This window comes from Acipenser ruthenus, chromosome 17 (genome assembly GCF_902713425.1).
Source record: "Acipenser ruthenus chromosome 17, fAciRut3.2 maternal haplotype, whole genome shotgun sequence".
Taxonomy (NCBI): domain Eukaryota; kingdom Metazoa; phylum Chordata; class Actinopteri; order Acipenseriformes; family Acipenseridae; genus Acipenser; species Acipenser ruthenus.
Window position 1 is genome coordinate 30871190 of NC_081205.1, and position 122690 is coordinate 30993879.

General features: G+C 37.9%; 3 protein-coding genes across 5 annotated transcripts; 2 read left to right on the plus strand and 1 right to left on the minus strand.

Moving 5' to 3' along the window:
* Positions 1–20541: 20541 nt before the first annotated feature.
* LOC117423196 (2-phosphoxylose phosphatase 1-like) lies at positions 20542–39518 on the minus strand. Its single transcript, XM_034038696.3, has 6 exons — positions 39312–39518; positions 37008–37133; positions 29298–29459; positions 27798–27924; positions 23107–23246; positions 20542–22105 (listed from the first exon to the last, which is right to left on the minus strand). Exons 2-6 carry the CDS (start codon positions 37108–37110, stop codon positions 21174–21176), a joined length of 1464 nt encoding a protein of 487 aa, XP_033894587.1. The 5' UTR covers positions 37111–37133; positions 39312–39518; the 3' UTR covers positions 20542–21173.
* Positions 39519–46085: 6567 nt separating this feature from the next.
* LOC117423270 (solute carrier family 25 member 36-A) lies at positions 46086–65826 on the plus strand. Its single transcript, XM_034038797.3, has 7 exons — positions 46086–46352; positions 52814–52975; positions 53395–53472; positions 56876–56976; positions 60882–60948; positions 61583–61872; positions 62297–65826. The coding sequence occupies exons 1-7, from the start codon at positions 46312–46314 to the stop codon at positions 62488–62490; spliced, it is 933 nt and encodes a 310-aa protein (XP_033894688.1). The 5' UTR covers positions 46086–46311; the 3' UTR covers positions 62491–65826.
* A 6127-nt stretch (positions 65827–71953) lies between these two features.
* Positions 71954–114591, plus strand: LOC117423267 (SPRY domain-containing SOCS box protein 4-like). Of its 3 annotated transcripts, XR_009307596.1 has the most exons (4): positions 71954–72311; positions 92410–93310; positions 103841–103944; positions 113887–113999. XR_009307596.1 is itself a non-coding variant. In XM_034038793.3 (3 exons), the coding sequence occupies exons 2-3, from the start codon at positions 92617–92619 to the stop codon at positions 114012–114014; spliced, it is 822 nt and encodes a 273-aa protein (XP_033894684.1). In that variant the 5' UTR covers positions 71956–72311; positions 92410–92616; the 3' UTR covers positions 114015–114591. The 3 variants fall into 3 exon arrangements, 2 of the variants coding, with proteins under 2 accessions (XP_033894684.1, XP_033894683.1); XM_034038793.3 differs by lacking the exon at positions 103841–103944 and having other exon boundaries at positions 71956–72311; positions 113887–114591; XM_034038792.3 differs by lacking the exons at positions 71954–72311; positions 103841–103944 and adding an exon at positions 87413–88025 and having other exon boundaries at positions 113887–114591.
* The last annotated feature ends 8099 nt before the right edge of the window (positions 114592–122690 follow it).

Consider the following 122690-nt stretch of genomic DNA (forward strand, 5'->3'; position numbering starts at 1 on the left):
GTTTGTGATTCACCCCCACTTAGCTGGATTCTAACTCCTTAGAATCTAATAAAAAATACAACAATATAAAACCTACAAAGTAGATTGATTTAATAGAACAAAAAAAATAATAACTCTAATAGCTCCAAGTGCAACACACATTGGTCACTTGACTATTTTTCTTGCCCCAAGAGAAGCTGCACTCTGCTGTTTAAGTCTGTTTGTACGGTGGTACGTTATTTCCTTTTTAACATCCCCGTGTCGTGCCTGCATTAGCAGAATCTGAGTAATATCTTGTTCTGAATGCTTGCTTTGATAGTCTTCTCCTTTGTTGCTGGTCCAGTGTTACTGATGACTGCGAATGATAATTTTTTCGTAGGAGTTTAAAGCTTTCATCAGTGGCCATGTTCTGTGTAGATTCAATTTTGTTATTAGTGTTTCATATTTTGCTTTATAGTGTGTGTTTGATTTATTGTAGGGGCTTGTCACCCTGTCTATACTAAAGCCTCTCTGTCATTTAATGTTTCCAAGCACCAAAGTCTAGCATTTTCTAAAATGCACACTAATTGACAAGCATACAGCCCATACTGTAGTATTGTCCTATATTTTAGGGTGTTATAAGTTACCTTTGATGCAGGATCATTTTGCAGTAATTATGCATTTGCCATGTCTATTACTATACATTACTATACCTCTGGGTTTTACAATGCTTTATTATACTTTGCTATGCTTTTATGAATGGATAGCTTCCTGTTTTTACAGGTGGCTCCCAACCACCTCTTGTCCTGCCCAAGCAGAAACTCTGATGTAAAGTTTGGGACATGAGCAGCGAGGGGACAGACAAGCTGATGACAGAAGCTTCCCATTCCAGTCACCATGAGGTTCTGCTCCATCTATCAGCAATGCTGTTGCCCAGGGACTGGCATATTCCAAAATGAAAAAATGGGCTCTGTTTTTCATCTGATTCTGCATTTTCTGCCAGCATCTGTACATGTGTGTTTGTATTGGGGTAGGGACTAGATGTTGCATCTCAGCACTTGCAGTATACCAGCCTATCTGTGTCATCTGCCAGGGTTTCTTGAACCGCTACTGTGGTTTGGGATACATTCTGCAGCTGATAGAAACAGCGAGAGAGAGGGATGGTATACAGTATTTATTCTAAAATCCACTATAGTTTGCCATTCACTTGAAATAAACAAAACTTTATTAAAGAGATGGCAAACAGCTGAGTTTGTTCCTAATCATAGGGAAAGAGTAATTAATTAATGTATTAAAAAAATAAACCTATGCACGAGAATAATGAATCAGTTCCCCCCTTATCCAACATGGTGCTGACCAAACAACCACACATTTGCATTATTCAACAACACTAATAGAGTCTGCAGAAGACAGGCAAAGTATTAGTCTCACTGGAGCTCAAACAAGTACTGGCATTGTATTTTCATTACTGCCTACCTTAGTAAAGGTCTACTTTAAGGTTTGCCCACTTTCTACAATCATATATTTCTACATCACGATACTGCCTACAAATGTTAATTAAGTTTGTTGTATGCATATTCTTAAATATATCTAAGTTAAAGGACTAATAGTTTCCCTTTAGTTTCTGCATGACTTAACTCATATTCTTGCGGTATGCACGAATATTAAACACAAAACCTTCCACCATACCAAAAACTATCTGTGTTTGTTATGAAGCGTACTATGTATACATTCAATAAAATAAGCTATTGAGTAAATATTTAGGGAAATTAAATTCCCATTATTGTTTTTAACCCCAGGAAGAAAGCTACTCCTGTAAGTTGGTGTCTTATATAGCTCAGATTTACAGTTGTTAGGATCAAAATGAAGTCCTAGCAGGGAATCAATACTTGCAGATGGAAAGCAAAGTAATGATCGATAGGGTTTAGGACATGCTATCGATTCTGCTCGAGGCACATCAAGCTTTCACATTTAGTTGCTCATGTGTTTAATTTGTAAGGTTTACTCTCATTTTCTTCAAAAACTTTGGACTCTGATAAGACTGCTGCCAATTTGCTTTTCCGCACCCACAGTCCACACAACATATGCCATAAACAGATGTTTCTAGGAGAGCCAGTTAACAAAGCAAAGCCATCGGGCCGTTAATCAATCTGTCTCCACAATCGGGGTCCCATGTCGCTGACCCCTGACACTAATGTAAATGTTGCCAGTTTTTAAAGAGTGAAGTATGTTACCATTTGAATAAGTAACTTCAGAAGGGAGGCTTAGTATGGTGACTGTTCTATTAATGAGCTACAATCTATTCTAAAACACTTAAGCTTTCTTTAATGAATGGCATCAGAGGTCTCTCTTGCAAATACGCTGTGGAAAAGAAGTCAAGAGAGGCAAAACAGCACCCATGAAGTACATCGCACTGGTTTCCAGTATTTATCATGCCACTTCATCCTGCCAGCCTAAAGTGTATCAGATGAACTTGTCTGAGTTTCTGTTGCCATGGTGATTTGCTGTTTTCACATCAACGGAACAGATTACCTCGTGAACCATGCCAGCAGCTAATATAGCACTTTTATGTTAGATTTAAGTTTGAAAAAAGTGTATTTTGTTTTCATTGCTTGAGAACATGTAGCTGGCAGTTTTTGAGGCCTGGTATGGATCCCATCATCACCTGTCATGGTTGAGTAACCACTGAGGTGTCAGTCTTATACAATCCAAGTGACACAAAGTGACATCCCACAGCTACTGGAAACTACTACCCAGCACAATATTTCTCTCTTCCTTTTGGGTGCACGAAATTCTGTTATTACCCCCCATGCACACCCCATTATGCTGTTATTGTTTGACTTTGATTTACATTTTTGTCTGCTTTCTTTCTTTTTCTTCTTTCGTTCTTTCTTTTTCTCTTTTTTGAACATGACAGACATCACAGAAGGCTTCAGAGAACAAAATGCAAATAGTAATTATAAAAATTAGGCAGAAGGGTAATGGTTATTCTTGTCATGTTCTTTTGTGATCTCTAAAAAGCTTTCTGATTGTTAACAAAAGCTTCAGATAAGGTACAGCATGTTAAATGAGGGTTGCATATTAAACTTATATGGCACTTCTTAAATTCAACGGCACTTCTAATGACTCAATTTACATAGGCAAACACTGCAAAACAGATGAAATGCACGTGTGAAAAATTATAAAAACAAAATAATTGGGACAGTATGATTAGGGATAATAGCCTCTCAGAATTAATTTCGGCTTTATCTGAAATACATTTCCCATCTTGCATGTTTGACTAAGGATTAAGATTAAGATAGAGATTTCAGGCAACACTATTGACAGGCGATTCTGTGAAAGGGATTTGTTTATCTTGACTCTATCGCTTCCATTTATTAAAAGCAGTTTTCCAGTGTTGATTCCAGTCCTGTTCCCCATGCACAGACAGCTGAAGGGTAATCCGCCACCTTCGTTATCTCGTGTCACGTGACACAGAGGAATTTCACCTTAATTCTGTGTCAGTACGGTTTAGGGCAGAAGAGTTTAGTCAACGTTTTGCCCAGAAGTCTTTCTCGATGTCTTCAATAAAAGACTTCTAGTGGAAACATTTCTCAAAGGATTTAACTAAGTTTCTTTTAATCGACTGTGATCCTTAGAGGAAAAAAATAATGGCTTGCCAATTTCTTTCTCTCTTTATCTGAACAGCTCCCTTATAATAATTGTCAAATATGCCATGCAACGTATAATCCAGGAACTATATCAAATGATGTTACAGGACAGTTATTTTAAACAGACGGATATAAGTATTCCATGCCTCACTTACCAAACCTTGTGTAAAAAAAAGAATAGTATCATTGCATCATAAATGATAACCAGCCTCCTTGCTTCATAACCAGGCAGTTGTGTTTGGCATTTGTTACACTGTCTTTAGTCAAGTAATGATACAGGGTCTTTGGTATTATCGGCACATACAACAGGAAAATACAGATATAAATGAGGAAAATATAGAATATGTAAGAAGTGTAAATTACAAAGTAGAATATAATGGAGTGTATTTATTCTACTGAAGGCAAGGTCAAAACGATGTAGGTGATTTGAATAGAAAATGTGATAATAGGTTCATTATCTTATGAAAAATGCCTGTAACATTAAGTGTGTCTTAAGCATGATTCGCACAGGACTAAAAATCTGGTGTCCTCAGCAGGGGTGCTGGAACTAGGGGTGATGGGGATGCGGCAGCACCCCTGGCTTTGCATGGTTTCCGTCATATACGATGGTAACCTCCCAGACATGGATTAGTTTTCATCAAGAAAGGTCGGTAAACGTATACAAGTTTGCTTTGGAGCCAGAGGCAGAAGACCACATCCCCTTTTGCTAAGAAAATTATTGAATGTGCTTTGGAAAATGTTACAAGGTTAACAACTGACCCCCCCCCCCCGCCCACACACACACATCCATACACATACACTCCTCAAAAAAAATAGTGCTATGCTTTACCTATCTTGAGTTATCCATTTCAGAAGAAGATACTGAATCTAAGAAAAGCAATATCAATTTCTGGTTTGCAGCACAGAAACCCTTTAGATTGTATTGATCTGCAGCTGATGTTTGTAGTAGTTTAACGCCAGACAGGCCAGCTCAAAAGTGACTCTTCAAAGTCAAAGAAGCAGCTTATTGTTTTTTCCCGGACAGTGAAATACAATCAAGATTTTTACGTCTTTTTTTTTTTTTTCATCATCGGATGGTCAGTCGCAGATTGTGAACAAACCCTGGTTTCCAAAAACTGAGAGCGACACGATGCGTATATGGTGTACAATTTGAAGAAAAGAAATGTGATATATAATAATAAAGAACCATCCATGCCTGTTGCAGCCAGCTAATATACAATATGTCTTTCAAAAGGAACTGAGGAGATACACTATTTTTCAATTTACTTTTTTGCTGTGTTGCTGGGATATAACATCTTTATACATTAATGCTGAGTGCCACTGTACCTTGGCTTTAAAATGATACATTGTTTATTTTCTATTTAGAAAGTTGGCCTAAAAATTTGTTCTGGAACCAATCCAATTTGCTTTTTCCATGTGCAAGGAAAGTGTTTAGTTTGTATGGTGGCACATGTAAAAAAAATCAAATTACAAGAACTATCTGCAAAGATTGTTAACTTTTTGGCATACCCAAATCCATCAAGGCCTCTACCCAAATTAATTTCAGCATATAGAGATACAAATGCAACTTTAATTCTGTCTTAGCATGTGATTTGTGTGAGCGATTAATATCAAATACAATGGCAGATTGTATTACCAATTTTAAATTGATCGATCAGCCGCGTTTTAATGTTAAATACCTTCATAACAAAAAAAGAAATAATAATTCAAAAACACATTAAAAAATGCTGTAAAACAATTCTCTGTTAAGTTTCACAATTGCTCATAAACTTTGGTTGTGCTAGGTGTTAAGAAAGTACAGTTATTTCTGTAACTTTTCCCTCACACAAAGAAAACTCATGCACTTTGCATGAGGTTATTATTGCAGTCACAAACTTGCTGACAAAGAACAGAAGTGCTGCTCTTATACCTGATATGAAGGGGATTGGACTCTGAAGGGTATGAAGGGGATTAGGCTGATTAATCAATTGAAGCCTTTTTTAATTTTCAGAGTATGTTTACTCAGCCCTGTTTAAATGTGTGGTACCACTGTGACACAGTAACAAGTATATCCTGATAAGAAACGATAAGAGCAGCAAGAAATTAAGATTCTTCAAGAAATCCAACAAATGCTTCGTTATTTATACCCAGAAAAAAATACATATGTCTGGAATTCAATCCAAACGCGGTAGAGTGTTCAATAGAAACGTGATATACCAACATATTCAACAGTACTGTGTGTAGAATGTCACAGGAGAGGCTTCCACAATTTAATAAAGCTGATTCAGTTACCGCTTCAGCCCTGTACATTATGCACCTCACACAGCAATGATACAGTCAGGTAATGTTGTTTAGAGTTCAAGTTCAATAACATGAGTTACATAACTGCATTCTGGCAGAGCCAAAAGAAACCCAGCAATGACCTTTACTTTAAAGCCAAGAAAATTCCGACATCTGCCAAGTTCGACTGTTCAAACAGAATGGTGTACCTAGCAGAGAGAGAGAGAGAGAGAGAGAGAGAGAGAGAGAGAGAGAGAGAGAGAGAGAGAGAGAGAGAGAGAGAGAGAGATGCTATCTTAAGAAGGTGGAAGATGAAACATTGTAGCTAATTATTAAATTTTGAGTTTCAGTTTATTAATTACTTTTCTTCATTCATTCAGTATTTCTAGTGACCTGTTAGTTCCTGAATCTCCTCGGATAGAGAGCTTTTTACTGTTTTTAAATTCTCTGTAGATATATTATTTTTATTATGTATATTTTACATTCTACTGGTTGACAGATAGCTGCTGTAGCAATGGCTACACACAAGTAGTAAACGGTGTATTTCTATTAATATGATATTGTATAGTTTGTGCAAGAGCCTTTCTTAACATTAAATGTATAGCCTAGGTTACCAAATGGATTGTCCTTGGATTGAATAGGGCACTCATTCAATTGATTTAAATCACGACAGATCTATATACTCCGGGTAGATCATTGAATTAGTGTGCCACGCTTATGAAAATCCAACATCCAAAAGTGCACGTGTGTACTGTAAGTCTGCAGAAATATTGAAAACATCAGAGAAAGTGATTATGGTGGATTAAATTTAGATCACTTCAACAGACCAATTTTTTTTTTTGTTTAATTTGGAATCGCCAGATTTTTTTTACCCCATTTTCTCCCCAATTTGAAATGGCCAATTCTTTTTTAAGCCTGGCTCACCACTTCAACCCCCGCGCTGACTCGGGAGAGATGAAGACGAGCACATGCGTCCTCCAAAATGTGTGCCGTCAGTCGTCCACTTCTTTTCACTCTGCAGGCCCGACATGCAGCTACCTTCAGAACTACAACGTCAGAGGACCACGCAGCTCTGGGCCGCTTGGCGCCCAGCCAGTCTACAGGGGTCGCTGGTGCGTGGTAAGCCGAGGACACTCTGGTCAACCTAAGTCCTCCCCACCTCGGGCAGCACTCGGCCAATTGTGTGCCGCCCCCTGGGAACTTAGACCAAACCCCTGGGACTTTAATATAGAATCCAGCTTCTTATAGAGTATACATCGTTCCTGGCCATTCTTTTAACCCCTGATTGTTCATTTCTTCATGGCTTTACCTGCAGTAATGTGGTCTGCTGCTACTGTACAGTAGTTGCCTAAGCAACAGTACTAGTGCTAGTGCAGTGGAGCAGACAGTGCGGCATATATCCTGCTGGGCTGCCACTCTCTCCCTCGTGGCTCAGACAGATCCATCACATTGTATAGATAAACCCCCTATGAGAATAAACAAAGCAGTGTGATTGTTATGGGGGGCAAGGCCCGCGTTAGTCCTGCCCTTATCTGCTCCATCGCAGAGAAAGAAACTAGACGCTGTGGCACACACCCTTGGGAAACCTTTATTCACTCTAATTTTTCCTGCAGGGAACTATTCGGATTTGAACCATGTGTACTGTAGCAAAAGGGCTCTTGGCTTGCGTCCCTCTGCGCCTTCTTAAGGAAAGAGGTGGTCCCGTCCTTGCTGAGTTGCAAAAGGCACTGAATGAGCAGCCACACAGCTTTTGAGTGCTCCGTGACCTACTTTCTTAAGGATTGAAAACACAGTTGTTGAGACAAGCCCTTGGAGAATCGACCTGTTCAAAGTCCAGACGCACTTTAAATGAATCATCAAGAAAATCAAAGCAAATAGCAGAGTGATTCCCCTCAGTTACTATCCTCAGTTAAAAAGTAAATGAATTTGATTCCAATAGTCATAACTCTATGATATGAGTACACTTACATGCACATATGCACACACACACGCACACACACACACGCACGCACACACACACACAGGCATGCACACACACATACGTGCACCAATATAAATGAACATAAAACATGCATCTTTTGTTTAAATCAAATAGTGAACAAAATGATAACTTCCAGCATTGTGAATATACAAAATAAGATACAATATGCATTTGGTATGATACTCCACACCATTTCATCTGTTATCTACTGTGGCACCGTGGATCATATCTCTTGGAGTGCCTTATCCACCCCTGGCACTGCTGCGCTGTGATGTCACCACACGCCTCATCCATGGCCTGGACGAGGATGAGAACATAGGCCACATATCAAAAGAATCTGCATAAAGACACACAATTCTCAGCCACAAAGCATCTCACTGTTCATATCAACACTGTAGTACTAGCAGAATGACTGTATACTTACCTGAACATATTCACGTCACAATGTTTTCACTCTCTCCTCATTTCTTTGAAAAGGCACCAAATAAATCTGTTTCATAGTTATTTAGTGCCTTTTCAATATGCGTCCAATAGTGGTTGTACTTATGGCATCAACCCCTTCAAACATTTCAACATCTGCAATGATGTTTTGCTGGATGTCCTTTAGGCGAATGTCATTTTTTGCCAGCACCATGTCCACTACAGCCATCTCATGCTCTGCAGTAAGAATATGGCCACATCCACCACTGAGTCTTTCCTTTCAGTTCTGAAATACAGCAATTCCAATCCAACACTGCAGTAATGTAAACATTGTTTGTGTAATACTGTACATACAATTCCAATATTGTACACTTACCGATTCTCACTCCGAAACGTTCTGATAATTGAACCGACAGTAGACCTCTTCAAATTTGTTTGGACAACACAACCAGCTTCTTGCATTGTCAAACCTCTGTTTATGATGTGGTCAATCACTGTTGCTCTAATTTCATTTGAGAATACCACACATTGTTGTTGACTACGTCCACGTCCACGTCCACGTCCATGTCCAGCAACTTCATCCAATTGCTCCATTTTGTCACAAACTGCTGCTGTTTCCTCAGTTTTTATGTAGTGATGGAATGATTATCAATTAAGCTTCCTTGCATTCTCACACGGATGAGGTCATTTGCAACAATGAGCACTAATTGTTGCCAGATGCTCAAATAATGAAGTATTTTGCCAGATTATCAATTAGCATTTGAAATAGGTTGTTAAGAAAGACAATAGTACTTAAAGACTTGAGTAGGCGATTAAGAGTTTTGCATTTTGTATGTAAACATGATAAAATGTGTCTTAAGATCAGAATTTTACAACTCTGAGTTTTGCACTTTCGAACTGTGTTTTGAAAAATGTGTCAAAGCACTTGTAAAAGAACTGTAAAAAATTTTGATTTTTTTTCTAAATGGCTGCTGATACAAAATGTTGTAAATCAAACAGATTCAGTAGCTTACAAGTTAATGATTTCATTATTTACTCAAGTAACTACGCAGCTATCAGCCCAGCATGTGGGAAAATACTATTTTTTTGTCTGCTTTCCAAATTGCACTAATGTGTTGAGTATCCAAGAGTTCCCAGTTATTAACCAGCACAAGCAATCGGTAGGATTTCTGGTTGGAATGGTGTACCCAAGACATTGTCTGAATGACTAGAGGCAGCAGGCATGCTGATGACTCTGAATGGAACTAGACTGGACTCTTAGGCACATGCAGCAATACAATCCTCTTTGGCAGCAAGGATTTAAGTTAGCAGTAGATTGTTGCTTCTCTGAGTTTATCATATGCAGGCATTTTAAATGACAGTCAGAAAATGTGAGCACTCATCTCTGTATTGTGATCACTGTAGGCGGTGCCTGTGAATGGTGACTGGAAATGAATTGCACTTTTGTTGATTTATTTATTTATTATAGAAGATTTAAGATCAACCCGTTTACACACACCAAGGCACTTGGGTTTAACTCCGAGAGATAGCGATAAATGTCGAATACGGGAGACAGAGGCAATTTTGCGCTTGATGTTAAAACCGATAGGGATTTAAATGACAACAATTATAGATTCAGTTCATGCAAGATTCACAAAATAATGGCTTTCTTTGATGATTCCAATGAGGTTTTAGTAAGTTAGAATTAGTTTAATAATTATGTTAGCGGACATATCCATCAATTGATCATTCCTTGACATATGGTGGAAATGAAGTAGGACCCTGCAAGTTTAATTGAATGAATTCTATTCTTCAATATTTAACCTGGTTGAGAACTGTTTTAGATCTACATTCTGTAAAGCATAGTAGGGAAGTTGGGTTATGATGAGAAGAGACACTAGCTCTTAAACTAGGCAGCCATTACAACTTTGGCAGTAGGGTAACTATCATACAAACACAGTATGTATATCTGCTCAGCAAGATAAACCAAAACTCACAGCTTTGCTATGTCTTGTTTGCATGTACTTGCCTGTGTAACGAGCAGTGTTGGTGATACACTGCCATGATAGTTTCTGTCCTGTCGTTGAGATGAGACGAGGTTCAATTTTTATTATTACCATCTTCACATACTAGCTGCTAGTACTATTGGAAATTACAAGGCTGGTATAATAAAACAAATCTACACATAGAAATAAGAAGCACTTTTTTCAGAGTATTATTAATTATGTAATGTGATAAAACCTAGCTGGGAACCGTGGTATAATGACCCTATTATAATTCAGCCAGGCAGTTTCAAAGAGACCTTTTGCAGTATGATATGTGTTGGAAACTTATTAGTGCTAATGAATTCCCTGTCCTGCTCTAGATGACGTGAAACTAGAAATAGACAGAGGGTAGAAATAGATTACTGGATGGAATCTTGTGTTCTGTTGGTTTTATGCCACTCCTCCAAAAAAATTTGAGTAAAGTGAAACAATTTTTTCCATCTGCTAAAACACTACAGGTTCTCTACAGGTGTTACAAGTAATAGGAAACCCCCTCTACCCGTGGGTCCAATTACCTGTAACATACTGGAGCCCAACTACCTGTAACTTGTAATTCGTAGTACTCTGAGGCTGTCACTTAACCTCCTTGTGCTCAGTCTTTCAGGTGAGACATAGTTGTAAGTGACTCTGCAGCTGATGCATAGTTCACACACCCTAGTCTCTGTAAGTCGCCTTGGATAAAGGCATCTGCTAAATAAACAAATAATAATAATAACAACAACAGAAACAATCAGAAACCTGTGAGAAGAACAATCTTGGTTCTTACCACAGCAGCAAATGCTTGCCTGTGTCCTCGTGGGGTGTGGATTTAGCTCTTCCGATCCCCCAGGTCCCTCATTGGCCAGAGCAGTGATTCTGGAGAAGCCAGGCTCTCGCTTCCAAAAGGAAAAGGTTCCACAAGTTGAGTCTGATAACTCCCAGAACAGCTGGGGGGTTATTAGATCACATCACAATTGAAGCCTGAAACATTTCTCCAAGCTCTGTTTGGCAGAACAGCCCACAATGTTCAGCTATAAAAAAAACAGCAACTTTTACACTTAATGTGTTCCAATTCCACCCAGTGGTGTACAGTAGTGTGCTCTGCATTCACAATATTCTACATGCGGAGAGATGTTTTCAGACACAGGGCTAGATTCTAACCCCTTTTCAGTAACACTTACCTCTTTTATATCGAAAATATAAAAATAAACTGTTGTTAGCTAGGTTTAAAACCTTTAGGCCACTGACTGCTTATCTTAAGAAAGACAGATGAAACGTGTAAAAATAACAGATTTTTGATTATTATTATTATTTTTTTTTTTCTGGAGCAATTTAACCTTTGCTAAGCTTATGTGAATACCTGTCATAAACGCAAATTAGAAACAGGGCTGTAATTTATAGCTGCTGTTTCAGTCAAGGTCATACACTGCAGTCAGGATTAAAATAATATAGCTTTTATAACAAAGCTGCTTGTTTTATAAAAAAAACAAGCAGCTGAGGGAAAAAGGGTGAAGAATAAGGGTTTATTTTATGACTAATGGATTTAATAAAAGTCTCTGCAAAATTCTAATGGTAGAGTGTAACTATTGATAAAACTGAATACATTTATATAAAGATATTCCCTAGAAAGGATTACTGACTTTTACCACAGTGACTTTTCTTTTCAAATATAATATGGCCTCTTGTCAATTCCTGTTCTTCAGTTCCAGTTCTATTTCCAATTCCTTTTTAAAATCAATTCCAAATCCAGTTCCAATTCCAATTCCTTCGAAGGACTCTGCATTGTAATTGATTTTTTAGAGACATGTTAATTGTTGCGATTGCTCAGCTGCTTTCATTTGAAGCCAATTTAATGAACTAACAGTGACTTCAATTGAAGTAATTAGTTGCCACTGTGAAAGCTCATTTTAACAGCATACTGCCAATTGCAATTTTGATCAATGATGTGTTGGGATTTATTAAAAGGGAATTGGACTTCATGGTTCCTTTGCTTGACCCTGTGGCCCTGTCAGTATGCCTGCCTGCAGGGTAACTTCATGTGGCACTTTTCTGTCATCACGGACTGTCAAACATTATCAGCCACCCTCGCCTCTGAATGCGCACAGTTATGGGTCAAGTTACTGTGCAGCCACTGTCACCTTAAAAGCAGATAGAACAGCAACTTAATTGACTTAATTGATAAGAAAGCAATTTGGAAGCAGTTCAGAGAAAGGGGAGAGGGGGGGGCATGGTTCACCTTTAACCCCCATCCTGCAGTACAGAAACTGCATGATGCCTTCCATGTATATTTGTGGCTGACTACAGTATCTCCAGCCAGATACAATGCTTATCACTCAATGACCACTGGCCCCAGCAGCCGAAATCAAGTAAACATACAAGAGGGAGACATGCTGTGCCAATCTATTGCTTCATAAAAAAAATGTGGGGAATGTTGATACTCTGTTTCCCATTTTAATGGATCCTCAGAAGGCTACACCCACAGTATGGAGGGTATCTGTGCTGTTTTGTGTATTTAATGCCAACTGATTGACTTGGGATCCATATACGTTGGTTGTAGTTATAGTGCAGTGTTGTCCATTTCAATTGTCAGGTGGCAAGCTTCCCAGTTGATCGGTCATTCTGACCCAATGCCTCATGCTAGTATTCCACATCCATTTCTCACTTTGAGCAAGACTGAGAGAAGCCATTTCCTGGGCAGGCCAGAAACACAGGGTAGGTAAGTGCACAGAATCTAATACATGAGGGGAAAAGCAGCCCAGATGAAGATGTTGAGACTGGGAGGAAGGAGCTTTCCACTTCCTCGCTGTAGATAATAAGCAGGCTGTGTGCTGCTGCCTGCCCCGGGGGGCGGGGGGGGGGGATAGCGATCCGATTGGAGGCCTGTTATTATGAGGTTGAAAAAACAAAAACAGATCATTAAAGGTCCCTGAAGGACTTAGCACCTTAACATACCCACCTCCAGCCTACCTCCCACCCCTCTCAAAGCTGACTGCAGACCAGTTAAAGGAGTGCTAACCAAGATTCAAATCAATGTTCTTACCTCTTATTAGCACGGCCCATATTAACACAGAAAAGTTTTATTTTAGAGCACCAACTGATTCTAACTGCTGAAAACCAGGACCAGCTCTCCAGCCTCTGCCACACACACAAGAAAAAGTAAACATTTCTTGGGGCTGGCCAAGAAAAACCTGACTGTATCAGCAACACAAACACTGGACTGGAGACGAGGAGTTCACTGCAGTGTTTATTTAATATTTTAGTCTTTTTATTCAGGTCTGTGTGATTAAAATAGATGGTATTCCACTAGTGGGATGTTTTACTGAGATGCAGGTAGTGGGAAGGTCCTGGGTGATCCCATCTCGCCATCTAGTGGACAAGAAAGTAAATGCTTGTACTTTGTTACCCAGCTTGAAGATGGTTTAACTAACACTCAACTATTAAAGGATTGCAGCTGGTACAGATTACTGACAGGCAGAATGGAAATAGAAGATGAGTTGGGTTAACCTCGCATATTGTACGTTAATCCGAGGAAAAGTTTTCAAGTAAGTCAAAATCACTTTGGTGCTGTGATTTTGATTTTTGTTTGTTATTTAAAAGGTGACCTTATGATTTATGTATTTATTAGGCCCTATATCGAAACACAGTTTTAGCTGTTTTATCCAATCTACTTTGCTGGAGTAGGCCAGTTGATAGTGAACCCAGGCAAACTGAAAAGTTTTATATATATTTTCTTTTACTTTGTTGCCTCAGCGCTTCTTCTCTCAATCTAAATGCTCCTGTCACTCCTTGCCTTGGGCTTCCTGCCAACAAGCAAGCCACAGAGCAGGGAAGGAAGGAACAGGAAAGCTGTCACATTTACTCGGCTGGGTACCAATTATTTTGTCAGTGGTGCTCTAAGAGTTAAGGACTGTTTTGGTACACAGCCACCTAACCTAATCTAGAGAAATCCATTTTGATTGATCTCATCTTCACTGAAGCGCGATGTCACCACCGAGCAGGGCTGGCCTGTCTGACCTCCAGAAATGTTTTCTGGCCACTGATTGAGTGAAGGGAAGCGTGATGACGAGCAGGAATTGTATCTCGTCGCACTGTATTGGGATGTATAGAACATAAACCCAACTCAACAACATCAGTGTGTGAGAAATATTACTGTTGTCTCATAGGAAATCATTTCTCAACGTGAAGACGTTTGGGTGAAAATCGACCTTGGTCTAGTTTCACATTATTTTATTTTCTACTGGTTTATTTGATCGCTGTTTTCTCCTCCTAAACTTTTTTTTTTTTTTTTTTTTACTTTTGTGGTTAAGTTCTATACAGTATGTGCAAACAAGTAGTCATGCATGGTGCTCATAACTAGTACATTTCAATACATAGGGTGATGAATATATATATATATATATATATATATATATATATATATATATATATATATATATATATATACATATATATACATATATATATATATACACATCAAATATCAGTTCTGCAAGCAATTGTTTTTCATTATGCAGTGATGGTGTGTGTATCTTTATCCTATATAAAGGTTAGATTAGATTTTCCTGCAGTACCATTATTCTAACACGCAGTGAGCATGAGCCTATGAACATTCCCACGTAAAGTTGCATGTTGATAAATCGCATACTTTGTGTTAGAATGTGCATGCGCATTGATAAATATAGCCCCTGGAAAGTAACTCAAAATCAGTGTCCTGGATACCACCAGTAATGTACTGATGGATACAACATAAGAAAGAAACCTTAAGCACCAGTTTTAGTTGTGGTAGCTGATTCAAGAAGCACAAGGCTCTGTGGTGAAAGATAAAAACATGATGCCAAACCAGAGATGGGAATAGTGGGGCATTTTTCAACTAAAAGTCCAGCACATTAACCCTTTCAGTAAAGTAGTTGATCCTTCAGCTCAACAAAAATAATTCAGGACTGAAAGGGTTAGAAATGAAGCCCATATTTGCTGTGTTTGCTGTTCTGTTCATATAGATTACTAGTAAGTTCCTGAAGAGTTCCAGACTGCATTCTTGTAAACATCCAAGCCCTTACTGCACTGACATTGGAGTTTCAGCTAATCAGTGCTTGAGCCTCGAGTTTGATTCTCACAGTTGTTTGTTGTGACAGATCCATGACATTTAAATAATAAGATGCTAGAAGGCTGTACTTAGACAACTAGATAAATGTCATAAGAAACAAATAATTTCGCTGACAACGGATATTGATTTCTACTCCTGTTTACAGATGTAGTGCCAGGATTCGTGTGGAAGTCTGTGGAAGCTTTGACTAATGCATTTGCTGCTTGATTTAGATAGCTGAGCTGGCATTGATTCCACACCACCACTTACCAATAAGCCCTAATTTGCCCTAAACCGTGCTGTCAAGGGCAAATATCATTCTCTTTATATGCAACTTACTACTGGTATCAGTTTGGCATTGTGACATTTTGCTGGAAATAACAAACAAAAAAAGGTTTAAACATATATTTCAGTTACAGTCATATAAAAGTCAAAATGCTACGTCTCAATGTTTAGTTCTTTCACTGGGATAGTATTTGTGTGTTAATATGCTGTATGTGTGCTTATAGTGTTGTCAGGGTTCATACAATATATGGAACAGGCTGTATTATGTACATATTACTTTTACTTTCATTCAAGGACTCTGAAACAGCAAGTTAGTCACCAGAATCCTCCTGTTAACCTCAGCCAACAATTGCGTTCAATTAGCGATTTTTCTTTCTTTTTCATTAAAAAAAAAAAACTCACAATGTTAATAACTAGAAAGCTGCCACATTAGAAAGGGGACAATGGGCAGCTGACTAGTCTGAGCATCCTTAGCCCAGACTGCAAGCGAAAAGTCGAGGTCCACTGTGGAAGCATGGCTAATAACCTGATACTGAGCGGTCTGTGTGTGCGGTTGGAAGTGACTGGAGACTGATGGAAGAAGACAACAGATCAATATCTCACAGAATTCAAACAGGGAGCAAGCTATAGTGACCTGAACAGTGGAGTGCGTATGGAGTTCTCCCATTCCTAACAAAGTGGCCACATCCTGAATAGAAACTGACCCACTTACTGCAGATTCATAGATGAAGATAGAAGATAGCTACATTTATATTGTGCCTTCATACATTTTAATGTATATGAACTGTAACTGACTTTACTCTCACTTATCTGGTACCTGTAAAATATCTTCTCAGTTTTCATGAAGTTAGAAATTATTCTCCTTGGTGGTGCTTTGTATTTTTTGGCATTTTAATGAATTCAGGAAATAAGTTGTAAGTAATAAATAAGTAGCCCACCTTACCTTCATTTTTCAACGTTTTTTTTTTTCTGTCACTTGTCTAAGCTTTAGAAACTAAATCACATAAGGTGACCTTAAATGTTGTATCAGATCACATCTGTTCTTATTTACTGAATAATTCACTGAATAATAAAAGATTGTAATTTTGTATTATTAATATTTGTCTAATCGGATCCATATTGTACCAGCATTTCATTTATATTCATTAAAGTCTTAAAAAAAACATTCACATATGGCATGTTGGATTCAGCATCCCTACTCAAAACTTAAACAGATGCTGCCCAGATGCATCTATCACCATGTGCCAGAAAACAGGGTAGTCTTTACCATCTCCCACACATTGTCAGCTTATAATTGTGTTATCTATCAGGCTTCACCTGCTATTGGTTGCCCTTGAATTCATTCCAGGAGATGCATTGTTAACATCTGTGAATATCCTATTGCGATGCACAGCCTTTTAATGAGCGGAATTTGTGTACTGTTCAAATGAATGTGTTTACCTGAAGATGACTGTACAGGTAACCTATCTGAGCATTCATTTAAATGTGACGTTCTGCAGTAATAACTGCCCTTGCACGTGAATTATAATGGCTGTAGCACAGTTAGGTGAAGCAGTCCCTGACAGTTTTCCTTCACCAGCCCATAGGAGCTCCCCAGGACCCATGTGATGCACTCCATTGCATTCCCAGCCAAGATTGTCAACTTGATGCAAACCTGCGGTCCCCTGGCTGCATGGCCTACCCTGCACACCACGCAGGCATGCCTCTACCAGGCGAGATCCTCTGGGATCCCACCTATGCAGGAATTTACCAGAGTATCACTGAAATACATAAACGCTCATGCTTGGGTGGGGAAATAATCCATCTCATAGGCAATTCAGCTAAAACCTGTGTGTTCTTGATGACTATAGAATAACTGCATTATTCAGACAAGTGCTTCAAGACAAGACAGTATGCCCCGCACTGATCCACAAATGGTATGCCCTGCACTGAGTCATTAACACACCAATCAATGACCGGTACTAAGCATGTCATTTATCTTGATTGTTTTAGTCATTAGCTAAATAGTTATTATTTATTTTTGTGTAAGCTACTGTTGCTGGCAGGCACCCCCTGTAAAAACGATCTTAAACTGTAGCTGCATTTATAACCTGTATAAACAAATAAATCAAGTTATCCTCTTTATGATACCAAGAAATGAAAAGTGTAACAAATCTCATCAGATACCAATAAATCAACATCAATGTATTCCTTCACAAATACATGCTCATTTATAAACATTAAAGCTGATCAGATATGTACAGACACCCACCTACACCAGATAGGTGCATTAGCATAATTCTGATCAGCTATGATATATGTGGTGGCCATCCTTGACCATTACTCAACATAACTTTTAAACAGCAATAATAGTTCTTGTAAATCCTCCTGAAATAGGTCAGACTTTGAAAATCTTGCATTGTGGGATTTTAGTTAAATTGCGCATTCAATTATTTGTTGGGTATCGCCCATCAGTCTGTCTTTTTATATTACAATGAAATATTACATTTTTCTTGCTCAGTGACTTTATTGATTTTGTGTCTGTCTCTGAAGTCCTCTCTAAGCTCTATAAAACCTTTCTTCTGAGCCTTGAACTGTAAATTAAACCTAGTGAGCACAATGATGCGCTGGAGTCATGTATTTGCATAGTGTTTATTATAGCTCATAATTACAGTGACACCTATTCCAAACTGAATCCTCCCACCTACATAATGAGCCATTATTGCAATATCAAGGAGTACTGGTATAAATCAGAACAAGTACAGAGTGTCCATACAAACACAGAACCTCAGGGACAGGATCTCATTAAAAGGCCAAGGAGCAAATAGTCATGCAGGTTTTGGGACGTGCAGCAGATTTACACAGGACTCATTTCATGCAGGTTACACCTCTGGACAGTTACCAGATGGAAATGATTTTCAGTCACTGCAGACCTGGCGGACCTCCAGCCTTCAAACCAGCGATAAGCAGATGCATTGAGTTGCCACCCACCGCAGCCTAAAGGGGTCTCTTTGATATGCACTTTGCAAGCCTGCTGCCGGAAAGAGAGCCCAGCAGCAGTAATGGAAAGATTCAAGGTTTTAGATATCGCTCACTCACCAGAGGAATCCACCCACCTCCACGTCAACAATGGCTTCCTTTTTATTGCGCAATCAGAACTAAGGTGGTGCCAATGTTCAGGAGCAGAGAGAGCAGAACGAAGAAGAATCTATGGTTTGGACATGAATCGTGAAATGCATGCATTTAAAAAATTCAAGAGACAATTGGACAATTGGACATCAATGCCTGTGCCTATTCATAAACTGTTGGATCATTTTTTTTTACGCAAATTCATGCCCTGCCAGTATTCCCCACCATTAATGTCTCAGTTTAATTTTAGCTGTATAACACAGTTGGGTTTAAATCATACATTTAATGCTCATGGCTTACTTTGCAGTATATCCTTGCTGCACAGATTTGTGCTAAAGCACTTGCAAGGCTAAAAGAAACATGCCTGCAATTGCATTATGCTACAGCGATTTCATCAAGGCAAGTGACCTTAAAAAGGACGTTCAGAAACATACAGTGCTTTACAAAGACCCTGAACTGAAGGCAGCAGTAATAAGTACTTTATATTAAGTGCTTCTGCTAACTTATTTATTTTACATTTCCTTTTACCTCCCAAATTCAATTAAACACATTAAAAAAAATACCATTTACAAGTCAATGTGGCGCCTTCTATTTATTTTATATTCAATTAACTTGGAAGCCAGGCTAACCATTGCTAATTAACCACATAACATATTAATTGATGCAAATAATGACATTTAAAAAAGGGTTTTCTTCTTTAACGTATGTCCTAAGCATGTACTGACAGGATGTATTTCAAATATTGCATAAACTAGTACTGCAGTGGCACTTTATTTTTGAATATATGTAAAAAAAATCATTAATAAATTAAATTGGTGAGAGCTGGGTGAATTAACATGCATAGGTACGACTGGGCTCTTGAAACCTTTTTTCCCCCTAGCAGTCTAATGTATTATACATTTTAAAACAGGAGAAAAGTGAAAACAAAATGGAATCTTTATATGGATCTGTTCAGAGATGTAAAGTTGGCCCATATTGAATGATATTTGTTTATTATTATTTATTTATTAGGATAGTGTTATTTTTTCTGTATGCCCGAAACTTAAATGTCACATTAAAAAAACGACCACAAAAAACAGATATTAAGTCAATATCATGGTCAACAACATTTTGCATAGAGTGATCGTTCAAATATGAAGTCACCATGTTAAATGGTCTCAGGGATGAGGTGAAGGTCATTGCACGGGCCAGCTTTGTAAAATTGTTGCAACAGATGTCTAAGTAACGCCCCTGCACCACTGAATGTGCTTAACTGAGTTCACTGTCAAATTTTTCTCTGAAATACTGTATAGACAGTAGAATAAACTATTTTGATACCGCAGCACTAAGAAGATATTTAAAATAAATAATAAAAGCAAACAAGTCTTCAAGAACTCAAATGCTCTTTATTCATACAAATATTTATTTATTTTTGTTCATGTGTTGAAATGAATTATTATACTCACCCCCCCCCCCCAAACAACACTGGCTAGATAGATGGAATGCGGTTGAAATCACTAACATCACAAATGCAGTGCAAATTAAAACAGATCAGAATTCCGGCATTGACCATAATAGCCAGGATTTTAAAAGTCTTCCCGATTGAATACATCATCCCGATTGTAGTTGAAGCCTGTTCCAATAAAAGGGCAGCTACTGTATTGGGAGTGAAAGGACCCATTTCAGGAGTACAGTCAGAGTAATGTGATAAATACATTCCAGTAAAACGGTAACTCTCCCTCTGTGTTTTAGAAAGCTATTGCACATTTTGTACTAAACAGAGACTTTTAGATGTAGAACTTGCAGTCATTGAGGTATCGGGCCTCATGGTTCTATTGCAAACCACAGAGAGCCAAAAATGTAAAAAAAAAAAAACATCGCTCGATCCCGTGGTTCTCTGATTGTACCCACAAAATAAGTATTATTAACCAGGTTTCTATAGTATCTAGTAGGGTATAAAGGTATACATGATTTAGTTACAGTTTACCATGTTATACCATTACAGTACAATGTGAAGACCTGCAGATAAACAGCACATGTAGCGATGGATGATTTAAGGTTGGTACAGCTGTGCATTAAACAATACTAAATACTAATTCCACTATTCCATATAGTTTTCCAGGGATGCCTGCAAATATTACTGGTTATTCTCTTGTCCTTGTTCTTGTAGTACAGAGGATAAAAACGTGATTTCTATATCCAGAAAACTGTCCTGCATTCCAGGACACAATAAAGTGAAAACAGTGTGTGTGATAGACTAAGATTTAGTGTGCTGTATCTGTAGCATAATCTACATTCTTTTAATCCATTTGCTGCTCAGCTACATAAATCACCTTTGATTTCCAGGAATTAAAAAAGGTCAATACAGCTCTAAAAAGCAATATGACCAATTTCAATGTTGCAATATAGCATTAAAACTTGCTGTTTTACTCTACAGTGACATCTCTTTAAAATGCCCGCCTATGGCAAGCGTCATAATAATTAGTGCTGTTGAAGATGGCAAACATGTCCTTTTTCACAAAATTCATGAAGTTCTGGAAGGGGCAGAGAGGCTGACTGGAACGCCTGCTGTGTTTTTGACAGAAGGAGGTCTGGAAAGTGACATCCTCGCCGTTGTAAAGAACACGAACAAAAAGGCTTTTCTTGTCCTTGGGGGCCCGCCAGAGTTCAAAGACAATCCGAGCAGCGAATCTGGGGAACCTAGCCTCACAGAGTCCCAGAGCAGCTAGCAAAGGGGCTACAGTAACGTCATGGGCTGAGAAGAGGGCAAAGACCTCCTCACTCCGACCCTCTGCGATTCTCTGCATGCGCGTCACGGTCTGATTCAGGATGGGGTGGGTGGCCAGCAGAGAGTATCTGTAGTACACTTTCGTTTCGTGCCTCTCCTTCTCATCGCCCAGCTGGTGGCTCTTGATGACATTGAAGTGCTCCAAGCCAATGCAGCCATTCTGTGTGCAGGGGAAGCTGATGTTGTGACAGAAGTGGCACAGGAGAGAGTCAATGGGGTTGGAGGCCCTCAGCTGCCTCGTGGGTACCCCGACTATTTTGGCCATGTCCACGTAGGTCTGTTCCAGGAGGCTGTTCTTGACACGCAGGCTGTACTGCCTCCTCTGTTCTTCCTCCAGGTAGTGGTTCCTCATTGGACAGTCACAGCTGCTTGAGCAGAAGATGGAGCTCCATTGGTGGCGGATGTAGATCTTCTGCCAATCGAATTCAGGCAGCAGACTGTAGAGCAAGGCCAGGCCGCTCTGCAAGGTCCGGCTCTTCCCAGTTGATTCTATATACAGGTGCTTGCTGGTCCAGCTGTCAGGTAGAAGTGTGTGCTTCTTTATGTAGGTGTCACGCAAGAGCTGCCCATTACGGAGGTGTTGCACAACACCTACAAATAAAAACAAGAAAATATGCATTTCTGTTTTCATGCCAACATGTATACAGTACTGCTATATAGCAACACTAGGACATAAAACACAGACCCGTTGCAGACTTGACAAGTACAGGCTTTAGGTCTGTCATTTCAAACTGGTCATCTTAATCCAAAAAGAGTTTTAGGGCTTCAGCCAACAAACGATAGGACAGTTTAGCTTTATGAGGATCAATACTGAAGCAATCACAATGAAAGTTTGTCTGGTAGTCATGTTTTTAACCACAGCATAGCAGACGATGCTAGATACTGTAGACGGTAATTTGTGTGCGACAATGTAAATAAGTTTTAGTTCTGCCTGCTATTTAAAATTCCAGACCTCATTCTGCTAGGTAGCAGGAGCCATTGTTGCTTTTGTAGGAATACAGGTGGCATGTGCTTAAAAAATTATGGGGAGCTGCCAGGCTGTGTTATTGACTATCAAGTCTTGGGTTAACTAAATGGATCGCTACAGAGTTCACCAGACTTCCAGCCTTTGATGTTTTGATGTTAACTGCGGCAGCATTCTTATCAACATGTAGTCTATCCTATTGATTAACAGACACAGCAAATGTAATCCGCCCCATCAAACCACTGTCAGCAAGTTCCTTGCAACCCGTTTGCATGGAAATATACAACCCTTTCATCCGACGGGAGAAGGATAAGGACATTCAGCTGTAAAGAACCACTGTTCCCCCCCCCTCCACCTTTCTTATAACAACTAAAGTACCAACATTTAAACAAATGTAAATACAATAAAAATGCTGAGCTATAAAAATATAAAAAAAATAATGTATATATCTCATCTTTCTCTTTTAACCACCGTCGATAAATAAAATCCTTAGAAAACTAAAACTATACAGGATATAAAAGTCATATTTTGCGATACCTAATCCCACTGTGATGTGCGTGACATGTAACTTAGAACTCATTTTCACATGCTGTCCTATACTGTGCTGTATTGAGGAAGGGAAGAGTACCTGTCTGTGTGAGCTCTCCCATCTCACAAACAGAATGACTGGGGAAGCGTGGAAGGCCACTCAGTACACTATCCAAGCGGCCCTTGGATCCTTTGGACATGTGACTTAGAAAAGCTGCCAGCTGAGGGTGGGAAGGTTTCCTAAAAGACAAAAAAAAAAAAAAAAAAAAGATATATATGTGTGTGTGTGTATATATATATGTGTGTGTGTGTGTGTGTATATATATATATATATATATATATATATATATATATATATATATAAAAGTTAGATTGTTTGGTATGAGAAGATGTAGCACTTTATAATGAATGCTGAGGTTTGAAACTATGCTTGGTATCAAACACTGCATACTGTCATGTTTTAACTAGCTTACATTGTTTTGCCTACCATTCTACAGAATACATGTCTGGAAATAAAGCCTTAAGAAAACAATTCTTTATATGTAATGGGATCATCAGCTGACCGTTTCATCCATGCAACAGACAGATTCACTTCAGTAGCGACAGCTAACAAAGGTAATAATAAAAAAAGCTAACGAGCGTGTCACTTCATGCACGGTTAATCATACAGCAGAAATACAATGAAAAATGTACTATGCAATGAAAAATGTACTATGCTCATACAAAGCATACAAGGCAACAGTCTCTATATGGTCAGGACAGTCCCGATTTCCTAGCAAATGTCCCACGTCCCGATGCATAGGAAGAAAGTCCCGATATTTACCCATAGAAAAAAAAAAATCATTTATTCTGCTAGTGAAAACCACACGCTGTGCTCTTTGTGCGGCTGACACATCTGCTCATCACTAACTTATACAAAGGTAAGAACGCTTCATAACGCTGCGTATGACTCCTCCCATGTGTATGATGCATATGATCAAGCATAGAATAGAGATTAGGGGAGTCAGAGTGGTCACTACAGACAGACGGACCCTTTTATATAAGGGACAGTGTACAGCCCACATGTGATTTGGTAATCTGTTCAAAATAACATGTGCTTGTAATGTTATCTGACAAACACCAGAGGGTGCACCAACACTTCCTCAAAAAAGCAGCTTTCAACACTTGATTAAAATACAGTACTAGTCTAGGTCAAAAAGAGGGATTTGTAATTTGTTATATTGATAATGCTCAGCAAAAAGGAGTCTATGTATGAGGCACATCAAAGATTGTGCGATAAGTAAATAATGCTTTTGCAGGCAAAAATATATTTTAATTTTTTTTTTTTAAAAAAAGGTTCTCCCAATTGGACGCATTCAGCGTCCATGCAGTCCTGTTGCTGCCAACAGGAATTAGTTTACAATCCGACACTTTCTTGGCACAGCAGTACACTTGCTGCTCTGTGAATAATCAAGTCTACCTTGTAAAACACTTATTCAGCCTTCAAAGAGGTTAGACATGTCTCTGAATCCTGGCCCTTTAGCATTAGTGAAGTGGTAATAATAACATTGGGGATTCAGAGATACAGGAGTGAAATTCAGAAGTGCACACTGGCAGTTTAGCAGATGTCCTGGTTTGAAAAGGTGATCTTGTATATTTTTTTCACACATCTGGAAGAATGCGGTTCCAACCACATATCCCTAAGGGCTAACAGGTTCTGGAAGACTCCACCAATACACAAAGTATATTATCCATCTGTGTCAAATTACAATACACTTTTTGCGTCTTATAAAAATGAATAAATACCATTAGGAGGCGTGTGTTTTCAATTTACTGAATGTTGGTTGATACTGAATTGCTTTCGTTTTTATATACTCATTTTTTAATTTGTTGGGATCCATAAGTTTTAATGCGTTTTCTTCTGAACGAGATAGCAGTAGAATGAACGTTTGGCTCACAGAATGGTACAGTGCAGCGGGTAGGCAGGTGAGGCGAGGCTTGGTTCCCTACAGCCGAAAAAATAAAGAAGAGCTTAGTGCAGTATTTCTTTATTATTTTAATAATGTGTTTTACACTTTGTAACTCTTGTATTATTTTCTTTCAGAAGTAGCGAGTGGGCTGCAAGGAAACGTTATAAAAAATCGAATGTCTTTTGAATCTACACTCTCGTATTTAGAGTGGATTTAAACGTCTCTGCTGTAGGGTTTCAATAGCAAGAGTTTGTTCAGCTGTAAATCCTGAATTCCAAACAGTCTAAAGCATAGCTTAGCTCACTGTACCATTACTGAAAACATAATAGATATTTACTTTCCATTTCAAGACGATCTGGCCGAAGCCGTCCATTCTAACTGTTAAGGCTATACTTTGTCTGCTACATATTGTGTGGGATTTTGCCTTGGTTCGCTTACCCCTTTCCCCCAGCTATTATGAAAAAGACATTTTAAAGAGAATTACCAAAATCATAATGTATTCTCTGTTATCTTTTTGTGTCGCGTGTGTGTGTACACTTTCAAAAGTCCACAAAATGTATTCCTTATGCCAATATGAAACACTGAAATCCTGTTTAACCTGAGCAAAGCTTAGTGATTAATAATCTGCTTTGGCCTGACATTAATCAAATGGTCTGGTAGATCTTTTTGGCACTCAGGTGAGGAACGTTATGAATGCATTATCCATTTAAACCAAACTATAAAATAATGGTGCTCAGATTGGACGACGTCCAGAGAAACCTTCCTGCCGACAGAATTATAGCCTTTACATATTGTTTCTCTGACAAATTTCCAGCTGCATTTTGATTGCTTCTAGCATCCAAAAACAAGCAAGTATTAGATTTGGCAATTCTTTCTACAACAGTGCCAGTGTGTCCACTTAATAATGACAGACTCAGGCAGCAGCCTTTAGAAGAGCAGTGCAGGTTCTGCTTTTCTAATCAAACTAAAAGGAAAGATGATAGCAACTGTGAATTCTAACTGCTGGAGCGTGTGCATTAAAAAAAGGACAAGAAAGGAGAATAAAAATGAAACTTCCCCACTTTTTTTAAAATTCACAATAAAGGTATCAATTTATTTCACAATAAAAGGTATAGGAGGCGTGATCCAGTGGATAAAAGAAAAGGGCTTGTAACCAGGAGGTCCCCGGTTCAAATCCCAGCTCAATCACTGACTCACTGTGTGACCCTGAGCAAGTCACTTAACCTCCTTGTGCTCCATCTTTCAGGTGAGAAGTTGTTGTAAGTGACTCTGCAGCTGATGCATAGTTCACACACACCCTAGTCTCTGTAAGTTGGAAAAGGCGTCTGCTAAACAAACAAATAATAAATACGACTAGAGACCTACACAACTGCAATTATAATACGAAATTAAAGCAGCATGCTTTGTTTTACATCAGCTCAAATACAATTACTATGAAGTCTTACTATTATTTCTTCAGTTTTTATTTTTTACCACCAGATGTCCATATGAATCTGCTATTATATAATAATAATAATAATAATAATAATAATAATAATAATAATAATAATAATAATAATAATAATAATAATAATAAATAAAATGGGAAAACAAGAAGGGTCACCGTATCTCTAGTAATAGTTCCTATCCTATGTGTTGAAAGTGCACATTCATAAACGCGTTTCCGTGCTAATAACTCATAATTAACCCACTAGTTGACTGTTCAGATATTTGAAGAAAATGACTAAAAAATAGGCACCACTGTACTTCGCAGTGCTTTAAAATCATGTTTTTACTCAAACAAACTACTCACAGCATCCTTGCTATACTTCGAAGAGTAGCCAAGAATGTTAATGACATAAGCACAGCCAGTCAAACATGTGCGCTTCAAAGATATTTCCAGGAAACTTCAGCACAAAGTCAGTCGTCTCTTTCAGTGCCTGGTAGTTGGTAGCGGGAGCACACAAATCACGTGTCAGTCAGAATGGCTGGTATAGAAGCTGCACATAGGCTTGAAATTCCTTTTCACAACACCTATGTTACTGTGTCGACAGTTTAGTGGCAAAACACCATAAAAGTATCATTAAAAAAAAAATAATAATAATTTGCACAATATGCACACAGACACTCAGTGTTAACGTGATCCCAGTAAAACTTCATAACCATTTTTTTATGATTATTATGTATATTTATTTACCTTGGTTTGACACAATAACAAATACAAAATAAAAGCAATACCGGCCAGTTAAAACTAGCCTACAGCATCTCTGTGTAAAATGACAATACTTCATCCTATTGGCAGTGATGAGTCTATTAAGGGTTGGTTGACTGGGATTACAAATACAGATCTGCCTAACCCTGAATGATTGAAAAAAGAAAATATTTATAGTGGCTATATTGAGGAGGACTGGTTGTCTTTGAAATGGAAGTACAGAATATATAATTATACAGTAACTATATAATACTTCACTAAACACTGACACTGAACATAGCAAACACTGGCTGCGCTTGAGCCTCTCCTTGTTAAAAGCACATGTAGTCTGTGACCTCAATGAAACAGTTTTAGTTTGAACTATGCACAAAATCTCTCCTTTGATACTTTCCATTTGCCCACCATAACAATGAAGCACAGAATGTGGCCAGCAGAATGTGTACGTGCCATCTTGTCACTTGAGAACCACATTACCGGAAATTTGAACAATCGTATCTGGAACCAATTCAAAATTGTATTGACACGATGTCCTTCACCCTTCAAATCAGTGAATCAAACTTTTTGGCTGAAAGCAGAGCATCTACTGTGTTGCTTTTCTGTTTTCCGATTGTGTGATCCCCTAGAGATTACTGCACTGAGATGAGCACTCACCTGCTGGGTACCAGAGTGCAGTCGATCGCTGGTTTCTTGGTTTTGGGAATAGCGTATAGAGGGTATCTGTCTCCATGGCGGATCATCACTTGGACAGACAATAACTTGTAATCAGGAGGACTGTGACCTAAGAAAAATACACATGCACACCATGCTTAGCTCTGGATTGCCTCTTCAATGGTATTAAAATGTAGACAGGTCAGAAAGTACATAAATAATTATATACATTTGTTTTTCTTTTTTAAGTACAGTATTTCCACTGAGTGCATCCTCCACACGTGCTTGAAAAAAATGATACTGTTATATTCTAATATTCAGATTCTAATACTCAATAGCTTGTTGTAAACTTGATCGAGGTAAATAATGTTGTATTTACTTCAAGCTAAACCTGTTTCCGTACAGATGTTACAGTGATGAGAAGCACACTGAATAGACAGTAAATAGGGCAAACATAGCCTGTTCTACTTAATGCAGAATGTAAATGGGACAATGGACTAAAGCCATTTAAATGCAAAGCTTAAAATAATGACATAAAATCCCAGGAGGTTTTAAATCATACAGTAGTTAAATAAAATACAGTAATAAATAAAGATCATTTTGAACACAGAATTATGAAAAAATAAAAAATAAAATAAAAGATCATTTATATGGGGTATTGAGAAGGGCTAAAACTGCACAACAATCTTACATTCAAAAAGTACATGCTGTGGGCTCCCAAGTGGCGCATCCAGTAAAAGCATTCGCTAGAGTGCAGGATGCGCTCTATAGCTTGGATGTTGCGAGTTCGAATCCAGACTATTCCACAGCAGACCGTGGACGGGAGCTCCCAGGGGGCAGCGCTCAATTGGCCGAGCGTCGCCCGGGGGGAGGGAGGGTTAGGTCGGCCAGGGTGTCCTCGGCTCACCGAGCACCAGCGACCCCTGTAATCTGGCCGGGCGCCTGCGTGCTTGCCTGTAAGCTGCCCAGAGCTGCGTTGTCCTCCGACGCTGTAGCTCTGAGGCGGCTGCATGGTGAGTCTGCAGAGTGTAAAGAAGCGGGCGGCTGACGGCACACCCTTCGGAGGACAGCGTGTGTTCATCTTCGCCCCTCCCGAGTCAGCGCAGGGGTGGTAGCGGTGAGCTGAGCCTAAAAATAATTGGGCATTTCACATTGGGGAGAAAATAATAAAAACTAATTGGCAATGACTAAATTAAAAAAAAAAAAAAAAAAAGTACATGCTGTGTTTAAATTAAAGCGTCTTTAAAATTTCTACCAGCTTTTTTAAAGCAAGATAGAACCCATGTATTTACAGTGTGTCAAGATATATAGAAGCCTGCAGAAAATTAAAACATACTAGACCCAATTGTGTGAACAAGGACATACTGCAGTCATAAGCATAATTAAACACACAGAATTAAACATTGCATAAAAGTATGAGTCCTTCTCATTATTCACACCTACACAGGTTGAGAAAACACCCGGCCCAGGAAGCAAGTGAAAATTCTACTGCTATATATTTACCTTCCATGCCACGCTCCGTGTTGTTGGGGATGTTACAGTATGCATAGGCTTCATAAATTGGATCAATTACTGGAGGCTCAGTGTGTGGTACTGGCATTATCCTTTTCCTGCTTTTCACATTCTGTCGGTCTTCTCTTACTGGTGGTGTAGGGATCAAGTGTACTATTAAAGAAAAATAATAAAAATAATATGTTCATATATTTCATGTCAAAAATGTAGTTCCGCAATCCTGAACAGACTTAATAATAATGTCTATACTCCCCTTCAAAAACAAAATAAAACACACACACAAAAGCCCATTACCATGACAACAATATCAGAACAACCATTAAACAAGTGTATTTTAGAGGATGATGTAATTGGTTTTCAGCTACCATTGGCAATTTTAACCCTTTACTGCTGTGGGTATGTTCCCACACCTACTGAATGCCTAGTTTCTCAATGTCAGATATATATTTCCAAAGATACATACTACAGCTTTTTAAAAAGGGCAAGATGTCTCTTAAAAGCACAGCAGATCCACATCTATTTTTCTTGGCAACATACTTGACAACTGTGGATGTATCTTCTCGACAACGTTAACAGCTTTACTGTATGAGGAGAGCATGTTTAAATTCAGCACCAGCAGACCATGGCTTCCTAACCATCGAGATGAAACGAAACAAAAAGGTCAGGAAGCTTCCTCCATCCAACATTTCATTCATAGTTTTCTTAGTGTGAAAAAAATGAACTGGCTTCTGCCATTGCACTGAAGTAGAGATTGGGGTGGAATTGGATAAAAGGGCAAATACTATACACAGCATCCACTGAATGTAAAGGTCCCTTTTTAGGTGTGCAAGTTCAGACTTGCAGACGAGTGTGCTGATGAATCGCTGTCATGCTGGCATTTGGACTCTACTGATAGAAAGGTTCAGAGTTTTGCTCAGACACAGCATGGGATTGCTTTACTTTCACAAAGTTTAGTGACAAGAAAAAGAAAATGAAAGATTCTTTCACCCCCCACTGTGTGCTTGGCTGCACCCTGTACCCATCGCAATACTGCGTCAGTCAACAGAATTAGACAGTAAATACTACAGTATGTTTAGAAATAGCACACATTGTTGTACACATCACAAGTTAGACCCTATAGTTTTAAATATATCACTAAAGAAAAAAAGTTACATTTTTATTTTTAAAAAGTCCAATAACACCGCACCAGTATGACGGTATAACAGGCTTTTCCACACTCAAGGCACATACTTGCTACACATACAGAACCGTACTGTAGTTGTATCTCTGATCCCCAATACGACAGTTTCACACCAGCAGCAAGGCAAACAGCATTCATGTGAAACAGTACAGTATGTGAAGCCTAGGCAGATCCCACAAACAAACAGAGACTTTGATTGCATATCTCTTTACAACTTACACACCAAGCCATCCATGTTGGAAGGCTGTTGGACTGAACAGAAGTTCTGTAATGAGCTATACTATATTTCCTACGTGTTGAGATGCACTGAAATAACTACTGTATGTACAATTTTATTTGTATGTACAATTTTATATTTAAATGATTGTGGGGGGGGGGGGGGGGGGGGTATTTAAAAAAAAAATATATATATTATTTCTTTCTTGTTTGCATTAAATTAAAACGACAATAAAAAAAAGAAACAAATCATTCAGTGATACTGTGCAATGAACGCATTCGGTATTTAATATCTCACGGACGAGAACAGCTATTGTTCTTGAGGTGTTTCCCGTAATTATTTTGTACGCAAGGGAATTACAATGAGGCACATGCTTTTTTTTCTCATCCTCCCCTGCATCCACATCTTTGACAAGCACAGACGTGTGATTATGATGCCGAGTCATAGTGTACTCAAACTGCTATGAAGCAGATACAAAAAAAATACAATACTGAAGCAGCTTGTCAGACGAAATTAGTCTTGTTTTTTGGGGTTTTTTTTGCAGCGTTACAGGGTTCACATATGGTCCTATAATCCCCTTCTTTACAGATCAACGATTTTTACCTTTTCTCCATGTCAAGAATTCAAACCCAGCTCAGCCACGGATAGAGTAGCAGCTGCAGGAAGGTTCCTAAGTTTGGCTTTGGGAATAATAGAAATCAGATTTAGCTTTTCCATTAAAGCTGCAGTGCCCCGGCAAATAAATCATTTCAAAATAAAAAATACCTTGTTTTATAACCACATGCAAATAGTTTATTTACAAACATGACAGCAGGAGCAGTGTGTCTTCATGCACAACAGAAGAGTGATCTTTCAAGCAAACCCCCTTGTTTACAGCCATAACGCAGTACTGCTAACAACTGCACTTGCTAAACAGTACCGCACGCACACAACAGGATGCGCCTGGGGACTGAACAAACTATCAGTTATCACTTTATTGAATGTGGCAAGATGCTAGAGGAGGATGTCTAAATTGAATTACCACAATACAGAGTGGTGCAATCTCAGCACGGATCATTTCACCCTCAGAAATAAAAATTAAAATAAATATATATATATATATATATATATATATATATATATATATATAAATTGACAACATGCCATCTTATCTTTACAAATATTTTTCAAAAAGAACTACCATTTGAGGTATCACATTGTGTTAAATTCAAATGATTCTCCTTTTTTATATGCAATGTTGGAATAGTTTGAGATTCAATACACTATTTTGGCATGTGGACTCCACCTTAGATTAATTAAGTGTGAATTTAGCTCACATCTATTCTGCCGTCAGGTGAATGCATTATCCAGAGGTTTAAAAAAAAAAAAAAAAAAAAAAAATCTAAAACGACATTGCTGGTACATCCATCCTCTCAACCAAAAGAGAACCCGAAAGGGCTAATTTCAAACATTATTCAGAGAGATGCAGGTATGTGACAATGAGACACATTCTAGGTATTTTAGAATGACAGATAAAACGTTTGACGATCTGTTAAGGCTGTACGCCTTTCCAAAAAAGATTGTAGATGACGTAATTCCAACTTGTCTTACAGGGACGGAGACTCTCAAATCCGACCAGAAATGATGTTGGGGTCTGAAGCATATTCTGTATGTTCTGTACTCTAAAGTAACATTTAAACTTGTCAAAAGCAATAGTCTCTGTATTGTTGGTTTTTGTGTATTATTTAAAAGCTTGTGTATGTTGATGTAGCTAAAACTACATTTTGTGACGTTTTCGCCCGTGAAATGTACTAAAAAATGACTGTGCCAAAATCATAGCTTTATCCATGAATAATGTTAAGGATCCACCACCGTGTTATTGTTTAGTGCAAAATCTTTGGATTACCTATGAGGGTTCAGAGAGGCAAATTCATCACAAAAGTATGAATCTGGCCTTAAATCATAGAGAAAAAATGCTTATAAAACAATCACTGAAAATGCGTAAAACTTACAGATGGACAGCAGATTTTAGAATGTTGGAAAGGGCTTACGGTAAGAATCGTAGAATCTTCTATCAACTCTACACATGGCCGATTTAACTTTATTTTGGATATCCATTGCCCATGTTCTGTGTCATTAATCACCTGGGGTAAAATGCCAAGCTAATATACACCATAAAGTGTTCATTTAATAACATTTCCCCAGTACTGTATCTAAATACTGTAAAAGCTACTCCCCACTATCAATACAATTGTTATTTTGTGAAAAAAAAATAAAAAAAGTTATAGGATGCAGGGAGACATGCAGTGCATGACAGCAGCAACTGTAAGTGTTGTCGTTTAGTGTCACTTTAAAAAAACAAACTGGAAAATGATGCATCATGTACCCATGCATCTTCTTTCTTAAATGAAGATCCAAAGGCTATGTTGCATCATTTTGGCAACCAGCATTCTAGCTAAGACATTCTCAATAATCATCAACAACAGTGCTTTGATATAAACGGTTTGATAGGAGAAACAATCCTGTATCCATCTTTAGAGCATGGTGTAAATTACTGACAGTGACCAGTGGGGAGAATGCCTTCATTGATTGCCAATGCTTAAGAGCTCATTCAATATTTCCCAGCATGCTCCATCAAGTCTCATGTGAGTCTGGGCCAAAAACAGTAGCCAGGTGTCCTCTACTCTTATTCATATATAAGAGGGAAGAGGGTTACAATTCTAAGAGGATTAAAAGGATAAATACCATGTCAATAGAGATATTTAGAAGTCACATTCTACTATAATTATGCAGATTAATCAAAACAACGTGTTTGCCAGAATAGAAGTTAGTTCACTGTTAATCAGCTGTGCCAAAAAAAAAAATAATTAAAAAAAGGCTCAGCAAGAAGAATCTTAACTGCAATCTATTACAAGAGGAGGTTATTAAAATCCCATAATGTTTACATCAGAAACATTATGAATGATGCAACACAGCAAGCGGATGTCACATCATCATCATCATCATCACCATCACCACCATCATCACCATCATCATCATCATAACTAAACTGGAATTAAAGCATGAACATTTCCAAACCTTTGCTTTTTATATTTATAAATTATGAATGTCTGGGAAAAGACCATCAAACCTAGTATCAGATGCAGAAAGTGCTACTCTGAGGTTTTGAGCATCCCACTTTATTTAGTGATCAATGCCACTCTGGCATAAACACAGACTGAACCCATGCCTTCTGTAGTGGTTGAGGATTTACAGCTATATGGCATTCAAAATGCTCCAGCCTCCAACCCACACAAACTCATATAAAATCCTGCCATTTCCAAAACAAAATTCTACAGTACAGTAATTGACCGCAAGTGTGTGCAGATGAGATATCTACAGTAAGCAGTCCTCAAGCTTGCCCACATACTGTATCTATAGCAGTGATATGGGTACCGGTTATTGAACACTCTCCCATCTGCTATGCAGCTCTCCCAGATAGCAATGATGCAGTATACTGTATATTTTAATCAGTTTGCTGGAACAAAATAACCCTCCAAAGGAAATTGCAGTTTAAGGATTTAAAGCAGATTACATGCAATGAACAAAAGGTCACAATAAATGTATTGCCTGCTTAAATAAAGTACTCAATTTAATAAAGCCATTTATATTTCTGCAGCACTGCCAGATTTAGAAACCATAATTATACACACACTGTATTTACTCAAGCTATGTATGCAACAGATTATATATATATATATATATATATATATATATATATATATATATATATATATTTTTTTTTTTTTTTTTTTTTTTTTTTCAGGGATTAGATTTGGTTATTTTGTTAGATCACAAGGTTCAAATATCTCATTGAGTAGAGTATTTATTGGTAGATCTAGGGTTTTCTTTGAGGAGCTCCATGTTAACATACAATACAAATACTGTGAAAAGGGCTCTGCAAATTTTACAATTTGTATTTTTTATTAATGCCCAAGCATGCTTCTCATTTTTGAGTTAGTAATTTAACACATGTCCTCATGCGTTAAACTGAGTTTGAGGAGGACGTCACAGTAATGGAAACCAGCTATGGCAGGGAGAAAAAAAAAACATACAAACATGCATGAGACAATTGTAATTTTAGGAGGATTTGTTTGTATACTGTAAAAGTTGTCTAAGATACTTAAGTTATTATTTCTCTTGCAAACCTTATCCAAAGTATTTAGTTATGATACTGAAAATAGGGTGCTTCTGATAATCAAGGTTGTACTGATCAATGCTTTTTTACTGTAGAGAAACATTAAATGTGGATAATCAAGTGGCAGCTAGAACTTAAAATAAACAGAGAGAAGGAACTCCCAACATCAAGTGATATCTCACCATGCAAGATTCTGCAGCCTGCTGGCTCTGATGTCGCTCACATTCTTCTCTGGAGAGAACAGTTCTCTCCAGGCTATTTTCAAATGTAGCTTCTCTGTGCTGGGTTGCCCTAGGCTGCTGCCAGACACAAGACATTTTCTTTTCAGTCTGAGCATGTGGGATAACTATTTGCGCCATAAAAATATGGATTCCTATCCCAGGCAAGAAATCTAATTAATTTCTCCAGTCACATCATCTCTATGTTATAGCATGTAATATCATTGTTGCTGTAGCACAAGATTGTCTAATGTAGCTTTCATTCTATAAACTCAACAGATTTACAGCTGCCATTATGGGGTTACATATGCTGGATGTACACACCCTGCAGAAATCCAGTTTGAAAGACTTTCGTATAAAAAAAAAATAATTAAAAAAAACGGTTTAGTCAGAGAATTTTACTAGTTTGCTTTAATACTGCTAGAAATCCAGGTTTGTAATTGTATGTGTCAAGTTCCTATAAGAGGAAAGGACTTGTTTACCAGTTCAGTGCAGATTAGCATGGGTCTGACTGCTCAAATAAGAACAGCTGGTCACTTTTACTGTAGTAGTATGGTACTGTCTGCAAAACCAAACAAAAGAAACTGTGTTTATCAGCATTATTAGCAGGTCCTGTGCAAACCCTGCCAAATGCTCTTCACTGTGGCTAACTAGAATACAATTCCTAGACATCAAAAGGCACTTATGCTTCAGATCTATTACCCACATGCTACAGTACACATGCATGTCTGCAAGTTAAACATATGGCAGCTGCAGTGAGAATACAGTACCTCTGTATTTTTATATCATTTTTTCACATTCTGGGAAGAATAAGCACAGACTTAGCTTTCCATCACAAAAAAAAAACTGCTCACTGCAAGCGATTGGAAGTTATCTGCAAGACACATGGCTACTGTCTGTATTACATGCAGCCTATTCCTGTAGCAAACTGTATCTCCTATGGTGGTACTCTAGTTTCACAAATTACTCATTGCAGAGATTAAACAAGTTATTCGGTTTAAAGTTATTCATGTGATTTAGTTAATACAGTTGTGAGTGGTAGAATTAGTAACTGTAACCCAAACTGTATTTAATACCGTCCGCTTCATTGCCAGTCAGTCAGAATGCCATGCTTATTGTTATATCTGTATTGGTTTCCACTTGAATGCATCAGAGCCAATAAAAATAGGCCGATGACAAAATGTGCCAATTAAAAGCATCTCAGCATTGGCAAGGCTATACAATATATAAATAAATTATATACTGTATATCGCAAGAGTCTGCATTATTCAGTAGTACTCCACTGGTATTTCACAAGAAATGTATTCCTACAGTATAGCAATTATTTCTAAACCAGCTAAAGTGAAGCCCCAGTGTCTCAGAGTTAATTGTTGTATTAATTCAGAGGAAAGGAAGCAAGCAAGAAAGAAAGAAAGACCAGTATTTCACAGCAGATACTGTTAGAATACAAATAGAAAGATACAAACACGTTCGTTCATCCTTCTTTCAAGGACAATTGAAACCTAAAAAATGCCAGTACTTTAACAAAGAGATAAAACCAGTTGCAGTGCAAGAAATGCAATAAAAGAAACAACTATCTTCCTTCTACAAAAAAAAAACATAAAACTAAAAATCAATAAACCACTGCAGCCTCTACAAAGTATAGCAGAGAATGCATGCTGGCCTAATTTAGGAAGTTTTAGAAATAGCCTAAGTCTGTACTTCTTGTTTTTAAGGATGCAAAGCAGAAAGAGTCACACGTTTGAATCCTTAAAACGTTAATCACATCTAAAGTGTTTACTTAGTTCATAATCCTTACCAGATGTCTTTGTATGTTTAATGTGTTCACCGTTATGTCTAGGATAAACTGTTACCCAACCTGAATATAAACAAAAAAACTGCTCAGGAAACCATTCTGACATTAAAAACTAGGTTTATAAAAGTTACTCACAAAATTGAAGACTGAGGCTGAGGATTGCCAACAGAGCTGCCACAGCCAGCAGGAAAATAAACCGTTTTCGAGCAACCATTGTTCTGTATGTCTCTGTTAGCATGCCATGGTTTCACCTGCTTCCACCTGAAAAACAAACACAGACAGAGGCAAGTATTAAACTACTGTAATTCACCTACACCACTAAGGGATAGCAAGGGCTTCTTTAAAAAACACACACACACACGCAAATCTATGCATGCACAAAGAGGCAGCACCAAAACATCCAATACCATCTTTGAAAATGATAAGGTTCCCATGCCAACATTCCTCTAATGTGCAATACCAGAGCATTCCTCCAATGATGGCCCATGTAGCAGACCTGCAGTAGATGTTTAATCTGAAGCCCTGTGCTTCAGGTTCCCAGGGGCTGGCTTTACATATTTTACTCATTACTCGAAACATGCTCTTTGACAAAAAGCACCACCAGCAAAATGCATATTATCCATTAACTTGCACATGCATTTCAATAAATGCAAAATTAGACTGGTTTAAAATATTTGTCACAATTTATTGACTTCCTTTTAAGTGATGTCATCTGTTACATGTTTAGGCAACATAGTGACCGAGTTTTAATTACTACTGTAATTTGCATTAGCAATGATTTGGAGACCTAGCTGCTGTTCTGTAGAATGGGCACAGTATGCTGAGGGGCCATTTTGTGTGGGCATATTCTGCAACAGCAGTATCATACAGAATGTGGTGCAGAAATCATTTTTAGTTATCCAAACTCTACATACAGTACGCTATTTTATCCAGTATGTGCTGCCTTCAACAGTTTGTGAGGTGGGGCTGCCAACTCTGACCTCACAGTCTTGTTCTATGGTGCTTTGATCAGTGCAGCTTCCTACAGAAATCCTTCTCTCCAAGTTACAATATAGCTAGGACAGCTTTTTTTTTTTTTTTTTTAAAGAATATAAAACAAATTGCGGTAGGGCTAAAAATGTGATGGTTGACCTTGAAAGCATACCTGGAATGCATCTTGATCAGGCAATTTTAGCTGTATATTTAACTCTGTTTCCAAAAAACTACTTTATGTTATCTGGTCCTGACTGAAAAAACGTCGCCAGTGTTGGCAATTAAGCTTTCTCAAACTGCCTACTTCAGTTTGGAAACAGGCTCCATCATTAATCAATAATATAGTACAGTCTACTTTACTCTCAGCATTAGAACAGGAGCTGACAGAACAAGATAGACTGAAGTGAAGTTGTGTCGAGGGAAAACAAGTTGCTAAGAAGAATGCATGCTGAATGAGAACACAATGTACAGCAGTACATTACTTTTCATGTTAATCGCCTAGAATAACCAAAAATCCACCAACAGCACCACACAGACATATACAGTTTTAGTTCCCATCGTGCATATGTTATTATGAAGGGACTGGGTTGTTCTATAATACAGTATAATGTACTATGATGATTTTTAACAGGCACATATTTGAAAAAAAAAAAAAAAAAATCTCAAAAACAGCACAGTCGCTATCATAGTTTTCCAAGAGATTGCCTCAAAACCAGGTGTGTTGAAATTCAAACTAGCAATTCAGTGACATTCAGTAAACTCCTTTATCCTGCTGTATGTTCACAGAGCCTCAGCCATGCTGTCAAGTCGGTGCTGCCTGACAGGGATCATTATTCACCTGACCAGACTAATACAGCTGCTCTTTAAATGTGACGTATGACAGCACAAAATCTCTTGTACTGTACCACAGGAACCAGAAGGGAGGACCTCCTCTTTTGTCAAACACAGGATTGCAGTGTTTTAAATCCCCCCCCCCCCCCCCCCCAAACAACATGCATACAGAATAAATACCCGCCTCATACATGATAGGTACTTACAGGAAATGGTAAGTACCTAAAATTTTAAAACACGATTAAGCGGTATATTCCAGCATAATGTTACGAACTGTGTCGCACACTGGAAAGCGACCGCTGAATGTCAAGTGGAACCCGGCTTATACAATAAAAAAAAACACTTAACTTTTACTTAAAATGCAGCGCGAAAGGCTGCGAGTTAAATAAAAGCCTCTTGTTACTTGATATCTTCGTCTCGCTACAGTACTATCATTCATTTTACACCCCGACTGGGAAATGGAAGTGCATGTAGCTACAACAATTTCCATATCTGAGTAAACCACATCTCCTAGCCACGACTACAGCGACTGAGACAAAACACTGCCATTGATTTCGATGCACAGAACCTAACCTTGTTTCGCATATACAACCCCAAAACGAAATGTTTTGAAGCAAAGGAATCGTCAAGCCTTACCTTCTGCTAGTGAGAACACATTAAATAAGAAGTTGAGAATCGGCTGCCTGGTGTTGCTCCGGTTTTTTTTTTTTTTTTTTTTTTTGGGTTGTTGAGCCGGTTTGCTGTGGTAGTGTGCAGCAAGCTACTATAATCAGTGTCGTTTTTTTTTTCCAGGACACCCACGCCTCCTTTAGACAGAATACTGTAAGTGCAGTCAAGTAAGCTAGTTGCACTATCCAGTTCACAAAACTTGAGGCAGTTGTAGTCTTTAGAATCGGTCAAACCTTCAAGGGCACTGTGATGAACAAAAAGGGGGCGAACACAAGAAGACTGGATTTTGAAAGCTCTCAGTAGCCTAAAGGGTATACTGCCATGTTTGTGTTTTACTAAACCTGAAATAGGAGTCAGTCCGTTTTAATCGTTCTGTAAAAAAATTAAATCGCTAATATGTAGCTCAGCTAGTCAAAATCATTGAAATATAGGGTTTGCTTTTTGAAAGTTATCTTTCTTCTCAATCATTATGCTACCTAGAAGTGGTTTATTGAACTGGCCCCAAATTTACTGGATTTAAAAAGTGATGAATAATGCCATCTTCTGGATTTCTGGAGAAACTGCAGTATATCTTGTGTTCATTTTCCATTCAGGGACTGAGTGGGCCATAATCAGCGAGTTATGAAAGAAGATATACATGCAGTACAATTATACCGTAAGAGGAATCTCTCCCTGACATTCACTTGCATTGGGATTTCAGCAAGCCAAATGACAAATTCTGTTGAATCGGACTCGGTACATAAGCAGCACATAACTGACACACATTTTATATGAAGTCTAAAGGGTATGTCAGATTAGATAATGTCCACAGTTTATTTGATATCAAAGTTCAGTATAAGACATGGAGATCTGTTGTTTTTTTTTTTTTCTTGCTCTCATCTGTATAACTTCCAGGGCTCCAACAGAGATGCTGCTGTATGCCATGTGACCTGCTCTTGGCATCTGAAATAATATGATGGCCAATATTTATAATTCTATTTTGTAGGAATGAAGGCTGGTTTCCTTTCTTCCTGAGAGGATATTAACAAAGATATCATCAAGGTCACATGACCTCCAAATCTGTGGCACAGTGAAATTCAATTATCGAATTTAGAAGCGAGTACAGTTTATTCAGTCGTTAATCCCAGAAGGATATGACATGCCAGACCTATTTCCCTGATTCAATTAGAGCTGCCTAACCCTGGCTGTATCTGTGTAATTAAATATTTAATAGTGCAGGAACGGGACTGTTATGTAATATGCAGTCTGTTTCTGTATAAAGTGCCATGATCAGTTTGCATACAACCCTGAGGCAAAACGATTCTGTCGACACAGTTTGCACTTAACCCCCAAACTTCACCACAAACTACAAGCTAGCATACAGATCCGAACACAACTCACATAGAAATGGTTCTTGAGCCTTCACCTGTCATTGTCTATGTTTTTCTTGTGTTTTTTGCATTGATAAGTAGGGAGCTGCTTTAAAAGTAAGTCAAAGGCCTGTATATTGTAGGAACTGAGCCGTGTACCCTGCAAATTCAGGCTGAGATTTGTGCTATTGCATTAAAACACATAGCCTTTTACTTTCTTTAAGGAGTGAGACTGCTAGAATAGACACAGAAAAGAGTGAAGAGTGAGACTTTGCAATTTGGGATATATTTCAAACTTGGTAATTGGATTTTGATTAAATTCACTGAAGTTTTAGCGTTTTCAGAAGTGTAAATATGCAAGTGTAATGTTGCATATCAGGTCTTGGTCTGTACAGAACAAAGAATTTCAGTTCTGGTATTTGAATACAGAATGTGCATTACTTTTCTCTTTAAATGATGCCTATCTGTCTCAACTTACCCAGCTTCAGAATCTACTATAAAATTGACCATGCTATTTTTAGCCTCAAGTCAATATAGCTATATTTGCAGTATCAGTTGCAAAAGAACAAACTCTCTACAGTTGCTTCATGAAATGGTTCAGGTTGGTAGAATTGCAAAGGACATGAAAACCATGTGACTCTAAACGTGAAACAAGTGCAGGGGCAAAAAATACTGTAATATTCAATACAAAATGGCTAAAACCAAAAAGACATCTTCAAATGTCTTTTGTTCATTACAGGGGTCAGTAGCCGTATAGAACCGTAATAAGCCATGGTAAGCACTAACCAAATTAGAATACAGTGCACATGATCCCAACTCAAATTGGTAGGTCTAATTACAAAACCAAGAAGCACATGCAATTTATTTTGTTGCACAAATAAGTAAACTACATTTTCTCATAAAACATAATGAGATCCTTTCAGGACAGAGTAGCTCTTCTCCAGTCTCTCTCTCTCTCTCTCTCTCTCTCTCTCTCTCTCTCTCTCTCTCTCTCTCTCTCTCTCTCTCTCTCTCTCTCTCCTCGTGTTTCTCTGATTTCTTTCATGTTGAGAATGTCTTTCCTGATTAATCTTATATTATCAGGCCTTTATCTGATATTTTGGCTCAGTGTGGCTGATCCAAGCTATAGTACCATCGTACATTATTGCAATTGTCTTTCCATTTTGTTGTTAAATAACGTAAAATATTGTCCAACTATGACTAAAAAAAACCCCTTTATTTATTTAACCAATTTGAATTTAAATGTTAACAAGTAGTGACAAAAGATATGAAAATATATTCCAACAAACATGGAGACAGGAGAGTTTAATCAAAGAAATAACCGTCAGTCTATTGAAAAGTTCATCCAATTCAGGTAGGCAGGAGTGAAGATATAGCTTATTCAGTTCAAACAGACCAAATGTAATATGCATTATATAAATTAACTATTCTGCTTAATCCAGAAAACCCTTCTTGTTTCGCTAGAACAGAATCTGCAGATTTTAGTTCAGGATTGTAGATTTTACTACAGCATACTGTAGTAGCTGCATTAACCATTGTTAATACACTATAACTAGTAAAAAAAAAAAAGTAGGAAACTACATTTTTCAGCATTGTTACTACAGTATTTTAATATTTACTGTATAATACTGCTGTGAATTATAGTAACCAAAGCAACCACTACCAATACTACAATAGCTGCATAGCATTACAGTTCTGACAGCACAAATCACATACATGAAAGGGATTAGAATTCTCAGGTAAGGATGACACTGATTGGAGGCTGGTATTGAGTATTACAACACTCTCTAGTCCACAGTAGAATGTTGATTAGCATACAGCATACAGTATGCTATACACTAAAAAAAATATAATAATAGTAAATAGCAAGTTTTTATTTTTTTCAAAACATTTTTTATTTCATTCCAAGTAATTGAATGGTTCCTGGAAGAATAGTAGTTGGAATTGATTAAAGCATTAACAATAACAATGTGGAACATCCAGGGGCTGAGCTCCTCAGCATTCGGGCTGAAGAGCACAGACCCTGAATTTGTAAATAGTATTCAAAACAATGATTTGATTATTCTATAGGAGACATGGTGCAGGGCAGACGTGTCCACTCACTGTCCCTCAGGCTATAGGGAGATAATAGTGCCCTTGCTGAAACACAGCACAATTCGGCATAGCAGAGACTGGGGGAATTATAATTGCAAAAATATAGTCTCAAATCAGAATGACATCTACCTGTGTGCAAAATATATCCCCCCCCCCCCCCCCCCCCCCCTAGAATCCCTGTACTTCGATGAGGAAATCTTTTCCAGTCTCCAGACAGAAATGTGCCATTTCCAGGCCCAGGGGAATGTGGTGACACACAGTGCCTGACTGTATCAGCACACAGGGAGACAACCACATATTTGGTCTAAAACCTCTATACTCCACACCCATCAACTCCCACAGAAAAAGTTATGACCAAGAGACAAATAAAAATGGGAGAAAGATATTGCAGCTCTGTCAAGGCCTGGGCCTGTACATTGTCAACAGTATGTTACAAGGGGACTCTTTAGAAAGATACACCTACAGCTTGGCTCTTGGCAACAGTGTAGTAGATTACACCATTACTGACAGACTCCTCCTGTATTTGTGCATTCACTGTCAGGCCTCAATCCCTTCTGTCAGATCACAGTCAAACTACTGTGTTCCTTAAAAGAACAGAGCAAAGTAGCAACATGCAGACACAGCCCAGCAAGCTGTACAACCTCAGTCATTCATACAAAGGGGCTCCAAACAGTGCAGAAGAATACCAGAAAGCAATTGGAAACCCAGAAATATTATTATTTTTTTTATTATTATTTATTTCTTAGCAGACGCTCTTATCCAGGGCGACTTACAATTGTTACAAGATATCACATTATTTTTTTTACATACAATTACCCATTTATACAGTTGGGTTTTTACTGGAGCAATCCAGGTAAAGTATCTTGCTCAAGGGAACAGCAGCAGTATCCCCCACCTGGGATTGAACCCACGACCCTCTGGTCAAGAGTCCAGAGCCCTAACCACTACTCCACACTGCTGCCCCATTGATATACAATCATTAATATACAACTTTCTGGTCACCCCATACCCACACAGTAAACAAGGGGTAAATCTGGCTGTAGATAATCTGTATATATATAAACAGACAGCTTTAAAATCTAAATTAAAAATACATAGGAACACTAAACAGACAAAAATTGAAATAAGACAAGGTTTGACAAAGATTGTAAGAATTTAAGAAAACAACTTAGACAATTATCAAATAAAAAACACAGACAACCAGACAACCAAGATTTATGCCTTAGTTACGGTGAGACATTAAATAATTACAAACGCACACTCAAAAAGAAAAAGAACAACCACACCAATAAACAACTGGCAGAAATCGAGGAGTCCATTAACTCTTTTAAACCGATTCTGGGAAAACTGGAACAAACTGAATAAACCAAACCCTGACGAATTGGCTTTTTAAAATTAAAACACATGGAAAGAACATTTTGAAAAACTATATAAAACAATACCACAAAATGAACAAATATTAGACCAAAAAAATATTTATGAAAAACTAAAACAAATGGAATTGTCAATTAAAGACAATCAGAACCCCCTGGACTCCCAGATCACTGAACAGGAACTAAAGGAGAAACTGCAGGCCCTCCAGAATAGAAAAGCCAGCGGGGCAGACAGCATCTCCAATGAGATGCTGAAAAAATTGGAATGCTATCGCGCCCTAGACACTACACCCTGGCTCATTACCTGACCCGGGTAAAAGACAACAAACAGAGACAGACCTTAACAAAATACAGGCTCAGTGAGCACAGCCTGGCCACCGAGACCGGCCAACACAGGCAGACATGGCTGCCCAAAAAGGACAGGTTGTGTGCTCACTGTCCACTCAACCAGGTCGAGACAGAGTTACAGTTTCTAGTGCAGTGCTCCAAATATAATCCATTAAGGGAAGCCTTCTTCCCAAAAATAGAAAATCTCTGCAAGCAAGCAAGAGGAAACAAGCTGCATTAAAGAGACAGCCGAATTCACAAGCGCCTGCCACAGCCTGAGGGATAAGGAATGACTCACACAGGGAGGAGGAGGGAGGAAAAGAAGAAGAAATAAATAAATAAATGTTATATATATATATATATATTATATCATTATTATTGTTGTTGTGATTTGTTTTAAGTATACTGTGTTGTTTTGGTTTTATTTACTTAATGTAACATTTACATATGTTTTAAATGTTAATTGTAAAGATGGAATTTACCCTTCGTTGCTTTGGCAATACTTGTAATAATCAGTCATGCCAATAAAGCACTTGGAATTGAATTGAGAGAGAGAGAGAGAGAGAGAGAGAGAGAGAGAGAGAGAGAGAGAGAGAGAGAGAGAGAAGGACACAAAGGATCACTGTGATATCTGATTTCTAACACAAGTTAGTTATACAGGCTTTTACTAACGAGTGAAGAAACAATGTCAATCAGTGAGACCAATGCTGTCTTCTATAAACCAGGACCCTTTTTATTTTGATACTGAGCTCTGCAAACCTGTGAAACCACGTCTAGTATTCCTTTGTTCTTGCCATCTCTGCTGCCACTCATTGTATTCGCATAAGCAGAGGCATCAGGGTTGCATTCAACTAAGAGAATGTTTACATCAGCTGTGATCCTGCACTGCCAGACACTTGAGTGGATTATGACATCACAATGGTTTGAAATCAAATGTTATCTCAGTAGTATGCAGCTGGGCCTGTTATGTATGGCTTGTATTAGATGGAAATTACATCAGAGAAAGATTCTAGTCCCAAACCTATGGGTCATAAAGGGACCTCCTTGGTTATTTCTTCAGGCCACAACTGACCATTCTTTGTAAAGCTGCTGTGGCTTCATCTTCAATAGTAGTTACTGGTACAATATATTAATAATTTTTCTTCTTTTTTTTTTTTTAACTCACAGTGTATAAAAATAGAAATGAAAGAACCAAATCAACCCTATGGCCTATAAAAAATACCTCTGTGCTTGTGACTCCTAAGTTATCACAAAGCTGGGCACTGTCACCACTTAGATTTTTGGCAATCAGTAAGGATGAGTTACAATTTATTTTATTGCCCACCAACAAAATTAATTTCATAAGCATTAGATTACACGTGTACATTTATTACATTGGCTCTTGGAGTTCCACATGACAAGCCTCCCATCTTTGATGATAACATTTTTCTGAGTGAATCCGCTTGACTTTATAACACATCATCCACTACCTTCACTGATACTCAACTACCCTGATCATGTGAAAGGGGGATGATAGGGCGGGATTGATGACGTCCTCGACAGAGGCGACCAATAGAAGTCTTTGTTTGGAGCCTTGTGATTTGATGATAAACATACATAACGGCAACCGCTGCGGTAGTTGTGGGGAATGAGAGAGCGAGAGGGGAAAAAAAAAAACATTATGCTCTACCCGTAGTGGAAAATTACGCTTGTCCAAGCAGTAGCGGTGGGGTCACTTGGTTCATCCGAGTGAAGGAAAAAAACCAACCTATAAAATTGAAGACGCATCGACGAATTCTAGAACAACCTACTTCTCCTGTCTGCTGCAGTGGAGAATGAGAGAGAATGAGCCAGCGAGATACCCTGGTGCATCTGTTTGCTGGAGGGTAGGTATTAGATTTAAAAAAATAAATAAATGCAGTTATTGTTTTATAGTAGCTGCCCTGGTGCTCACTTCATAATTTATAAATACAGTTTTTCGGGCCTCCTATATCATCAGCATTTTGAAAACCTGCGTGCATGACTCCTAGTTATGTTAGTGGTTATAAAATTCAATTGACAGTGGCGTTTTTAGCATCGAATGACAAAGGGTTTGTATTTTAAGAGTTGTTTAAATGCGTTTATTAGTACGTTGGCGTTTTACTAACTATTACTTGTAGCGGTAGTTGTAGCTGCATAAATTAACCTTGCAATCGTTTTTTTATTTTTTATTTTTTTACAATGTCAAGGCATCAGTCGTCGTTTTGTAAACCGTTTAAATGTTATTTTTTTTTTGTTTGTTTGTTTGTTTGATGGTTTAAGGGACTTGAAACAGTTTAAGATACAATAGCAAAACAATGCATTTGCTTCCAGTTCAGTATATTTTCTAGCACAATCAGTCGTTAGTCAGTCCAATTCATTTACAGTTGTGTTCGGTGTATCTCTTAGCTGAAGCCGAAGGGGCGTGTTTTCAAAGTACACGAGTTATGCACATGTACATAATTTATTCCACACTAAAGTTGTATACAATACAATGTATACGATAATCGTCTTGTTAGTGCCTGACTCCGTATTATTTAAGTCTAGAAATGTTTTGATGAAAGGGTTGAAAATTGATTAGGTAGGCCCATCGAGTATAGCGGATCCTCGGTTGTTTCCTGGAAGCGCTCCCAGGTCTGTCACACCCTGGTACAGCCAGGCTGTCGCCACTCGGTGTCAAGCGGAACGCGTCTGTTGTTTCAAGGTTATTCCGAGGAAGTTTCACGGTGTTTTTTTTATTTAGACCGCGTGGAGATAGTTACACATTAATAATACGTAACGATCAGACGTGGTAGGCCAGCTTTAAATAAACCACATTTCTACTCGTCTAAAGTCATTTGAAGTACATTTTCACAAATCTACAGAAAGCAAAACATCTCACTTGTACCATTAGTTATAGGTGTAAACGGTAATTTACAGGAGTTTGCTTAATTCAGGGTTGCATACAAAAAAAGTACTTAAATATGCAATGCACATACATACTCGTCCATTTTTTATAAACTAATGATAGAGAAAAGACAAATACTGAAACAAAGTTGTACGCAGGGATGTATATGGTAAGTTGACATATTTTTTTAGGAGTTCAGCTGGTGTTACCTATACTGCCTTAGAGTAAGCTTTGTTACTCATACTGCTTGACCTGTTTCCCAAGTTTCCAAGTATTTTGTAAAGACAGCACTAGTTATTGTGTGATTAACTTTGCCACTGGTGTGGTATACAAGCATGCATGCCAAAGTTGAGGTACTAGCATTTAGATTTGATTTAGGAGGTCGGTGCAGAATGTTTAGGCTGCAAAGCTCTTGGGTTTGGAAGCTTTTTTTTGTTTTTTAGGAATAGTTTGAGTATTTTGTATTTTAAAGAAGTTAATTTCAGCGCCTCTGATAACAACTAAGGTCTTAAACTTTTTGAGATTTATAAATGTTTGTAGTGTACTACACACAAAGCTTTTGTGTACAAGGATACTATTGCATTTGTGATGTATATTTACTGCAAAAGTCTAAACAAACCCTAACGTTTTCCAGTAACCGATATTTGCAAAATACTGTGTTTCTGTTGGAATTTCAAAACCCATGCTTCTGAATATAAATTAAAATGCTTTGCAGCCTGACGGTGTACATGTATAAACAATTAAGAATTGTATTTTTGAAACGCACTTTAATTTAAAGCTGTATTAGTAAAAAATAAATAACAAAGCAAAACAACTTTATTTTGTCTCTTGTAATCTCGAAAGCCTGATAAGCTTGGAGATGGACCAGATGAAGAATGTTTGTTTTGATAGACTTGTATTCTCTCCAGTCTTGTGATGTCCACTAAGATAATTTATTTACACTGCACACAATGTAATTAAGTTGAGTAAGTTAAATATTTATTAAGACAGCAATTGAAAGACTAAAATAGATAACAACATTCAAGGTAAGGTGAAGGATGACAGAGGCAGCTTACTGATTTTTTTTTTTTTTTTTTTTTTTTTTTTTTTTTAAAAGCATTGTGATTCAATCGTAGCATATGCTTTCTGTCCAAAAGGTTTTCTTTAGAAAGCCAGTTTGATTAGCCCACCAATGGTTGCTCTACACTACACTCCAGAAACAGTAGGTGGTCGAAACCCTATTCGTTTTGGATTGAATCCATATAGATCATATTTAGAACATTTAATCTGCTGATTTACTATTCTTGAATATTGTGTATTTTGGATAACATGTAACAGTTACATGGATCTCATAGTTTGGAAATGGTTATGGTTCCGTTTTTCGCTGTTTTTGCGTATGTGTGTAGCGGCTCCATGCTGTTTTTGCGTATGTGTGTAGCGGCTCCATGCTGTTTTTGCGTATGTGTGTAGCGGCTCCATGCTGTTTTTTGCGTATGTGTGTAGCGGCTCCATGCTGTTTTTGCGTATGTGTGTAGCGGCTCCATGCTGTTTTTGCGTATGTGTGTAGCGGCTCCATGCTGTTTTTGCGTATGTGTGTAGCGGCTCCATGCTGTTCTCTGGTCTCACTCTCCTGTCTAGTAGAAATTATCATTTTCTCTCTGTTGCAATTTTACTCTGGCTGGAGTGTTATTATTGGTCGTTAGTATCTGTTGTACTGAAACAAGTGTGTGTGGAAGTTTTTTTACTGATATACAATTACTGTATTTTTAGGTTGAAACTGCCTGTTTGTGTGTTTTCTCCTTTTTCTTTCTGGCCAGTACCTCTCCCTTTCTCATTGTTTCAGGATAATAAACCTTATTATCTTACTAGGTAACCTTAAGGCTGTAAACTCTGGGAGTTCTAATAGAATGTATAGGGCTGTAAATGGCTACTACTGATAATAAGTGTCTTGACAAGTTACAGTACAGAGTGCTTTGTTCTCTGTAGGCTATGTACCTTGAAGTACAAATCTAGTGATTTTACTTTAAATGTGCATGGTATGGAGGCTTTGTATAAAAATAATTGACGCAGACAAAAGTTATTGCAGCAGTTTTTCCATAAAACACATTTACTACAAGTGCACAAAGTATTTGGAGCCTTATTGGTTTGGTTTCTCGGATTAGGCTGGTTACAGACTTCTCTTTCTCCTCGTCTGAATATTCGCTATCGCTGCCTGACAAAGTTAAACTGGGGCAGTCGGACCTCAGCAGTTCATACAAGTACCCTTCTACTGGACTTTTTTCATCAATAATAACCTGATAAATGGCGTCGCAAATTATTGTGTTAGCTGCAGCTGTAGACTAGCAGTGATCGGAAATAGGGAAATCGGCGATCCGACATCATATTCAGTACGCCATGTGAGGGACCCAATGCATAGAAGCTTAACCTTGTTTTAATGCTTTTATATTGTAAATTGGCCGAACAGGGGCTTTAAATTGTCAGGTTTTGAGCTACGTGTGTCTTGTTGAAATGATTCTATTTTCACTACCACTACAGGTACCCTTTAAGGTAGGTACTGTAATGGTGTGCATTTTTTCCAAGAGACAGTAGTGGCTTTATATCGGAGAGCACTGCAGCTGAAAGACATGCTGTATTAGGCTGAAACTGGAATGTGAGATGGCAAACAACCAAGCTGCATTCTAGGGGAAAGGTTAATAACCACACAAGTACTTACAATTGAAGCATAAAAATAGGCAGTCGTTTTTACACCAGTATTCAAGACCATCCAATCTATTTACTTCTGAATTTAGTTTTTGCTGAAGATTTACAAACTTCCACTCTTTCCTGAACGTTTAACTATTGTCAAGGATATATATATATATATATACACACATACATATTACACAATTAATGCTCTTCAATGTACAGTTTATCTGAATATCCATCACAGCCTGTGTTTTTTTTTTTATTATTATTTCTATCTAATGCCAAATCAGTCTGTCTTATATTGTGCAGTTACACAGCGCTTCCTCCAGTTTCACCTGACGAAAATGCAGCCAAAACAAAGCGAACGAGACAAGCTAGGTTAATGTAACAGTTAATCATTAAACAGTTTTAGATACTGTGATGTATTTTTTTATCTGATCTTTTGTGCATTTTCATTTGCAAGTGAACTGTGATATTAGGGCCTCTGACAAAGTGGTGAATGGTTACAGACGTGTGCAGTGCAGAACAGATACAAAATACACAGACAATGATTAACAGGTGCAAGGGTGTTTATAGTTTTTTCAATGTCCAGAGCCTTAGGGCAAACACCTGTAAATAATAAATGTTGGAAGTGATACAGCGGTGTGTATCACTTCGTTTGTAATCCTCGGGTTTGACCCGAAACCAATAACAAAAAGTCCTGTTCTTTCCTCACCCACACGTAACACAACACAAATACACAGTGTTATTTTAGTGCGTGAAACTAGTGCTCGTGGTGAAAAGTTTGTGAAACTGAGAAGTGCTTGTGTCCGGGTTTGTTACTGGCCTGTGGCTGCAGCTCCGGTTGATGTTAGTAGTCTTTTAGAAACAAAACAAACTGTTATTACCAAGACAAGACAAAACAAACAAACACAACACTCACGTTTTCACTTAACAGCAGTCTCCTTTTAGGTTGTTCTAACCATTTACAAAGGAACAGATCACTTGCGCTATGTCCCCTATTTATATCCTCACTCATGACCCCTAGGTTAACAAGCACATCTGCTCCTCCAATCCTCGGATGCCACACCGTTTACCGTCTGGGTCATTAAGTTTGGACACCATAGCTGTGCCCCTTTCCTAAATGACCGACTTCCACCTACCCTACGGAATAAATTGTCGTGCCATTTAGTTAAGGGTACTCTGTTCCTCTTACACAGAGCCCTCACAGGTCGAGAGGGAGATCTAACACCAAGAATCATTCGATCTGTCACAGGGCCTTATTGAGCATTATATTCTGCAATTTTTAATACTGACTTGTAATCTTTTGCTAAATTGCATTGCCTTTTACGTTTCTATTTTGCTATTAGGTCGTTAATGGGAAATTTTGCATACTGCTACAATACGTACCGGATTTAAAAATATGTACTGTGTTACAGTTAACGTGTTGTCTTGTTAGTTCTGGCAAGTGATATTTTCAGAACCATACCGTTCTGAATTAAAATACTACTTCTGTAGAAAATATAGTACTGTACCAACAAAACCAATACAGTAAGTCTTAAGTGGAAGCCTACTTATTTTAAAACACAGCCCTTTCAGATATGTATTTTTGATATTGTAGCTTTTCTGTGTTCCCTGAGAAACGGACAAGGATTGGAATGGGACAAAATGAAATAATCATACACGTTTAATCGTCACTGAAGTCAAAATAAAGCTATTTATTATAGATGACAAAACATATCGCATTTTTACATTTCTTAATAGTTTTATTTTATATTTGTTCACCTTTCAGTGCGCCCTAATGTTTTTATTTGGTTGAATGATCTTTAAACTTTGATTTGGTTGAATATGTTACTTTCTTTTAAAGAAATGTTAATCCTGATGAAAATTACTTATTTAATACTAATTGTATCATTAATTTAAATCTAAATTATTTCGAACCACATTTAAAAACAGCACAGTATAGAATAGTATACAAAATAAAATTATATACTCAACCTTAACTTGAAAGACAAATACTTGGTGAAAATGTATATAATAATAATAATCTATCGAGTTAAAGTTAAGTATGATGCAATCAAAAACGCTGCTGTACATTAAAAAAAATATCACAACTTAATGCCGAAAGATTTGGTTTAGATTTTTCTAAAGAAACACATGAACAAACTTTGTACTTTAATAGTTATCAAACACATTGCTTAGTATTTTTTTCCTCTCAGAAATGTGGGAAGGAGATTTGGTTAAATTAAATCTGATATCCCAGAAACTCTAGCTGACCTACTGCTTTGTCTTTAAACTCAAACAAGTGCTATACTACTTAGTGGAAAATACATATAATTGATTTTCAACTGAATCTGTGTATAGATCTGAAATATTTTCAAGTCCGTCAAGCAGAGATGAGTTTTTCGTGATACAAATCGTATCGTGGCTTGTGTATCATGATACGAATCGTATCGTGGCTTGTGTATTGATACGTATCGTGACCTTGGTGTATCGTCTCACCCCTAATATATGTAATTTCAGTTTTAATATAAAACCACATTTTGAAGCAGTGTTTGAATTGTTTTTTTTCTTTTTATAAATCATCTTCATTCTATGTTTCCCAGTAATTATTCAAGTCTGAACATAATACATTTTTGAATAAGTTTGGGTTTTAACCGTTTATCATTTTGCTGTTTGTTTGACAGTATGCACCATAGTGTTGTTCTGCTGAAAGTCATTTGACTTTCTAAATTGCATTATTTAATTTTTTTCAATTTCTGTGTGAATTGTCATTGCATGTTATGCTTTTCATTTCAGGTGTGGGGGCACAGTTGGTGCAATATTGACATGCCCGCTGGAAGTGGTGAAAACAAGGCTGCAGTCTTCCTCTGTCACGCTGTACATCTCCGAAGTGCAGCTTAGCACTGTGAATGGGGCTAGTGTCAACCGAGTCTCTCCTGGACCTCTTCATTGCCTGAAGTAAATATGAACTCTTATAGTCAAAGGTTCTTTTACTCGCAGGACAGAAAAGAGCATTGCTGAAATCTTGATTTACCTTGATGAGCGTTTATTCCTATTACTAGGTCTCAAGAGCACGATTACAGCATGTCTCATACAATCTCTAGATAAACTTCTGAACTTTTTCCTCTTTGAGAATGATTTCTTAAAAAAAAAATGTTTTGGTGCCATTTTAAAATCAATAGCTCAGAACTTTTGCTTGGGGCATGTTTTTATTCTGGCAACAAAAAATGTGACTTTGCCTAGGACCATTTCTGGGGAAAAAAAAAATCCTGTAGTAAATTGAACATAACAAACGTGTTCTGCAGGTTAATGGGATTCCCAGTAGAGAGTGTGTTTTACAGTATATAACTTTAATTATTATCTTCCTTTTCTTTAAGACTAATACTGGAAAAAGAAGGCCCTCGTTCGCTTTTCAGGGGTTTGGGACCTAATCTGGTGGGTGTGGCTCCTTCCAGGTAAGTCTGTCTTCAGAGGTCGCGTTAACGCAAAATTTTGCATCCTAGATGCAAAATAAATCCATTGGATGGAAAAATATTCTGTCTTGCGTTCACGGGACGCACAGAATGGGAAAGGGACGCAGACATGCATAGTCTCAGTAATCGATTACACTGCAACAAAATGACCGTGGTGGGGGGGGGGGGGGGGGAACAGTTCTGCAATGTAACGGCATTGATTAAAGTACACCCCAGTCCTGTAGGTGGCAGCAGAAAACCTCATATTTGGCTTATGCCGCAATATTTAGGCTATTTACTTTTATGCCCTGTCCACACTACATAATCATAATACGATGGTATCCCACCATGCACTGTGCTTTATTTTAAAATGATGTGTTCTGCCCCATATTAAGAGGTCCATATTGCTAAGAAATAAAACACATTTACTTTGTTCCAAAATACTTGAACACACACAAGTAGGGCTTGAAGTTTTGGGGTTTTATTTTCAGTCAGGTGACGTCCCTGTAAACAAATTTAACGATACTGTTTCATAATTAAACTCAGAAAAAGCTGTTAATTACAAAACAATCTTTTGCTTTTAGCGTCATATCTTGCCAGAGACTAATTCTGGGCCATTTAATTTTATTTCAAACAGAGCTGTCAAATTATGTAAATTGTTCATCCCCGAGCCTACTTTTAACTTGCATTTTATTTTTGCAGTTGCCTTATTTAACATTGTGCTTTTGTTATTTTCCCCACTAGTATAACAGGAATGTCATGACTGTTTTTTTTTGTTTTTTTTAAAGCATAAAAATGAATACCTAGTGTGCAGTGTGCACTGATAGCAAAGTGCTTTTTGCTAAGCAGTCAGCATCTTCAGGGGATTCTCATGAAGGTCACCCCTCTGCATCTCGGCCGTCTACTTCTGACTGTACAGTGTTTACTGAGTGTTTGTGTGAAAGAGCTGCTGGGCAATATTTAAAAAAAAAAAAAAAAAAAAAAGCATATACATGCGGCTGTACAGATTTAAGAATCTTCGCTTAAAATACAGACACGGCACTGCTGTTATTAGAATGCAGAAAAATATAAAAACGCACGTAGATGAAGGCAACTACTATATGGCATAGAGTTTAAACGTTCATAAAAATGAACCAAAATGCACATCCATGGAGTTTATTAGCCTTTAACAGTAGTTTAGTATTTGATGGATGAGTCGCAAAATTTTGGGCATGTGCGTTTCAGAAACTCATGAACAGGAAAGCTAGTGAGACCTCTGTCTTGTTCCATTTATTGGGAATTGGTTCCTTATTCAGAAACTGTAGTTCATACTTAATGTGAATTATAATGGGATTTAGATTTGTCAAAGGTTTTAAGTGTATGAAAAACACGCTACCTGTAAAGTTATAAGTATTCTAAATTGATTTGAGAAGAGGGTTATTGCTAGTATTTGCTTGTTTTGGGGCTGTCATCCAATAGCAATGACATTGTTGCAACATGAATAAAGTAGGCACTGCTACACCTACGCCTTGAAACCGGTTAGGCAAAAGAACTGGGGAAGAAAAAAATAAATAAAAAATTTGCATTGACTTGCTCGGCGTTGTGAATCACTTAGTGTGTTAATAGCAAGGTTAGAACATGCAATTGAAATGTAAAGCATAGACAAGGCTAATACTAAGCCGATAGACAGGTCCTTGTCAGAATAGAGCTGTTAAGCAATATGCTTGTGTAATACTTCATGTGTGTAATAAATTGGATTTATAGACCCAGCTAATGAGATTTCCCTAAAGTTAATGTTAATCTAGTAATCTAATACATTGGGAAATGTAAAAAGATTTAATTTGATTTATTTTAATGAACGTTCACTTTTGTGTTGTACGTAATAGTATAGTGACCTAAAGTACATAGACACACCTTTTGTTTGTAACCAATCCACAATGAGGATAAATTGTGAAGGCAAAAGCCATATATGTTTTGCAGATTAATAAAGCTGAAATCAGTAGGCTGGAAAATGTTTCCCACATCCTTTCTGTATTGATCACATTTCTCATGATTAATTTACTGCAAGATGTTTCTAAAGCTTGTTGCACAGATTTGTACCTCGACAACACAAAGTGATTTGACTTTCCTTCTGTTTATAAAGTATGTGCGGTCGTGCATTCACCACAAGAGCACAGTCCTTCGAGTGGCTTCAGGCTTCAATCCCAGGATGCTTAGAATCTGTTATTGTTACTGGTCTTAAATTACAAACCGTTGAACCTGAAGTAGTTCACATCTGACCTGTATGACACATGGTAATAGTGCTGTATAAAGCCCGAGCATACTGTAGCAGAAAATGTGTGATTTTTATATAAAAGTGGCCACTCCTACTCCTACATCTCCCACTCCAGTTTGTTTATCCTTCCAGTACAAACAAGTTTCCCTGCAGCAAAACCTTACCCTAGCCACCTTAATTCCTGGAGAGGTCACTGGAACTGCTAGCCCCAATTCGAAGAAACTGCAAGGACATCGGCCACAGGAAGTTATTCCACAACGCTGCCAATAAAGGTCACCGTGACTTGCTTTTCAGTGTTGACTCCTGATCAGCTCAGATATTAAAGGCAATATCTTGTCGACTGCTGGCTTTTGATGAAACTGTTTTTTTTTGTTTTTGGTTTTTTTGGGGTTTTTTTGTTGTTTGTTTTGTTTTTTGTATGTACCCGATGTTGACCTACTTTTCATGTTGCTGACACTTGTAATGTGGTGTTTATATCTTTGGCAAAGGTTTTAGGTTACTGGGCAACCTTGTTGGCTAAGGCCTAGTAGTAAGGTTAAATGTTGGATCAGTTGTTTGCAAGTTAGCAAGTATCGTTGATTTTACCGACCGAGCACAGTGTGTGTAAAGGGAACAGATGTTACTTTTATATTTGTAGTATATTCATTACACACTCAGTCATTCAGGAGTATTACATTCATTCTGTTTCTGATGAACAAGTTAATGTGTGGTTTTGTAGCAAAGCACATTGTCAGGTCTGTATTTCTTTCTTGCATGGGCGTAACTTCATCAGCTGGAACTCCTTTCAGCAACCAAATCCTATAAAGACAGCTGACTTATTCCAATATAAACACCAAGAAGAAAGACTCAATTTGTACTGGATAAATTTATATTTTAAATGTTTTTTTTGTGTGTGTGCTGTGCAGATCATCTGAATTATACAGGAAATGCATTATTTAGTTTGAGGTCCTCCTAACCAAATAACCTATAAATTCTGTAATTAAATTAGTTCAATTAAAAAATGTTAATTACTTGCATAGATCCAGTAGCATAGCATTTATTACAGAACATATTTCCAATGTAATACCTAGTCACAATCAACCTTTTTTGTTGTATCAATATGTAAGTTCAAACTCACCCACCAGTATTGTTCACTGTGTCCTCCATTTATAGAGCTATATACTTTGCTGCTTACTCCAGTTCAAAAGAGAAATTGAATGGTATTTTTGAGCCAGATTCAACCCAGGTGCACATGGTTTCAGCTGGACTTGGAGGTAAGGATCATGTACAGTTTTTTGTTTTTATTTAATTGGGCCATCATCTTATACTTTTTAGGCTACAACCTTCAAAACTGCAGATGTTACAGGTAAAAGCAAGGGGGAGGAAATAATTAGATGAGTTACTTTATTTTATTGCTTTTCATTTGTCTTTTGGATTTATTTTATCATCAAAGGTAAAACAGAACAGAACAATATAGGGACACACATTGATTAATAGCTTTAAGTCACTAGTATCTCTCTCAGCCATTATTAAATCTGTTTAATAGTGGATGCTGTGTTTGTGGGAGTAAACATATGCAAGTCGTGCAAAATAATCATTATAAAGCCAGCAGTGATTTAATGAGATTCTGCTGGAAATTAAATGTCTTGTTTTTAACTAACGACAATGTGATTGTTCGAGGGCACAACCAAAAACTCAGGATATGTTTGCTCTATTTCATTTTAGTAATGCTATGCATATTTATTTCTATTTTAAAGGATTGTTGATATTGTTGCTTAATTGTCTAATAATGGGAGTAGTAATAATGAATAGTGTTTTTCTCAAAAGTTCTGGGAGGTGGTAAAATTAAGATGCAACAAGAACACAACTTATCTGTCTTTTTATAGTTCTTTTTAATATAATTTAATATTTTAATAGACATCAATTAATTAATAGTTTTCTTACTGGGTTTATGAACTGTACATTACTTTATAGACACAGTAAAATTGGCAGGTGAAGGAACACATGGGAGTTTATGACAAAAGGGGTTTGTACTAATACTTATTTGAAACATTTCTTTGGAGAAAAACACTTAATTGTTTAAAATCAATTTGTGTGATAGAATATATATATATATATATATATATATATATATATATATATATATATATATAATATACAATTCATTTCAATCATTTTAATGTGTTTTTCAAAGGACCTGTGTCATATCGATCATAATGGGTTCCCATCCTAACCTAAAGTGTGTTTTTAAAGGATGTAAGACCAATGAGGGAAGTGCTATAACATGGATATTTTCATGGCATGGCGTTGTGCATTCATGTGTGTTTGGTCATTTGACAACATAGTTCTGGTTGGACTGGGACCAGATATTGCCATTATGAGTCTATGGCACAGGTTCTTTCTGCCTGAGAAATTGAGGTTTTCTTAAATTATTTTGTGACCATAAAAATATAAAATACATTGTTCTTTTGTTATTGTATGTCTTCTAAGTCTACAAATAAAGGGTAATGCTAAATTATCAGCACTCTGTCTTAGTTTTGGTTGTGCTTGAAAAGCAGAGATTTACAATTGTTACTAACTGCTTCTAAACAGTACGGCTTGACACTGTTTGTGTGCAGTGCAGACAAAACGCTAACATTTAGGCATGCAGCTGTGAAGCAGAATGATGACGCTGGATGGCCCCTGCTGATTGACTTCTGAGGTAGCTCATTGATTTCTTCTCCGTTATAATGTGCAGATTCATGACTGCCTTGCAGCCTGCCAGCTCTATTAACCTTTTATAATTACCCAGTTGACGTCTCAGGTCCAGTAAGAGCCCTGTGTCGAGTTAAGGTAATGACCTATACACATTTTCTAGTCTCGAATGGAAAATGCTAACCTTGTCATTAGTGGACAGTTATTGTTCATGTCAACCAATGGAGTAAATATTTTTAAGCAATGATCGGTAAATGTTGCTAAAATGTTTATTCAGTTGATGTTACTGCGGAAGATAATGGTAATAATTATTTATGTAATCAAACCTAAACTGTACAGGATGTTCAAGTTGAACTAATCAAGATAAAAAAAAATTAAATCTAGTTATGACTTACTTCTAGAGTTTTGTTCTAATGTGTGTTTTTAGTTTGACTAGTACTGTACAAGTTACAAAGTTTACAGTAGCTATTTCCTCTTAAATTTAAAAGGTTCGCAGCAGAGACAGGGCAATTTAATTGACTGAGTTACAGGGCTGTCTGACTTTTGCGATTTCACCTGGAGTTATAAGGCTATTAATGTTTTAAAAAAAAAAAATAATAAAACGTTAGTCGACATACGAAATCTATCCAGAAGCTTGCCAAAACATGCGCTGGATTATGATCACTGCGTAGGATGTATTCTGCTTCACCTGCAAAAAGAAAATAACCAAATAAGATATTGCTAAGTGTCTTTCTTTGGGGGGGAAAAAAAAGAATGTTTATAGAAAACAATCTCTTGTGTTTTTACTGGGGAGGGCTGACAAGGTTAGCATTTGAACAGTCTTTCATGCACTGCTTGAAAATTTTTTATTTTTTATTTATTCCCCCCCCCCCCCCCCCCCCCCCCCAAAAAAAAATCATTGCTCATGGTTAGGTAAAACATATATACAATATGTGTGTTATATATGTATATATATATATTTAAACAACTTGATATTTCTGCTACTGGCAGATAATTTAGTACTCATTTGTATATTTTATGTTTTAGTTTTTCATTTTGATTTCCCCCCCATTTCTATTGTAATAACAAAGCAAAAACCTCACAATGATTGATTAGTAAAACCCTTCTTCCATAGTGGTTTAGTGTTGCACGTTCACCTAATGAGGTCACTGCTTGTCATTGTGGTACAGAAAAGCCTGTGTCTATTTTAGGCATTTACTGTAGATTTCTCCTGTGAAAAGAGTGAGATCCCCATCCGCAGGTCACATCCTGCAGAAATAAGGACTAGCTTTATCCCTGTGAGTACTCAACAGAGCGTCTATTCCAGCGTGTAGTTTTTAAACTGCGCTTTGCAGTTTTGTAATACAGTTGATAGTGGGGTTTTTTGTGTTTTTATTTATTTTAAATGTAAATATTACATGTATTTAATGACCACCTTTTAGAATTTAGTAATTGTATAAATAGTACTGTAACAATGTTAACAAAATGGTTTTCTGCACTGTTCACTGTGAGTACATTGAACAAGAGTACTTTTTCTGTGCAGCCCAGGGGGAGATGGTAAAAGTCACTTCCCACTGAAGGCTGTTTTTCAAACACACAAACAACTTGAATTACAATGCAGTCTCAACATGCTGTTGCTTCTACTTCCTCCACGGATAAGAATATCGCTGCTTATTATTTATAATGTTTAACCTAAATAACTTCAATAATACGAACACTCATTGTCTGACTTTAATTGTAATGGGATAATAAGTCTACAGAATTTAAATGCAACCGTTTCTTGTACTTTGGAAGAAAGCAAATGGCTTTTCCAGCCGCCTTGGATTCATATTTGCATTTCTTTGACCGACAAGCCTCTTTAATGTTGGCCTAATTTGTTAAACAGCTGGTGCATATGAATGATTTCGCCACAGTTGATTTAGAATTTAACCACTCACATGGATCGTTCAAGTAGTGAGCTTTAATGCTTGTGCTTTGGAGAGCAGTTCTCTCACAGAATTGGTGCAACTCTCCCACCCCCTTACTTTACTAGAACTTGATACTGTGGACTGTAGTGTCTGAGAGCAAGCTGGAGGCTTTCTTATTTGACTGTTTAGCCAGGGCAGAAATGTAATTATTATAATGCACAAAGTGATGTCTTTACATTTGACATTATTCTGCAGTATATTTTTATTTACAATGGTTCTAAGGGGGAAAATAAAAGTTAGAGGGCGGTATATTTAAATTGTAACTTGAAGATAGTCATTTAGGAGCACCTGTTTATAATTTTAGGTTCACATGTCTTAATTCCTGTTTAACATAGTAATTGTAGTTGAGGGCTGTTCCATTGGGTGTGTGCCTTTTCAAAGGAGCATATAAATACAGCTCATGAAGGTCAGCACAACACATTTAAAACCGTAGTATATCAAGGCTTTGTTCTGTCTATCCCCCATTAGTTAGCTCACAATGTTTTTGTTTTTTAAACATTACCATCTCAAAACCTAAATCTATTGCAATTTCTATATAGGATTTACTGCAATCACAGCCACTAATCCCATCTGGCTAATAAAGACTCGCTTACAGCTGGATGCAAGGTAAGAAAATACACGCTATTGCTGTTTATACACAGTCTTACACAGACAAGCTACCATGATTTGTCAAACAGTAGCCGGCTTAAGAAATCGTACTTTAGTGGTAAAAAAAAAAAAAAATGAAGTAGACCAGTCTTTTTAAGACAAATTGGTTACTTTTTATAGCAATCAATTTGGTATTTTCTTACATTTTTATATAAATGATTACTGTATTGACCTCTGCATTATTGTTCATGAGTTCAATTTGCTTAGTTATCACCTCATACACCACTGTTAACAAAAAGCTTCCTTAAGCTGTGACACATTCAATCCTTATTTTAATGCAAGACCTACTATTTGTTAACCAAAATAAGTACTAGCTAACTGACACAAAGGCTTCAGAATGCCACTGTGAATCAGCAAAACTATTCGTAACAAACTGCTTACTATGTATTTTCCATTTGTGTAGATAAAATGCATAATTGTAAGAGAACAAAGCTTTTATTTCAGTTCTGCATATGTCGGTTTTTTCCCTGCAAAATTGTCTTTGAGTCATGTATTATGCCATCCTAATGTTTTAATCTGTTAGTGTCCATAATCCAAACCTCTTTTCTCTCTCTCTCTCTCTCTCTCTCTCTCTTTGTCTGTATTTTTTCAGAAACCGGGGTGAGACGAGAATGAGCGCATTTGAATGTATCAGAAAGGTTTATCAGTCTGATGGGATCCGTGGTTTTTACAGGGGCATGTCTGCTTCTTACGCAGGCATCTCAGAGACTGTTATTCATTTTGTAATTTATGAAAGTATTAAACGTAAGCTACTGGAAGCTAAGTCTGCTTCTGCCATGGACGATGAGGAAGAGTCTGTCAGGAATGCTTCTGATTTTGTTGGACTGATGTTGGCTGCAGCCACCTCGAAAACCTGTGCTACTTCTCTAGCATATCCTCATGGTAAGCGTCATTTCTTGTTGTGAAATTTAAGATCGGGATAGTTCAATGTGTGCTGACTTGGAGGATTAAAATAGATCTTGGCCCTCAAGGGAATATGGCTCGCTATGTTTGGGAACAAAAATAAATAGAGCTGCAGCAGATATGATTTAAGAATTTGTCATCTATATCAGAGAGATTCTTCTTTTTGTTGCTTTTAAAGATTGGATCAACATCATTTAAAGAAGTGAATATTAAAGACCCAGCTCTCTTCTAACTAGCAGTGGCTTGCTTTGATCTCTGCTTTTGGGTTGTGTGTTTGTGTAACTTTTTTGTTGTATTAATACTCTTTTCACAATACCCAAACAACTGTTATGATTGTATGATTAACTACGCTACGCAATAAAATGTCTAACAATTTTGTCTTTCTGCCACTTCCTCCTTGCAGAAGTAATACGAACCAGACTACGAGAAGAGGGAACAAAATACCGATCTTTCTTCCAGACATTATCAATGGTTATAAAAGAGGAAGGCTACAGAGCGCTTTACCGTGGTCTTACCACGCATTTGGTGAGACAGATTCCAAACACAGCTATTATGATGTCGACCTATGAGCTTGTAGTTTACCTGCTTGATGGATAACAACCAGAAGTGTGACCCTGAACAAGTTTGGGAGACCAAAGGACTGGAGCGGACCAGGAAACGCCAAATCTCATTTGGTGCCAGGATGGAAAAGAAACCAATCGGAAGGACTGAAGCTACAGATAAAGAATGACAGACTGGTAAACGGTGAAGTCTTGCTGTGAAAATGGAAAAATGGTTAACCAGGGCTGTCATACTGTGCATCTGTCTTGCTGTCAATGAGCTACTTTTATATAAAAAAAAGAGCCTGCTAACAGGAGAATGCCTGCCTGTGGGACAAAAAAAAGCCAGCTTGCAAAGCTGTCATGTTTCCTATCGTGTTTAAATAAGGAATTAACACAAAATTTAACAAGCGATGGTTCCCTTTTTGTGAAAAAAAGATAACATTATCGAAAGTGCCGGTTACAAATGAGGGTCCATAAAACTGTATTTGAAATACCATATCCTGCTTTTCTGGTATGTTTTAATAGTTTTATTTTTTTTAAATGAGAAACTAATCCTTTTTTTTTTTTTTGTAAATTTTTAAACTACAGAGCTCAGTAACCTGTTATATGCAATGCATGCAGGACTATAGTACATAGTCCTGTATGTCTAAAGAATGCAACTGAAGAGTTCAGATCTGTGTGTACTGTGGACTGGATAATGGTTCAGAGAGACATTTTTTTTAAAAACCATATTGTCCTCAATTTGAATGGAAATCAAGCTTTGGTTTCTGGAGTAATAAATAGTGATGCCATCAGGCATAGAGAAAGTTTCAAGTATCCAGCTAACAAACTCTAACTCTCTGATTTGCTGTCACAGCCCATCAAACTTCAAAAGTGACTGTTATACATAATATGAAAGATGGAAAATATTTGATTCAAACATTCCCCATTTTTAAGGCGGCATAATCCCTTTTAGTGAGAAGTGTAAGCTGTACCGCTCCGAATGGGTGAGTGGGGCTTCTGAATTGATGGAACTTGGCATCATTGGGGTTAAACTCAGTAGTAAGAATTGGTAGAATTAGCAAAACAGGAGTCCCTCATGTTTTAAGGTTGGAGTACTGGATTTAGGACAAGCCTTGAATTAGTTTACAAACGTTTTGATGTGAAATCCATTAATACTGTAATATGCTAATGCAAGTTGAATAAAAGCCCCAGTGTTGTCAAGCAGAAGTACTGGAACCCCCTCTTATTTCTTTGTTTTTCAATGTGCATGTGGCCTCTTACATGGCTGTTCATTGTGCAATGTACTGTGTCCTACACAGTAGAACCGGTTTACTGGCAAGTCCTTCACTGCCAAAATGTATGAGATCTAATTCTGAGTTTCTTAAATCTCTATATAGAGAAGAAAAGAGACAGACAGGACTTTACAGTGATTGAAGTCCATGTTGGCAGCTTTTCTTGTTTGCCTTTTAGTATTATGGGTCGTATATGTGGGACTTGTAGAGCAAGTGGCTCACTCCTCTATCATGTTAGCCTGTTATACAGTAATTATGCTAATTGTATTCATAATTGAGGTGAACTGTAGTTGGCATGACTATTTCAAAATTTTATAAAGGTACATTTTTAAAGTTTTTTTTTTTTTTGTTTTGTTTTTTTTTCTTTAAGCAGATATTTGCTATCCTTTTTACTAGTCTTATATGCTGTGCTTGCAATTCCTTTAATCTAATACTTCAGTTACAAAACCACAGAATCCAATATTCTGCCCTTTCTGCAGCATACTAATTTGAGCATTGTAGTCTCTCTGGTTATGTAATTTACATATTGGTCTAACTACTTAAATGTGAGAGGTACAGGTGAAAAGCCAAGCTTTTAACACTTAACTAAAAATACATATATATATATATATATTTTTTTTTTTTCAAAAAATCATTACTTTTTTCTTTAACTGAACATTTCTTATAACTGTTTTTTTCTTCACCTTCACTACTGATAGAATGCCCATATACAAACAACCAGAAGTATAAACTATTAATACCAGTAAAAGGGGATATACACAATCCAAGCAGGTAAAGTAGACCAGTCTATTTCTCCCCATTATAAACTGCAACCATGCATTTTATGCAGGCGATTCCTTATGCACTTTGTGGCCTTTTTTGGTTTGTGATAATCTTGTTTTTCTGTGTTTGTCATGGTCTCAAAATAGTATTGAGCAAGAGGTGTTATTGCTAAAATAATTCCTTTTGAACATATTGTATGGTTCAATGTACTGATTAGTGCAGGACATTATATGGTGTTGCTTGCTTAGGTCCTTGCAATATACAGTAACTTGCAGTTAAAGTACTTTTTTATGAGTGCATTTGTTATAATATCTAATGTGTTTTGGAAACCATTAGGCCTACAACATGATGCAATGTAGAATAATGCATTAGTTTTCTTAATTATTATTTTTTTGATTTAATGACATGCTGCCTTTGGTAACATACTTTATTAGGTGGTTTATATTGTGATTTCTTTGTTCCTTGACCACCCTCTTACTTGTTCTAACAGTTTGTAATTGAAAGCACTGTTCACCTCCTTTCTCCATTAATATGTGTACATTCACTGCTTATAACTCTGGTAACCAGCCAATTCAATATGAAGAACTGTCCGTTAGGGTGGCTGTGCTAACCTTTGTTGAAGTAGCTAACCATTACTGGCAGTGGTTGATCTGTCCAGCACGTCTACATGCAATTCTGAGTAGGATTTAGTGACTGTCCATATCGGTGTTAAGAAAACTCCTCTATGGGTGTTCCCAAACTTAATCAAGATTTGTGTGGTTTACTGCCTCTGATGTTGTAGCCCATGCAGCCAGCTGGACACTGGTGGTTGAATCCAATAGAACCATCAATAAGGTGTGGATTATAATGGAGTAGTGAGTGTATCCATCCTTTTTATAGTAATTAGTTTACTAAATGGTGATGTCAGCTTTTATGTTTTTTTAGAATAAAGCAGTAGATAACTGATGCTACTACAGTAATGGGTTTAAATACGTTCTTTGGCCCAAAATCCAGGACTGTTACTCATTTTATTAAAGATCCCAGTTTAATATGCTCCTAGAAATTAATCATTTATTCAGTCAAAACTACATTGAAGCTAATTTTAGTAAGCTGTTGTGTTCCCTCCTACTGGGAATGTATTGGACTAATTTCAGACCCATTTTATATTCCTTTGTAACTGTAAACAGGGCAAGGCACTGATCTGACATCCGACTCTTGGCTGTTACCTGTATGTTGCTCAAATACTGTATATTGTATACATTTAAGACAAGGTCGATGTACCTTAACTGTGGAATATGCACCCAGCCTTGATTTGAGTGATTTATTCTTGGCCCTATCCAAAATAAAAAATAAAAAAAAACTGAATATTGTAAAAACTTCTGTTAGTCCTGGATTTTTCTTCTATGTGTGTTTTGCCATTGTTGAACAATGAACTATTCTGTTCTACACTGTTCATGTGTTTGGTAGGAAAAATACATTTTTACCCCCCAGAAGGTGGTGCTGCACTACTTATTGGTTAATATTAGAAATCCCCTAGGGCCTAGACTGCAACTGAAAATACATGTTTTTGTTGAACCTGAATAATATGTGGCCTCTTCAATGGCCCACTATGCATTATCATACCTCCTTTTGTAAAAAAAAAATAAAAATTCATTAAAAAAAATACTAATATTTGATTTCAATGTATATGAGTGTGTTGTGCTTTTATTTATATATATATATATATATATATATATATATATATATATAAATATATATATATATATATATATAAATAAATTATGAAATACTTTTTATAAAGGAACATTTACTTTGTGGCTAATTTTCTTGCTGCTTTTGATATTCGGCTTGTGATGTTACTTACATATGCATCTAATGTTGTTTGGATTGACTGATGTAATAGTGCTCCTTTTAAATGATACTGTTTGTAAAACATTGCAGTAAATTAAGCAAACAAGTCCTATTTATTTTGTTGCTCATTAAAATAATTACAGTATTTTGAAATGCCTTAAATAATAGATAGTTAAATGTGAGGATGTTTTAAGGCAGATGTCCTTCGTTGTTAATAGCCATGGTGAATTTGTCTAAAGCAGTGGAGAAATCTGTTTGAGTACCCATGGCAAGCCATTTTAACTTGCAGTGTTCTGCAACAAAGCCTAGCACACTCTGATTCTCCACTTGATACCAGTTTTCTGATCATTGTCACTGCTGCAATGAATATTCATGGATTGGAACATGGCATCCCTGAACAGTGTTAACAAACTGCTGTGAGAATCCTAAACAACAATCAATAGATCTTCCCCTGAAAGGAATGGACTATATTGAGGAGAAGTGAAGGAAAAAGATGCAGCATGGGTGGGTCACACAGGTCTGAAATTTCTTAACATGACAATGAGTCACCTTCTGTATCACACCTTGCTGTACATGAACAATTAGGGATACAGAAGTCCTTGTATTTAAATATGGCAACAGCTATTACGTTAACAGTGCAAGCACCAGAGAAACAACATTGGCTTGTATGCTATACAGCAATGGACATTCCAGGGTTAAAATGAGACCCTTCTGTTATTCACAATAAGTACCAGGACAAAAATACCAATGGATTCTATATTAATATATTTTACAAACTAAAGCTAGCAACATATGCATGCAAGCAAAGTAAAATAATTATTCCAGCTGTGTGAGACCTTTGGGCAGTAAAGCAAGCTTATGTTGCTCTGCCAAGCATGTTAATTTTATACATGGTTTAACTCTTCATTAACTTCTATTTAACTGCTTTGCAAAATCCCATTATTAATGCATATACTTGGAATTTAAATAAACAAATCCTGGTGAGACAGGCAGTTACACTTATGCATATTGTATCTATCTTAATATAATCATTTAAGTGATGCAATCCAGTGGGCATGGTCAGTAGTGGTGTGTGACAGCTGAAATTACACATTTAATTGAATTAGACCTTTTAGAGAGAATTGAATTTCCCTGGTAATAAATCTGCCTTGATTGTATGTAGTGATTTTTTTTTTTTTTTCTACTGTAGTGGATTCTGAAAAAAATAAAATAATTGCAACAACTTTAACTTGACAAAGTGACCCCTGGTTCCAAGCTGCTATACTGATGTGTACTTCTTTGCATGCTGATGCTTACTTTGTGTTACTCCAGGGCAGACCATGTCTTCATTGTCTTCTACCCTCTTCATAGTAAGACTGTCGGCTGCAAAATGTGATGTACTAGTTATTACAACAATGTTCCTGGTTAGCTGGTGCCTTATATTCACTCTCCTTTTACATGCACTGATATTTATATGTATCTATTTTTGACTTTTTACCTGATTTATTAGCATTGTAACTAAACGCTAAGACTAAATCAATCCGTCCTCAAGCATGCTGGCTCAACCATGTGCTTACATATTACCCATATATGTTATCTATATACATCAACTACTTACTCCTTTTACATTATGTCCCTTATACAAAATGTGTTTTTTTAATATATGTTTTATCTGTTATAACAATTACTATAAATGTGTATGCTTTTTGCATAAATATAAGTGTTATATTTTATATCATTTCATCGAGTTATGTTGTTTTAAAAAGGTTGTTGTGATGCAATGGTAATGTTTCCTTACGGCCACTAGGTGTCGGCAAAGAACACCTCTAACATTTTAGGGCTTGAGTGCAATAAATAGTGAAGCTCTCAGCTATTGTTCAGTAGGTGGAGCTAGTGATCAGAGATCAGAAACAATGTAGCTTGATGTAATTCATTTAAAACACAAAGTTGATAAATTATGAATGGGTTTAAAATAATTGAATCTTTTTTTTAGTTATATAGGTTGAATCCCTTGTAATGTTTGAAAAATAATTCCCAGCATTCAGGATTTTATTTTGTAGAACATCATGTGTCCTAGTATGTTTTGCCATTGATGCCTGACTGTGGACTTTGACAGTACAGGAAACAATACATTTTAGTTCTGACCTCTCTCTTACTCTGCCTGCTAGAGTTTGTGCCAAGCCAGCAAAACAACTGACTGAACCTTCTGCACGTACTGTATTTTACCCATTTGAAGATTTGCTGTACAGTGTGTGGCCCTGAAGCCACTTTGTCACAAAGTGCATAGACAGAACAGTGCCAGTCTGCAACATGGAGCACCCTTTCTGTGTGCCCGCCATGCCCTGGTCTCTGTGGGCACAGACTGTCGGATAAGGCATCACATGCAGACAGTGAGGCCTGCTTATTAGGATGTTTGCCAGCAGTGTACAGAACTCATGTGCTCGATCGCTCTGACCTGAATTGCTCTTAAACCAGCCGTAACAGTGCAGAGCGTTCAATTCAATGTATTTGTTTAACCAGAACGAACTTGCGATGCATCTGAATATGCATAATTATTGATGTCAAAAATGATATGTTCCTGACAGAAGTTATTGACCGTACGTGCCCAGCCCTTTGAAGAACTTTCAGGAGTATTTAAAAACCAAACAAAACAAATATGTGCCAGATGAATGACTCTTTATGGGAAAGGGTGCTTTCTGTGTACCTATTACATCTATACTTATTTATAGAAACCCCAGTGTATGGAATATTTTATGTAATCATTTAACTCTCGCACAATAAACTCAATTGTTTGTTTCTGTATGATGGTAAGAAAAATGATTGTCCTAAAGTGTTTTGTTTTGCTCAGCAAATTAGCACCCATGAGACGTACTAGGCTGTTTTCAGCTATAGCCCTTGGAATTCTCCTGCAGGCACGTACTGTATGTGTTTACTGGAGTTTGTTCAAGATTCTTTTATTAGAATCTCTACAGCATTCCATGTTCTGTCTATTCAGAATGCTCAGCTTGGCAGCTATTTACTTTTGACTCAATAGATTTAACACCCAGGTCAAAGTGCTACCACTGAACCATCAAAATGTCTTTATTTTACCATCTACTTCTGTTTTCCAATGGAGATCTTTATATGACAGTTCAGTGGGGACATGTAAATGATTATATTCACTCTGACACGCAAAATATAGAAATCAAAAAGGGAAAAAAGCATGTTGAGAATTGCCTGTGCACACTAGCCTTTCAGGGGGCTGTTACAAGATACATAAACACTGTTAAAATAGCAGCAAACATTAAATACTATTCAGTGGTGTTACATACAACCAGCAGAGCATTCATACAATTTACACAAGAGGTTCAAGATTATTACAGAGTACGCAGCTTTAAACTACATTGTGTGTGTGTGTGTGTATAGATATATAAAAATTATAATATAGTTTCAGCTCAAAAGATCCAATTTCCCAATGTTTTGGTATGTTTAACATACCTTTGTCAAGGGAAGGTGTGTTTGAAAGAAAACCGTGGAAGTACTTGTAGGCTTTTGATGCCATAGCAGGCAGCTAAAACTGAAAAGCAGCACCTGAACTTACTTTCAGAGCACTTTAACACAGGCATTGTATAACAAAAATGCAATAAGAAGCATTCTAAACACCATAACAATGTTATTAGAAGCAACTCACTATATGTAATGCATTCATTTGAAATCTTTCCACACTTAAATAAAAGGCTCCAGCAGGATGGGAGGTCGTTGATATGCTTTAAATGCATTCTTGTGGCTTTAGCTACTTAGAGACACCACTCTCAAGCAGCAAGCGCTGTCCCTCCTTCATCTGTGATCAATCACGACACTGACCCGGCCATTAGTATAAGCACATTTATTTCTAAGTCTTAAGAGATTAAAAAGTGAAGTATCCTTCAAGCATGTTTGAGTATTGCAGTAATATCCTCGTCTTTCCCTGGAGTGTATCCCCTATCTCACTTTAACTGGGTGCTGCTGGATTACTTTCTTATCCTCTGTAACGCTGCTGATTAAGCCATCCCTCCTTCCATGCTACTGCTTTCATTTAAAAAATGTGGATAGAATTGGGACAACAGCAAAAGAAAAAAACATCCAAGAAAGCCATGTGGTTATTCACAGCTACACACAATAAACACCCATAGATATCACAAAATATTACCATGGTTATCCACAGCTAACAACGATAACCCTAACCTTCGCGAAGGTGTATTGGGTTGTGAGTTGAAAAGCCCGAACTGTCCCAAACTGTCCCTCTGAACATGGAGCCATATGGTCACCTTAACCATCGCTCATTATTATGATGGATCCGTTTGAATTCTTGTCCTTGGGTGAAAAATATATCACTGCAGGGATGGAAATAAGACTACCATTCCATAGCAGTTTGATCCATTCCTGGTTTTACTATGAGTTTAATAAAACACAGCTGAGTGTTTTACCTATATACTGTGTAATCAAGCTCATAGTAAAACCTGAAATGGGTGAAACTGCAGGAAAATAGGAGTCTTCTTTCTATCGCTGTACTCTATGCTTTATACTTCTACCCAAAACCTAAAGATACTGGCGGGACAGACAGATAGCTGGACAACTAGTTCCCTGATTTATATAGGAGCTACACTTTGCTGGTGCTGGCTGTGTCAGGCAAGGACTGTGTCACCAATAGATGCTTCCCCGAGGATCATTAATAAAATTAGAGCAGATGTCATAGCTTCTGTCAAAGAAGATTGATTCTTTTTCAGAATTTGTATATTCTCGATCATTCTGGAATCGATACAGTAACCATTAAGTGACCCTACATGCTATATGTTATATTACATATGCCTAATCAAAGTACATAACTTTTTAACCCCCTTTTAAAAACGTGTTGAATCGTCATAGACACATATGGAAAGAAGTATGTGTACTGCACTGCATTTAGCAGCTATAATATGAAATTAACCTGACCTTGGCTGTCTGACTATTTTAGCAGCAATCCATAAATCCACAGAAATGCTATGTAATGCAATCCGTCTGCTTATTCACTGCGGCATATTGAATGCAGTAGGGAGCGACTCACTCTGTTAAAAGGTGTGGTGCCCTCCAAGGTTTGATGCCGTAGTTCTCTGTGTTTTGCCATGCTTGTGAATGCTTTACCGTCCTTTTACCGTCGTGCACCACACCATACATGAAGCATTTTTCACAGTTCACCTTGTGGCACAGACACCGGTGCGCTACTGCCACAGGAGAAAGTTTCCTTTTGTCACGTGGCTTGCTTATCATTTCCAGGCACAGCCCCGATGAATATTCCAGTAGCCGCTGGTGACCAGCTGAGAGTTGGGAATTGGAACAGATATTGACAAGCCTCTTACTTGACGACCAGCCGGTCTCTACAATCCCAGGCATCAAGGTTTTACAGCATACATACATTGAAATTACCCAAATCAGTCATAGCCAATGACTCTCGAGATGTATTCCAGTCCTGGTCTTTATTCCAACCAGCTCCTAAATTAGTTACTTTAGCAGCTTCAATTAAATACATTAGAACCTGCTTGGAGTAAAAACCTGGGCTGGATTAGATCTCGAGGGCCAGAGTTGAGTACCACTTTATTCAAATCAGAATATATACATTCACATATAATTTGAATCCAATGAAAGTGACGCTGACTAATAGTAATTGGCAGACGTTAGGACACAGTGGAATCCCTGTCACGCTACCGTCCTCTCTGTTCATTGCATCCAATCCGCTCACGCTGGAGCGCATGAATGATAGTGCTGTATTAATAAATCGGCTGGTTGGAGACCTATTTGCAAAACAAAGGGACTTGCAGCGTGACAAGGCTACTAGGCAGCATTGGGAAAACTGGAAAAGTATACTTTAAAAAAATAAAAATAAAAATAATTCATCATTGCACTGTTTTAGTTTTTTGTGTTGTAAGTTGAACAGAAAAGAAGCCGGGTGTTTAGTTGCCTTGTTAGTATGAGAAAGTTATCCTGTCTCGGTAACTCGGAGAGCGACAGTCTTATCTCACACTGTACATCTTAACACGTAAGTAAAGCTTTTTATTGGTGTGCATATGGATTTTTGTCAACTACTGCTATTAGTTGGGTCTCAGTTTATTTGGGATAATTACGGTAATTATCTGCTTAGATTGTACGGTTTTATACAGAATAAACATGCATTTGCAGTCAGTTGAAATATATTTAGCATCTTCTGCAAATTAAATATGAATGACATTTCTCTCAAAACGTCGTGTAATTTTAATAATTTATAAGCGACAGCATTGTTCTTATGTTTTTCCCCAACGCATAATGTTATCTAAAATAATAAAGTTTTAATTAACAACGCTCTCTTTCCCATTTGTACACGGATGTACATGTAATGATGTATACAAAACTGGCAAACGAGAGTTGTGTGCCAGCGTTATTGAGTTGAGAACACACGCCCTGATGAAACTTTCGGCGGGTTGACGCTAATTAAATTGGTTAAAGTTGTGGATAAATCCATCATACTAATTTTATTAGTCAAGATTAATTAACCGTGATATTATTGGGTCCAACAATCCAGGGGAAAGTTGTGGTACAAAGTCTCATGTTTTGTTTAACACCTTGTAGCATCAAGTGAGCACCACGCCACTGCTGTACCGGGGATGGAAACAACTGCCTTGCAGTAGTGTTTTCTCATTCCAGACTACAAACTTGATTAGCCTCAGTGTATAGGTAACAAGCTGGTGTGTGTTATTAAACTCATTGTAACACCAGGAATGGAACAAACTGCTATGCAATGGGAGTCTTGCAGTATTTTCCATTGCTGTGTACTATCTTGGACTTGCTTCTGGTGCCAGTTGCCAGCTCATCAATGTTAATTCACATTAAAATCAGCATCTGGTTGACCTTTAACTTTTTTTTGTTTGTTTTGTTAGTCTCAACCACTTTTTGTGTGATAAGTTACACGGCATGATTGCAACTATTTTTATTTGGAATTCAGTACAATAGAATAATGAGAAAATAAATCAGGTTCTTGAATTTCATTTAAGGCAGCACTTTACAGGATGAAAATACAGTTGTGTAGTACATGGTGCTTGCTTGCTTTCCTCAATTTGTAATTCTACAGTAACCTTCATCAATAATGTTTTAATATTCTGGGTGAACAGCTACAAATTGTTTTCAGATGAACTGCATTTAAGATCAGTGTATTAGTCTGGTGCTTTAAGGCAAAACCTGCTGCTTCCTACTTATTCAAAGCTGTAAGTCATTTGAGCAAAAACAAATTGCTGGGAATCTCAGCTTCCAGGTTCCCTAGTAGCTATTGTTCTCAGATTAAGGAAGTCACTTGCCCAACCTCATGGGGAGAGCTTCACTGTTGAGATGTAGTGTGTTTTAGGTGTGGTGCAACAGGTCCTTTGTGTTTGTTTGAATGTGGAGTTGTCAGTGGAGATGCTGACTATATTTAAAGTTACAGATTATCTTTGTTTGTTCTAAATACAGTAGTGCCACCCCTTTTAAACCTGCTAACATGGACCCTTCTCCATTGTAAACATACAGTAATAGGTTAATGCATCACCCCATTCTAGGGGTGGGATTAATTTTGAGTTAAAGGGTGACAGTATTTAGTATCTGCCAAAGTTTAGTGTTTTGCATAAAGTTGTTGATTGGCTGATCCCTAGACTTCCTCCCAGTTTCACATTGTTAAAACAACTTGCTGCTTGAATGCATCTCTATCTGAGGATAGTCTAAATGTTTGTGAAGGACTTAAGTGGTACTCTGTGGAAGCACAGGCCCTGTGGGGGGATTGCAGCCTCCGCCAGCGCTCTGCAGGTCATGTGAAGCAGTCGAGCAACATACATTAAAGACTCCATTACCCAAGGAGGCTGCGAAACGACTAGTAACTGTAAGCTTGCAGATTGGAAGATGGATAAATTGAGCTTTATGTGCAGTCCATTTTTTTCATATTCAGAAATAAAACGGCATGTCGTCTATGAAGGAAGGGCATGCACAATAATCTATAGGCAGGGTCTGCCTAATGAAACCTGTCTTCAAAGATGACTCTGGGAGTAATTTTCCTTGCAATGTGTTGCATGATTCATTTGGCTTATGGGAATCCTACTGTAGAGAAGCTCATTTTGATGGGGAGCGAAACATCAGAGGTTAAGCTGGCTGTATTATAAGGTTGCCGGTTCTAGCAAAAAACAATTCAATTGCGGTACTTTTTTATGTTGTGGAGAAGGGGGAGTGAAGTGTGAAGAATAATTTGCTATAGATTGTGGAGCAGTGTTTTGATTAACTCCTCATCGATCAATGTTAATTGAATAGAAAGAAGAAGAAAAGAATATTACTCCATGCTTTCCCAAGCTTAAAGGTTAATAGAGTTTGGCTTTACCTGCACACACACAAAAAAAAAATGTTGTGAGACATATACACTATGGCCAAACAATAACGTAATTGCATTTTATTTATTTATTTATTTATGTATTATAAAAAAGTTGCAATACTGATATATTGACATGACCAGGTATTGAATCCTTTTTTTTATTGGCTCTTGAGTGGGCTATTAACTAAGTGGTAATTGACAGGAGCTCTGCATCGTTTCTATAAAGGACATTTTGAGTTAAAATGCAAATATTGCCATGTTCTTTTTCGTAAACACCCATCTCCCTTAGAAACTAGGTGAATCAAAAGCATGCTGCTATAATTTCTCTAGTGATGCTTCGATAAACAACTTTGGAAAGTACTCCCTCATTCAGGCATGATGTGGTACATGTAAGTGCTCCATATGAGCAAAAAAACAAAGCAAAAACCCACATTGTTAACTTTCAGGTCAGAGGAAATAAAGCTAACTTTGAATGATAATCTTATATATATAATGTGTGTGTGCATAATTATATATAATTTAATTCATTTGATTATGTACAGTAATTTAATTCATTGCTGTATTGTTTTATTGTGTATGACCTGCTTAGGTTGCTTTGTATTGGTGCTGCACTATTGAGATGTACCTGTGCTGGCCCTGAGGGCACAACGTGAATAAACTAAAACTAACCATGAACAAAAATCGAAGTACTGGACATACGATAGTGTAACTACTAATGACCTACCCTGTTCTGACTGTGAAACACACACGCGGTCTCGCTGCCTTCTGGTTCTGATTTGCAGCTATTGTAATGAGTGAGCAGGTCCAGTCTGACAGCAGCTGGGGAAGCTGGGAAATGCATGACATCTGAGTTGCGCAGCAGCAAAGAAAATAAGTGATTTAGCTGAGAGCATGTTTACTCAGCCGGGCTTCAGCTGACTAAGAATCAGCTGCCTTCTTTTAAAGGGCCAGTGGTAATATTAAATAATTAGATTAGGATCTATTGGGTCTTGAGAAACTGTCTTGGGCATTACAATGCCTTAGATGTACACAATGTTTTTGTTAGACAGGATGTTTTGATTTTTGGATGGCAGTTTTTGTTTTGAGTTGGTTGTTGAATTTTGTGTTTCAAGAAGTCTAGCTGCAAAAGTTAAGTATAAAATAAATATAAACAATTTTCAGAGAATGGCTTGTAATATCTGCTAGAAGAAAAATTGCCAGGTTAGAAATGCAAAGGCGTGTTTGAAAACCAAAAGCTCGGTTTCATTCTGATCCATAGCAGGTAGCCTTTTTATGTGAGAAGAGAAAAAGGGTTTTAATAGGCAGTTAGTGTACATCATGGGCACTTCCAAAAGGTCACTATCTTCAGTTGATTGTCAGCCTTTCTTCTGTCTCTGCTTCTCAGCTGGAGACTGTAAAGCCCACAGCTTGCTGTAGAAAACCCCTGTTTTCAAATTATTTCTGTAGCCTTAGAACGGACTGGCGTTTGGACAGTAGCAAAAGTGTTGTAACATTTGTGAACGGACAGATCCAGGCTTTTCTACAGTGTTTTGTGCAGTATATATTTTTTGTTCATGACAAATGCCCTGTCAGTAAAGGCTGAGAGACTGAAGGGAATAATCAAGTAGTCTATCAACTTCCCGCAGAGCAACCCCTATGTGTTTCTGACTCGTCTGGATATTTGGAGTTATTCCTCAGCATTGCAGCTGGATCCCCAGGGGTACCAGTAGATTTTCAGATCCGGTCTGGAAGCAGCTCCACCGAGTTGGTCTTCCTCAATTGATTTGCCCCTGCTTGTTTAAATGAAGAAGAAAGATCAACTCCCCTTAACACATCTTCTTTAAAGCAGTTGTGGATTTAACGAGCAGGCTTGCATGCGCTCTCTTCTGTTGTAGTGTGTCTGGTGTCGGACCCCCTTCCTAATGGTAGCACCTGCTGGGACAGACTGAGCTACAGCAGCTGGTGCCTACCAACATCTAGCAGCTGCTGCCTAGCAACACCTGGTCCGAGCTCGCAGCACGTGCTTGAGAACCAGCGAGACACTTCTTTATTGTTGCATATGATTTCTCCCTAAATGACCATTGTCATCCGTGTCTGAGCCCCTGGAATCTGGAATCTGCGGTTGGCAAACTCTTCATAGCTCTCGTAGCAGACTGGCCCATGTGGACCACAAGGGCTGTGATGAAAAAATCATGTGGCGGTTTCACAGAGGTCTCCTCCAGAAAGCATATTGATATCTAACTTGCAGGCTTGGTTATTAAATCAGCTTTCTGAAATGATGTCGTATTGTAGGGATGACGGTCTTCAGTTAAATTGTAATCACTGTACTGACAGTCACAAATTGACAGAACAGGTGATTATAAAGGAAAGTCCCTTTATTCCGCCAGCTTTGCAGAGATTAGATTCGGAACAGAGATGTTTGTTATTACAGAATTCGGGCTGGGAATCTTCACGGAGGGCCAGCACCCGCTTTGAGGATCATTTATTTAATTCTATGTGGGAAAAGTGGAAAAACTGGATAATGAGGAGTCATTTGTGTGTGGCTTTTATGATTGGTTTCACAGATCCAGATGAGCACTAATCTTAGACTACCTAATGTTATTTTAGGTAAAGTAATCTAAGATTAGGGCTAATTTGGGTCTGTGAAACCAGCCGTTCATGTTCAAGGTTAAATAACCCCTTTATAGACAGTATTGCTAATACCAGGAGGAGAATGGTCAGCCTCCCATTGTCTTGATACCTGGGTACTTATAATAGGAGAATATGAAAAGCATTTAACGTTGCATTTAGATCCCACTGGAGACTGACTTCCTCTGTTTATCCATAAAATATATGAGCTGGTGCAGCAAGAGCTTCCCTCAGCCCAGCTTCATGTTGTGTATGGGAGGCTTCTAGAAAAGACCACAGCGTGTGTCAGCTGTGCAGAAACTGATTGATTGCAAACTTGAATCGGACATAAAATTGTGCAATTCAAGTGAACGAAGTGGACTTTTCCGTATATTTAACATCTTATAAAATTGCTTACATTGTGCCTGTTCTGTCCAGCACATGTATCTCAATAGTGCAAACACTAATGCAAAGAGGTGTTCTCAGTTCCTAGGAAGGAATGCATATAGGTTTCCTGTTTAATACTAGATGTAGAAATGTGTAATGGAGCCAGCATCTTCTTGGTGTGCGTGTGTGTTCTATGTAGTGATGCATTGTTCTTGCAGTCATCTGCATGGGCAAAAGAAGCAATATATTCTATGCAACTGTAAAAGATTTAAGAAATACAGAACAGATGCTGTATTTCATATTGGAATGATAAATCCCCTAGGCAGCCAGTCAACACTGTCTGATAACAAAGGAACAGGATTTGTTTTTGTACTCTTGTGCAAGGTAGAGATATAAACCTGTTTTTAAATAATGAAGCTATTAAAGATTGCACACCTTGCTGCACTTCTGAACACACAAAACTAAAAGCTATTTAGAGTTGGACTCTCAACCTGCCGCTGACAAAACACTTTGTTTGTCATTTATATGCTAATTTTGAAAGCCTTTTCAGCCATAGGTTTAAGATAGCAGAGGTATGAAGCAAGAGAGCAAATACTGAATTGGGATACCTTGTAAATTCCAGGAACCTGTCTCCATACCTGAATTGGGAGACCTTGTCAATGAAGACATTGTAAATACCAGGAACCTCTAATTCTGTTACTCCAGCAGCACTCTGTAGAAGTTTGCAGAGAAAGCTCTTGGTTAGAAGGCCTCGCTAATTGTTATTCAGCCCCTGTACATGTTTCTCTATTGAAGACCAACTCTTCTATAAATCTGCCTTTAACAGCAGGCATTGTTGACTTATTTTGCCATCTAATTGGTTCAGTATTTTAACCTCGGAAGGCTGTACTATTCAGAGCGTGTTTCTGATGTCTCCATTTTTTTTATCCACGTTTTCCAGCCAAGTCCTGAATTAATTGGTTTAAAGTCCTTGACTGAGAGCCGGGGTTGAGACCCAATGCTCTGACACACAAGCAGGTGCCTATTTCTGACTGTCTTTAATTCAGATAATAAACAAAAGCAGCATGCTGTGTATCTACTGATGTTGCTCGGATGTGGGCAGGCTGAGGCAGAATGACGGATGTCCTTGCTGGCCATTGTTTCAGGTGAGTGACAAGACATACTGGGCCTAACTTGTGGTAAGTGACACTAATGAAGTATTGTCATGCCCTAATTGAAAATGCCATGATCAATGAGTTGCCCAGAGGTTTTGTTGGCATTGATTTGTGTGGTACCAGGTGCTTGATTTGCCTCTAAGAAAAGTAATTTTAAGAGAGCGTTTAAATAGTTCAGCGATCCAAGTCAAAAAATCCAATGAGACTTGTGTCTAGGCAATCTGCCGTTATCTTTTTAAATGCATTTTTTAAAACAGGATTATCTTTTAAATGGATTGATTTGAGATATGAGAGAGGTAATGTAGGTACACAAATGTGAATAATTGAGACATTATTATAGTAATTGCTGTTGTATACACTGTAACTCTGTTACATTTACAAGTCCCTGGACTATCAAAGGATTTAGATTGCCAGTAATGCTGAAGAGTTGGCAAGATTGCTATATTTATCAGCAATTGGGACTTGAAACCTTCAGTCGAAGTTGAAAAGCAGTTTTCAAGCCTGGTGTTAAAACACACTTTAAAATGTCATGGTGTAGCACCTGCATGTGTGTGCCTGGCAAGGTGATGTGGGCGTTTCCATGACCACCCTCTTCTTAATTACTCGAAGATGTGCTGTAGAGATAAATAACCTTAACATTTATTCATATTGGCTATGGTCATTAAACAAAATTCTGGTCGGGATAAATATAATTGAGTGACTTAGAGATTTAGAGCAGTCACTAATCTTCAATTCAGTATGTGCTTTAAGCCCAGCAAGCAGACCAGTTAAGGAGCCATTAATTAGCATTGATTTGTTTAATATTTTTGTTGAAGCAGCGCTTACTGCCTACAGTCCAAGCAGGGGCCCATGGGTACTAGAATGACCTACAGATTTGACACATTGATTACCAAACTGTGCAGACCAGCTCCACAGTACAGCACATGAGGGAGGTGGGAGAAAGTTGGCTTCTGTTTGCATCAAGCAAGATGGGCATCTATAAAACAAGCAGGGTAAAAACAGAACTCTCCATGCTCCTTGCAGATGGCTGCTTCTCATTTAAATTTCCATTTTTATTTAGTTGGTGTAATGCTAACATTTGTATTTGCCTCGCATTAAGAATTCCCTAACATTTGTTTGGCATTGTCTGTCCTCTGCAACTCATTCATTTTATTTTTTTATTATTATTATTATTATTATTATTATTATTATTATTATTATTATTATTATTATTATTATTATTATTCAGTATGCCAGGTAGCATTTGTTTTGGATAATATATGAACTTTTGAATATTTCCTAAGGGAGCTGGGCCACAGGGAAGTGATGTGCATTGTGAGCATGACAATTTTTAATTGGTTTCTGTGAGACTGCGGGAAGGGGGTGCATGTCGAGTCAAAGCACAAAGCATTGGCCACTAACTAGTGATATTTACACAATGTCAACTTGCCATCCTCCTTTTGCTTAAGTGAAACTGTGTCATTTATAATCGGCATATCAATCAATAATGTTTGTCTTGTAGTCTGCGCTTGAGCAAGACATTGCTTAGTGAAGCTGTACAGTATTGGTTCTAAAAAGTACAGGGCTCCAGAGTGTTGCCTGTGTGCATCAGAGTCATGATTTCACTCCTAGTTTCTTGGTATGATTCAAACTCTGCAGGGAGTCACGGCATGTATCCAGATCTTCAACGCCCACTGCAGGTGGTGACTCTCCTCTGTAATGGAGTTAGCTTGCCTATGGGGCAGAGTGGGATCACAGAGATGTATTGAATATTTTTTTACCATGCAGCTGTCTCAGGCTAGTCTTTGGCTGGCACTGCATCTACAGGTAAATCCCTGAAACAGTACTGTTCTGTAGGTGTTACTGAGTAGAGAGTAAAGCTGAGACCTCTTCATGAAACTTGGTGTTTTGAGTAATTTCTCAAGGATGGACAGGGTGGTGTCACCAGGGGCTTCCCTAGTTAAGGCACGATTGCATGGAACTTGGGATGAGTTTTGCAATCAAGAGCTTGCAGGTACAAACATTCTCCAGCTTTTTTAGCTTGTTCCATTTATATATTAATAAATACAATCTAGCCCAGGAGTGTCAAACTCCAGTCCTCGAGGGCCGCAGGGTCTTCTGGTTTTCATTCCAACTTAAGCACTGCACTAACGTAATGGATTGAATTATTTGTTTAATTGGACATATTTAATATTATGTTCAAGGTCTTTGACAGTTGATTATTTAAAAAATGCACTTGATTCAAGGTACACTAACATTTTGAGGCCTAGAAAGAAGTGTTAAATTTGTCCAATGAATCAAATAATTAGACCAATGAAGTAACTGAGAGCTCAGGTGGAATGAAAGCCAGAAGACACTGTGGCCCTCCAGGAACTAAGTTTGACACCCCTGAGCTAGCATATACACTTCAAACACTTCGTGGAAATGCACGTTTTTACTGTCAAAATAGATGTCATGCACTTTCGCTGTTTTAGTCTCCTAAAATAGCAATATTGATAAATACTACGGCACGCTCTCTAAGCTTGACACCAACGTGTGTTTTTTTTTTTTTACTATTTCAACTTGATGAAGGATTTGACTTTTAAATCAATAGCCAGAGGTCACACTGTAAATCTGTGAATATCTAGTACAGAAGGATCTTGTTAAGGGTTTTTCCTTTACAGTAATTCTGCAACTTAAATATTAATGTGACAAGCAATTAAAAATAAATGATTCAACAAATAGACTCATAGAGAATAACTGTGGTGGTGGTCTCCATAAAACGGTGCCCTAAAGCAGTGCATGCATGGAAATCTACAATGAAAAGGGCTAAGGAGCTCATGCACTGTGTGGGCCTAGCTCTTTATTAAGACCAGTTTATAGGACTTGGTCTCTTTGTTAGTTTAATAGTGGGATTCATATGGATAAGTGGTTACCTTTTCCCTTTTCTCCAAGCTTAGGTGGAATCTCTGACAACTCAAGCAGAGATAAAACCTCAGCACGGTTGATGGGGATGAAAAATACTTCTGACCCCCACTCTCCGGGAAGCTGGGCCATTTCCTTTTTTTTTCGCTGTTGATTTATTATATTTCTGTGCTTCACTTGCAGTGTTTCTTAAAGATTAGTATTACTGGTCTGATGTGTATATATTTATATTTAAAGCAGGAGTACCAAACTGAGTTTGACTTGTACAAAGCAGCAAGCGAGTTGCAATCTGAAAGCTGATTGAACACATTCCAGTTTTAAGTTCGTCCTGGCTTGAAATTTGCCACCATCTCGTATTTGAAAGCTTCCTTGGCTGAAGGTTTATTGGAACCAGTTCTGGGGATGGAGAGTGTTTTGATTTATTTTCCTTTTCTTTTGGGAAAACTGACTCATGGTACATTTTTATATATATAAAAAAAAGAGTACAGTGTGCAGTCTAATACAGAAGGCAGGAGACTGGAATTCAGTTTATAAATGGGGGTGGGGATGACTGGATTCTCACTGCTGTAACAGCTGCAGGAATGGTTACGTGTAGTGCAGATGCATTTTGTTGTTGCCGAATTAATCCGAGGAAAAAGCGAAGTGTGAAATTTGTCTCTGGGTAGGAGTGTTTTGAAATGGTATTTCTCTTTTCATTTGTGAATTCAGGCCTGGGTACTTGCAGTAACTAGCAGAATGCGTCAGCAACTTGATCCAAGTAGTGTATGGCTTACTTGCTAGGTCACGTAAGTTACAGCATCGTTTAAAAAATACTAGGAAACTGCAAACTGTGTTGGACTTTTGTGTGGTGTTTGTCACTTTTACTTATGAAATTACAGAATGAGACCAGTGCAAATCCAGGTGTGACCTCTCTTTACTGTAATGACAGAAGCTGTTTGATGAAATTCTGGGATCAATAAGCCACTAACAACGAAACGAGCAAGATGGGCTGAATGGCCTCCTCTCGTTTGTAAACTTTCTTATGTACTGTATATAAATATTTGAAATATATAAACAGGAATTCCCTGGAGGTCTTGTTCACTTCTGGTAAGAAGACTAATATACTGTACAAGTAGTATGTAGGAATTTTTTTTTTTTTTGTAATAGGAAGTAAACCTTCTTGAATGTTCTCAGAAGGTTCAAATAGAAGGGTGTTTAACATTCACTTTCAGCCTTTTATTCAACTTGCCCATCAAGCAACAAATGCACAGGGCAGCATCTTAGAATATGGTGTTACAGCTCTGATGTGTATTTCCATTAGTGCAGAGCGGGGATTCCTTGTGTGTAGGAAGAGTAACCAATATGTGCTACTGTTAAATGTTTGCTTAAGTTTCCCCTAAGTAGACCTTCTTCTGTTCAGGTGCATAGCATTGTGGGTAATGTGTTGCATAACCAGAATTAGTTTTTTTTTATCTGCAGAATGTCACGCACCAACAAGTGTGTGTTTTTAAAGCCCAATTAGTTTATAGGAGCCTGAAGCTAAATGTATGTTTAGCGAACTGGTCACCTTGTTATCGACATTCCTTGGCAGAAGTTCTTGAGGGAATCAATCAGAATGACCTACTTTTCGATTTGACAAAACATTGGGAATATCCTTTTTAAAACAAAGCCAAGATCTAGGTCATCGGTTCTACATTCATCAGTTCTAATTTACGTCCTCCTATCAGTAAACTGGAGACACAGAAACATTTTTTTAGATTAGAGAACTACTTTTTTTAAAATGTTATTATTTTTGTTTATTTTATTTTGTGTTTATTCTCGGGATTCATTCTCCTTTTTGACTGCCTAATTGCACTGTCACTGTTCATAAAGCTTAATGACTGAAGCATCAAGCATTTGAAAGCTTAATAAACCAGGAAATGTTTAGTGCCGTCACACTGTGGAACACGGCTTATAGAGAGAACCAATTAAGCAGTGGGGAGGGGAGTGTGTTTCTAAAGCATAGTCCCACTCCTGGAGATTATAGTCCCTTTGGGGTCTGTTTGGTAACCCATGCCCTGGGGATTCTTGGTGCTCCATGAAATTAGGCTTTTTAAATAGGTTTTTGTTGTGTGGCAGTGGGGGATCCATCTATTAGCATATTGTCTTAACAACTGCAAACCAATCGGGACTAAGATGGGATAAAGCTGTTTCATTCTAAATAAAACCTTGAAACGCTCATCAGATGCAGTACGGTGCAGTAAAATATTAGCAATGTGTCATTTTTAAGAAAACAACGTTTATTTGTATATACTGTACAATACCCATGTTGGATCTGATGCTTTTGTTTGTTTGTTTGTTTTAGTTTTCTGTTCATAATAATCTGCATCGGTGCGCGCTGACAGTTTTTAAATTAGATTTTGTAAATACTTCCAGCCTCGCCTTTTTTAAATGAATTCACTTTGCATCATTTACCTTCTATACTAGATAATACTGCTTGTCATTTTCCTAATGGCCACTGAAGTTAAAACTGGTTATTCTTTTTAAAGTGCATCTTGAATGAAAGGCCTGTGCAGCTGTAATTGTAATATAATAAAACCAGCTGGTCTGGCTGCACTGCAGAGCGGATTGTGCTTCGTGAGCAATATTTTGTGAAAAGGCTGTGCTGTCATTCTGCCAGTACAATATTAATGGGGCAATGTGTTTGACACCCATGTTGAGAGATAGTTATTGCATTTTATGACATTTGTTGTAATTGGTTATCGGTTTGGCATGGCTTTGGCAGTTGGATATTTGGAGGCAACGGATAGTCCAGTAATCTGTTAGAGAAGATTGTTACATGCTGTCTGTATTTCAGTAACTACTGTTATCTTTTTCTTTTTTATTTATAGCCCTGGTTACTTTTCATAGTTTTATGGTGGAGATCTACAAGAAGGTTGTCTCGTAAGCATATTGCAATGTTGGCATATTTGTTCCTATTTGCTGTTGATGCCTTCTCTAACTATTGTAGAGAGGGTGTAAAGTAGCACTGATCAGTTATCAGTTTGCCTGAGGCAAAGCAGCACATAGATCAACCTTCAGCCAAGTTGTACAAAGTGGAGTACATCTTGGCTGAAGTTAGCATGAGCACTTAAACCTTGCCTGATCTCTTGTGCAAATTGGATTTTAATTGACTGAGGTATTTTTGTAGATGAGAGAAGTTACTGTTCAATTTTCCTGTGATCTCATTTTATGTATCAGCATGCAGAAGGGTCATTCTTCAAAGTCAAAGGCAGGAAGAAGGAAGATGCACCCTGGTTGTAAGGGGCTGGCTTCCTGTGTGTAATCATCATGAATCGGGTGGCCAACCCGTGGGCTTTTTTTACTGTTTGCATTTTTATGCCTGAATAATGTTAGTGACAGGAGAAATTCTACTGTAGGTTTTGATTTGAAAATACCATTAGGTGCAGACGAGTCTTATTTGGCCTAACCTTGCCATTTGACAATAACCAACACTCTATTGGCTGATCAGTTCCTGGAAGGGTGAATGTTGCCTGTATCCTTGTCCCATTGCCATTAACATTATTCTGAACCATTCCACCTCCACCTTGTAACCTGTTTAAGGGACAATGCCTATTTTGATTCTGTTTTGGACAGCGTTTGCTAATAGAGATAGGTGACGCTATCAAAATGCTGGCTATGTTTTTTTAAAAATAGAAATGTCTGCTATGACTTTCTTACTTTCGAGGTGCATGGTATTTGTAAACCTACAAAGAGACACTCTCTTGAAAAATGAGGTGATGCTTCTTGGTCTACCCATGTGCTCTGTTAATAAATGTGGCCTTTATCACCGTTATGTGGTGCTCAAGGACACCTCACAATGTCAGTCACGCCAGTTAATTCTGCATAAAGCCTATAAATCAAGAACTGTCTTAGCATTGCAATAATCTCTGAAGCGTGAGGGGAGGACGTCCACTGTTTTGAATATATTTATATCCTAAGGCAAGAAACCCGGTCGCTATCCTTCTGTCGTGATGCAAATAGCCTGGAAGCACTTCTGTGGCCACTGATCGAGTGATACATTTTATGGTCTGTAATAAAACATCTGTCTGTTTCCTTTGTTGAGAGGTAGTTAGAAACCTGGCATAGTTAGCATCATTATCCAGCTGTTTGGATGGCTCATCTCAAGTAATCATAAGTCACTAGTGTTTGGATGTTTCATGCAATATCCTTTTTGCTCAGGCACAATATTCAGTCTCATCTCAAAAGCAGCTGTGTGTGAGATTTTTTTTTTTGGGGGGGGGAGCTCATGTTGCTTTACAGATTGCTTGGTTCCATGTGGCTTTTGAATTTGTCCAATTGGGTTAACCTACACGCTGCTACCAGGTGGGGTGGGGGGGAAATTAGGGCTTTCATGTGGTATGTATAGATGAGGAATCACAGAACATGATGGTGACCCAGACTCTCTTTTTCAATACAGAACTACTAACTTAATCTTAGCCTGTGGTTGTGGTATATTTGCAATTTTTCTATTGAAACTTATTTTGTTTTTTAACTATATGCTTCAAATCCTGAAAGATAATTAAACACATGGTATGTTTGATGGGTATTTTGGAGTATTTCAATGCTGGTAATGATGGGTCCCAGTGCACACTCTGGCTCACCCTCATGTTTTGTCAGCCATCTGCCCCAGGACGGCCTGGCGCCTGCCAGCTGAGCACCCTTCTTGCCCTGGTAATCAGATGCTCGTGGCTCCCTTTTGTAGCTGAGACAATAGGCAGTCTTTGTGAGACGCACATGTATAGACTAAACGTTGCTCGTCCTAACCCTTACCAATCTGCCGTTGTCAAGAGGGGCCCCAGATGTCTTCCTGCCGTTGGGCCCCTTTCTATAGAGAAGCATTGTCCTGCAAATTACAGGGCCCACGTTCTGCATTGATTTAATTAATCTTGTAAAGGCAGTCTTCGACTCAGCTTCTAATAACTGATCTTGGCATAATAGTTTTTTTTTAATAAATGCAAACCTGGTAGGAAATGTAATCCCTTTGGAAAGAGGTTATGTGTGAGTGCTGCTGCACTGAGGAATTATCTAGCTACTAATTTAAAGAGGAATAAAAAATATAATGTGAAATTAGCGTTATTCATGCCTCCATTATGAAATCAAGATGCACCAATCTCTTAAATGTTCCCCTCTGGCTTAGGCATACAGGCAGATTGTATTATTAATTGACTTGCAGAACAGGTCTGTAAACTCATCTAAACAGAACACAAATTCATCCCTTCAGGCTACATTTCTCCTTTTTAAAAAGCCATCATGTCTTGTTTTGCTTTTTTTTTTTTTTTTTTTTTTTTTTATCTTTCAATAGACCAGTTTTTAAAGTGTACACTTCTTTTATTGTATTTTTTTTTCCATGGGGGGGAATATATTTTTTCTTTGTGATGGTTTTCAATAGCCTTATTGTGTGAAGCATTAAGCATTATTCAGTGCAATGCTTTAAAAATGATTCTCCAAAATACATTTTGCACACCGGCAAGTAACCCTTGGCTGCAGGGCAGCGTGCTGCAAGCTAAACGTTTGCACACTGGAGCACAGCAGATCTGGGGACGGGCAGGTGCTTTTGTTCCTGTGTAGCCCAGTAGAGAGGAAAGCCTGTATCCATAGATAGAGAGAGTGTGATTACATTGTCTTTGTGTAGTCTGTCGGGGGCTGGTCCCTGTGTGAGCGGAGGGGGAGGGGGGTGAGGGGCGTGACCATCTGTTCCTTATTCCCTGGCCACTGCATTACTAGTCTCGGTGATGAGATCAGCAGGATCGGCTTTCACCATGGGGCAGTACTCTCGCTTGAGTTGCAGGCTCGTCACTCTGGAGCGAGCTGGCTGTTGAGAGAATAATAAAGCAGCGACGCGGCTGAAATCTTGGGCAGTGGAGGTTCAAGAGGCTTGCAAAGAAAAGCGGGATCCTGAGGGTGTTTATTTTTTAGGTTTGCCTGCAGAAGTGAAGGACAGAGCAGTTTTAATTGAGAGTAATTTGCTTAACATTCCCCAAGCTGTGCTGATACTGACTGCCAGCTTGCTACTATAAGCAGTTTGTGTCCCAGTGTATGTGTGCGTGCTTCCGACTTATCTGTTTAAGGGATCTCTTTGCTGTGCACCACACACACTAATGTGTTTTTCACACAGTTCCTGGCTTTAACTTTGAAGTGGACATCTTTTTGTTGGGAAGTTTTCCCTGTGGTGGTTTTTTATTTTTGTTTTATTTTTTTGTTTTTATTACTTCGACATGTTTCCAAGAACCAGGTTAGAGGTCCTGATCTCGTGGAAGTTTTGCCAAAAAGGTCTTTCTGCTTTTGCTTCAGTTTGAGGATACTGTAGAAATTTCACTGCTACGTCTTGCTGCAACTTCATGTCCGCTTCATGCAGGAACAAACTTGAACACAGGTTTTTATGGTAATTTATTTTTGTATTAATTCATTAATTTAAATTTGTCTTGTTGTTTTTTTTTTTTAACATACCTGTTTTTAAATCTATTCTTGCATCCATGTAATCAATATAGCAGGAGGGGTGCTGTGCATTTATAACTGACCCACAAGATAAGCAAAGCTTGTGGAAATATACCTGTGCATGTGCTGTGTAGTGTTTCTAAGCCTTTTAAGTATTGCTCGGTCACCTATATATTTCAGAATGTGAATATTGGTAAGTTGACAGAGGCTGCTTTGTTAAGTGTTCAGAGAAACACCCAAGGCTTGCCGTGGAGTATTGAAAAGAGGATTTCTGTGGAAGGACTTGTTGAATCTGAAGTTCTTGCAGGTTTAGTTCCTTCTAGATGTTTTTGCAACTTCTCTGTATGTTTTTGTATCTAATGACTGTCCTTCATTCACCAGATTTTCATCTAGTTGATAAAGATTCAATGCTTTTCACACTTGTGCTGCTGTAAAGTGTAATGCAGATGCACCACCATCATTCAGTATGTGATCCCTAACACTGAAATGCTTAGGAATATCTGTTTAATACTGAGGAATTTGCATACTGGTAGGTACATACAGTAGTTTTTATTTGCAGCATTCTCAAGTTCTGACCCTTTTATTTTTGCAGTCTTGTAGGCTCACCGTTTTCGGTTGACCTGTTTCCATTTATTGCACTTGCTTTTGTTATTGAGAAAACTGACTTCAAAGCAGGGTCAAGCGGCTTTGACAGGCCTTTCATTGTTTTAGGAATATTGTGATTGAGGTCAAAGTTCTTGGCTTTCTCAACAAGCAGGTAAAATAGGGGTATATTTGTGTAGCGAATACACACCTTCATGCACTGTAATGTAACACTGTGAAAATCAACATTTTAAAATGTGAAATACAGTAGAAATATGACAATTCTAAATCCAAGTGCGCTTTTTCATTTGGTAAGCAGGTTTAGAAGGTGAATCTATTTAAAGTTAATTACATTAGCCAACGATGTACAGTATGTAGTTGTATAAAAAGCAGCAGTTGGCAGCGAACAGCAGTAAACTAATTGAGGAAACGCATGCTAGTAAGAAACAAACACTGCAGTAGAAAAGCTCTGGGGTAAACAAGGAAGGGATTAGCTCTCTATGGGAGTGTGTCAAAGAAAGATGTAAAGAGAAGGTGTAATAATAAAACAACAAAGCACTAGAATGAGTTCAAAAGAGAAGTGCTAATCCCAGCAGCTTTCTTTACAATGTCATCTTAGGAAGGGTACAAAATCATTTTCCTTTTACAACCATTTTATTTTTTATATAAAAATCACTTTGGGTATATTTGAGCTCATTGTTAGCTTGATGCGTACAGTACTCAATTTTTAATTGTGACAGACTTTCAATTTGTTGGGACATTACAGTACTGTCACCCCATCACTTTTAAAATAAATAAATAAAGCATTTCTCTCTTATAGACGTCTTTTTCAGGCCCTACTACTAGGCAAGCCTAATGTTAAGCCAAAATACTCTTGGGAGAGCCTTCACATTCCTGGAATCCTTTTTTTTTTTTTTTCTTCCAAAAGCACATCATTTGCACAATAGACATTTTGATGGACAAAATGTTTTCTAGGAGTTCATTGTAGCGGTCATACAGACTTTGATTTTGATAATGCATGAAAAAACCCTAAGGAGGTCGCTTTTATTTCAATAAATTAAATACAATTCTGTAATTGAACTAGTATTGTTTAAGATGAAGGTAAAGGATGTTCTTGGGCACCCATCTAATTGAATCAATGGACTCTGGGTGTGTTTTCAAGAGAATTGGCCTAGCTTAATTGGCTTGCTGTTTTTGCACAGTTCACTACAGAAACAGCACTGTTGCCTAAAGCCAGTGTGTGGTGGGGGAAGGGGTCATTTGGGTATTACAATATCACTGGGATTGTTAGATGGTAGAACTTTTACCCTTTTTTATTAGTTTAACAAACAAATCATTCAGATGTAGGGAATTGGGTGAGCAGCAGCACAGTATGTCCTCTCAATTCACTGAATGTGCTTTTAATTTCACGTTTCTGCGAAACCAATCAATAAAAAATAAACCCATTTTACTTCAGTCAATGCATGCTGAACAATTTTAATGTTGATGTTCCTCTTACCCAGTTGGTTCCATGGAAATTTAAATGAGGTTGGCCCTGCCGAATGGGGGTGAGGTCTTTTGCACACGGTCTCTTCCTGTCGTATGAGAAAGCGTTAGTAAAGGGTTTGGTGATTTTGTGGGTGTCGCAGGTCGAGGATCGCTCTTTGGCATTCCTTGTGTCATTTAACATTCTAGACTTCTGTCCCTGTTTTCTTACAAGCGAACCACAAGAGCAAGAACTGAGTTTCAGACCTGGATCTCTGCGAGGACCATTTCTAGATGTTGTTATTTTAAAGAAACATGGAAACGCATTCTATTGCTATAATTAGAAGGGTGTGGAGAGGAGCTGTTTAATCATACTTGGGTCGTACTCTCAAGTGGACGAGGCTAAAACCAGAGGGGCTGTAAACGCAATTCAGGCACTTGGGTTTTAACTTTTTTTGACAGTGATTTTTTTAGCCCTTTAAAATTCTTTTTTACATTTCTAATCAGAATTAATTGCTCCAAACCCTGAATCTTAAAGTGGTTGACAAATACCTTGTTGTATGTATCCTGAATTTGTCAGGAAGGTTTGTTACTGTAAAAGCTTGTTTTGCTGTTTTGAAATTTTGTATAGGTAAGGAAAAATAATTAAACCAAACTGTTCACCCCAAACCCTACCTGCTGACTATTATAAATAATTTGCAAACTCCTGCAATGTTGGCGATCTCTCTTGGTGCTGCCACCTGCCTTCCACACCTGTCGCATATTTACTTTTATAACTACTTTGGATCCTGCAGTACAATATATTTTGCAACCTCATAGCAGTTTGTGTGTCCCTGCTGGGATATTAGTTTGACATGCTTGAGTAACTGCAGGGGGAATTAAGTTGGTGTGTAGATGTTTCTTCTAGCTGATAAAAGGCTTGGCTCCTCTCCTGTATTGGGAGAGGGAAATGTATACCCTGCTCTTCCCTAGTTTATTGAATAGCCTGCTGCTGAGTGGCTAAGACGCAGGTGAAGTGTGGTCATTTTCTTGAAAATAAATTCTTTTTGAAATTTATATTTTTTTCTAACTAAAGTAAAATAAGAAAAGACTAAGAAGGCATGGAAAACAAGATACTCTGTTGCTTTTTTTGCACCCTTTTAATGTAACCAATTGTCACTTGGATGTGTAAAAAAAGTAAAAGTAGGATATAAATGGCATCATTGATACAGAAGTCAACAATGTACAGTATGTATGAGAAACAAACTCGCTTACAAAGCAGTGTTGGGGTGGAACAAAACAAATCAGATATACGTAGATGTGCTCGATCCTTTTTTTGATGTAATTGCATTTAAGATGTTTGTGAAGGAGGAGAAACTTATTTAGAAACATTTTATGTATTTAGTATCTTCCAACTGTGATAACATTTCTTGCAACAGAAAAGTAGAAACTTGATTATCCAAAGTACTTGCATTAGGTTTTGGGTCATTTGAGATTGCTTTGACTAGACAGTATGTGCCATTTTTAAAGGAGAATCTTTACAATTTGTTTGGATAATCCAGAGTTGTGTGTGTTGTTGTGTTGTTTTTTTTTTTTTTTTTTTTTTTTAAACCTGCTGCAAGTACTGCTTCAATGGCCGTTGCTTTTGTATTTTGTCACCTGTGTTTGCACACACTGCAGTGCAGTGAGATCATCAGCCCTCATGTCTGGACTCTGCTTCCTGACCGAGTTAGACTTCTTGGCCCCCCTTTCAGCCATGTTCTGACCTCATCATCACTTCCAGCTGTGAAGTTCCAGTCACAACAATATCTGTCAGATGCAGACGAAAAAGGAAAAGAACAACAATTCAGTTTTTCTTTATTTATTTTAAAAGCTTGTAAAACAAATAGAATTCTGCAAATCTGGGCTCCTACTTTTTTCCCTTTAATTTGAGATCACGTGAGGCTGCTGAAACCATTTCTCAGTAACACACTTTTTTTTGGTTTCGTTTTTACTAGAACGCTGTCTGTACAGTGACTCGAGCCTGACTGATCCAGTTCAAGGATTGGTGGGATGCGAAATGTGGGAATATCTGCATTCCATTATGAATCCGAGGAAGTTTTTGTCTTCAATATGGGTTGAGTTTATTGAGCAGCAGTTGTGGCTTCTGCTTCATTTGATTAGCAGTTTGCTGGGAAACATATCCAGTCTTGGAGTTTTCTTTAGAAACTGTTTTTTAGAACAATCATCTTTTCACTTTTGCAAAGGCAAACAAGTGAAAACCTGTTTAAATAACCCACTGTTTCTTTTCTGTTTTTTTTTTTTAGGAGTGTACTTTTATTTGAGGGATTGTGCCTTCAAAAGAGAAAGTAAAAGAAGTATTCTGTCTGGTTGGGCTCTCTCTGAACTGCTTTCATGAGGTAACAGTGGGCAAAAGAAGAACAAACAACCCCAAAAAACACTACCACCCCCCCACCCCCCCTCCCACCCTGTCCCTCCCCTCTCCCAACCTTCGTTTCATCTGTAGCCAAGCGATGGGCCAAAAAATATCAGGGAGTATAAAGTCTGTGGATGTGAGGGAACCTGCATTCCGGCCGGTCAGACGGGAGCTCCGGGGCCCCGACTTCTGCAAACCTGCCCGGCTGGACATGCTGCTGGACATGCCTCCAGCCCCCATGGACGTCCAGCTGAAACACTCCTGGAACAACGAGGACCGCTCGCTCAACATCTTCGTCAAGGAGGATGACAAACTGACCTTCCACAGGCACCCGGTGGCCCAGAGCACAGACTGCATCCGGGGCCGGGTGGGCTACACCAGGGGGCTGCACGTCTGGCAGATCCACTGGCCCACGCGGCAGAGAGGGACGCACGCTGTGGTGGGAGTGTCCACGACCGAAGCCCCCTTGCACTCGGTGGGCTATACCTCACTAGTGGGCAGCAACGGCGAGTCATGGGGCTGGGACCTGGGACGCAACAAGCTGTACTACAACAGCAAAAACCAACCTGGACTTACTTATCCCGTGTTTTTGGAGCCGGACGAGTCGTTTGTGCTGCCGGACTCTTTGTTGGTGGTTTTGGACATGGATGAGGGGACGCTGAGTTTTGTAGTGGATGGGCAGTATCTGGGAGTGGCCTTCAGAGGACTCAAAGGGAAAAAACTGCATCCAATCGTTAGTGCGGTATGGGGTCACTGTGAAATTACAATACGATACATCAACGGACTTGATCGTAAGTGTCTTTTATTATTGAAGTATTTATGTATAAAGAGGAGAATTAAGAGTTTATACTATACTTAAATACACACATATGATGATTAAATTTGGATATGATTTTCTCAGTATAGATGAGTTCAATATTTAGTGGGCAGACAATTTTAACACGCAAAGATGGAATTATGTTTTTGTAATGGTGTTTTTATTGGCTCAATCTAAAATGTACTGTACTTGCTAATTTCTCTTGCTTTCTTTAGCTGAAAGTAATGCCAGCAAACCAAAATGCAGCTGCATTTGAAAGCCTATGAATAACCGTATCCTAAAACATCTAACTCTGGTTGCTGAGCAATTTAACTTAATTACAAGGCAGAAGTCAAAGCATATTCCTGACAAGTGTAAACTACATGGTGAACACAGGGGCGCTGGAACTAGGGGTGCTGGGGGTGCGGCAGCACCCCTTGGCTTTGCATGGCTTCCAGCATATACAGGGGTTACAGTTTTGTTCAATGGCTTTCAGCACCCCCACTTTAAAAACTATTATTATTATTATTATTATTATTATTATTATTTATTTCTTAGCTCCACTTGGTGAACACTCCCTTTTCCCAGAACTATTTTGAGCAATGATTTTCTTAAGTACACTCACAATCCATCTACTGGTAGACAAGACTTTGTAATGGATTAACATGTTGTTAGTGTAACAAGTACAGTCTTTCAATCTCTTAATGCCAAACCTCAACTAAGTAAGCTTGCATTTCCTGTGTAGTTTAATACAAGGAGTTTAATCAACCTACAACCTGTTGGGAAACTGGGTTAAACCACATGCTATTTTATTTATTTTTTATAATTAATTAATTTATTTTTTAGCATTTCACAGCACTGAGGTTAAAAAGCTCCACTGAGCGTGCATTTTGATCAGGGATTTATTAATTGCCATTGAAGTAAGACGCCGATCCACACACTGAAATGAAAGAAGTTTGATTTCAAGGTGTTGCTAAATAAGAGGTTTTAAACTGTGTTTTTAAATGTATACAAATCTAACCTTCTGAAGCTGGCAGGGGCTAACTGTTCACAGTGGAGATTTTAAAACACGTTATATGTGACAACTACTGCAGTAACCTCCCAGTCTCCTTTGTGTGGGAGCAGTGCAGACAGGATGGAATGAGTTCCCAGATTACAAACTCTGTGCCAATGCCATTTCCATCTACAAAATGTAAAAATGTGTTTATTTTTATTTTGCTTCTCACACAAAACATTGTGCTATTAGAGATGGAATTGAATGCAGTGTCCTCCGTGCTGTGCAAAGATGTTCAAGCAGAAGGATTACTTCGAGATAATGTACAGTATAGAAGTATCTACTGAATTAACTATATATTGGCCTGCAGGTGTATAAATATCATGTATTGGCACAACTGCGTATTCCAGTGGAATGGTCCACTTGGCGTAGATTCATGCAGTTTGCCCAGGGCACTTGGATAAGCTGTGGTTTTTGTCGTGATTTCAGTAGTAATGAATATCCTTTCCTTGCACATATGCCTGCAGTCCATGCTGCAAATGAAAAACGTGTGTGATTTACTGTAAATGGCTGTCGAAACTCATTTCAAGAAATGTTATCTGTTTTGGCTCTAATGGAGCCGTGCCCGGTATGCAGGTTATTGCATCCTGTAATTATCTGTTGAAAACCTACAGAAACCAGATTCTCTTTTAAACTTGCAGTTTGACAAGATTAGCTATTTTTAGATGAACAGCATATTGTAATTTCCTGCTAAATGTCTGGTGTGTGTGTGTGTGTGATTTTTATTTATTTTACTTATTTATTTATTTTTTAAACACTGACTGAATTCATCAGGAAAACCAAGTTTGGTCAGTAATACCAGGCCCTGGCTACTGCAAATCTTCACACACAATCAGGCATTTCGCTCACCTCGATAATGAACTAATCCCACCCCCACAAATTTTTACTCTGGGAGTAAAGGGGTGTTGTGGTGCACAATGAATGTTCATGGAGTACTGTTATGTCACGATAGAGGACAGCCAGATAACCGGTTGTTTACAGCCATCGTCATGGGTAAAACAACATGGAGTATTCTGTTTTTCTAAAACGAGTACAACGTATGAAAAAGAAACCGCTTAATTCTGAAAATTACTTTTGCCCCAGTCATTCTGTTGGATTTAAGAAATGCAAAATTCCAAAAAAATGAAATCAAATCCAGTAAGTTATTCGATTTGGTACATCTCTCGACCTGTAAACTGTTGCAGATTTAATCTTGAACACATTTCAGCATTATCAGTGCTCTGACCTGGTACCTCATCTGACACACTTGCAGAGGATTTCGTATCTATTTTTGGTTATATTTAGTTAATCTGCTGTATGTCTAATAGACAAACGTTACAACAAAATCCCTTTTCAATGCCTAGGTTTTTGTTTCTGTGTTTTTTAAAGTTACAGATGTATTCGCAATGGCATCTGAACAGGAATCTATGTAATTCAGTATTTTAAAATGTATGAATGTGTGCATTAGAGATCTGGCATAGAGTACTGTAGATTTTTATATACCACTGCTTTTGATTTGCTGTGGAATATTTATATTTATAATAAGCTCCATCTTTCCCACCTTGTACATTCCTGTGGCTGAGTTTGGGAACTACAGTACAGTGCTTGCATACCAGCTAAGTTCTCCCACCTCTATGTGCACATTGGGTTATAGAAATAGGAGGAGTTTGTTTTTTGTTTTGTTTTTTTCCCCATACCAAATCTGCAATATATAACAAATAGCTTTTCAAACTGAAAAAAACAGGTTGGTATTAATATAATTTAGAAAAAACTAAATATGACTCCCAGCAGTTGAATATAAACCATGTATCTTCCGTGGATAAATATTTGCGTTGCATGTAAACCATGAGCATTCTTGTATAGCTATTCATACAGTATCCACACATCTTTAAAGATTGTAAATGTATAGACTGCACGGTACTGCGTTGTTTACATTGACACTGGCGTAGCTGGAAACATTAGGGTGCATATTCTGTTTTTGGGATACTAGGGACAATTTGCTTTCTTGTGAATCATTTACCTGTTTTATATTTGTACTGTCACTTTATATTCATGTCTCGTGGCTTCCTCAGTGTGTGTGGTTGTTTTTTTTTTTGTTTGTTTGTTTTTTTTTTTTAAATTTCCCATGACGGTTCCTGTAAATTGAAAAAAGAAAGGGGTTTAGTTAAATCTTTCCAAATACTTCTTCAAACCCTACTTTGCCAGAAATCCATACATGTATTGTTGTAATGGTGTCTGTGTGTGTGTGTGTGTGTGTGTGTGTGTGTGTGTGTGTGTGTGTGTGTGACACTTGGAAAGCTGCTTTTCTAAATAGCACCGTAATTCCTGCTAGGTTTCAGACTATTGGTGTAACCCCTTGATTCCACTCGCTAATTTTGCAGCTGAAGAGGCTTCTATTTCTTTATATGCTTTTATGAGCTTGCTTGCTGCCTGCAGATGGCCCAGTGAGTTCAAGATCCCTTTATGAACCAGGCACTGACGTGACATGACATCACTTCCTGGAAAGGCCAAGAAAGAGCTTGCCTGTTGCTAATGTGTTCTGTAACCATCACAGCAAAAGAGCACTTTGTCTGGTAGCGGTAACCTTGCAATACTAGCTGCAGCTCCTGAGATTTTTTTTTTTTAATTTAGTTTCTTAACCTGATTTTTTTTTTTTTTTTTTATTGTATCTACTGTTTTATAAGAAGCACAACCTCCCTGTATCATTCTTCCTGTGTTCAGGATCTGCATGATCACTCTGGCCAGCCTGGTTACTAGGCAGACTAACGGTGCTGGGAGAAGAGAAGAGCACAGCACATCCTGCTGCAGGTCAATGCTCTGCAGAGCTGCTGCTTCGCTCTACTGTACTGGCTTCCCAGCTTGTCAATAAAGAAGCTAGACTGTGGCTTTGTCATTGAACTGCTCCTGGGAATCCAGCGTTACAAGCTGGCAATAATGAGATGCACGTTTTTAATAGAAGTCCTTTACTGTAATTGGGAGTGAAGGATGTACTACTGTATGGAGCTTTTATTAGAATTGAGATCTACATTGTGTAACATCATCATCCCCACCCCTAATGCACTTTTGTAGTATCGGTCTCTTGGTGGCTTAGGCTTGTTTTTGTTGAAGGAGCAGGTGATTAAACATGTATAGCATTTGTTATTTTGACTATACTAAAGTTATTAATGCATTCCTTATTACAATGAAGCGTGCTGCATTACAGAATCTGTTTTTAATTAACCTTTGATGGCGTTTTGACCTGTGTTGTCCTGGTGATTGAGAGAATGTTACATTTCCTTTCCTACATGTCATGTGCTCATGTAGGAAAGGAAACTCATTGAACTATGAAAGCTACCCATTAAAAGAAATATGTTCAAAGCAATTAAGTTTCACAGTTACTAAGCCTTAATGTTCCAGTATGCATTCATGCAACTAGTTGTATTCACTTGCCTTTTATAATAATAAGTCCAGGTCATGGCTGGGTTAAAATTGCTTTTCTACCATGAAAGATCATGTTATGCTGTGTTTTTATTTTATTTTTTTCTTGCATGCAATTGGTAGCTAGTATATTGATTTAAGGCATCACTTCCACAGATTCACGACAAACTTTGTTAGCAAAATATTTTTTTTCCCCCAAACTTACTCCACTGCCATTTTATTTAAACAAATCATCAGGGTGTTGTAGGTAATGAATAACCTGTGAATTCTAGCCACACTATCATTGCAGTAACCCTCCTCGCTCGTGTGTGTGTGTGTGTGTGTGTGTGTGTGTGTGTGTGAATAAAAGGTTTCAGTCGTTGATTGTGAGTCAATAGGAATGGCTCTGTGTGTGAAATGTAACCTTTGCCTTTCCCAGCACCATCGCAGCAGTGCACAAGGTCTTCACAGATGACAGGGGAGCCTTTCAGCTCAGGGGTTGCATGAAGGACCCAGTCTGTCAGCCATGTGGGAATGTTTGGCTATGAACACAGCCTGGAGCACTTGCTCAGTATGCCAGACATATGGAAGTTACCAATTAATTGCTTTGTTGGGCTCAAGTGTTGCTTCATCATCTATGTGGCATTTCTAAAATAAAAAGTCAATTTAGAAACGAGCAGAGGTCATACAATTCATACAATAGCAAAGATGTTATGTAATATATACATTAGGGATGCCACGGTATTAAGTTCCGTCGGTATGATAACCTTCAAAACAGACCATGGTTATACAGCTATTAACCAGTTTAAAAGCCATTTTTAAAGTAGCCATTTAAAGAAATGCACAGAGGTCATGTCAAAAAAAAAAAAAGTTATGGAACTTTTAACAGCTCTCCATAGTTGGATGTGCTCTATCTCCCTCTTTCTGTATTTTAGCATATTTAATATTTTTGGCATATTTTCCAATTCTCTCTACAACTAAAATACAAGGAACATTCTATACAAAAGGGCATATTTAATAAGCTTCCATTACAGTGCAGTGTCACAGTATATTGTATATTTGTTTTCCTGCAAATACCTCAATATATATATATATATATAAAGTCCCTTTTCAGCATTGTTAAATTGTGCTCTGTAAAGAGGAAAGTGGTGCATTTACTGAAACTCAGTCCAGCTGTACTGATCTATGTGCAGTGTCAAAGAGTTTTGACCGCCTCATCCTGCCCAATTCTGTTAGATTCATTGGTTTTTATTGTTCAGCTTCCTTTTGATTCAGCCTTCCAAAGGACAGCAGTAGAGGTTTACGTTGGCCTGTCTTTCTGCATCCGTGCTGTCGTTTCTTTTAATCGGCAGTAGCCATTGCCAAGGTCTCTCTAGCTGTTCTAGCAGACAAACTAAGCAATCCTGAACTGAAACGGTTTGAACTGCAGTGGGCTTTAAAAAGAATGAGCTCTTGGTCAAAGTATGTACAATGGAGATTCTTTTTCCTCAGAAATATTTTTGGGTTCATACAGGGGGTTCTGTTTTTTGCTGTCTTCAAGAAAGTGATTTTGCTCTTGTTAGTGCAGAGAGATGCCGCTGCTGTGCTAGCTCCCAGCGTTAATTTCATTTTGAGAAAGCAAAGCAGGAGGGCAGCACGTGGGTGTAATACTGTTGCAAGTTCCCAGTCATTAATATTCCATACATATCATTTTACTCGGTGGCGCCAGTCCTTTTCACTTCGGTATTGATCTGGCGTAAGGGACGTTTCTTAGTATTGTGATATTATAATGTGAAATGTTTTCACTTTAATCTGACCCTTTGAAATCTGAGTGGCAAAACCCTCAATTGAGCATCATCGATGTCTTTAATGTTATTTGTTTATTTAGCAGATGCCTTTATCCAAGGCAACTTACAGAGCCTATATTCATGTGATACATATTTATTTTATTGATTTACTTTATTTTTACCTAAACATTTCCCTAGCACTTTTTTTAAGTTACTTTTAAGTGAAGTAAATCGCTTTAATAATCTCTCTGTGGATTCTACAACTTCGTATGAGAGACCTGAGGTCTATTTTACTGACCAGTTAAAACTCCCCATGATTTCTTTTCTCAGATTAAACCTTTTAAGAGCATGTTTGTCACCCTAATCTCAGTTAAGCCTTATGGACTTGGCTAAAATAAACCACACATTTTGTATGTGTTTCAGAACTAATACAATTCCAATATTAAGTGCAAAAAAAACCCCTCCTTTCTTTCCACTTTTCTTAATGCTCTTTTGTAAAATCGTAATTACCTGTTTTAATTTACTTAAAGAAACCCCATGTTCTAGAGTATCGCAAATACATGCCCGTTCTGTGTATTCTGTTGAGCCCTTTCTTTTTCAGTAAAGTCACAGAGTGATTTTGATACCCGTCGCAATTGTTTTTATAAAAAATGACCTTGATTTGGCAATTTACACAGCTCATTGCACATTTTTAGTATGACTTCTGCTGCACACGATTTACGCTATCTAAACACATTTGTGGAGGTTCCATTTTAAGAAAGGCTTCCTTTTAGATGGCATTAGTGTACATTTTCATCATACAGAAAATCACAAGGCTCCTCCGGTCCCTCAGTAGTCTGGTCTACTTTCCAGACTCTGTAGGTTAGAATTGCCCTGACAGTAACGGATTTTAATTGGACTCGACAGATTTCTGGCTTGAGGTTTGACTAAACTGTTTGCTTTTTACGTTGGTACTATATCTTGGTTGAAAAAAAAAAATGGCTGTATATCATTCATGAGCTAACTGGAGATCACTTAACTCCAAAAATAATCAAATATTAAAACAGAAATTACTTTGAGAGGTGGAGAGGTGTACATTAATTGTCCTACTGTACCCAGAACAATTCTCATCGGCTTTACTTGTGAAGTGATCTTCAGCCACAATAAGTGATGTACGCTCTGAAGAGAAGTGTGCCTTTTTATCTGCTAATGAAGTCATGCCCTTGGCATGAGCACTTTTCTATTAAACTGCATGTAAATTACTAGTCAGCTAGCCATAGAGTTTGATCCGTTAACTGATTTTTACCATGAGTTTTTAATGAGACACCTGAGCTTGTTACCTATGCACGGTGTCTAATCAAGCTTATATTAAAACTGTGAGTGGGTGTCTTAATTCCATCCCTGCATCTTGGTGAAGCATTGAATCCAGCTCTGCTAAAACATGTTGAGCAGTAACCTGAAAGCAGAGAGATTTTAAACATGCTTTTTTTTAAATTTATTTTCTTTTAATTTATTTATTTATTTTGGTCATCAAATTTCTTACTTGCTAGCTTCTGTTTTTTAGAGGTCAGGTAATGGGATTATAGACACCGCATTCCATATCCATATTGGTAATGTGAAATGAGCTGCATAAGCCATCGATTTGTATGGAGGTGTGCAGGGAAAGGAAAAGCTCCTTCTGTAACGTGACCTTGCAAGTGAAATGTGTGAATACAGAGCGGGCTCTCGAGGTGCGGAGCCATGTCCCAGAGTGCTGCAGTAATTCAAGCTTTGCACAGGCAGGCAAGCTGCTTAGAACTATCCAACGCCAGGTAATTAACACTGTTGCCTGTTCTAGTTAATTGTAGAGGAAAGCTGGAGAAGGTACAGCAGGAGGGCAGTTGTACCAGTTGTCTACAATAGTAGTTCCTCAGTGAATTTTTTAAAAAGTAAAGCAAGACAGTTGAATGTCCTAACCAGTAAACTACAGTACACAGTGTAGTGCAATAGGGTTAAAATAGAACTGATCTCGTCTGCCACAAGTGGTTGGCATCTCTCTGGCTCTGTGCGTATTCCAGCAGCTTGGGTGAAGGCTGCTAAATCTGGTCCTTGTGCCTCTCGGTTGCACGTATTCGTTTAAAGGTTAAGCACTTTATTTTATTTATTTATTTATGTATGTATGTATGTATGTATTGATTGCCCTGGAAAACATGAATGTAGGTTTTAAATTAATTACGATGATGGTCTTTTGTTTTAAGCAAAAACATGTTTGCAGATGATCTGCAAATATTTTACAAGATAAATTAATCTTTCATATGGGCAAGGAGTTAACATGCTGAAACACAGTGCATATGCCAGCTTCTTAAAATTGTACAAATCAAATGTATCATCTGTTAAGTTCTCAGGAAAATGCTTTTAGATTGAAATAATTGAATTATTGATATTAGTCTAGACAACTCAACAAATAATTTTACCCAAAGCATCAGTGGTTAGTAAGATTTTGATTTGGCTTGTACATATTAGGAGTCACAGGCAGACAAGTGACTATAGAGCTGATTCTGTCTGGAGCCAGTGCAGGAAACACATGACAATCATTAAAGTCCTAGAGGTGCTGTGGGTTATTTGATTTAAGTTTATGGTGTATTCAATAAAGGGAGATGAAGTAAGGTTTAAAACTGCAGCACTGCTTCATTTTATCAACACTGAAGGACTGTTTTCAATGCTTTTAAACCAGAAACACCAGTGTGTGTGTGTGTGTGTGTGTGTGTGTGTGCGTGTGTGTTTTATTTATTAATTCATTAATTAATTGATTTTTTGATAGGCAATATATAGATGTCCTAGCCTGAGTAAAAAAATTTAAAAAATCATTTTGAAATGGTGATAAAAGATGTAATTGATTTTAGATTGCGTATTTTATTTTTTTTTTGTCGGACTTTCCTCAAGCACTTTTTTTTCTGCCTTCAACCCCAACAGATAGCATGAATCCTCCTTCAGTTGCTGATTTGCGTCGGGTCAGACTGCAGGAGCAGGATGCATTCCTGTTTCATGTCTGCAAAGTACAAAACCACTTCATTGTCACCAGTGTGTCTGTCACAATGGGAGTGATGGTGACTGGAATACTTTGCATTCAAAGTCCACTGATTTTTTTGTTTGTTTGTTTGTTTGTTTGTTTTTTCTTTTTGTAAATCCAGTTGTGCTTTTGCAAACAACTTTCATATTCTGAAGCAGATTTTTTTTTCTTCATTTTATTTATTTTATTGTTTTTGAGAAATACTTTAAAAGTTATGCTGGGGATTGAGGTATGGTGTTTGATCGATCTCAGTAAATAAGCCCTCTACTGTATGATTTCTGTACAGTTGAAATAGGACACTTGGCTACATGCCTGGCTTGGAGAGTGTGGTCTTTTCATGACTGTCTGAAAAGTCACACTCGGCAAACAGGAAGCACTGTCCCCAAGTTTCTTAGAAGACACCGCTTCTGTAGAGCAGCCAGTGTTTTTATAAGCGGCTAATGAGGAACTATCCCTAAAGTCCCCAAAAAGCCTCCCCCCCCCCCACTGACACTTCAAACTCCACTCAGAGCTGGAATGAAGTTTGAAGTGTCAAGACTACTTTATTTCTGCTTGTACTTTTGAGATTTGAAGGCAAGATGAAATTGACACATTTCAAAACACTTGCCTTCATGGTGGGAGATGATGCACAGAATAGCCTTTCTTTGATAGGCTCAGCTTGACAAGTTTTAGAACAGAACAGTTTGTGAACAGTGTAAATGGTAGAAAGGCTTGTGGAAACTGCACGTATTTATATTTGTGTACATTTTAATATTTTAAAGAGATCTCTCCCAGTCTCTTCAAATTCTAAAACTGATTTTTTTTCCTTTGCATTTTAATGGTTTTTGTCGAACCTGTATGCAAATCTTGCCTAAAACTGCACAAATGTGATAATTTATAGTGAGCTTTACATGTTTCTGCACTCAATGCACACATTATAAAATTGCTTCCATATTTCAAACTTGTGTAAGCGTTCCCTGTTTCAGAATAATTTCTTGCCACAGCCTAAATTCCTGCTAATATACCCATCTCCAGCCAACTTCTTTTTGTAGTAACAGAACTATACAGTATGCAATAGAGCATCAGTTTCCAGTTACTTTGGGTGCATAGCTGAGTGGCTGACCTGTGTGTCTTCTGAACACACTGTGTGGTTTGTTTTTTGTGTGTTTGTTTGTTTTTTTATCTGGGTGACCGAGGTACAACACGTTATCAATTATTTACCGTAATAAAAAAAAAAAAAATTAAAGCATCAAGATGCCAAATATTTAAATCTAAATAGGATATTGACAGGAAAATCTGGTGTGTGTGTGTGTCCATCTACAGCCATATCGATACCTGCTGAAACGAGGCCTCTTCTGGGTTCAATGACGTAACTCTGCCGCATGAGATTGAAGCTCTTTGGGAGGAAGGAAGCATGGATTGGAGAGGTATTCTTTACCAGCCATTTACTCTTGATCTAATTTTGGCTTCATTCAGTGACAGGGTATTAGTATCTGTCAACATGCTTTCCAAATATCCATTTATAAGATGCTTCTAACTACAGTAGGGTATTCAGACTGGGGAATTTAGAGTGTCTTTAAAATGAAAGCATTATTTCTTCAACTGTTATGGCCTGTGTATCAGTAAAGTGGTTTAGAAAGGGGCTGGTAACTTAATTGTTCACAGTGGTGTTTTCTGAAGTGTTGGTGCAGTGTGCTCAGGAACTGCAGTCTTGATAGGCTCTGTACTGAAGTACCCGTGATGACCTTTGAAATAACTGGTGCATATTGCATTAAGGTCAGCAAAGCTGATGTCACTCTGGTAGGTCCTGGAAACCATGACAACAAGGCATTGTATCCGTTGCCTATTTCAGGTTTGGTTTAAATTGCAGACAATGTCAGGTCTCAATGCTTTCAAACTAAATATTACATATGTACACTACCATGAGCCGGCTGTTCTGTATTAAATCAAACCTGAAGTCTTATTTTTTATTTTTTTAGTTTGGGTGAACTAACAAGTAAAATTGATTTTTTACATTTATTTTTTGCAATATGATAGCAAAACATGGCGAGGCATTAATGATTAATCCACAATGTAAAATTATGTTGCATTACTTATGTATGTATTTGTTCATTTACTTATTTCTATCCATGTGTAACAGTATGACATTTTAAAATGATGCAAAAAAAAAAAAAAAGATAACACTACAACAAGATTACGGTGCTATACAATCCTTTTACTGCCGGAGGCCTGGGTTCAAATCAAGCTTGCATATCACAAGTGTAATGGGTTTATTGGTCTTTCGACAGTGGTCCCTCAACAGCAGACTGGAGGCAATTGTGAGGAGTCTACAGTTTGTGCTGTCTGTGGTCTGTGCAGAAATAAGGTGGACAGTCCGTGCTGCCAGTTCAATACATTTCATGAGCACCAACATTAATACGCTTTAATAAAATAAAATGATAAATTGCACCATCAGCTGTCCCTGTATGTGCTTCTACATTGCCTTTTGAACTGCAAGTTGAGAGTTCATGTCAGCCAGGGTGGACTCCAAAGAGAATGACTCCAGATGGAAGCTCTTGTTTTCCCCCCGCTCTGACCCTGGTTCTCCTGTCAAAGTGGAATAGGTGGCACTAAAACAGCTTCTACCTGGCGCTTCCTGTCTGAGTTGTTTTTGTTTTTTTTGCCAGCTGTCAGTTTGAGCTTCAGATTTAAACTGGTGAACTTCTTTACTGTGGCCGGGGAACTTTATTTTTTTTGTTTTTCATTGGAAGCAGTAGTTGAACTGGACCATTGGGGTACTTCAGACCAGAAATCTCCAAAATCTTGCATTGCTCTGTGCAACTTGGACTATAATTATATTGTCTAATGCCAGAGTACCATAAATCAACAAGTAAAAAGGGGTTTTGCCAGTGTCTTTTACATACTTTTTTTATTTCATTTTTGAATATAATACCACCCAATCATTTTATGGCACTGTTGTATTCTTTAGAATAGTTTCTTATCTGACCAACAAACCAGTTCAAGTGATTTGTAACCATGTGAAGATTTGATTTTTTTTAAATGCATGTTTTATGTGAGTGATCAGTTTAAAATGCTTTCCTAAGAATAACTGTGCCTTTGCCTGAAAAGAACAGTTCAGCAGTATTTTTCCACATTCCATTGTTGTGAAGACACCCGGAGAGCTTGGTGTGTTTTACACGTTGCTAGGTTTGGAATCCAGAGAACAACCCATACTGCTACAGCGAGAACTAAAGCAGATGCATTTAATATCCCCTACTGGGATTGCATATAGTGGAAGTGCCTGTACACATAACCTATGGACAGGATGTTAGGTTTACATGTATACTGTATAGAGAGCTGCGGTAAAACTTGGTGAAGATATTCTTTAGTAACTGAAGAGAGTTTATGGAGAAACGCATCCATCAGTATGGATGTATGTATGTTGCATAAACTATTTTAAATCTACATAGTCTGTTTACTGTGCATTATCGATCTGGCTTAGAACAAATAGTTCAGGCAAGCAGTGTGGAAGTGTTGTGGTTACCACATGTTGTAGTGGAGAGTGTGTGTGTGTGTGTGTGTGTGTGTGTGTACTGAATTATTATTCATTGTTTTTTTAAATGTTCTGCTAGCTCTTGCTGCTCAGGGTCACTTTTATAAGTGAGGTGTTGCATCACCAGTGAGTTCATCTGGTAATGTATGTGTGTTTGTTTATTTTTACATCCCCACCCACTCTGCCCACTTCTTTTTGAACTCCAGCTAACAATCCTAAGGATCTTTTAGAAACTCCACTTTGAAGACCTGGGTCATACCATTTTAATGTTTTATTTATTTATAATATAAAGAGCCCTGTGATTTGGTATTCATTTTTGTTCTGTAATTTTGTACAAATCCCTGAATTAGAGTGATGCATTTAATTTGCGATGAAATGTTCATTAAAAGTGTAAAACAGCAGTGATGGAAGCTATATATTTATTGAATTGCAGACGACTTCATATTTAAAGAAATATATTTTGTAATCTGGAAGAACTACAAATTATACCACTAATCTCTAGGCTGTATTTCTATGTAGAAAGGTAGTCATTCTTCACCTAACTTTTTTTTTTTACATTTCTGGGGCTGTACTTGCAGAGGTTGGAATGGGATGGAACTGCAGCTAGTGATGTCAAGGTTAATGAAGGGGGCTTGTTAAGGGCATGCATGCCTGCAAGGCTTTGGCATTTACAACGCTGCCATTTTCCATTAGTTTTCAAATAAATGTGTAATTTCAGAGTAAGAGCTCTTCAGAAAGTACTACATTGTGTTGTGCTGATAATGAGTCACCCGTGAAGAGGTTGATGTGTGTTATTTATACCTCTGTGCTGCCATGCCACAGCATTGCGGATTCGGTGTACCCCCCCCCCCCCCACTCTTTCCTACTTCACCTGGCTCTTCAGTGTGGATTGATTAAAAGCTGCAGTAATTCCCTGAAGCTGGGGGAATTAGATGCTGAGGCTGTCTGGCAGACAGCTGGGATGTAGCATGCCAGTGACAGCATCGTGATCTCTTTTTGTTATCACTTTTTAAGAATGCATCTCGTGGGCTTGAAGGAGTGTGAAGCATTTGTTAGATACGCTACGATCTCCACGTGAAGGATTTTCAGGCAGTTTCAATGCGTGTGGTTTTAGGAGTTAGAAATGGGAGACAATTCTTGTGGCATTTCTTGAGTCATTTAATTACCTACTGCATTTTGTTTGAGAAGGAAAACAGCTTGGTTAATCAGTAACTTGCTTGTCCCCTGTGTCATTTTAAAACAAATTCAAAAATGACAAATCCCTTTTGTCACCACATATTAATCGCGCACTGATGAAGACATTGGGCAAACACTCCCTTTTTAATAGAAAAATACACATTTTAGAGATGAGTCGGCAATGATGCTAAAGCTAGAATATAAAAAGTGAGACACTTCTTCTAATTTAATATTTATCAAAGTGATTTTCTGGATTAGCATTTATTCACAGATCTCATTAAAAATGAAAATCCAACTTGGGTAAAGTGCTGGAGATTATTTCAACATTCTGGTTACAGTTATTCAGTGCGTCACTGAACTCTCTTTATCTGAGCCTTCAAACTAACAAAACTCAGTTAGAAAAAATAAATACATTGTTTTTTTTTGTTTTTTTTTTCTTCTTTTTTTTTTTTTTTTTTTTTTTTAATGGATTTATAAATATTTACATTCCTGTGGGGTTTTGCCAAGCAGCCGCTGCCAATTTCCAACCCTTGCAAGATTTTAATGGGAACCAAGGGACTGTCTGCAAGGGGCCATTATAGACAGCTGGTAATACGTATTTACAGTAATGGAATTATGGAAAAGGGGATCATTGGAAGCCCTGATTACAATGTAGATCTACAGTAGAACCTGTACCACCCTACATTTTATTTTGTATGTGATTTTTAAAAAATAAATGGTTTACTGTTCACTGAAGTAGCATCCTTGCTTGCGGTATCATATGATATCCTTCTTGAAACATGCTGGTTGTATTTTCAAAACTGAAAATCAACAGGGTGGCGTTGTTTTAAGCATCTGGATATCTTGTTTTCTTGATGGCTAATGAAGCTGGAGGAGGGTGCAGATGGTGATTGTTTATGTATTTTGTATATCTGATGAAATGGGAAGGGGGGGTTACAGTAATTTATATAAGCAACCCTTTAAAAAGGTTTTGGTGGCAAAGAAGAAACCAAATGACCCTAAAATGGAAGAGCGGTAGTGATGATTGGAAAATAATATTCAGGAGAGGAGCAGGTCTTTTGTTTTAAACATCTATAACAAACACAACTGATGGTTTATAGCAATCCTGCAGTGTATGTGTGTGTGTGTGTGTGTGTTTTATAGCAGGGGTCTGAGTTTGTTTAAATATTCATTGTGGAGTGTTGTGTGTGTGTGGTGGTTTTTTTTTGTTTGTTTGTTTTTAATATGCTTTAGCAGATTTTAATTTAAAAGAACGCTTAAACAAGCTTCAGCTTTGGGCTGCCTTGTCGACGTTTTAAAAAGGATGTTGTTCAAGCAGGGCTGGCCTGAAAGGATGACGTGAGGAGGTGCCGGCTCATGAATCAAAATACCAGTTCAAAGAGAGCCTCTTGGAGGGTTTCCTCACATCTTCTCTCTGGGGTTAGAAGTCTCCTGTGCAAGCCAAGCAAACCACGACAGTGAAGTTCTGGCAGGTCAGGTTTTAGTGACGAATCACATTGGTCTGTCACTGTGCTCTTAAACATAGAACAGTAAAAGCAGGATGGGTTTATGAGGCTGGGGTCTTGAGTGGTTGCAGGCTCTACTGAAAATTGTGTTTTATGGAAGGTTCTGGTGTTCTGTGCCATACATGTGCAGCAGTCAGTGAGGGAGTTATAACTACATTATACAGTATATTCTGCTGGTTGCATGATCATTACTACAGTACCACTTAATGAAGTAGTACTGTGAGGGGCAGCTCCTAAATAGGTTAACAAAAACTTGATTAATGTGGCTTCTCCTAATTGAGGAGATTTTAACAGAAAGAAAAGTCATTTTTTCATGAAAGGTCAGTAGTGTACATCGATGCAGGCTAGAGCCCTGTGCGGGATTATCTTTTTTTAATCCTGCTCCTGTCCACAAAAATCTTAAATGCTGCCTAATCCCACACCAGAGACGGATTTTAAATTACTACAGTAAGATGGTGTCAATGGATGGACTAAAGGTATATCAGGTGCAACTTGGTTTATGTCATCCATTTTTTAATGTATATATGCAACTTATGCCAAAGCTCCCGTTTTGAGTTCTTACCACGATTTTAACAGTGCTGTAGTCTGTGAGCATTAGTTTTGAATTTTTACCATTCAACGTTTACATGTTTCAACTTTAAATGAATGAAATACAACAAGACTGCTGATTCTCTGACTCCGACTTCACCCGGATTCGGAATGCTTATAAACGGAGAAGCTCAAACAAAACAATGAGGACTTTTCTTGTTACACTCTGTAAACAGATGAGAGATTTTAGTCTGTTCCCGTAAATTACTGCAATCTAAAGTTTTTGCCCACCCAGTGCCACCTGCAATGAAGTAATTTTATCCTACTCCCGCTAACCTATTCGTGGGTCCCATGGGAGCCCAGTCCCACTGCAGGGCTCTAATGCAGGGCTGTGATCCTCTTCAATAGCTGTCGTGAACCATCGATCTGCCGTGAGGCTGGAGAGACTGTAGACTGCCCGTCTGCAGGATATATAATCATAAACACACATTCTGTTTTTTCACCGGTTAGAGCTGAGGTCTGACTCACAAAATGTAATAGTTTATTTGAATTGCTTATTAATCAGGACATTGGTTTGCACTGGCTCCTTTAAGGAATGGGTCACTCACTCACTTGCTGAGGACTGTAGTTAGGTTGGATTAAGAAATACATAATGGACACTCCATGACTCTGTTGTGGTTCAAATACATTGTGTAGTTTCAGGGCACAGTCTGGCATTTACAGTACTGAAACACTAGAGTTTATTTAAATATGTTTTTATTTTGCTGCAATCTTCCTTGGACTTTCAGGTCCTTGCTTTAAAATGGATTGTATTTGGTGTCCCTGCTGATCAGGTCCTGCCCTGTGCCAGGTGCATTCAAATACTGCATATAGTGGGTCCCACAGAAAAATTGGGCAGTAACTTGAGGCAAGTCCATGTCTACCGCAGATCCCTCTTCAGACCTTTCGTTTTATGCTTGTACTCGTTTTAAGGCTTTCATCTCTAACAAAAAATAAACACGTAGACCTGTAGCATGTAGTCTGGATTTCATTTCAACCAAGCTCTGTGACTTAATTGAACCAATTATTGTCTTAATTAGTCATGATTAACATGTGTTACAGACCTTTAGCCATTGATAATGTAAAGACACCTATAAAACCTGCTGGATGGGGGCTCTCCAGGACCAGGGTTGGAGACCCCTGCTGCAGAGGGACGTCCTTAATGCCCTCTTTCTTATCTTTTGCCTGAGGTTTAAAAAAATAATAGTAATAATGTATAATAATCTTAGAATCACATTAGACATTCTGCAAAACCTCTATAGAAAACAGTCACATGTTATTCTTCTGTTTATGATGCTTGGAGGAAAGGGATTCCTGCAATTGAATGTCATATGATGAGGCTGCTTTCTTTGAAAAGGCATTATAATCAATCACTGTACAGAGCATGTCATATAAGTGGGTGGGTGTAACTTGCACACCTAAATTGTTGGTGTTTTATTACCTACGGTAAATGCCTGAACTTTTTAATTAAAGCTTTTACATTTCCTGGATACGCTCTACTTCCTTATATATTGCCCTCTTTACTCCAAGGATAAATATACACAGACGCATCTTTCTACAATAACTAATCTTGAGCTGCTTTGAGTTGTGTGGATCCAGTTAAAACCTCAGCCCTAGTGGAAACAACGGTTTTGCATGGAGATTCAAACACAAGCATCATTTCTCCAGGGTTCTTGGCTTCAGAGGGAAAAGTATGGATTGAGCTGGTCAAGCAATTATGAACCGCAAATGGCTTTGTGTGCATCATGGCTCACAGCTATTGCTAAACGTCTCATAATGATGCCGTTATTGCCTCGGCTTGTGTTTATATTTTGTTTGTTACAGCCAGTTTCAAAAGAGTCTTCCGTTAAAATATTTACATGATACATTTGCACTGCACTGGGACTTTAAGCCAGTCATATTAAAGCAATGCATTCCTATATAAAGCACCTATGTTGCTCATTCCTAAAGAGCCTAACTAAATTCTAATGTCTGTTTATCTACATATGCTCAGTTCGGAGTCTCTACTGCTGTAAATATACCGTAGAACCTTCTGCAAAAGAGTATGCCTGTCTTGTGGGTCAGTCTGTTATATTTCATTTTTTTAAATCAAAGGGTTTGCTTGATCAAGGACCATCTGCTTTAATCAGTTGTTCCAGACTGATCTGTCTCTCTTTTTTTTGTATGAGATCAAAGAAGGGGAAATGGGATTTATTTAGAGCTAACTGTGAAACTGATATCAACCAAAACCCCAGTACCAGTGAAATAATAAAGTACCTTTTGAGAAGTGATTCAGGTCTGTGTTGTCATTTGGTGCCTTCTCTAATCTGTTCTTCCTGTCCCTTGTCTTTAGCTGGGAGTGGGGAGAACGATCAATAGACTCAATTTTGCAGTGGCCTGGAAGGTGGTGTCAGTTTTTTATCCATGACTTGTTAGAGTAGCTCATGAGAGCCATGTATTACTTTGGCGCAGTGTTGACAGAAACGAAAGCCCTGTCGCATTCATAACCCCAGTGAAATTGTTGGTGTTTTGTTGACTCTGCAAGCTGATACTGGTGCCACACAATTATGTTTTCCACCTTGTCAGATACCGATACATGAATTGTATATCAAATGACCTGTGAATCTTATGGGTCCTAAGTTTTTGGAATGGAGTTTCATTGAACTTTCCTATTTTATTTATTTATTTATTTATTTATTTATTTAATTTTTTATTTATTTTTCACCATCTGTTGCCAATTAGAGCCTTTTTGCAGGAGAAAACCCAATGAGACATAGCTGTCTGGCTTAGACTAAATATTTGTTCTGTATTGGCTTGTGTGTTTTTTGGAAAGGTAACGAGTACAATAAGTTTTATGCATGAGTTAAGGGCTACTGTACAGCTATGGTTATGTGGAGCTGCTAGAGATATAATGCTGGCTTCAAAGACAATTGTAGTGTTAAACCATGGCCTTATGTCATAAAAAATGAAGGCAATAGCTAAACCAAAGTGATGTCTCTCCTTTGTTTGCTTTGTGTGCATCTCTTAAACACATACTGTATATGGTCTGGCTGGACTGGACTTTACTCCTCATCATATTTACTTTCAGCAAACTATGCTCCCAAGTCTTGAAGGTTGTGCATTTAATTGCAGTGATAATTTATCTGCAGAAATCGGTAGTCCTCGGACTCAGCAAAGAATGGCAGTCTGGCCTCCCTGTCAAACAAGTGGCTTTAGCTGTTTTGCATGACGACGACCTGGGGGGGGTCATGGTGATATTTTCTTGATGGGGGTGGGCTGTCTGATGAAACCCATTGTGGAAGTCACTCAAGACAGCGTTTTTAGAATTGGCTAAATTCGGTAGGAAACCTTTTATACAGGCATAGTCTCTGGATATTTTGCTTGACATTTTTATATACCTGTATACTGACTTGTCGAGATGGCAAGGCAGAGAAATAGAAGCTGTCCCTGTTTAGTCTCAGATGCATGTATTAAGCTGACAAGGGAAGATAAACTTGTCCATGAACTGCGCTAGTCGAGCGAAGGCATAATTGTTCCCCGACAGCTGCAGAATTTATCACTGCTTTTTGTTATGACAGGTTTTCCAGGTATTCAGAAGAGCTCTGCATGTAACTTATTCTTTATTAAAGTTGGCTTGGGGTGGGGAATTGCTTATTTTGGTAATTTAACTAGATCCCTTTTCACTTTTCACAGTGTGTTTTGCTTTCAACAACACATTTAGTGAGAAGCTTTGCAAAGATGAACATTTTAAACTTGTTCAATAAACTGTGTCTGTGTTTTTACAGATTTTCATGTGTCCATTCCTTGCCTGAGAAAAGTAGTCGACCTTAATTTGATTGTAAAACTTGGCAACACCATCGTGTCCTGTACATTAGAGGTTAGCTGCTGAAATGTGTGCTGTGGTGTGTGTGGTTTTTTTTTTTTTGTTTTTTTTTTAATTATTATTTTTTTTCTCTGTTTTATCACTGGAGCCTGGAAGGAAACCCAAGGTTTCCTGACAAAAATAAAAAAGCCTTGCACAGGGATGTGATGTTGTTTAGCACACTCCATGCCAAGTGCAGTAACTCAAAACATCCATTCTTACACAGTCTGTTTTCATTCCTGTTTTATAGAAGATTGTTTAGAAGCTTGTTTCTTCTGCTAAGCAGAAGACTATTTCACTGGTGTCGGTGTGTTTTCAGTTATTCTACCGCTAATTGCCTCAGGTTGAACAAACTGGGTATTCAGCAGGGGTCTAAATATGTAGGTGATGTGGGGATTCACATAACAAGAGGTGGTGAGCCATCTACCACCTTTTAATTATGCGAACTACAGTTACCAAGGTCTTTAGAATGTCAAAACCCTAAAGCTGTTCCAGAAAATCTCCTGTTTAGTAATAGCTGTTTATGTAAACACGGGTCAAACTTTGGACTGCCTGTGTGGTTCTCTCTGCAGCAATAGGTACCAGCTGGGGTTATATTCATCGCTGCTCACATTGAGTGGTACAACCCAATTAATCGGATCAGCTGACCATCCTATAGATCTAGCTGGCTTACGATTTTAGCCTTGCCATTGCATTCTAGCGAGTTCAGATACTAACCTATAAACTCATTATCTTTCCTTTTTTCCAGCGGAGCCTCTTCCCTTAATGGACTTGTGCCGGAGATCAGTCCGCCTAGCGCTCGGCAGAGATCGACTGCAGGAAATAGAATCGCTACCCTTGCCTCAGTCCCTGAAGAATTATTTACAATACCAGTAAATAAGAAAAGAAGAAAAAAAAACTTCTGGACGAAATCGATGCAAACGACGATGGAAGCTATTGTTTACACATGAGTGTTGCTCATCTCTGTGGTGAACACTTGAGTTTTTATTTTATGTGGTGTCATTCTAAATCAGTATCGGCAGGGCCCAATAGGAACTACTGTACTGGAGGCAGGAGTTCACACACCCTCTGAATCGCTGAAAAGACGCAAACCCTCTGGAGATGCCTATGTTCTGGATCAGGCCTCTGCTTCCCACGCACAAACACCAGAAAGGACTACATTAGAGTACTATGTTAGCAAATATTTTTTAATTCTTCAGTATGGGTCTTTACCTCCATTGCAAGACCGTTTCTCTTGTAATCATAGAATATAATATATTACGGTATTACTTTTTTAAAATTAGAAGCCTGCTAGATTTGGCTGGGGCTTAATATTTATTCTGATACATTCAAAGCAAAATGAGTTCCTAGGAAGTTCTGCATGATTTCATCCTTGAATCTGTTCACTACCATGCTTTCTTTAGACAAATCACCTTTCAAAGCTTAAGTCTCTCCTTTCCTTTTTTTTTTTTTTTTTTTTTTTTTTTAATGAGCTCCCTCTTTTTACTTTGTGTGTGATTTTATTATAATGTTTATTTATCTGTTTCAAGTCGGAGAGGAGTTTTATTAATGATGCTCTCAGTACCCAGGATAATGTCTGGTTTGGAGCTGCACAATAATTCTAGTGTCTCCACACAATTTTTGTTTTATAAATATATATTTATGATTTATTTTTTTCTTCTATGTTTAAATCTGCCTGAGTTCTGCTTTTTTTTTTTTTTTTTTTTTTTTTTTTTTTTTTTTTAACTTGAGGCTGTTAAATTGGCAGGAAGTCGAATGTATGGACAATGCTGCCTTTAGCATATTTTAATGTGAATAAAACAAGTGAATAAAAGGAGACCTTTCTCGGTGTATTGTCTGTGTTCAGGTACATTTTTCATCACAATGACACAATACTACTTGGATTAATGTGGTGCACGAGTTTATGAACATATTAGCAGGTTAAATTACTTCTGAGTTATGGATCGCTTCAATATAAATGACAGAAAAACTAACTCCCACCCGACACAGTGCAGTAAATATGGTGCAGCTGGTTTTTAAATGATAATACTAGTCATCTGTTTTGTAACATGCAACCAAACCTAGCAATTTAACGTTTTAAAAGATGTAGATAATTTCAGAACAATATGAGTAAACATTGGGTGGGGGAGATGAATCATTTTTCAATCATGTATTGTCCATTCTGTTAGTAATTTCTAGAAATTGGATTTATATGTCTTACAAACCAAAAAATAAATAAATAAATAAATAAAAACATAATCTGTTCTGCTTCAGCTTGGTTCTTTGAAGAATGAACGCCTCCTTGAAGGTCACTGTAACTCTATGTAGAAGAAAGTTCCTTGCAGTTTTGGATTAGAGTTATTGACTAGTTTTAAAACGTGTTCTCTTGGGGCAACTGAATTGTTTCAAGTAAACAGACCTCAGTGAAAAAAAAAAGACAGATGGTACTTTTTATTTTTTCATCTACTCACTCTCAACTTAATCGTTTGTAGTTTAGACCTTGCATTTCGGCATCTAGCCTGCTATGCAGCTAGAGAAGTTGCTACATTTGTTTTGAGGAGTTGCCAGTGAGATTCCTGTGCGTGCTTCCAAAAAAAACCTTGTTGCAGCACATGTACAATAACAGGAATGTTTAGAAGTTTATGTTGGAGCTTTATTTGTAATGGTCCTTCTACTGGTTCTGGAAACTCCTTGTGAGGGAAATCTAACGGCATCCCTCATGAACGGCTGCCACATTTGTGGTCATACTAGCTACAGATCATCTAGTGGACTTGTTGTTTTTTAAATGGGCAGGATTTGGTCTTTTTTTAATATTCCATCTGTAAAAGCATAAAACCTTGTATTTTCAGAACAATGGGTATATATTTGAACAAAGGTGGGGGGGTTTGCACCGCTGTGTTAAATTTCTGACAGTAAGTGACTATCGGTTGGAAAGAGTTGAAAGATAAACTGTTGTGCCATGAAACTTGATTTGAAGATCTCTTACCATGAGGAAATGTGCAATAACAAGGACTTGATTCATTAGCTTTGCATTATTTATGGGTTAGGAGGATTTTCCCGTAAGTTACAGGGACATAAGGGAAATTGATTACCGTACATAGAGATGTTAAGTGTGCTGACTTTGATTGTTCTTGGTCCACGTAGGAGTCCAACAGAGTGTATATCCTGTACTATAAATCAGCACTACATTTCATGCACCAAAGGTCTTTTAGTTTTCTGCTTTATTTATTTTATTTATCACTTTTTAATGGGTTTGAATTAATAATTCAGGACATGGTTGGAACAAATATCTGGACTGGAGGTGCAGATGTTATCTACCTCTGCTCTACAGCATTGTGTTTTCAGGGATGGAGAGAACAAATAGGGGAGCAGTGCAAGGCTGGGTCACTGAAGTTAAAGGTAGGGTAAAGGGTTTCTGAACCTTATTTGTTACGAGTTATCACTCCAGGGTTCGTGCCATTTGCACACTCTGAAGCAATTGCTGGTGAACTTTTAGAAATGTGTGTCTGCACAACCTGCTTGACTTTAGGGTTTGGAGTGGTGCTCTGCAAAGTGCTGTTGCTTTTCAAAAAACCTCTAGTATTACCTAAGCTTTATGGCTTGAAGGGTATTCCAGAGTTTAACTTTTGTTGTTCTTGGCCTTAAAGCATCAAATGTAAAATGCAGTTTAGTCCTCAATGCCCTTCACCTACCTCGCTGGCTGTGATTTTGTGAGATCCATATTCAACGAACATGAACAGGAAGCACTTTGAAAGGGTAAGCTTTTACCACCCAGTCCCACAGCTCCTGACCCATGATGTTTCTAGTTGTTTATTCTACACAGTTACAGTGACCTTCAAAAAGGAGTCCTTTTTTTTTGTGTAATAATTTTCATGAATTTGCAACACTGGCAGATGCTGTTTTTTGCACTGCTTACGTCATCCAAGTGAAGACACAGTACCATGGGAGTCCCAGCACAGCTGGTCATTGAGAATCCACGATGAAAGACTAAAGTTAGGTCCAACAAAGTGCCTGCAGGGAAATGTACCAGGTCCATAACAGCTGGCTGGAGAGAGCCTGGCTCTTTTGCACAGTGGTAAGATCTCAAGGTGAAGGGTTCGCTGCTTTTGTTGGCTGATTCTTAGTGTGGATGCCTTGTCTTCCACACTGCCTTGCGTTTTTCATTTATATGCTGTCTCTCTGCACTTCAGTATAGAAGGCATTGTAACCAGGTTACATCTATGAGTAGTCCTTGTGTTTTGACCGCTCCCTTTTACAGTGTGATGAACTAATAACAAAGCACTGTAACTTGGTGAGCAACAGTTCTGGGCGTGGAAATGTCTGTTTTTGCACTGTATGTAATGGAAAGAATATCCAGAAATATATTTTATTTTTATTTTTTTTCACCATTTTAATGTGTGGTTTTTTTTTTGGCACTGCCAAGATCTTGGTTCCCAGATTTCATTGTGCTTTGAGGGCTCTTTTATTGTTAATTTCCTTTCTGTATGAGGAAGATTGTCAATAAAGCACTTAGGTGCTGAGGGTAGTTTCAAGATGGATTTGGGGCCAAGATTACAGCTTTTAAAAGTCAGCAATGCAGTTTCTTTTTTAAATTGCATTGCAATTTCATGTTCCTCCTGTACAGTGTTGTAATTCTTAGAAGGATGATTTTCTGGTCCTTTTTATGAAGTATAACATGGAATTCATAGTGAGAAACAACCTATCACGACTGTTGGAAAATATAATTTAACAAAAGGAAAGTACATTTAAATAAGTCGTAAATAAAAAATATAGTTACGCCAAATAGAGAACTCGGCTTTTGAAACCTGTTGCTTGAATGTCTTAATGAAAACGCTTGTTAAGCACTAGAAATGAGAAGAAATCCATTGCTGGCGTGTTCTGAATCAAATCTGAAGGTATTTAAATGCATCCCACTGATCTGATCATTGATTTGGGTGCAAGTTAGTGAAATTAAGTTGAGGTGAATTCATTTCCAGAAATAATTACAAGGAAGCTGAATATGCAGCCTTTCAAATGTTTCATCTCAAAGCTCAAGCTTGTTTTAAAATATAATAATTCAACAAGATGCTGCTTTCAAATATAATAATTCAACAAGATGCTGCTTTAACCAGTACAAATGGAATATGTGCTTAACCAACTATTTATCTCACTGGCAGAATCGATTCAGACTGGAGGGGCAAGAATATGTATTTATTGTATGTTTAATTATTTCCAGAAACGTTTAATATTACCTCCACTTGGCACAGAGGTTACAAGAAGGTAACCTTTGAATGTGTATGGCCCTATAGTTCCACCATGATGATTGTCTCAAACAGGCATTTAATTAGCAATTGCTGAGAAGTCATGGTTTCAAACTGAGAAGGATACTTGTTCCAGCACTTATTTTTTTCATCAGTTGTCTCTTCTTTTTTCCTTTTTGAAGTTTAGTTATGTGCCTGGCTGACACTTCAGAACATCTCATTTAATGCAAGCAGATGGCTCCAGAGATACCGTACTAACAGGAGGAGGTAAAGAAAAATAACCAGCGAGGAAACGGTTTCTTCCTTTGTGTGTCAAGATTGCAGCCATCTCAACAAGTCCAGAACAGTAATGTAAAAAAACTAGGTTAGATAGCCTATTATCTCGGACAGAAAAGCAGGCCCAGGGAATGTTTGTCAAAGGCACATATTCTTAACCCTTGAAATGCATGGACTGCTATATTGCTTTGCAGCCTTTCAATGAGTTAGGATGTTAAATTTTAATGCAATTTACATTGGTTTTACAGCCATTTTATAACTTCGTTGTCATCCTACATTAGTTTTAACATGGTTTCCATGGAAATGTGACTGCACTCAATTTAGGTCAAGGGAAACTTAGGACTATATACATGCATCATGACACTCCTCCTTAATACAACACCCAATTTAGAATGGCATGTGCTCCCTTTATAGAATGACAGTGTGACTGGAGTGCATTTAGTGTGAAACATGAGGCGCTTTACTTTTTAATGGAATTAAACCCTGAAGTGAGCATTGCTTAGGTTGGCATAGGATTATGAATGACTAGGAATGAAAATTTGAAGATTGTCAAAATTCAGACATTTAAAACTCAAGCCTACAGTGCAGTTTCAAAATGAGCTTTGAACGTCACAGTGTTTACAGTGTAACGTTTTCCAGATAATCAATAGTCTATTTGATCCTTTTTCATGACTGTGTCATAACCAGCGCCAAACCAAGTGTTTTGTTGATCTGGACAACTTGCAACACATCCTAAAATCATTCTTGGTTACAAGATTGTATTCCATATACTTGTTTTTGTTTTTTTGTTTTTTTCCCCAGTTACGGTATTTAAATTTTGACCATCCAATGTAGGGCAAATTCTATATTTTGATAATCCCTGGTCCTTTTGGGTTGATTACCAGTATTATCGATTTTAAATGATTAAATGAATCCATTTGTTGAACTAAATAAAAAGTAAATATACCCCAGCAAGGGGTGATATTGAGGGTGTTTTTAAAGAAACCGAGAATGCTAGACTGCTGAAGAAAACTGCCATAATCTCATTTTTACTAGCTTCAAAATTGCATATGGCAGACAACTGTTTTTCTTTATGGTTGTACTGGAAATGAGTAGAAGAATGCACACTACCGGACTGAAGTAAAGGGCACCGGTAGCATTTTATACAACCAGTTACATAGTACATAGGAACACATCTTTCAATGATGCTGGTTCTCTTCTGCTGAAATACACCTGCGGCACATTTAAAAGAAGATGAAGTACAACAACAACAAAAAGATAGTCTTCATCCCTTCGAGATGGGAGCGTTCTGTTAAGAAACGTGCAGTACTTGGGTTTTTGGTTCCCAGTCAAGTCTGGAAAAGCCTGCACATTCGAAAGCAATTTGTGCAGAACAGACCTAATACCTCAGCCTTATGCTCTTAAGGCACATGCCAAGATGGAGCGAGGCCAGGAGAAAGCTCACACGCGGTGGTCTGAGCAGGACACAGACTTGGGGAGGAAAGGAGCGAATCCTTTATAACTTGATACTCTGGAGACAATGTCAGGGCAGGAAACATGAAGGGGAAGTTCAAGCATTCAGTATGCTTTTGGTAAGGTTGTTGGGATTTGAGCTCAACACGTTCTCCAAGGACTCCGGGCCAAGGTTACCTGCCTAGGAAAAATAACACACATCCCTGTGAGACAGGTGCTTTATTATATACCTGGACAATTGCTTTCCCCTGCTGTCAACCATAAGAGTCCTTCCTATCTTCTAGCATCCCTGTCTTGGCTGCTCAGTTCTCCTGCCTCATCTTTTATTGTGTTTTAGGTCTACTGTATTTCACAATGCCAGCACTTACGCAACCTGGAATCCATTTCATGTTACCATTTGCCTATTCAGGATTTGTTTTCCTTTGCAGTATGTGATGAATGCCGGTGCTCTAATAAGCAGTGTATTTACAGCATTGGATTTCAAGGTCCTCTCTATTATTATTATTATTATTATTATTATTATTATTATTATTATTATTATTATATTTCTTAGCAGACGCCCTTATCCAGGGTGACTTACAATTGTTACAAGATATCACGTTAATTTTACATACAATTACCCATTTATACAGTTGGGTTTTTATTGGAGCAATCTAGGTAAAGTACCTTGCTAAAGGGTACAGCAGCAGTGTCCCCCACCTAGGATTGAACCCACGACCCTCCGATGAAGTCCAGAGCCCTAACCACTACTCTACACTGCTGCCCTGCGAAGTGACTGCCATTAGTCTCATCTGGAGGGACAACCTTATGATGAAGACACAAGGGAGCATTTTGGTCTGTTTCGCTAGAATGATTTTAAGTCCCATGCCGATGATGACAAAGAACCTTTTTAAGAGTGTATATCTTTTAAAAAGCAATCGGGGATATATTCAGCTTTAATAATTGAGAGAAACGTATGTATGTACAACGTGTTATGATGATCTTAACAGCTTTTTGATAGTTTCTACTGTGGACTTCTCTATTTGTAACTGCACTTTGCCAAAAAGTTTTACTCAGACACTTGAAAACTTTACTCAGGTTTTTTTGACTGTGCTAATCCAAAAGGTGCAGGTGTGTTAATTACAGCAGAACTGAACAAAGCTTCTGTTGTGGTGTTGTTCTTCTGTCTGGTCTGCTGCTCCATCACCATGCACAGCAGTTTTAAAAAATGTATACCAGTTGAAAGAAGCCTGTATCTAAAATGTGCTTTTCAAGTGAATCCCATAACAAAATGCAGTTTCATTATATTTCCTGCCTTAAGGAACCTGGATTAGTTTGGACCTGAATTCAGCAGGCTGCAGTGCAAAGATGGTGGATCTCCCCCTGGCCCTTTCAGCTGTTTTGCACTGTGTCAGTTATTCTAAACAAAAGGTTGGGGGTCGCATCATGCTCCTAGATCAGTAATTAGAAAGTAATAGACCTCAGGTTTTTCCCCTGGCCTGTGTTGGCTTAAATGCAACTGACAAACCCACTCGCTTACTATGAAAGGAAATAAGAGCCATTTTTACTGTAGTGAATGCTGTGGCTCTCTCGTCAGAAAGCCCACGATCATTATATTTATTTGCTGAAAGAATTTGTTTTCCTTTTTATTATTTTTCATAACATGTCCTTTCTTTTAGGTGGCAGTTGAAACAAATTACTCCAACTACTAAACTGCCCCATCTGTGTCTGTAACAGCGTGCAGTAGACTGCCTCCGGCTGTCAGTCCAGCAACCACTGGAGAAGTGTCCAATTCACCCAACCCTTTATCAATAGGGTAGTGGTGAAGAAACATGCCCAAATGTTGGTCTACTTAACTCCTTATTCCATTCTACATTTGCATTTTGCATTGAGGCTGCAATGGGGAGCTGTTAAGATAAAAAGCAACACATCCTATTGTAAGCAGAGATGACTCTGCTCATTACACATGGCATGTGTGTTATCTGCACTGCACGTGGCTTTAGGGAAAGGGTATTGTAACAGGAGGAAGCAGCTGGAAAGGAACAAGAAGTCGGGGGGGGGGGGGGGGGGCAGACATAATAGTATTCTCGTCCAGCAGTCAGATGACACACCTTTCACCAAGAACTTAAGAGACTTCATGTATTCAGGCTGTCAAACCAAGTCTAAACATCTCTATCAAAAAGCAATAACCACAGGAAGAGTTTAACATAATACTATGAGAGAGACCTATTCTGAAAAAGGTGCAAGTGTCACATGTATACCTACCCTGGACGTGACATGAATTTATATTGAATTATTTACTTCTGATTAGCTTTTATTTCTATTTATTGTTAGAAATATATATGTGGTGAAGTATAGTGTTTTCCATCACTATGTGAAGAGAGGTGATTTCAGGATATGCAAGCAGCTGTCCTCAACATCGTGGGAAAACACGGAACGCTGCACTGTATGTAATTAGTTTTTACACTGTATAACCAAAGAATATCCAGTTGCGTTTTTCAATTGTTAGAGGCCAGAAATTCTGAAATTAAGCACCACAGGTAATCCACTAATAAAATCTGGGGGGGGGGGGGGCTCTTTACTGAGCGTCAGCACCATTGCTTAGCAACCCTGCTTCGCTGTACAG

Bases quoted from the DNA above. Each gene is read 5' to 3' on its own strand.
- LOC117423196 (XM_034038696.3), bottom strand. From the start codon at position 37,110: ATGCTAACAGAGACATACAGAACAATGGTTGCTCGAAAACGGTTTATT. The intron at 27,925-29,297 runs GTAAATATATAG...TATTTTTCTTAG, and splicing joins CACGGAGCGTGGCATGGAAG to GTCACAGTCCTCCTGATTAC. The intron at 22,106-23,106 runs GTACTCTTCCCT...TTTTATTTGTAG, and splicing joins GGGAGAGCTCACACAGACAG to GTGTTGTGCAACACCTCCGT.
- LOC117423270 (XM_034038797.3), top strand. From the start codon at position 46,312: ATGAGCCAGCGAGATACCCTGGTGCATCTGTTTGCTGGAGG. The intron at 46,353-52,813 runs GTAGGTATTAGA...TTTTCATTTCAG, and splicing joins GTGCATCTGTTTGCTGGAGG to GTGTGGGGGCACAGTTGGTG. The intron at 53,473-56,875 runs GTAAGTCTGTCT...CTCCATTTATAG, and splicing joins GTGGGTGTGGCTCCTTCCAG to AGCTATATACTTTGCTGCTT.
- LOC117423267 (XM_034038793.3), top strand. From the start codon at position 92,617: ATGGGCCAAAAAATATCAGGGAGTATAAAGTCTGTGGATGTGAGGGAA. The intron at 93,311-113,886 runs GTAAGTGTCTTT...CCTTTTTTCCAG, and splicing joins ATACATCAACGGACTTGATC to CGGAGCCTCTTCCCTTAATG.